The 142,702-nt window shown below is 41.3% G+C and overlaps 2 protein-coding genes across 3 annotated transcripts; one reads left to right on the forward strand and one right to left on the reverse strand.

Moving 5' to 3' along the window:
* Positions 1 to 15,550: 15,550 nt before the first annotated feature.
* Tbc1d12 (TBC1 domain family member 12) lies at positions 15,551 to 93,595 on the reverse strand. 2 transcript variants are annotated; one of them, XM_032891831.1, is made up of 13 exons: positions 92,788 to 93,537; positions 69,193 to 69,316; positions 58,232 to 58,347; positions 41,668 to 41,750; positions 38,956 to 39,073; positions 37,041 to 37,147; positions 30,321 to 30,401; positions 25,134 to 25,222; positions 22,894 to 22,965; positions 22,079 to 22,207; positions 21,725 to 21,834; positions 19,100 to 19,358; positions 15,551 to 17,332 (listed from the first exon to the last, which is right to left on the reverse strand). In XM_032891831.1, exons 1-13 carry the CDS (start codon positions 93,510 to 93,512, stop codon positions 17,264 to 17,266), a joined length of 2,082 nt encoding a protein of 693 aa, XP_032747722.1. In that variant the 5' UTR covers positions 93,513 to 93,537; the 3' UTR covers positions 15,551 to 17,263. The 2 variants fall into 2 exon arrangements, with proteins under 2 accessions (XP_032747722.1, XP_032747723.1); XM_032891832.1 differs by lacking the exons at positions 37,041 to 37,147; positions 38,956 to 39,073 and having other exon boundaries at positions 92,788 to 93,595.
* A 19,318-nt stretch (positions 93,596 to 112,913) lies between these two features.
* On the forward strand, positions 112,914 to 141,534 carry Noc3l (NOC3 like DNA replication regulator). Its single transcript, XM_032891833.1, has 21 exons — positions 112,914 to 113,062; positions 114,023 to 114,230; positions 116,393 to 116,525; positions 117,365 to 117,522; positions 118,058 to 118,111; positions 119,629 to 119,759; positions 121,949 to 122,110; positions 122,303 to 122,396; positions 124,287 to 124,462; positions 124,722 to 124,850; positions 126,920 to 127,051; positions 130,838 to 130,918; positions 131,228 to 131,328; positions 134,249 to 134,321; positions 134,407 to 134,470; positions 134,553 to 134,624; positions 134,953 to 135,134; positions 135,866 to 135,994; positions 137,395 to 137,492; positions 139,598 to 139,682; positions 140,240 to 141,534. The coding sequence occupies exons 1-21, from the start codon at positions 113,054 to 113,056 to the stop codon at positions 140,366 to 140,368; spliced, it is 2,400 nt and encodes a 799-aa protein (XP_032747724.1). The 5' UTR covers positions 112,914 to 113,053; the 3' UTR covers positions 140,369 to 141,534.
* Positions 141,535 to 142,702: the final 1,168 nt, after the last annotated feature.

Below are 142,702 nucleotides of genomic sequence, written 5' to 3' on the forward strand. Positions count from 1 at the left end.
ATGGCTAGTTCAGGAAAATTCTTTAGGATAAAATAAGGAGTGATAAACTGAGAGGAAGAGACGGGACTCAGAAATAGGTCTGAAGGCGTGGTGGAATTGGTGTGATGCTTGCCTGCTTGCAGAGCATTGAACTAGCCTCAGCGCATAAACCTGGCATAGTGGGGAAAAGCACCACCCCCGCAACCCACCCCCACCCTCCAGCCTCCCACCCCTTTTACCCCCCCCCCCCCCTGTCATCTCGGGCAGTGGACCTGCAGGCACAGGATTAGGACTTCTAGAAGGTCATCCTAGGTTACTAGCTAACTTAGAGACATCCTGGAGTACACGAACTTTTTTTTTAAACCAAATAGAGCACTGATAAAACTGGGTGAAGAGTTTTTCTCGCGGCTGTTTTGCTTAGGTTTTGATTCCTTTTCTGTAGTGCCTTCTGCACGTAGAAGAAAAGTCCTATAAGTTGTCCTTCAGTCCCTATGAGTACCAAGTGGCATTTGTAAGCCTACCCCCACATCTCTAAACATGTACACTAAATAAAAATGGAAAAAAATTTAAAGACACGAGTTTACACTATACCATAACCGCCTTCAGAATTTTTTTTTAATAAAATCAGATTTATTTGAGACTGAGTCTCACTATGCAGCCCCACCTGGCCTAGAACTTGCTATGCAGATTATGCTGCCCTTGAACTCACAGAGCCCCACCTGCCTCTGCCTCCCAAGTACCAATATATGCAATCAGGCCTTGATGAGCAACTTCCCTTCTAATTCTTCAGAAAGAGTAGGTTGATTTGTCCAGAACAAGAGTTGGAGCGCGGTGTAAATTCATTTGGTTCTCAAAGAACAGACACCTGTTACATTGCTACATTAATTTCCTCACCCATCTTTGCTGTGCTGACCAAATACTAGAATGGCTAAGAAAAGCACTAGCTACCTACTTTCTAGGCCTTGGTATAAATGCCTCCAGGGCAACAGAAAACATAGGGCAATGAACTAGAGCTTCTAAATCTTTATACGTAGGGACTGAAATTCCAGAACTGGAAACAGAATAAGGTAATGGGAGAATTGGCCGTTCTTTAAGATTAAGTCATTGGATCCTTGGGGGGGAGGGGGGATGCAGGGGGATGACAAGCAAAGAAATGTCAAAAAGCCAACCAGCCCAGGGTAAGAGTAGCCTAGACAGAAACAACAACTATTCAAACACCACCATGGCAGGAACAGCCCAGGCGTGCTTTGAATGAAGAAGGCTAATGTAGGAGTTGAGATGGCTTAGCAGCTAGGAGCACTTAAAGCTCCTGCAGACCACCTGAGTTTGGTTCCTGGCATGTGCATGTGCCTGTAACTCCATTTCCTGGGGACTAATGCCTCTTCTGGCCTCCTTGGCTATCTACATACATACATACATACATACATACATACATACATACATACCACCCACAGGCTCGTAAATAGATATATTTTTAAAAATAAGGCTAAAGATAAGCAGAGTTGGCAAGAGGGAATGTCATACAAAGAGGTTAAAAACCCAGATATGACATTGGGATTTTTCTTCTGAAACATATTTCTCTACCCCACAAAATGTGTTGGAAAATCCTTCTTATATTAACGGCTTCACTATCCACCCAATCAGATTTCAATAACAAATCTAACCATTGTTCACTTTTATACCACAAAGTCTCCTTCAAAGACAGATTTCCCCCCATTTTCCCAGTAATAATATTTGCAAACCTAGCATTCAAACCACCTTTTCACTCCCTTATTTTCTCTTCTGGTTAAAAGTTCCTAAAGCCTACTCCAGGAATCTTAGCTTAACATTGCATTCTCCAGGGTTCCTAAATTTTCACTCAAGTCTTTCCATCATTATTCAATATTTAAATCTCTATTGGAAGAGGAAGACTGCAGTAGCGGGAGGAGGAAGAGAAGCTATTAACTTTGTGGCAACATCAGTTCTCCCCTTCATATCTTATTTTGGAATGATTTACACTTAGCCAGGCATTGTGATGGACTCCTTTGATTCCGGTGCTCCCGTGCTCTGGTGGTGTGAGTGGTCAAAGCCAATCTGGTCTACACAGTAAGTTCCAGGACAGCCAGGGCTACTTAGTGAAACTGTCTCTAAAAAGCAGACCAACAACAAAAGGAAATATGAACACTTAACTAGGCCGAGTGGTGCACACCCGTAATTACAGCATTCAGAGGAGTCTGAGGTAAGCACATTGCTATGTATCTGAAGTTGGCCTGGGCCACAAAGTGTTTTTCAAATCAGCCTAAGGTACAAGGTAGCTCACACCTGTAACTCCAACTTCATGGAACCAAAGACAGGAGGACCGCTATAAATCTTGAGGCTGGCCTGGTTAACATTAAGGAGTTTGGGGCCAGAAAAGGCTAAGTAACTATTACTGGCAGTTAGTGTCTAGCCTAGCTGCTTCTAGTGGTTTGACTTTTTGTTCAGGGAACTGAAATAAATGGTGCAATGTAGCAAGGAGACTTTACTCAAAGTAATAGTATAGAACAAAAAGAAAGAATTACCAAGACAGACAGTGGGCCACATGAGGGAGTGTACCCAAGGGCCCTGATTATTGTTTAGGACTTCCTTCTATGGGGTTTGAGAGGAGGAGTTTGGTTGCTAAGGGGTGCAGTTTGGGTGGTTTCTCTACTTTGATTAACACCCTTAAATAATATAGGACTTTGTTATTGATCATGTCCTAAGTGCATCTCACTTTAATTATAGGCACAGCCAATTGTGTACAGACATATGATGATAGGTGATTCTTTTTAAAGTTTGACAGGTTGCCTTATTACTCAGACACCCAAAATCAACTAGGCAAATAGGTTCTCCTTCCTTCTTACGTGGATACACTGGAAACATGTTCAAATAGATGGTCATCAGCGGGAGAAGACACCAATTTTCTTGTTTGAAGTGGGATGTGTGCAGATGAAGCAGATGGGTGCCCACGGTTGCTAACAAGTTCCTAGATGCACTTTTTAGAAAGGGGGTATGTGTGTATAATATGCAGGTAAGGGTCTCAAGCTGTCAAATGCATTATTAGAAGAAGGGCGTTAGTTTCTAGCGCAAACCAAGTAAAATCTCAAAATGCTAAACTATCTCCTATGCTTGCCCGTGACCCGTTGTATAAAACAAAACCCACTACACACAGAAACAAGTATCTACACTAGCATTTAAAAAACTGGTATCTCTGGCTGGAGCGATGGCTCCTTGGTTATGAGCACTGCTTTCCCAGAGGTCCTGATGCCCTCTCCTGGTGAGTCTGAAGACAGCTAAAATGTTCTCATATAAATAAAATAAATAAATCTGTTTAAAAAACAAAAACAAAACTGGTATCGTCTACTGATTCTTCAGCAATCTGGTTATCGCACTCAATACACACTCAAGTACTCACTAATATAATGAGTTGCCTCCCTCCCTCTGTGTGTTGCAAAACTGAGATTTATCCAGTATCTCAGTTCCTATCTTGATCTCACTGCACGAGGAAACTGAAGTTCCTGGAGGGGGTCGGGGTGGGGAGCCCCAATCACGTGTGGGAAGATTCTTAAAAGGCTGATTAGCTAATTATTAACTATACAAAAGGATCTAGGGAGATGGATCAGTGGTTAAAAAGTGCTTGCTAAGCAAGCATGGACACAGAAATTCAGATCCCCAGAAACCCATGTAAAATGTTTACATGAGGATAGTGGCCCATGTGTGAGTCCAACCTCAGAACCACAGATCCCCTAGAAACCGGATCCCTAGGACGATCTGGCTAACAAGACCAGTCATAACCCCCACACACGCACATACACACATCACTTGCAGAAACAAATGGAAAACGGAATACAATGAAATGGAAAGAAAGATGCAGATGCAGAGCCAGAATTACCCCCTGTCTTTAGTCCCCTTGACAGCCAATCATAACATCTCTATGTGACCTCCTTTTATCAGGTAAGGAGAGCATAGCTTCCCCCAACCCAAAAGCAAAGAATGTCCTCGGCTTGCACCAAAACCTACAGCAGAGCTCCTAGTGTGGTGACATATAGACCAATCAAGCGCAGACAGGGAAACACCATTCACGGCCAGCTTCGTGATCCACATAGAAACAGTCTACACAGAAAGTTTGAGACCAGCCTGAACTACGTGAGACCCCTGTCATAAGAGATAAAAAGACTGACAAACGTTCTGGCGCAGGCCTGAAATGCCAGCACTCTGGAGCTGGAGGCAGCCTGGGCTACAATGGAGAATTCTTACCTTTAAAAATAAAAACTTAAAAAAAAAAAAAACTCTTATAACTTATAGGAAAGATTTCTCTACTAGAGATACGAAAAGAAAGAGGGGGGGGGAAGATCAAACATAAGAAGCAAAATCCCTACTTTCTAGCAGAGACGCTGTAGCCTGACCCAGTACTGGGAGACCTTAGTCAACTAAAGTCTAGCTCCTGGTGACACTGCACCAACCTGCGAGTCTCAGAGAGAACAAAGGGAGTTTTAAGATTCGTTCACTAAAATCTACTTGAATAAGACCCTACCTACCTGTCAAATGGTGCAGGAAGCAAGGCCAAACACGCATACCCTTCTCATTGCATCTCCCTGGCTGGCCTGGAATTTGGAATTTGCTGTAGAGACCAGGCTGGCTCCAACTCAAGAGATATGCATACCACTTGCCCCAAGTAATGGGATTCAAGCTTGCACCTCAGACCCAGCTCAGGTAACTTCTCTGAATGGCTCCAAAGGACCCCATTCCTTCTGAGGGATGTGGCACGATTTCTGTCTGTCTCTATACTTCGATCTCTCTCCTGTCTTCTCTCTCCCCTTCTTCCTCTCACTTTGCCTGCTCTGCGCTGTTCACATTGTCTATTCTTTACTCCTCCATCCCATGGGCTATTCTGATTGCCACATTCCCCATTTTGCTGTAATCCACTTACCTGATGGTCTCACTAATGTGCTTGGTAAATGCCTTGATTTATGACTCTTTCTTCAGAATGGTTATGTATCTAACTTTCATGGGGGAATGTGTCATTTCAGGCAACTTGTATCTAATCCTGGGCCATAGACACTCATATAAGATTGAGAATAAACCTTTTTATTTAAACCTTTGATGTAAAAGCTGTGTTTTATGTCAGTTTAGTGATCGACCGTGGGATCCCAAAGACAATGTACCAGATGCCAGAGGAGGCGCTTTGTGTCCAATTGTCCTTGTGCCCTTCTTGTGTGGTGCTGGTGAGTTCTTCCTGCTGCCCAGACTTCCTTTCTGCTATGGCCGGTGGGCTGGGCTGGGGCTGAAGGCCCTCTTACCTGCTTCAAACAGGAATTGAAGCATTTGTAGGAAGACATTTGACAGAACCTCTGTTAGCATTTAGCTTTTCTTCTGCCATTCTCCAATGGCTGAACTCTGTGTGTTTTTCCTATTTGCCCACTCCTGCAATCCTGGCCCTTTTACCTTGGAAATTATAGGAATATCTAAAACCAAAGTGTGTTACCACATGCTTCTAATTCCAGGATCAAGATCTTCAAGTACTTAGGCCTCAACCACATGCGACCCTGTTTTAAAGAGAAGAGGATGAGGAAGAGGAGGAGGAAGAGGAAGAGGAGGAGGAGGAGGAAGAGGAAGAGGAAGAGGAGGAGGAGAAGGAGGAAGAGGAGGAGGAGGAGGAGGAGGAGAAGGAAGGAGGAGGAGGAGGAGGAGGAGGAGGAGGAGGAGGAGGGAGAAGGAGGAGGAGGAGGAGAAGGAAGAGGAGGAGGAGGAGGAGGAGGAGCAGTACTTGTTCCCCACAACTCAACAGGGTGGAGATGTCAGGTAAACTCCTGGAACATACAAAGGTGACTGAGGAAAGACCAAAGCAAAACATCTCATTCCTAGATTGGAAGGAATACTTCTGGCTCATAGGAAAATACATAGATAAAGAATGGCCATCCAGTGTTCTGAAGCCATTCTCTAAATACGCAGGATAAGTGGGAGACATAGTGGGAAAACAGACCCAGTGGGAGACATAGTGGGAGACTTGAGACACAGCCTAACTCTAATCCAAAACACATCACTCATCCTTGCTCCCAAAGACCAAGGTTCATGTAATATAAAATAAAACACAATCCAACATTAAAAGTGCCACAGTCAGCCAGGCATGGTAACACGCACCATTAACCCCAGCACTTAGGAAGCAAAGGAGACAGATCTGTGAGTCAGGAGCCAGCCGGGACTCATAGGACCCTGTCCCAAAAACAAAACAATACCAAAACAAGCAAACTAAAGAAACCCAATGTTATAAATTTTATTGATTTCTTTTTATATATGCATATGGGTGTTATACAGTGCCCTCACAGGCCAGAAGAGGATGTGTCTTGGGAATGGAATTACAGATGATTGTGAGCCACCATATGGGTGCTGGGAATCGAACTGAGGACCTATGGAAGAGTAGCTGAACCATATCTATAGGTGTATTATTCCAAAAGGAAAGAATCAGGGCATCACAAGGAATAATCACATCCAAAAAACCAAAACAAAACAAACAAAAAACAAACAAAATAAAACAAAACAAAAAACCCAAGCCCAGCAGTATAAACACCAAACCCTATAGACCAATGTCCAACATGTGGGACTTACTCAAGGTAATTGCTAAGCTTTGAAGGGCTTAGGAAGCCCTACCTCTCCAGCTCTGCCATCCACGGCAAACAAAGTATTAATTCCACTGGTAGAGAATAAAATCACCACCACAGTCTTTGGGCCAAAATTGAAGCAAGCTTTAATCAAATACTGGCCAGGCTGATAGACTCTGCCCATGTCCTTCTTTAGGTCTCCCCCTTCCCCCCAAAATGGCCACATTTTTTCCCCAGGGACTTAAAAAATCAAAACTCACCGCATTTCCCATCAGGTCAAATCAGGGACAAGCATACATCCTGACATATTTCCTGCCCATGTACCTCCCCGCCACACACGTCTTCAAGCACACACAATGCAGACGAGTCAAACAAACTACTTGCCTAGGGGAGCGAAAATATAAACACCAGCCTGCAGCATAGCGCTTTAGTTCTTGAATGAGCTTCTTCTTAGGCTCACACTATCTCCATTCTATGGCTGTAGCTCTCTCTGGCAGACACCCCACAGTCCTGGCATCTCCAATATCCAGGGTTCTCTGTTGCAGCCGAGGCTTCACTTTTACCAGTGGCCTCTCTCAGAGCATCTTTGTAGAGACTCCGCCCACAAGGTGCTAGGCCTCAGTTGCCCACCATGACCATTTCATGTCTCCAACTCTTGCTAAGTTCTGCTAAGATAGATCTAAGTAGCCAGGCCCCCTTGGATGACATCTCCTGACCCTGAAGAAATACATCCCTACTGCCCCAATGAAGCACAGAAGGTCATACTTCAGTGGTACTGATCTCTTATAACTAAACCCCAGCAGGATCAAATGAGACAATTAAATAAGCAAAATATCACATGACTGGTCCCTGGCCCAATTCCGGATAAATTTCTTGCTCCCTACTGAAACCTTATGAGCCAGGCTGCTCACAATTTCCACAATTTCTCTCAGCATTAGTATCTTCCAAACTCTCACAAGAATTAGCGAACCAAATACTGCCTCTAGCACTCAATGGTTTCTCCAGCCCAGAGCTCCAAATGCTTTTATATTCCTTCTCTAAAAACAAAGTATAAAATCCACATGGCCAAGTCCATCAAGTGACACCTCAGTCACTGTACCAAATTGTGTCCTCGTTCATTTGATGCTACAAAAAATGACCCAGACAAAAAGCAACTTAGGCAAGAAGAGGGTTTATTTGGGTTACAACTCTAGGTCATAGACCCTTATTTGAGGGGAAGCCAAGGCAGGGACTTGTGGAAAGCCCTTGATGCTGCTTCAAGAGTATTGACAAGAATATTCACATTGGTCTAGGACAAGCCTCAAGAATACACCCAAGGAATGTACTGTATTCCTTGTATCTTGGTCATCCTGAAAAAACCCTAGACACAGTGACCACAGGACTTTGTTCATGCCTTGTTTGTTCCTTGACTTCTTTGTCTTTGACCTAAAACTGACCCTATTCTTCGCATGTACCTAGAATGGTATAAAAGCAGACTAGAAAAAAATAAACTTGCTTCAGCACTGGCTGAAGTCATGTTATAATGTTGTGTAATCTCTTTCTTTAATCCTCCACTCCCTCCCTCAAGACCCTGTTGACTGACTGAGCTAGTTTGGTCAGGGACTAAAGAATCGCTCTAGGCACATATGCACAGACCACAGCAAAGAGACAGAAAAAAATTCATCCATCCATCCATCCATCCATCTATCCATCCATCCATCCATCCATGCCCATTTGCTTGCTGGTTCTTATAGCTTTCTCCTGCCTTATATAGGTACAAACTCCTGCCTAGGGAATGATACCATTCATAATAGGCTGGGTCTTTCTACACTAATTATCAAGAGAATCCCCTACAAACATGCCCACTGGCCAATATGACCTAGGCAATTCCTGAATTAAAGTTGTTTCCAGGTGATTCTAGGTTGTGTTGACAGTTTAAACTAACCAGGTACACCGTGAAATCATGATTTCTCAAGGATGGCTGCCTCACTCTTCCCCTTGCCATTAGTTTAAAGAAGAAAAAAAAAAAACATGAGGAAATAACAATAGTGTTGGAAAAGGGAATTAAAATGAGCCCAAGGTTTGGAACTAGATATGAATCTAGTTTCATTTTTTTTATTTTATTAATTGAGTATTTCTTGTTTACATTTCGATTGTTATTCCCTTTCCCGGTTTCTGGGCCAACATCCCCTAACCCTCCCAATCCCTTCTATATTGGTGTTCCTTCTCCATCCTCCCCCATTACCACCTCCCCCAACAATCACGTTCACTGGGGTTCAGTCTTAGCAGGACCAAGGGCTTCCCCTTCCACTGGTGCTCTTACTAGGCTATTCATTGCTACCTATGAGGTTGGAGCCCAGGGTCAGTCCATGTATAGTCTTTGGGTAGTGGCTTAGTCCTGGAAGCTCTGGTTAGTTGGCATTGCTGTTCATATGGGGTCTCAAGCCCCTTCAAGCTCTTTCGGTCCTTTCTAAGATTCCTTCAACTGGGGTCCTGTTCTCAGTTCAGTGGTTTGTTGCTGGCATTCACCTATGTTGGTTGTCATTTTGTCCTAACAGCAGTGTCCTTTGCTTTACAGAAGCTTTGCAGTTTTATGAAATCCCATTTGTCGATTCTTGATCTTAAAGCATAATCCATTGGTGTTTTGTTCAGAAAATTTTCTCCAGTGCCCATGTGTTCGAGATGTTTCCCCACTTTTTCTTCTATTAGTTTGAGTGTATCTGGTTTGATGTGGAGGTCCTTGATCCACTTGGACTTACGCTTTGTACAGGGTGATAAGCATGGATCGATCTGCATTCTTCTACATGTTGACCTCCAGTTGAATCAGCACCATTTGCTGAAAATGCTATCTTTTTTCCATTGGATGGATTTGGCTCCTTTGTCAAAAATCAAGTGACCATAGGTGTGTGGATTCATTTCTGGGTCTTCAATTCTGTTCCATTGGTCTATCTGTCTGTCTCTGTACCAAAACCATGAAGTTTTTATCACTATTCCTCTGTAATACTGCTTGAGTTCAGGGATCACTATCTCCCAAAGTCCTTTTATTGTTGAGGATAGTTTTAGCTGTCCTGGGTTTTTTGTTATTCCAGATGAATTTGGAAATTGTTCTGTCTAACTCTCCAAAGAATTGGATTGGTATTTTGATGGGGATTGCATTGAATCTGTAGATCGCTTTTGATAAAATGGCCATTTTTACTATATTAATCCTGCCAATCCATGAGCATGGGAGATCTTTCCATCTTCTGAGGTCTTCCTCAATTTCTTTCTTCAGAGGCTTGAAGTTCTTATCATACAGATCTCTCACTTGCTTGGTTAAAGTCACACCGAGGTATTTTATATTATTTGGGACTATTGTGAAGGGTGTCGTTTTCCTAATTTCTTTCTCGGCTTGTTTCTCTTTTGTATAGAGGAAGGCTACTGATTTATTTGATTTAATTTTATAGCCACTTTGCTGAAGGTGTTTATCAGGTTTAGTAGTTCTCTGGTGGTAGTTTTGGGATCACTATCATATCATATATACTATCATATCATCTGCAAATAGTGATATTTTGACTAATTCTTTTCCAATCTGTATCCCTTTGATCTCCTTTTCTTGTCTGATTGCTCTGGCTAGAACTTCAAGAACTATATTGAATAAGAAGGGAGAGAGTTCAGACGAGATCGGGCGCGTTCAGGGTGGTATGGCCGTAGACAAGAAGGGAAAGAGTGGGCAGCCTTCTCTAGTCCCTGATTTTAGTGGGATTTCTTCAAGTTTCTCTCCATTTAGGTTAATGTTAGCTACTGGTTTGGTGTATATGGCTTTTACTATGTTTAGGTATGGGCCTTGAATTCCTGTTCTTTCCAGGACTTTTTATCATGAAGGGGTGTTGAATTTTGTCAAATGCTTTCTCAGCATCTAATGAAATGATCATGTGGTTTTATTCTTTCAGTTTGTTTATATAGTGGATTACATTGATGGTTTTCCATATATTAAACCATCCCTGCATTCCGGGGATGAAGCCTACTTGATCATGGTGGATGATTGTTTTGATGTGCTCTTGGATTCAGTTTGCCAGAATTTTATTGAGTATTTCTGTGTCTATATTCATAAGGGAAATTGGTCTGAAGTTCTCCTTTTTTGTTGGGTCTTTGTATGGTTTAGGTATAAGAGTAATTGTGGCTTCATAGAAGGAATTCGGTAGTGCTCCATTTGTTTCAATTTTGTGGAACAGTTTGGATAGTATTGGTATGAGGTCTTCTATGAAGGTCTGATAAAATTCTGCACTGAGCGCATCTGGACCTGGGCTCTTTGTGGTTGGGAGACCTTTAATGACTGCTTCTATTTCCTTAGGAGTTATGGGGTCGTTTAAATGGTTTATTTGTTCCTGATTTAACTTCGGTACCTGGTATCTGTCTAGGAAATTGTCCATTTCCTGCAGATTTTCAAGTTTTCTTGAATATAGGCTTTTGTAGTAGGATCTGATGATTTTTTGAATTTCCTCTGATTCTGTAGTTATGTCTCCCTTTTCACTTCTGATTTTGTTAATTTGGACACACTCTCTGTGTTCTCTCGTTACTCTGGCTAAGGGTTTATCTATCTTGTTATTTTCTCAAAGAACCAACTTTTGTTCTGTTGATCCTTTGTATAATCCTTTTTGTTTCTACTTGGTTGATTTCACCTCTGAGTTTGATTTTTTTCCAGCCTTCTACTCCTCCTGGGTGTATTTGCTTCTTTTTGTTCTAGAGCTTTTAGGTATGCTGTCAAGCTGCTGACATATGCTCTCTCCTGCTTCTTTCTGCAGGCACTCAGAGCTATGAATTTTCCTGTTAGCACAGCTTTCATTGTGTCCCATAAGTTTGGGTATGTTGTACCTTCATTTTCATTAAATTCTAAGAAGTCTTTAATTTCTTTCTTTATATCTCCCTTGACAAGGTTATCATTGAGCAGAACATTGTTCAATTTCCATGTATATGTAGGCGTTCTTCCCCTATTGTTGTTGAAGACCAGCTTTAGCCCCGTGATGGTCTGATAGGACACATGGGATTATTTCTTTCTGTATCTATTGAGGCCTGTTTTATGACCAATTATATGGTCAATTTTGTAGAAAGTACCATGAAGTGGTGAGAAGAAGGTATATCCTTTTGTTTTAGGATAGAATGTTCTATAAATATCTGTTAAGTCCATTTGGTTCATGACTCCTCTTAGTCTGTCTATGTCTCTGTTTAATTTCTGTTTCCATGATCTGTCCATCGATGAGAGTGGGGTGTTGAAATCTCCTACTATTATTGTGTGGTGCACTGTGTGCTTTGAGCCTTAGTAAGGTTTCTTTTATGTATGTAGGTGCCCTTGTATTTGGATCATAGATAATCAGGATTGAGAGTTCATCTTGGTGGATTTTTCCTTTGATGAATATGAAGTGTCCTTCCTTATCTTTTTGGATGACTTTTGGTTGAAAATCGATTTTATTAGATATTAGAATGGCTACTCCAGCTTGCTTCTTCAGACCATTTGCTTGGAAGGCTGTTTTCCAGCCTTTCACTCTGAGGTAGTGTCTGTCTTTGTCTCTGAGGTGTGTTTCTTGTAGGCAGCAGAATGCAGGGTCCTCATTGTTTATCCAGTTTGTTAATCTATGTCTTTTTATTGGGGAGTTGAGTCCATTGATGTTGAGAGATATTAAGGAATAGTGATTGTTGCTTCCTATTATATTCGTATTTGGATGTGAGATTACGTTTGTGTGCTTTTCTTCTCTTTGTTTTGTTGCCAAGACGATTAGTTTCTTGCTTTGTCTAGGGTGTAGCTTGCCTCCTTATGTTGGGCTTTACCATTTATTATCCTTTGTAGCACTGGATTTGTAGAAAGATATTGTGTAAATTTGGTTTTGTCATGGAATATCTTGGTTTCTCCATCTATGTTTATTGAGAGTTTTGCTGGATACAGTAACCTGGGCTGGCATTTGTGTTCTCTTAGGGTCTGTATGACATCTGTCCAGGATCTTCTGGCTTTCATAGTCTCTGGCAAGAAGTCTGGTGTGATTCTGATAGGTCTGCCTGTATATGTTACTTGACCTTTTTCCCTTACTGCTTTTAATATTCTTTGTTTTGTGCATTTGGTGTTTTGACAATTATGTGACGGGAGGAGTTTCTTTTCTGGACCAATCTATTTGGAGTTCTGTAGGCTTCTTGTATGTTTATGAGCATCTCTTTTTTTAGGTTAGGGAAGTTTTCTTCTATGACTTTGTTGAAGATATTTACTGGTCCTTTGAGCTGGGAGTTTTCACTCTCTTCTATACCTATTATCCTTAGGTTTGATCTTCTCATTGAGTCCTGGATTTCCTGTATGTTTTGGACCAGTAGCTTTTTCCGTTTTACATTATCTTTGACCGCTGTGTCAATGATTTCTATGGAATCTTCTGCTCCTGAGATTCTCTCTTCTATCTCTTGTATTTTGTTGGTGATGCTTGTATCTACACCTCCTTGTCTCTTCCTTTGTTTTTCTATATCCAGGGTTGACTTCTTTTGTGCCTTCTTTATTGCTTCTATTTCCATTTTTAATTCCTTCACCTGTTTGATTGTGTTTTCCTGGAATTCTTTCAGGGATTTTTGCATGTCCTCTCTATAGCCTTCTACTAGTTTATGTTTTCCTGCGTTTCTCTAAGGAAGTTCTTTATGTCTTTCTTGAAGTCCTCCATCATCATGATCAAATATGATTTGAAATCTAGATCTTGCTTTTCTGGTCTGTTTGGATATTCAGTGTTTGCTTTAGTGGGAGAATTAGGCTCTGATGATGCCATGTAGTCTTGGTTTCTGTTGCTTGGGTTCCTGAGCTTGCCTCTTGCCATCAGGTTGTCTCTGGTGTTACCTTTTCTGCTATTTCTGACAGTGGCTAGATGGTTCTATAGGCTTGTGTGTCAGGAGTGCTGTAGACCTGTTTTCCTGTTTTCTTTCTGCCAGTTATGGGAACAGAGTGTTCTCCTTTCAGGCGTGTAGTTTTTCCTGTCTACTGGTCTTCAGCTGTTCCTGTGGACCTGTGTCCTGAGTCCACCAGGCAGGTCACTTGGGGCAGAAAAGTTGGTCTTATCTGTGGTCCCTCGGCTGCAATTGCTCTTGGGGGATGCTTTTGAGCTCTCCATGAGGGCGGCAACCAGGAGGGCTTGGGCCACCTTTTCCCGGGCCCCCGTCCACCAGGGTCCCAGATGGCATTAGGTGTTTTCCTCTAGAGTCAGTCAGAAATGTGGGCAGAGTGTAGTCTCTTCTGGTTTCCCAGACCTGTCTGCCCCTCTGAAGATTTAGCTCTCCCTCCCACGGGATTTGGGTGCAGGGAGCAGTTGACCTGGTCCCTTCAGGTCTAGGCTGTGTCTGGACCACAGGGGACCTGCCGCTTGAGTGCCCCTATCTTCCGGTTCCCAGAGGCCCTATACAGTTTCCTCTTGGACCAGGGATGTGGGCAGAGGTGGGCAGTATTGGTGGTCTCTCCTGCTCTTCAGTCTCAGGAGTGCCCACCTGTCCGGGCAGTGAGCTCTATCTGCCACAGGGTTTGGGAGCAGTGAGCTGTGGGCCGGGATCAGCGAGGTTCGGGGGTCAGCTAAAAACTGGAAGTGTCCGGTCCCAGAGGAATTTTGCCTCTGTGTGTCTTAAGTCCACCAGGCAGGTCGCTTGGAGCAGAAAAGTTGGTCTTACCTCTGGTCCCGTGGCTGAAGTTGCTGCTGGGGGGCTGCTTTTGAGCTCTCCCTGAGGGTGGCAACCAGGAGGGCCTGCACCGCCTTTTCCCAGGAACCCTGTGTACCAGGATCCCAGATGGCATTAGGTGTTTTCTTCTTGAGTCAGAAATGTGGGCAGAGTGTAGTCTCTTCTGGCTTCCTAGGTGTGTCTGCCCCTCTGAAGGTTTAGCTCTCCCTCCCATGGGATTTGGGTGCAGGGAGCAGTTGACCGGGTCCCTTCACGTCCGGGCGGTGTCTTGACTGCAAGGGACCTGTCGCTTGAGTGCCCCTATCTTCCCTCTAGTTTCATTCTTTTACATCTGGATATTCACCATATTAATGATATAATGTATATTTTTTATTTTGTTTCTAGTAAGGTTTTACTTCTTATTTTATAGTAACGCATTTGCATTCGAGTGTGTGTGTGTGTGTGTGTGTGTGTGTGTGTGTGTGTGTGTGTGTGTGTGTGTAGCAGTCACAGGTCAATCTATGAGAGGCAGGATCTCATATATTATAGACTGGCTTTGACCTTAAATTCCTGATCCTTTAATCTCCATCTCTGAAATGTTGGGGTTGGAGATGTGCACTACCACACATGATTTATGTAGATCAAACCCTCTCTACCAAGTAAACCACACTGTCATTCCCCAAAACACACTTTAAAAAATATGTATGTGTGTGGGGGGGAAATTTGCTTGCCTATATGCAAGTACATCATGTGCATACAGGGCCGATGGAGGCCGGAAGAAAGAGGTGGATTCTCTAGAATCAGCATTATAGATTGTTGTGAGCCACCATGTGGGTGCTGGGAATCACATGAGGCTTCTAGAAAAACATCCAATGCTATCTTAACCACTGAGTCATCTCTCTAGTCACCCGTAATATATTTTTGTCAATTACATGTGGCACACACCCTTAATCTCTTTAGAGGCCAAAGAGGTATGCATAGTGAGTTCTAGGTCAGCCCAGCCAGGAATACATAGAAAGAAAGACCTTGTCTCGGATAGATAGATAGATAGATAGATAGATAGATAGATAGATAGATAGATAGATAGATAGATAGATCGATGGATGGACGGACGGACGGACAGATGGGTGGATGGGTGGGTAGGGAGGGAGGGTTGCTGTGTGGGGTCATATGAATGTGACCCAAAGGGAATGAACATACAACAGTACATACAATATGTCAATTATTCTGAAAGACTCAAAGCACTGACAATCTCATAGATCCCTTAGAGAAGAGATCTGAGCACCCCCCACAAAAAGTTATTCCTTTCTTCTAGATGTTGACCAAAGTAATAAAGACTCATTTTCTCATAATTCTGTGTACAAGTTTTATTTTTCATAGTAATTGTTACTAATGGATTTTAGTTAATTTTTTGTATTTACATTTTATATACACATTTATACTTGGTAGGTAAAGAAACTGTACAATAAAAAAAAAAATAAGAGAAAGGAATACAGAATGTAGGACCACCTTAGCAAACTAATACATGAAAATAAGGTTTAATCTAGGCCGAGTAGTATAAATTCAAAGAGATTACTCCCAGAGGTTATGTGCCTTTTATGAGGGCCACTGATATCAAGGGATAGTCCTGATGCTAGACCCTATTAAGACTCTAGAAACTCCCTCAGTATTCTGTTATACTACCAGTTTCACTGAGCCAGTCCCTATGACAGGAGTTAATTCCACAGGGTTCCTGAAGCTAGAAGGATCAACCCATAGGGTAAAAATATATGTACTTCCTCTGGTCCCATACTCCTAAGGCAGTTTATTACCCAATAAGGAAGAATCTCTGGCTTGTTAGTCTAAAGACTAAATATGCACTAACAGAAATGTGTGCTTCTATGCTGTTTCAAACCAAACTACAACATCAAAACAATAAATCTAGTCAATAACCAAATGGTATTTTACACAGATATTAACCATAATACTCAAATGATTTAGGTTAGGTTAAAAATTAAGAATAATAAATTTAATGTCAATTTACCAATGATTAATAATTTATATGAGATGCCATTAGACTAAGAAAAAAGGTAAAATTACTTTTACTATTATTCCCATCAATTAGAAAAAATATGCATAGAGTTTCACAAGTCTTAGACTTAGCTATATAAAGTTTTAAATTTCAAACTGAAATTAATAAAATTTGTTTCTATAGATAGAACATGGATTTTAACTAAAAAATTCAAGTCTTGTAAGTAGTGTGTTATCTCGAACTCTTAGAATTCATTGCTTTTTTTATTCTTATTCTCAAAGTCAAGTCTTCGGTTCACTAAAGTGCAAAAAGATCTTCCATTCTACCAGTTACTTAGTTTTTTAATGTTAAGTTACTACATAACAATTTGCAGACAAGAAACAAAAAGGTGAAAATTCTTTTGTGATGGAAATTACTTAGAAAACAATTTCTCTTCAAAAACAAAGGGACACAACACTTTGGGGAACACCATAAGCAAAACAAGAAATAATGCCCATCCATCAGGATTCCAGTTCTAGAGGATGAGAACGAACTTCCGTAGCCTATGAGTGAGGTAAGCAAGGGCTTCAGTGACTAACGGAACTGCTGCTTGCTACTGGGTCTAGATAGCTTCAAAAGCTCAGAACTGGAGATAATACATGTGTTCTATCTGGTTTTGGAGAGTAAAGTAAGATTTAACAATCCTACTCTGACCCCAAATGTGCATTTGTAGTTAATTGTTAAAAAAAGAAACAACATAAAAAATTGAAGTTTCTGTGAAGCTATTTAAAAAAATTATTGCATTAAAATATTCACTCCAAATTATGGAGTATGTAATAGCCAACTAAGCCTTTTCCTCTGAAAAATGGCTCTCCCCAGGTACGTTTTTTACTAATACTGTCAATAGTCAATAAATTATGTATTTCATTTACTTCAGCGATGGAATTTAAACCCAGCAGTTTTCCAGCTCTTGATTCTTCTCTCCAACATTTTCTTCCACACTATCTACACAGGAAAGAGAAAAACTTTCCCCCAAAACTACCTTTTGCATTTCAGTTTGTCACTAACTCAAAGGTTAGCTCTTCAGAGCAGGACTGCTGTTCTTATCCCCTTCTTTAATGTCCTTTGTTACAGAAGCAAAGACCTGAAAAGAGCATGAAGCAAAGAGATTTAAGTAACGATGGGCATAAACACAGAAAGCTTTTCTGAAATATTAGCATTCTCAAGTCCTTTTTCAAAGGTCTTTCCCTGGGCAGGGTCTCACATGGTCCACACTGGCACTGAACTTGTTGCTTCACAGAGGATGACTGAACACTGACTTGCTGCTACCTCACATGCTGAGATTATAGGCACACGCCTCTGCCATCCCAGGCTCCAGATCGCCTGGGGTTTTTGTTTGCGTTGGCTTTTCTTGTTATTTGTTTTTGCATTTTCTTGGTTCACTGGTTGTACGTATGAGTATGTGTGATGCCTTGGTCAGCAGACAGCGTGGATGAATTGGTTGTCTTCTGCCGTGTGGGCCCTGGGGATTGAACTCCTGACCGCAGGAGTCTGCACTCGCTGAGCCACCGCCCCTCCTCTCCTGCTCCTTTTTTTTGAAAGCCCAATTCTATGGACTATACTTAGATTCCAGTTTTCAGCAACTGCAAATTACTGTGATATTACTGGACCAATATTCTTATATTTCACTTTCAAAGGCTGTTAAGCTATGAAGTTAAAAGACAGCTTGTGACATCCATGGACTAACAAACAATGTTTATTTTTATGTTATTATTTTAACCAGTGTATGTGCTTCTCCCAACAAGACTCAGCATCTGAAAGTCCAGGATCTCTGAGTGTGGCAGCAGATACTGTATCCCAGAACAGGAAGATCAAAAGTTTGAACAAGAATGACCCAATGGCTCATCTATTTGAATGCTTGGTCACCTGGGAGTGGTCTGACTTGAGAGGGCTTAGGAAGTGTGACCTTATTGGAGTACATGTGTCATTAGGGGTATGCTTTGGGTTTCAAAGTCTCAAGCAAGGCTGAGTATCTCTCTTCCTGCTGCCTACAGCTCCAGATATAGAATTCTCAGCAACCATGTCTGACTGAATGCTGCCATGCTCCCCACCATGAGGATTATGGACTAAACTAAGCGAGTCCCAGTTAAAATGCTGTGATCATGGTGTCTCTTCACAGCATAGTACACTGACTAAGATAAAGGTCATCCTTATAGCTATACAGTAAGATCAAGTCAAGCCAGGGGTTGGGGATTTAGCTCAGTGGTAGAGCCCTTGCCTAGGAAGCACAAGGCCCTGGGTTCGGTCCCCAGCTCCGAAAAAAAGAACCAAAAAAAAAAAAAGATCAAGTCAAGCCTGACTCAAAACAACAAAAAGCCAGGATCATACATTAGGTTCTTTCTGTTGTAAGCTTTTAGCACACAGCAGCTGGGGCTTTTTGGTGTTGGTCTCTTGTTTTTAATGTGTTTGTTTGTTTGTTTGTTTGTGAGTGTGTGTCACCATGCATGGGCACAGTACATGTGTGAAGTCAGTGCTCTGCTTCCATTGGTGGGACCCAGGGGTTAAACTCATACTTGATGTCATACTTGGCAGCAGGAACCTTTACCCTGGAACCAGTCTCAGGCAGGTGTTTAATACAATTCGTGCCTTTTGAAATATCAAAGTAGCCCATGACTGCTCTGGTGACGGTGTGACTACTGTAGGGGGCAATTCACTAAATACTGCAGGACTTTGTAAAGCTGTAAGTTTAGATACATAGAAAAGAGAATCCATTTTAAATCATCCCATCTCAAAGCCAAACTTACTTTCTTTCAGTTTAAGCACTAGCATTGTGATACAGATAACAAGTTTGCAAAAAGTCAACAGATAATATTAACTATCAAAAGTTAAAAATTAAATAAAGCCACTCTACCTGAGTCCACTTCTTGGTGCTATTCTGCATCTGAATGGCTGCAATGCAGCTGAAAAGCTTCTCTGATGTTATGTCTTCCGGCAATTTGGTAAGAAATTGTGCTATATGAATAAAGTCCATCTGTAGGAGAATATCTTCATATAGCCTGAGGATTCCTAGTCCAGTCCTAAATAAAAATTCCTCCCCATCTCTACAAAACACATCCCAGACGCGGCAGGCCAGGTCAAGAGGCAGTGATTTGCTGTACAGTGTGAAGATCCTAGAGTGAAGGGAGAAACGGTTACTGACCACGCACTGACTCACTGACTCAGTGAGCACCACTAGGGAAAAGAAGTATTCAGAGACAGAAGGACAAATACATTACAACGTTTTTCCTCAAAACTTGAATAGTGAGATATTAAGCAGTAATTAATGACTTTAAGTAAATTTATAACCTCACATGGAGATAGTATGGAATAAACTGGGGTTTAAAATAGCGTAATGGTTAGAGGCATGGGGCTCCGAAACCAGAATGCTTGAGTTTGAATTTATAATTTCCAAATGTGGGATTGAACATAATATTTAATCTTACTGAAAGGAGGAGAAAGGAGAAGGCCCAAATGACTAGGAAGATATCATATTTGATCAAGGTCATTATTTATTTTTTTTTCCATCAAACCATAAAGCCAGTCTGGGTTCTGAGGTAGAGCACCTGTCTATCATGCAAGATACCTGGTTATCATTCTCAGCATAAATGGGATAAACTGCATATGGTGGCACATGCCTGAGACTCTAGCGCTCGGGAGGTGGACTGTGACGATCAGAATGGTAAGGCCATCCTCAGCTACATACGAAGTTTAAGTCCAGCCTGAACTAGAAGCCCTGACTCAAAATTTAGTAAAATTCCACAATTACTCCTAAAAAAGTTGCTTTTCAATGTCATGTGTCTGCCTGAATGTATGTCTGTGCATGCAGTACCTGAGGAGACCAAAAGAGGGCATCCAATTCCCCAGAATTGGAGTTACAAACAGTTATGAGCCACTTAGAAGGGTGCTGAAACTTGAACCCAGCTTCAGCCAGTGCTACTAACTACTGAGCTATCTCTCCAGCTCCAAATTCTCCATTTGTTATCAGAATTCAACAATGATATTAAAGTCAACTGGCTGTTGCTTACCACATAAATTCTCAGAATTACAACATATTGGAAATAAAATATATATTAGCATCTAAATAGGGAATATTCCTATTTTAGAACTTTTGATAAAGCTTTAAAAAACATCTCTTAGTAAAGAAATACTACAATATAGCTTTTCTGTGTTATGAATAAATTGCAATTACTTTTTCTAAGATATTAGTATATGCTAGGCATTAAATAAGATAATCCATTACTATAATTCACTACATTTCAAGATATTACTATAATCTTTATTTTAAAAAACAACATGTATTTAATCTGTGTGTGTGCCTGCATGGGGGTGTGAGCATGTACATGCTGTATATATATGCCATAATGAATATGGATGTCAGAGGACAACTACTGGTAGTTGGCTTTTGCCTTCCACCTTGTGGAACTGGGCCTCTCTTGCCTTTACGCTTTGCTCATTACTCCAGGCTACTTCCTAGTGGCTCTCCTGTCTCTGCCTCCCATATGGCCATTGGAAGGTTGAGGTATGTGCCACTGCATCTGGAGTTTTACATATGTTTGGGGAATCAAACTCAGGTTGCCAGGTTTGTGTGGCAAGTACTTTCCCATGCTGAGCCTCTTCCCAGCTCCCTATCCTCCCTTGTTTAAAAAAATTTTGTGTGTGTGAGTGTGTGTGTGTGTGTGAGTGTGTGTGTGTCTGAGTGTGTGAATGTATGTGTGAGAGTGTGTGTGAGTGTGTGAGTGTGTGAGTGTGTGAGTGAGTGTGTGTGTGTGTCTGTGTGTGTGAGTGTGAGTGTGTGTGAGTGTGTGTGAGTGTGTGTGTGAGTGTGTGAGTGTGTGAGTGGGTGTGGAGTGTGTGTGTGTGTCTGTGTGTGTGTGTGTCTGTGTGTGTGTGTGTGTGTGTGTGTGTGAGTGTGTGTGTGTGTGTGTGTGTGTGTGTGTGTGTGTGTGTGTGTGTGACATGACTACAGGCAGAAGGTGTTAGATCCTCTGGAGCTGGAGTTACAGGCTGTGGTGAAGCTGTTCAAGCTAGGTGAACTCAGGTTCTTGGTGAGAGTAGCTTGCACCCTTAATAGCTGAGCAATGTCTATGGGTTCTTCCCTATTCCTTTAATAAAAATATTTAATAATAACAACAACAATAATGACGATGATGAAGAAGAAACTAATTTCAATCCAGTCTATGTTTTTTGTTTGTTTTCAAGACAGGATTTCTCCTTCTAGCCCTGGAACTCACTTTGCAGACCTGGCTGGCCTTGAACTCACAGAGATCCTCCTGTGTCTGCCTCCTAAGCACTGGGATTAAAGGCATGCACCACCAAGCCTGACTCCAGTCTATGTTTTTAGATACATCCTTACAAAATGTTGGACTTCTTCATTTTTAAGGAAAAGTGCCTTTTATATGTATAATCTCACCTATCAGATTTACTATATTTCCTAAGAAAGGAGAAAGTTATTCTTTATTTCTTTTTTACTGTTACTTAATGTCTCTTAGTGACTTACCAATCTATCAAATATATATCTGGTGTAAGATTATATGACTTGAAATGAAGAAATAGTTTGGATAGGTTTTCCTCAAAGAATACTTCAAATGTTGCAAAATACTTCAACATCTATATACAGAAAAAATAAATAAAATTATAAAATAATCTACTACAGAAAGAGAAATTGTTAATATTAATAGAAAACTTTATTAGCAACTATTTTGAGTTGCTTCAAATTTTCCAAAACTGTTATTTAATGAAAAGTTTGTCTATTTGATTAGACCACCTCAGTTTCTTCATGTTTTTATTGTAAGCAGGTGTTCAGAACACAGAAACGTATGAGGAAAGCACAGTCTACCCCAAACGTTCATACCATGCTGTGATCCACACGGAAGAAGGCCAGCTGGCACGGCCTGTTCAGGAGATTTGCAAACGCAATGAAGGCGTCTGCTTCCTCCAGATTGAGGATGAGTACGGCTGCGATGAAGGACATCCCTTGGACCTTCAAAGGAAGAAAAAATAAAAATGGTTTTAAATCATTCTACAGTTTATTTATACTCCTCAAAATTTACAAACTGATATTAAGAAGAATTTACCAGTTTTGTTTTTCTTCCCAGTAAAAGCAACTACTATGAAATTTTAATGGCTGTGAATTTCCCTAATTTTATATTTGTTCATGTGATAGAGTTTAATTAATCAGAAAAAAATTAAATCAGCTTTTATTTGGTCTAAGAGCCTATCTCAGTGTACCAACTAGCTTTCATGCCTTCTTAATCTGAATCTTTCAAAATTACATGTTAATGAGAATTAAGTGGTTGTTTTCGCATATGAAGAACAAAGAATAAAGGAGATCTGTAAGATAAAATACTAAAATTCAAATGGAGAAGTTGTTGGGCTTAAAAGAGCCTGAATTTGTGAGGAATCGCAAGAAAGAAATGAAAGGGAAATCCTGCAAAGAAGCTTGAACAAAGAAATGGGAACAAAAGGACCCATGTAGAATACAACATACGCCATAGGATGATAGCTGGCTTCCTTCTAAGCAGTTGGCAAGAGATGGAAAGCCTCCTCTTCGGGTAAACCAATAAGCTCAAAGGAGCCACAGACACTTCATCTGTGTCTGTAAAGAGCTGTCCTGGGAGTATAGACAAGATGTTTGTATGTAGAGAGCAGACTGAAACGAATACTCACATAACCAACATCAGGTCTGTAGCATGTATATGCCCCAAGGATACTATGCAAAACATCGTGGTATGGGCCACCCTTAGGGAAAAAAAGAATAAAATTTGAAACTAGAAGTAAGTATCTTTAGGTTAATGCTCATAAAATATGAAAAACTATAAAACTATGTAGCATTCCATAAATGACCAGTTTTAGCACATTTAATCATTATAAAAATAGTCTAAATGTATTCTATCAAGATGTTTACAGAAGTAATAAAAGTTTAATCTTGAATAATAAGTCAAATACATTTACTCACTTGAATAAAACTTATAAAATTTGCAATAGATATGATAAATGCAAACAATTTTCTATTTAATTCTTTTGCTATTTTATCTATATACACATGAGGATTGAAACTGGGGTCTTGCACAAGTCATTATACTAAGTACATTTCACTTCATATAATTACAGAAAAGTAAAGTAAAATAAAATGAAGTAGGCCAGATGTGCTGCACATGGCTTTAATCTCAGTAAAGCAGAAGCATAAACGAGTTTGAGATCAGCATGATCTACAGTGATCTCCCAGACAGCTGAGGCTCTACACTAAGACCTGCCTAATAAAAAAGCCAGCTAGCTATATACTAAGTTATGTTAGTTAACTTTAATATCAATAGTAATCTGTAAAATGTATGTGTATGGGTGTTCTGTCTGAATGTTCATAAGTGTTCTGCCTGCGTGTGTATCTGTGTACAGTGCATGTGCGTGACATTGATGGAAGCCAAAAGAGGGTGGTGACAGATCCCCTGGATCTGCCACAAGGGAGCCAGAAACTGAACCCTGGTGCTCTAGAGGAACTACCAATTGCTCTTAAGAGCTGAGCCGTCCCTCCAGCTCTAGTGTTTTGTTTTTCATTTATTTACTTATTGTGCATGTGTATAGGCATACGCAGGCCACGGAGTGCATGTGAAGGTCAGAGGGCAACCGTCAGGAACTGGCTCTCTCCTTCCACTGCTTGGGTTCCGCAGGATCAGCCTCAAGTTGTCGGACTTTGGCAGCAAGCGCCTTTACCTGCTGAGCTATCTCACTGGTCCCAAGAGCAAAATTTCTATTAATCACATAGCCTTTATTACAGATAAACTATTTATAAGCACCTTAATATTAAAAATTAAAGATAGCCAGCTATGCCTGTAAAAAATATGAAAGTAATGTATTTCTTCCTCATTCAATGGTAATTTTAAACAATTTGGATCTAATGTATTTATATTTTAACATTTTGTAAGACAAATTCATTAATAATTCAAATATATAATATAATTCGCTATAAAAATGTAAGTGCCTACTACTTAACAAGTATATGCTATGACATATCTGCTATGTTCCACAGAAAACAAATTCCTTAATTTTTAGTTTTGCATTTTTATATAAAGACTCAAATTATTTTTAATTTTTAAATTTTTATTTATTTTAAGTATATGAGTGTTTTATCTGCATGCATGTGTCTGTGCCCAAGGAGGTCAAAAGAGGCTGTCAGATCCCCTGGCTCTGGAGTCAGGGAAGGTTGCCATGCTCTTAACCATGGAGCCATCTCTCCAGTCCTGCTTTTAAAAAGAAGTTTCGTTTGTTTTTTATGGCAGAGTGTTACTATATAGCTGTGAGCTCTGAAACTCTATGTGGATGAGGCTGGCCTCTAACTCAGAGATCCACTTGCCTCTGCCTTCTGAGTGCTGGGATTAAAGCCATGCACCACAATGCCTAGCCTTTTCTCAATTTTTAAAGTATTTTTTCTTTAAAAAAATAATGCCTGGGGGCTGGAGAGATGGCTCAGTGATTAAGAGCACAGGCTGCTCTTCCAGAGGCCCAGGATCAATTCCTAGCACCCACCTGGTACTAGCTCACAAGTATCTACAACACCTATTCCAGGAGATCCAACACACTCACATAGACATACATACAGGCAAAACACCATGCACATAAAATAAAGATAAATATTATAAAAATAGTAATGCCTGGCTAGGTATGATAACTCACTTATTTATTAATTCCAGCACTTAGAAGGTAGAAGTAAATGGCGCTCTAGTGATTTCTACAGCAGCCTATTCTATTAGGGAATCCCAAGCCAGCCAGGGTTAAATAGTGAGACTCTGTCCCAAAAGTTAAATATAAAATAAAATAAAATAAAATAAAATAGTGCCTATAGAGTCATAGAATTTGTACCACTGAGTATTGAAAGAATAAACAGTAGTTAAAAACTGATTAGAAAACCTCACCTTCTGAAAGATGTAGAGAGATGGAAATGTACGAGATATGTCCAACTTAATTAATTCCAGACTAGCCTCTCGGTCAGCAAGAGATAGACCTGCATTACCAAACATAAAATTAAAACAGGCTGAGCACACTGCCTACATGTTAAAGTAAGCGGAAAAACAGAATAATCTAGAATGTTCAAGGAACACTCAACAGCCTTCCTAGAATTAGAACTTAGCTTCTTCACGTAGCCTAGGTCAGCCTCAAACTTCAATTCCCTAAGTAACTTTGGACTCCCGATCCTCTTGCCTCTACCCTCCTGAGATATCATTATAGCCTGTGCCAGCATACCTAAGTTATGTAGTGCTGCGAATTGACCTCAGAACCTTGTGCATGCTAGGCAGGCACTCTACTGAGCTACATCTTTAGTCCTCTTTCTTTTGTGAGGCAGAGTCTTGCTCTGTAACCCAGGCTAACTAACTGCACAATCATATCAGCCCTCTTGTCTTGACCTTATGAGTTCTGGGATTATAGATAAGCAAACATGTGTATTCTCATTCTCTCTCTCCCTCTTCCCACTCTCCCTCTTCCCACTCTCCTCCTTCGCTCTCTCTCTCTCTCTCTCTCTCTCTCTCTCTCTCTCTCTCTGTCTCTGTCTCTCTCTGAATCTGTCTCTCTCTGTGTGTCTGTCTCTCTCTCTCTGTCTCTCTCTGAATCTGTCTCTCTCTGTCTCTCTCTGTGTGTCTGTCTCTCTCTCTCTCTCTTTCTCTCTCTGTGTGTGTGTGTGTGTGTGTGTGTGTGTTTGTGTGTGTGTGTGAATGCACAAGGCAACAATTTCTCATGTAATGAAGGTTGGCCTTGAATATACTCTGTAACCAAGGCTAGCACTGAACTCATTTTGATTTGGCTCCCCCCACCCCTACTGATTACTGAAATCATAGGCATAGGCTCCCATACGAAGCTTTGAATTTAGTCTCTTTTACTAAGGAAACATAAGTGCATTCATCAGAAAAATTTATGGTGAAAGAATTCTGTTCTAGTCCTTATTGAATATAAAGACAAACCAATACTCCTATGGTGTTAACTAGGGAAAGATCCTAGTTAGAAACATCGGGGCTGACCGTTCTATAGTTAAGACCATATATATGTACAAGTTCAGATCCCAGCATCCACATAACAAGCTCTGCATGGCCATGAAGGTTTCCAGCCTTAGCACTGAAAGGCTGAGAAAGAAGGGCTGGGCTGGCTGTTGTTCAGCATAGCAGGAAAACACATGAGAACCCCAAACTGAGGGGGAGACAGACGTTGCCTCAAAGGAATGAGGTAGAATGTGATAGACGATATGCTGCTCTTCTCTGCCTCTGCATGAGCACAAAGGCACACAAGTACATGCATTTGCATACATACATGTACACACACTTCATATATATATACACAAGTATACACACACCGCATATATCATTCCCTCATATGTGCACATACACATATGCATACATAACAGTCACAATTCACACAAACTACTAATATATAATATAAAAATAAATTACATACACACATATGTATGTGTACACACACACACACACACACACACACACACACACACATTTTGAGACAGGGTCTCACTATGCATGTTCTGGAACTCACTATGTAGACCATGCTATCCTCGAATTCAGAGATCCATCTGCCTGTGGAGTGCTAGGATTAAAGCTGTGCACCACATGCCCAGCTGGACAGTTCTTCTCATCAGGAATTTGATGAAAAGCAATAGCTTTGCTCTAACCTAGCTGAATTACTGTCTAAACTGAGGTAATTAACTCCTAACCAAATGCTCAAGAGAAAAGCATTCATATTTTTATATAATCATTTCATTTAAAGTGCCCAGATTTTTTTTTTAATTTAAAACACACAAAGAAATAGGAAAGTATGACTTACAATAAAAAAAAAACCTACAGATAACACAGTATTGGGTCAACAAGACATTTCTGTCTATTATACATAAGTTAAATAAAGTATGATAAAAATGGGAGAAAAGGTATGAAAAAAATAAATTTCAAAAGAACAAGTGGTCAGTTTTGAATTATATATCAACTAAAATTCAAAACTCATTTGGACAGATTTAACAATAGATAGAACAGAGAGATTAATTTGATTATAAATACAAATCATCCAAATTGAAACAGAGAAAAGCTTTTCTTTTTAAGGAACATATAAGGTGTGTGGATCACTACTAAGTACATGGCATACTGTAATTTAAATAGGGCATAAGGAGGGGGCAAGAGAGGCTGACACAGTATTGCAAAGATAACAGGGGCTGGAGAAACGGCTCGTGGTTAAGAGCACGTACTGCTCTAACACAGGACTCAAGTCTGACTCCCAGAACCCACATCATGGCTCACAACTACCTGTGACTCCAATTCCAAGGGGTCTAACACCCCTATCTGACCTCCTAGTGTACCAGGCAGACTTCCATGCAGACACTCATACACACAAAATAAAATAGAATAAAATAAAATAGTGTAAATAATAAGTTTTGAAAACTATTTATTTTATGTATGTGAGTACACTGTCGCTGTCTTCAGACACACCAGAAGAGGGCATCAGATCTCATTACAGATAGTTGTGAGCCATTATATAGTTTCTGGGAATTGAACTCAGTGCTCTTAACTGTTAAGCCATTCCTCCAGCCCCAATAATAAATATTTTAAGAAAAGATCACAACCAAAAAGTTATGTGACAACTGATAACTACTGTCAGGAAAAGAGCAAACAATAATCTAAACACAACACTATGGATTGAACTCATTCTTTGTCAACAGGATGTGTAGGTGATAACGAGAGGGGGTAAAACAGGTGTTTTTAGTTAAGAACAGTTTTAAAATTTGTATTATACTTATTTAGTGTAAGTATGCACAAAGGACACCCTGAGGGAGTTGGTTCTCTCCTGCTACACCACAGAGGACCCTCAAATTTACCCACTAAGTCATCCTATACCATCCCTGGCATAATTTTCACACTCAATTAATTCATACTAAAGTACAATTTTTCATTATTTACCCATAACTAAAAGTTGTGTTTGTGTTTGTTTTAGACAGGCTCTCATGTTGTTCAGGCTGGCCTCACACTTGCTACACAGTTAAAAATGACTCTGAACCCCGATTCTCCTGCCTCCACCCTCCAAAGTACAGGGATTACAGGTGTGAGTTACACAACCTTCTCCAGACACTTGCCATTTTAGTTCATTTACATTTTTTTCTGTTTTGTTTGCGGCTCTGAGCAATTGTTCTAGCACTGGGTTACATTTATAGTCTGAATTTGTATAATTTTGGTACTTCATAAAACTTGTTTCAATAGAAAACTGAGCCAGGCATGGAGACTTGACCTCAGTCCCTGCCCTCTGGAGCAGAGGTGGAGCCAGCATGTCCACAGTTCAATGCTAGTCTGAGCGACGCACATGACTGCACCTCAGAATGAATGAATGAATGAATGAATGAATGAATGAATGAATGAATGAATGGAAAGAATGCAAGAGCTGAGATCTCACTGATCGGAATTCCATGTATTTTCACTTCCTTTGCATTTTCAATTATAGCTAAGACAGCCAACCGATTTCAAAATGATTCTTTCATGGTCCTCAAAACTAAGTTCTCTTCTTATCCACTTAATAAGATTTCCCTTTCCTAATGTTCACTTTCATAAAATGGAAAAAAGTGATTACTCATAGACAACCAATATAAGTTCTATTTATTTATTCAAAGATACATTTTAGAGTTTTATTTATAGACAAGAGAAGAATTTTCTACTATCATCATCATCATCATCATCATCATCATCATTATTATTATTTTGAGTTTTTCAAGAGAGAGTAACAGCCTAATTGCCCTGAAACTCACTTAAAGATGACCAGGCTGACCTTGAACTCAAAAAGATCCTAGTGGCTTTGCTTCCCAACTTCTGGGATTAAAGGTATTGCCACCATGCCTAGTGATTTTTGCTTTCTTTCTTTTTGTTGTTTTAAAAATTTTTACTTATTTTTTGTGAGTACACTGTTGCTGTCTTCAGACACCAGAAGAGGGCATCAGATCCCCTTACAGATGGTTGTGAGCCACCATGTGGTTGTTGGGAATTGAACTCAGTACCTCTGGAAGAGCAGCCAGTGTTTTTAACCACTGAGCCATCTCTCTAGCTGGTGATCTTGCTTCCTATACAGTAATAAATACAAAAACAGAAAAAGAGGCTGGGAATATGGCTTAGTTGGCGGAGTGCTTGCTCAAACCTGGACTCGATTCCAGGCACCACATAAAGGGAAAATAGTAGCTCACACCTGTAGTCCCAGAACTTGGAGATAGAGGCAAGACATCATCAGAAGTTCAATGTCATCCTCAGCTTCACAGAGAATTCAAGGCCAGCCTGAATTGAATGAAACCTACTTAAGAAAATAAGCAAACAAAACAAAAAATGATAGATTAGGAAAACAATTCCTGGGCTGGAGAGATGGCTCAGTGGTTAAGAGCACTGACTGCTCTTCCAGAGGTCCTGAGTTCAATTCCCAGCAACCACATGGTGGCTCACAACCATCTGTAATGGGATCTGATGCCCTCCTCTGGTGTGTCTGAAGACAGCAACAGTGTACTTATATAAAATAAATAAATATTTTTTTTAAAAAAGGAAAACAATTCCCCGTTATCAAAGTCCAAAAGATAATTAAATAAATTTGCTTAAATTTAATAATCTAATACAAGAAAAAAATTCTTCATGATGATTAAGAAAACTAACTGGCTGGGCAGAGGTGAGGGTGGGAGTTATGGGTAGGAGAAATGAACCAAGAGCAGAGTGAAGCACAGGAAGCGCCAATCGTGTGCACTTTACTGGGTGCTCAAGTCAGTGGATGGCGAAGGACGAGTTCAGAAGGGGTGAGGAACATCAGTCTTTATTAACACCTGGTCTGATTTATTAACACTAGTTCAGCCCATTAGCTTCACTGCTGTGATCTGAATCCCGGGATTTGTGGTAAACAGACCAGACTTGGAGCCCAGCCTCTTGCTTCTAACTACTGTAAGTCTGCTCCCCATTCCACAACTCAGAATACTATCATGGACTCAAAAAAGGTACTGTACTTACAGCAACTGTCACAGCTTCTGGCACATGGTAGAAAAATCCTACCAGTATATTCAGTAACTGGATTTTGAAATTCTCATTTGGAAACCCCCATACCTTCCATGTCATTATCAGAACTCGATTCACTGAAGCTTTTCCACCGTTCTTTTGCTCTTGAAAGAAAGATTTCATAAAGTTCTGGAGAAAAAAAAATTCATGATTAATACCAAACAGATAATTTCGCATTTTAATTTTCACTCTTTTTTGTTTGTTTTGAGGAGCCCTTCCCCCAACACACACATGTAACAGAGTTTCTCTCTTTGCAGCCCTGGCTGTCCTGGAACTCACTCCAGGCCTGCCTGCCTCTGCCTCCTAGCCCTGGGTTTAAGGCGAGATCCACTACAGCCCTGTTAACTATCACTCTTTACTTCTATGGATCAGCCCTGTCTGGAACAAAACTGTGGCAAGCTGAAGCAAACTAGTTTTATTGGAACTCTTCATTACATGACTAGAAAGACAGCAAAAGACACAGGAGCAGAGTCATTCCAGATCATTCTGGGAACTGATCCAGAGCATAGAAAGATGAGGGCTTCTGCTCAACAGCCACACTGGTCAGGAGCAGCCAAAAGTTAGGGGGTCAGACCCACAGTGCATTATAGCTCTGCCAATTCCTGCCTCTGGGACTTCAAGGAACTCACTTAGCTACTCTGGAACTTGGTCTTTTCATCTTTAAATTGGAGAAAATACCCATCCATGGGTTGCCACTGATTAAACAAGTCATTTTCTATAGGTTCTGGTATCTTTTCACTTTCTTTTTCTTCTTTTGTTTTGCTTTCTAAGACAGGGTTTCTCTGAGTACCTGTGACTGTCCTGGAACTCACTCTGTAGACCTCAAACTCAGAGATCCACCTGCCTCTGCCTCAAAAGCTGGGTTAGAGGCTCCACCATGCCTGCCATCTTTGCTTCTTTTTCTTTTGAGACGGGTTCTCACTAGGTAACCCTGGCTGTCCTAGGACCTGCTTTGTAGATTCGCAGGCCTCAAACTCACAGTGGTCTGCCTGCTTCTGCCTCCCATGTGCAGGGATTAAAGGCATGCACTAAAAACTCTATTTTTATATGTAAAATACAAACATGGTTTCTGAAAAGACAAACTTAGAGCATTAAAAAGTAAGTTAACATCTCTAAGACGTAACTACGTGGTTAGCAGGGCTCTTATTAACTCTTCCAAACATAAAGATATGAACATCTGATTTATGTATCCTCGGTTTTTAAAACTCAGGGCCTGGAGAGACAAGAGCGCTGACCACTCTTGCAGAGGTCCCAAGTTCATGCCTCAGTACCCACAGCAGGCAACTCACAATCACCTACAACTACAGCTCCAGGGGATCCTAGGCCTCTGGCCTCCATGGGCACCTGCACTCACATACACGGACCCCCACACAGGCATATACACATAATTAAAAACAATAGATCTTAAAAGAAAGCCAAAGTGATGATATACTACACATATCGACTTACTTCACTTCGCTCCATTAAAGAGTACACATTAGTAGATACGAGTCTTGTTTAATTTTTTCCCAGTGCTAGGAACTGAACCTAAGGCCAGAACTCTACCACTGAATCAAATTCCCAACTTTTTTGTTTGTTTTATCTTTTTATTGGATATTTTCTTTATTTACATTTCAAATGTTATCCCCTTTTCCAGTTTCCCCTCCAGAACCCTCCTACTCCATCCTCCCTCTCCCTACTTTTATGAGGGTGCTCCCCCGCCCATCCACTCCCGACTCCCCACCCTGGCATTCCCCTACACTAGGGCATCGAGCCTTCACAGGACCAAGGGTCTCTCCTTCCACTGATGTCTGACAAGGCCATCCTCTGTTAAGTATGTGGCTGGAGCCATTCAACACAATATTCCAATATATGACAACTATACTCTAACAAATATTCTTACATAGTCAAGACTTTGGCTATACATATTTCAAACATTATAATTCTATTTCTCTTACTTACGCATCATTACTACAAATGGCTTGAAAATAAAATTTAAAAGAAAAAGTTGAAATTACTAATGCACAAATCCCTGAGTGACTTGGGAGAAGAGGTAAGTACAGTTTAATGTATAATTGTATAATGTATAATTGCTTGCGGTTGTCACCTATCAGCTGCATATACTGTTTAAATGTCACTGTTTCCATGTCAGTCTCCCTCTTTAACCAAGTTTTAAAGTGCCTTGAAAGAAGAGAAGACTCCGGCTGACAAATCCCATCACATTAGGAACCACAAAGCTGATCTAATAAGAAAAATGTGGTAATGTGTTTTAAATAATCAAAAGAGTAGCTTTCCTTTTGAGAAATTATAAGAAGACTTATAATTAATATTCTCAGTGAAAAGGCCTTTGTCTCAGTTAATTTCACATAGAATCTAAAGAGGGAGAGGTGGAATCCGGCTTAAAGACAGGTCAAGGACAGTACCTTATACTTGAATGGAGAATATTCAGGTTTTAGGGTTTTGCTCTCAGATTTGGGAAAATGATGATAAACAGGCATTCAACAAAGAGTGTTTACACAAGAAATACTCATATTATGAATAACCAAAACAATTTCTCGTTATAGCTAATGATCTTATCTCCATTTTACAAATAAAAAAAAAGCTACACTTTTAGACAGTAAACAGTTTGCCCAAGGTCATAATCTAATGCATGGTAGAACCAGATGTGAGGCTATCTGACTGACTTTACAGCCTGTACTCTTAGCTAGCATTTTTTATTGTTATAAATTTTATGATTAAAATAAATTCAAGTAAGGAGTCAATTACTAGGATGTGAACTAAGTTATAAAAAATAAGCTTACTGAAGGAATCTTTCCACAAGGAAGAGAATTAGTTTCCTATTTCATTTTTCAATACATAAGTGCTTACTAAAGAAAACCTAAAATTACACTGAAGTGAATGACTTGGTCATACTGCAAATCTCAACACGTCAGCACTGAGATGTTTGTTTCACTGTCATAAAACCTTACCACTATCAAGTCAACATTCTAAGTTACCAAGCAAGCTACCACCCCAATCTAAAGCCAACATTATCAGCAACAAGAAAGTTTAAAAATAAAACAAAATTTCAAATAACCATCAGTCAGTGCTTTTTAAATCTACAAGAAAACCATTTTCTTTTAACTTGTCCCACTGAAATCATTAGAAACTTATGTATTTAAAGGTATTCAATCATATAAAGTCTAATATATTCTAAAGTAAACATTAAAACCTAAAATTATACCTTAGACTCTTTTTGGGAGTGGTACTGTGGCTTAAGCTCAGGACTTTTCATATGGCACGCAAGTGTCCTATCACTGAGCTGTAGTATGCCACCAGCCTTTTCTTTTCTTTCTCTCAGTACAGTAGGAAATAAACCCATTGCCTTGGTGGGTAAGCCCTCTTTCACAGAGCCCAGTCTGCCTGCAGTCTTTTGTGTTTGGTGTTGTTGTTTTGCCTTTTCGACGTTACTGTGGTTTTGAGACAGGTTCTCACTTTGTAGATCAGGCTGACCTGGACACATAAAGATCTGCCTGCCTCTGCCTCCTGAATGCTGGGATTAAAAGCATGTACCCCATGCCCGGCTTCTATTGTATTTACCTTGGAACTGAATCTAAGTTTCCCAGGCTGGCCTCAAATTTACTCTAACCTCTACAGGTCTTCAATTTGCAATCCTTCTGCCTCGACCCCCATAGCTTGAATTATAGGTCTATGTCGGTATGCCAAGGTCATTAAACTCTACTTCTTGAAGTTTTTAAAAATTACTCCATTATTTGGATGGAACAGGGGTGTGTGTGAAGGTCAGAGGAAAATTTGTGAGACCTGGGTCTCTCTGTGTGGGACCTAGGCATGGAAATGATCGTGCTTTATAAAAAGCACCTTTTACTAGCTAAGCCATCTCTCCAGCCCTCTTAAAGCTGCTTGTGTTTAATGTGTATGGTACTGAGCGTTCTGCCTGCACACGTGTATGTACACCTTGTATGTGTGCAGTGCTTGGGGAGGACAGAAGAGCGCATCAGATGCTCTGGAACTGGAGTTGACTTGTCAGCTGCCATTCGGTGCTGGTACAACCCAGGGCCTCCGAAAGAAGAAGGGTTCTTTATTGCTAGTCCGTCTATCTCTCCAGTCCCAACTTCTGTCTTTAAAGTAAAAGGAACATCGTCTGACCCCATTAGAAGGTCACACCTGTGTTCTGGCTTAGGTGTTACTTTCTTCCCTAGCACCTTTCTCTTAATCATACTCTTTAACATCTACATGAAAACAGCTTAGTAACTTCAACGATACTGTTAAAATGTTCGTTCCATGGTACATTTTATTTTATTTGGTTTGGTTTGGTTTTCGAGACAGGATTTCTCTGCAGCCTTGACTGGAACTCACTCTGTAGACCAGGCTGACCTGGAACTTACAGAGATCTGCCTGCCTCTGCCTCTCGAGTGCTGGGATTAAAGGTGTGCACCACCACTGCCCAGCATTTGGTACTTTTAAAATTTAAAAAAAATTTCATGACAGTATCTCACTATGTAGCCCCTTCCTAGCATGGAACTTATTGTGTAGACCAAGCTCACTTTAAACTCAGAGATCCTCAAGCCTCTGCCTTTGGTGAAAAATCAACCTTTAAAGATCACAAATAACTGTAATATCTACAGTTGGTATCACTTTAGTGATTAAAAATAGACATGTGGGTCTTTATATTTTTATCCAATTTTATATTAACGTTGATTATAGCAAAAAGATCTTTGTAAAAATGTTTTTGAACTCAATCCTATGTAGATCCTTCTGCTAGGTTCCTTCCGGTAAATACATAGAACTGAAACAATAACAGATTAATGGTGATTTCTTTTTTAGTTAAAATGTATTTATCACTATGGAACAGCCTGAAGCCTGGGCACGAGTGGCCAGCGTGCTCCTTCCCACCGCTGTGGGCTCTGCAGTCAACCACAGCCATCTGGCTTTCAGTGCAAGTGCTCTGACTTGAAAAGCTACCTCATTGGCCCTAAAAGGTTTTAGTTTTCAGATATTTTAGAAATATTTCTAAATCATTTTCAGTCCTATGCTCTAACTATTTCATTTCACTTTAATGTCTCAGACTCTGAGAATTAAAAACATGTGCTTTGATACTGCTCCAACATGTATGTTGATTTGGCCAGGACAGAGAAAATCATTAAATACTACAGCCAAACTGTACTGACAGAAAGATCAAGAACAGTTCACATGGCAAGCATTTAAAGTTTATATTATTCCTTGTATTTTTCAGTAAATATCAAATGTGTACTTAAAATATAATAGTAACGGGGCTGGAGAGAGTAGTTAAAAGCACTGAGTACTCTTTTCAAGAGGTCCTGAGTTCAATTCCCAGTAACCACATGGTGGATCATAATCATCTATCTGTAATGGGATCTGGTGCCCTCTTCTGTGTGTCTGAAGATAGCTACCATGTACTCAAATATATAAAATAAATAAATCTTAAAAAAAAATACACTAACAATATATTCTTTACTCCCTTTTTTTCTTATTTTTCTTTTCTTTTCTTTTTTTCTTTCTTTGTTATTTTCTTGAGAAAATTGCTTTATGTAGCCCAAACTGGTCTTTAACTCACTGAGTGGCTGAGGATGACCTTGGACTTGTGGGTCTGCTGTCTCTACCTCCTGGTTTATGCAATGCTGAGGACCAAGCCCAGAGCCACATGTACGTTAGGTAAATACATTACAAACAGTGTTACAGCCCTAGCCAGACAATACATTCCTTCTACTATTAGAGCTCAAAGTTTCCTCTGGTGTCAACTGTCTGTCTAATATCACCACTATCACTCAGGCTGATTGGTAAATATTTTGATAAAGAACAGTTCTGAGACAATTTTATGTAGCTTCAACCAAGTAGCCCAGAATGACACTGAATCCCTAATGTTCCTGTCTCTAAGCCTTGTGTGCTGAGATCACAGCCATGAGACTACAGGCATGTGTCATATCCACATTTTAAAAGAAATCATTTCATTTATATTATCCTATTTAAACTTTTTCTGTAACTCATCAGAATTACTCTAGCATTTTACTACATGACAAAGTCTGAGACTTAAGATAATCCCTTTAAAGTCTTTTCCACACTTTATTCCTATTATCACCAGGATCACTGTTGGGTTTTCTGACACAGACTCTCTAGCCACTGTAGCCTAGGCTGGCCTACAATTCACGGTGCAGCCCAGCTGGACTGCAACCTGCTGTGGAGCTGCCAGAGCCTTCCGAGCGCTATGGCTACGGACTGAGCCCTGTGTCTGGCTAAACTTTAAAGGTAAAATCTAAACAACACACACAACAAAAGTGCTCAGTGAAACCCTTTACTTTGTTAGCTAAAAAAAATAAGGAAAAAACCCCAAACTCTGAAAGAATTGGTTTGGGTAAACATTTAGCAGAAAAAACAACCAAGTTCTCTCTGTGCATTGTTTATTGTTTAAGCAGAGAAGCTGTGTCTTGAGGCAACAATGTCTCCTCTGTACTTACTGTTCCCTGCACAAACTCACTAGCTTTAAATTTTCTACAGTTCTAGTGTCTGAACACTGTTGATAGCTGTAAACTAAAGAAAAAAGCCCACGAATCGTTCATATGTATATATATATATATATATATATACATATATATATATATATCATATTATATTAAAAACTTATTTACTATTGCAAAGTTTGGGAGGGCATGAGGCATGCTCTGAAAGTGAAAGATATGGTAGTGTTTTTTAAATGGCAACTTTACTAATATGATAATAAAACTCTGGAGATGATAATTTGTATGTGGGAATAACTGAATATAGAATACAAACCAGGAGTGATATTTAGTTCATTTCCTACAGCTAGACTCCAAACTTTCCCACGAACACTAGGGGGCAATCCCTGCCACCACAATTCTCGAACTCTTCTTGTACTACGCCTAGAATTAAAGGAGGAGAAAAAAGGAAAAAGTTACTTTTTGTACCAAAAATACTAGTTGCGTGATGGCTTACCTATGGCCAAGTGATCATATGATTTTTAAGAATCCCAAGTGTTAAGTATGAAATGCATTCTTTCCTTTGAGTTCATGCCTGTAGGCCATGAAAGCCCTCAAAGATGGGCTAAGGGAAATTAAAGGGAACAGCCTCTGACAGATGTTACTTATACTAAAGGTATCATCAGAAAATCAGAACCATATGGACAATTATTAAAAATAAAAGACATAAATGTTCTGCCAATTCAGTACCAAAACTAAAATCACAAAGAACTTATTATGAGTAAGGCCTGGGTAAGGCCCTAGGCTTTAAGAACAGTAGTTCACTGAAAGAGCATAGGCTTTAGAATCAGACCTAGATTCAAATCTAGTTCAACCACTCATTGTATAACCTTGAGCAAATCTCTTAGCTTCTCCAACCTTGAGCTGGATAACCTTGAGTAAGACAAATGTAAGTAAAGGCACAAATAGTACCAAACTATCGATTTCCATATACAAATATACTAAGTAAAAATAAATTTGTAATTTGGACATAAGAGATGAACAATAGCTAACAATAAAAATAGAATTAAAAGGATATACTGTGTTATATAAATATCCCACCTCTCTCATTCATTCACCCACTCACTCAAAAGAGGGTACTTCTGGTTTTTCTGCTTAAAAGAAGTACTTTACAGCTTCTCTTTGACATAGCTGACCACCAGTATCCCTGCTGTTACAGCTCTGGTAACTGATGTGCCACTGAGTGAGTAAAGGCAGGTCTTGTGCCCCACATGACAAGGTGGGACAAAGGATGCTTTATGGCCAAGACAAAGGAGCAGCACAGACTTCACTGGGCTTCTCAGAAGGACACACAATTAAAAACTTTTAATTTCTAGAAATTTTTACTCATATTTAATTAGCTAATTTTCCATTTTTTGGGTACAAGCAACTGAAACCTCACACAGTAAGACTGGATAAGAGGGACCACTGCGTCTGTCACATTTCTAATATTTAACAAATTGTCAATGTATGCCCTACATACATTGAAGAAGGTATCCTTCAACCCTTTGCCCAGAGGGAAGATAAAAATATGTAGAAATATTGTCAAAAAAGAAGAGACAAAAAGGGGGGAGGGGAGGGCAAGAAGAATAGTAGCCTCAAGGCACCATAGGACCTTTACAGGGGAAGACGGTATTTCCCATGCTTTCTTAGTTACATTCTCTCTCCTTCCTGTGCATCTATTTATTTGTAGATCCTATCTGTCTCTGTCTCTGTCTGTCTCTGTCTCTGTCTCTGTCTCTGTCTCTCTCTCGTTCTGGCTGAGTTGGAACTCATTATGCTATCCAGGCTGGTAATGAATTCCTCCTGTCTCAGCTTCTAGATTTCTGGATTAGAGTCATGCAACCATATTCAACTTTAGAAACACTTTTCACATCTGATAAATGTACCTTATATTTCTCTATGTAATGAGTTCTTCCAATAATGAATGTTTTACAATTAGTGTTAATTTAGGAGAGTAAAGGTTTCCTGAGTTACTCATGGGTTTCAGAGAGCAGGTAAGATGTTGACAGCACAGAAGATGGCCACTAAGAAAAGTATGCGTTAGAGATAGGAGCTCATGAACGTGTACAGAGGAACATGAGTTTGGGGCAATGGTTAATAGCATAGCTTAGCTGCAGCACAAGATGCATGCTGAGAGGTGACAATACAGACTTGGGAAGGATGAAACACTTGGAGACACACTAGGCTTCTGGAAAAATCTGCTTACTTACATCACTTCCCAATTGGGCAGTATCTCATTCATCCAAATCACCATTGCACTGGCAATGCTTTCTTCCTGCTTAAACCGCTCTTTCATTATTCTTTTTCTTTTATGTGCTTCTTTAATTTCTGTTTTGAACAAGTAAGAATTATTTCAATACAAAGGAACTGGACCAAAATCCCTTCCTTTTGTACCTTAAGTCTATAAGAAAGGATTCAAGAAGGATCCTTTGATAGTAATGTGAAAGGGGAAGAAAAAGTAGAAAACAAAGCCTGGCTAGCATCATTTTAAAGTTTCTTTTATCTTATAAGAGCAACGAGATAAAGGGCAAAAATCAATTTTAAAAAATGGCTAGCAAATTGCTCTGTTGCTTCTTTCTGGTTGTTTTTGTTTTTTGCTTTGTTTTAATCAAGACAAGGTTCTGCAAGACTGCCTATGCTAACTTGCTGTTCGACATCTTTCTTTTCCTTCTTTTCTCTTTTATATCCTTTATTTTTTAGACAGGGCCTCAAGTAGCCCAGGTATGGAGCTAGAATAACCCTGAACTCCTGTTAGCACTGCTTCCACCTCCCAAATGCTGGGATAAGGCGTGTGGCACCACCCCTGGTTTATGTAGCACTAGGGCCTAAGCCAGGACTTTGCCTATACAAGGGAGGCACTCTCCCCAGGATCTAAGTTAAGGCCAGGCCTCTTCTGGGGTAGCCTGGAAGTCATTATGTATACCAGGCTGTCCTCACATGTACTCACTCTCCTACCCTATCCCCAGGGCTGGGAGTGCAGGTATGTGCCACTGTGCCTGCCTGGCTGGTTACATCACACAGTTCTGTTTACTTTATCCACAAAATGAAATCTGTTCATGAAATAATTACATTAAAACTGCAAGCAACTAATTAAGAGCCACTTTTTATACAATGGATTATTAATCTCAACATAAACAATATGATATTTAAAATTATTTTGCCAATGACACTATCACTATATAAACACCTTTTAGCATGGTGTTTTATTTTACTAATTAGGACAAAATAAAATTTTCTCAACAAACAAAAATGACATACCTCTGAATTTAGAGGTCACAATTTTGGAACAAAAGCTGCCACAAACACAAAAGTAGGCTATTTATCAAAAGTTATAAAACCAGGTGACGGTGACACACATCTTTAATCTCAACATTCAGGAGGCAGAAGCAGGTTGATCTTTGTGAGTTCGAGGCCAGTCTGGTTTACGGAGTGAGTTCCAGGACAGGTAGGGCTATACAGAGAAACCCTGTTTCAAAAACACCAAACCAAATCAAACCAAGCCAATCAAACAAACAAAACAAAAAGTTTTAAAAAAAACATTTCTAGAACCAGCAAGGACTTGTAGATTAGGTAGCCAAACTGTGCTTCGTGTGAGCCTCTGAAACTGACTCAGGGGCAAACGAAGGCAAGCACTGGCTGCACAGTTACGTCTTCTGCATCGATTGTATATAAGACGTCCTTAAGACAGAAGTGTCAAACAAGAGATAGAAACCTAATCTGTCATCGGCTTCCAGTGTTGTACACGAGGAAGCACAGTGGGCCTATTCAGAGTATCATAACCAGAAATCATGTAACATTGGATTAAGCCTAAAACACTGAGATTCCCAATTTCTTATTATTTCTTATTATTTATATTATACTATGTGCCATCTACTTCTCAATAAATATTAGCCAAATAACAAAATAATAAATAAAAGCTTGATGGCTATATTAAAAATATGTGGGTTTTTTTTTTTTTTTCAAAACCTGTATAGCCCTGGCTATCCTAGAACTCACACTGTAGACCATGCTGGCTTTGAACTCAAGAAGTATTTTTAATTCTATACATTAAAATAAACTCAGTCAGTGTTCAAATAATTAGGAATTTTAGAAGGCTGCAACTGGGTTTAAATACCTTATGTTAACTGTAATATTAAAGACACAACGTGACTTGGAAAACAGCAGCCGAAAGCAGAACAACCATGTGCTACTATGACACACCCCACTCACTTACCGCAAGGAAAAATCAGTAATAAACTGTTTTAAAACATATACAAAACAAATATTTCAAAAATATATTAGAAATACACATTTATAAAAATGAGTATTTATCCTAAACTAATGATAGTCAACACATACTCTATACACTGTTAAAGTAAACCTATGTTTAGCAGGGAGGACAGGAGGACAGAGAACGAGTAAGAATATGACATGCTAATGAGAATACTTATTTATAAACCTAAGAGAGACTTTACTAGTTACAAAAGCAAAATTTAGCTTCAAACTATATTTTCACAGTAAATTAGAAAACTGTAAGTAACGTCAGAAGAGTGACTGCCATTACATGAAAATTATGAAGTGTAAAAGACCTAAAGCCTAAACACTAAAGCTCAAGTAACAGGGATAAGGCTCTTGAGCAACATCTTCATAATCCTCTTTAATAAAAAAGAAGAGAAGAGAAAAGAAAAGAAAAGAAAAGAAAAAGCAGGTCTGGGTGCGGCGGCTCATGCCTACAATCCCAGAACTTTCTAGGCTGAGTCTGGAAGTGAATGGTGAGCTCGAGGCCAGACCAGCTTCATAGTGAGACTCGGGCCCAAAAAATTAAAAACAAAAAACCTAAGCCAAGCAAACAACAAGTCCCCAAATAAACCTAAATTATAAAAAATGCTAAAGAAAAACAAGAACTATCTTAATAAAATGAAGTTTTTGTAGTTCAAATATACCTCGTTTTTTAGCTTCAGCCACCATCTCATCATACTCCTGCCGGTGACGTAAAGCTTCTTCCACAGACTTCGCAGGAAGATTCCTGTCAGAGGAAGGATTAACAAATTAAACAACTCTTAACTTTGCTACCTGTTTGGAACCAGTTACAAAGCAATGTTACAAAACTAAGGTTACTTTCAGAGAAAATGTGAATGAGCGGACACAGTGGCTCAGACCTTTAATCCTCAGGGTGAGGTCAGCCTGTCTCTCCCGTTCAGCAACAAAGAAAAGGTAAATGAAAGCTTAAAAACAACTCTGCATTTCAAAACAAACTCAGACTTCGGGTTCCTTATATCTATTGTATGTATATACACATATAGTTTATGTTTATACACTTAAGCATATGCATGGATGCCTGAGTTTATGTACTTATGCCCAGCGTGTGCAGGTGCTTGCAGAGCCAGAAGGTGCTGGATCCCCTAAGGCTGGAGGTAAGGATGGGGATAAGCTGCCTGTAGGTCCCAGGAGTGAACCTAGGTCCTCTGAAAGAATAGTACTTGCTCACTGATCTCTCAGCCCCATATTCATTCATTCATTCATTCATTCATTCATTCATTCATTCATTCATTCATTTGTAAAATGTTTGTACTGAGTGTGTGTGTGTGTGTGTGTGTGTGTGTGTGTGTAAGTGAGGGGGTCCGGGGAGAGGCCTGCACATGGAGGTCAACAGGCAACTTGTAGGAGCTGCTTCTTGACTTCTACCACATGGTCCCAGAGACAGAATTCTGGTTCTTACCTTAATGGTTTTATCCACTGAGCCTAAACTCTTTTGACATACAACTAAAAAACTATACACATTTTTAAAATAGTTTGACAAGAAGCAAAGTGTATGACTCATGCTTATATTCCTAGCACTTGGGAAGCTGAAGCAGGAGGATTGTTGTGAATTTGAGGCTAGTCTGGACTACACAGTGAGTTCCTGACCAGCCTAGATTATAGCAAGAGTCACTAGGTCTAAAAGAAAAGTTTAAAATTGATTTTTAAAATAACAGCATGGGAGCCAGACACAGTGGTGCACACCCTAAATCTCGGCACTAGAGAGGTAGAGGCAGGCAGATAGATCTCTGTGGATACGAGACTAGCCTAGTCTACACAGGACACCCAGAGCTACACAGTGAGACCCTGCCTTGGAAACAACACAAAACATAAGCAAACAAACAAATAAACAAAGGACTGGAGCGTAGGCTCAGCAGTTTGGAACAGTGGCTGCTCTTACAGAGGACTGGGAATCAGTGTCCAGCACCCCTACAGTGGCTCATCTGTAATTACAGTTCCTGGGGGTTCCGATGCCTGCTTCTGGCCTTCATGGGCATCTGCACACACTTAGTGAATGTGTAAACTTGCAGGCAAGCATTCACACACATAAATGAATCTTTAAGTCTTAAAAAGAACAGAATGGTTTGATGATTTTTGAAAAATATATAATCCATTCAACCAACATACCAAGCAAGAGACACACAAAATTTCTCCAGAACTTTTATATACCCAATATTGAATCTACATCTTATTTTATAAAATCCCATCTTTGATTTCAATTACTACATACTAGTCTGTTGTCGTTACAATTTCTTTTTTATTTGTTTTTGTTTGCTTTATTTTTTCATGACAGGCTTCTCTATGCTGTCCCGGAATTCACTCTGTAGACCAGGCTAGCCTCCAACTCAGCTAACCGTTGTATTTTCGCATGCCAAGTTCCTTTTTGCACAGGATCTGCCCCAAATTTTCCTCTTGCCTCAACCTTCTGAACACCAGGGTTGGAGGCCTGTATTGCCAAACTTGACTTTGTATCTAATTCTTCTTTTGTTGAACCTAGTTTTACATTGTCTGTGATATATATAAAGTTTCCTTTTTAACTTCTGAAAAGTACTCTATCTATACATATAGGCATTTGTGTTATTTCCAGTATGCAATTTTTATGAATGAAGTTAACATAAAGAACTAATGTCAATTCTTTTGGCATCTATTTCACTTCTCTTGAGTAAATACTGAGAAATAGAAATTTTAGGTCCATGATAAGTACAGGTGTACCTTTGTAACAAACTATTAAACTGGTTTCCTCTTATTAGAATTTTAGAATAACATTCTCCCTACAAGTTTGACAGCCTATATATATATATATTATATGTAATATATATATATTATATGTAACATATATATTATATGTAATATATATTATATGTAATATATATGGGATTATATATATTATATAATACAATATATTGTATTTCACTTTATCCAGTCAATGGCTTTATAGAGTTTACAATTAGATATTTAAGAATTCAAAAAGAAACACACTTGTAGCGTTGGCAAGATGGTTCAGTGACTTCAGCCAGGCTCACCACTTCAGCCAGGCAACCTGAGTTCAATCCCCAGAACCCACAATGAAGGAGAGAACTGAGTCCTGAAATTGACCTGTGAGCTCCATACATGTGCCATGGCACATATATGCCTACACAAGAGTACATGCAGTACACACACAATAACAGTAAAGAAGGTTTGTGACTGATATTCAAATTCCATGTTCCAGCACCTGTCCTCTTTTCAAGTTAACCAGATTATTCCAGTATGTTGTAGCAAGGAGGAATTAAGTCTAAGACTTCTGTTTAGGCCATATGGAAAAGTTTACCCTCTTGTCTTATACAGTTAGAAGATACACTAAACAGCAGCTCTCAGGCAATGCACGACCAGTAGTAAAGGACAGTGGTCTTTATGAGGAAATTTCTGGTGTTATTGTCTGGAGTTACCAGGTCTCAGCAGTAAAGGGAATACATAAAATGAAGCTAGAAATCCTCCGATGTTTCTGGGTTCAGTAGACAGGAGTTGGGGGATCTAAGCTAGAATAAGCAGAAGACTCCTACAGAGATGCCCCTCACAACTCTTGGGTGAGTAATTAAATCATGGCCAAGGAAAGAATCACCAAAAAAGAACATCCAGCATATTTTCAAAGTACCAAGTTCTTGGCAAGGCATTACCTCAATCAGCCTAGACTAAAAGCCATTCTGAAGTTGCTCTAACAAACAGATCAAAAAGCACAAGTTAAGGCTAGAAAATGGCTTCGTGATTAAGAATACTTCTTGCTCAAGTTCAAGTTCATTCTAGCATCCATGTCTAGCAGCTCATAACTGTCTATAACTCCAGCTCCTGGGAATAGGACACCTTCTTCTGGAGTCTAGGGGCACCTGCCCTCATTAGCACATACCCAAATACAGACACACATGCATACACATAATTAAAAATTAGAGACTTTTTTTTTAACAAAAAGAGGATCAAGTCAATCCCCAACAATTGATTTCAGACTATAGAAAAATAGAGCCACTATACAACTATGCAACTCCAGTGTCTCTTAACCACTGAGCCACTTTCTAAAGTATTACCCTTTCTAAAGTATTCACTACAAGAATCAATTAATTCACTACAAGAAACTATTAATGCATACCTAAAAGCATGTATAAATGTACTGCATGGTATGAATATTTGTAGCCTTCAAAAATGACATATTAAAACCTGTATTTTGTCATGTCACTATCTTAGTGTTCTGGGCTGTGAAGAGACACCATGACCAAGGCAACTCTTATTTTTAAAAAGAGGCATTTCATTGGAGCTGGCTTAGTTTCAGGGGTTAATCTAGTCTCATCATGGCAGTGATGTACATGACACTAAGGCAGTAGCTGAGACTATATCCTGATACATAAGGCCAGGGCAAGAGAAGCAGGGGGAGGAAGGGAAGAGGAGGGAAGGGAAGGAAGGAGAGACTGACTGACTGCCTGGCTGGCTGGCTGGCTGGCTGGCTGGCTGGCTGACTGACTAGGCCTGGTGTCATACCCCCAGGGACATACTTTCTCCCACAAGGCCACCAATGAGTGGTGGTTTGAATGAGAATGGCCCCTATAAGCTCATATTTGAATGCCTGGTTATTAGGGAGAAATGCTACTTGAGAGGGATTTGGAAGTGTAACCTTGTGGAGTAGGCATGACCTTGTTGGAGGAAGTGTGTCATGGAATGAGCTCTGGGTTTCTAAGGCCTCCTGCTGCAGGTCTGAATGTAGAACTCTCAGCGTCCCCTCATGTACCATGCCTGCCTGCATGCTGCCATGCTTCTTACCGTGATAAAAATGGACTGAAATGACAAGCAAAGGCTCAATTAAAAGCTTTCAATTTTGGGGATTTTTTGAGCCATTTTTTTTTGGTTTTTTCTTTTATTGGATATATTTTTTATTTACATTTCAAATGTTATTCACTTTCCCAGTGTTCTGTCCATAAGCCCCCATCCCCTCCCCCCTTCTATACAGGTGTTTCCCTCCTCATCCACTCCCCACATCCTGCCCTCACCCCTGACATTCCCCTACACTGGGGATCCAACCTTGGCAGGACCAAAGGACTTCTCTTTCCTTTGGTGCCCAACAAGGCCATCCTCTGCTACATGTGCAACTGGAGCCCTGGGTCAGTCCATGTATAGTCTCTGAGTAGTGGTTTAGTCCCTGGGATCTCTGGTTGGTTGGCATTGTTGTTCTTATGGAGTTGCAGGCCCTTTCAACTCTTTCAGTCCTTTCTCTAACTTCTCCAATGGGGATCCCATTCTCAGTTCAATGGTTAGCTGTGAGCATCCGCCTGTGTATTTGACATGTTCTGACTGTGTCTCTCAGGAGACATCTATATCCGGTTCCTGTCAGCATGCACTTCTTACCTTCATCAACTGTATCTAATTTTGGTGGCGATACACACACACACACACACATATATATAAACACATATATATATGGGACACATGTGGGACAGGCTCTGAATGGCCTTTCCTTCAGTCTCTGCTCCAAACTTTGTTTCCATATCCCCTCCTATGAATATTTTTGTTTCCCCTTTTAAGAACGAGTGAAACATTCGCACTTTGGTAATCCTTCTTCTTGAGCTTCATGTGGTCTGTAGATTGTATCTTGGGTAATTCAAGCTTTTAGGCGAATAGCCACTTGTCAGTGAGTGCACACCATGTGTGTTTTTCTGTGATTGGGTTACCTCACTCAGGATATTTTCTACTTCAATCCATTTGCCTATGAATTTCATGAAGTCATTGTTTTTGATAGCTGAGTAGTACTCCGTTGTGTAGATGTACCACATTTTCTGTATCCATTCCTCTGTTGAAAGGCATCTGGGTTCTTTCCACCTTCTGGCTATTATGAATAAGACTGCTATGAACACAGTGGAGCATGTGTCTTTGTTATATGTTAGGGCAGTTTTTCAGAATATGCCCAGAGGTATAGCTGGGTCCTCAGGCAGTGCAATGTCCAATTTTCTGAGGAACCTCCAGACTGATTTCCAGAATGGTTGTACCAGTCTGCAATCCCACCAACAATGGGGAAGTGTTCCTCTTTCTCCACATCCTTGCCAGCATTTGCTGTCACCTGAGTTTTTGATCTTAGCCATTCTCAGTGGTGTGAGGTGAAATCTCAGGGTTGTTTTGATTTGCATTTCTCTTATGACTAAAGATGTTGAACATTTCTTTAGGTGTTTCTCAGCCATTCGGCATTCCTCAGCTGTGAATTCTTTGTTTAGCTCTGAACCCCATTTTTTAATAGGGTTATTTGTCTCCATGTGGTCTAACTTCTTGAGTTCTTTGTATATTTTGGATATAAGGCCTATCTGTTGTAGGATTGGTAAAGATCTTTTCCCAATCTGTTGGTTGCCGTTTTGTCCTAACAACAGTGTCCTTTGCCTTAAAGAAGCTTTGCAGTTTTATGAGATCCCATTTATCGAATCTTGATCTTAGAGCATAAGCCAATGGTGTTTTGTTCAGGAAATTATCTCCAGTGCCCAAGTGTTCGAGATGCTTCCCCACTTTTTCTTCTATTAGTTTGAGTGTATCTGGTTTGATGTGGAGGTCCTTCATCCACTTGGACTTAAGCTTTATACAGGGTGATAAGCATGGATCGACCTGCATTCCTCTACATGCTGACCTCCAGTTGAACCCGCACCATTTGCTGAAAATGCTATCTTTTTTCTATTGGATGGTTTTGGCTCCTTTGTCAAAAATCAAGTGACAATAGGTGTGTGGGTTCATTTCTGGGTCTTCAATTCTATTCCACTGGTCTATCTGTCTGTCTCTGTCTGTACCAATACCATGCAGTTTTTATCACTATTGCTCTGTAATACTGCTTGAGTTCAGGGATAGTGATTCACCCAGAAGTCCTTTTATTGTTGAGGATAGTTTTAACTGTTCTGGGTTTTTTGTTATTCCAGATGAATTTGGAAATTGTTCTGTCTAACTTTCTGAAGAATTGGATTGGTATTTTGATGGGGATTGGATTAATTCTGTAGATTGCTTTTGGCAAAATGGCCATTTTGACTATATTAATCCTGCCAATCCAGAAGCATGGGAGGTCTTTCCGACTTCTGAGATCTTCCTCAATTTCTTTCTTCAGAGTCTTGAAGTTCTTGTCATACAGATCTTTGATTTGCTTGGTTAGAGTCACACCGAGGTATTTTATATTATTTGGGACTATTGTGAAGGGTGTCATTTCCCTAATTTCTTTCTCAGCCTGTTTATCCTTTAAGGAGAGGAAGACTACTGATTTGTTTGAGTTACTTTTATACTCTGACACTTTGCTGAAGTTGTTTATCAGGCTTAGTAATTCTCTGGTGGAACTTTTGGGGTCACTAAAGTATAGTATCATATCATCTGCAAATAGTGAGATTTTGACCTCTTCCTTTCCAATGTGTATCCCTTTGACTTCCTTTTGTTGTCTGATTGTTCTGGCTAGGACTTCGAGTACTATATTGAATAAGTAGGGAGAAAGTGGGCAGCCTTGTCTAGTCCCTGATTCTAGTAGGATTACTACAAGTTTCTCTCCATTTAGTTTAATGTTAGCTACTAGTTTGCTGTATATTGCTTTTACTATGTTTATGTATGGGCCTTGAATTCCTGATCTTTCCAGGACTTTTATCATGAAGGGGTGTTGAATTTTGTCAAATGCTTTCTCTGCATCTAATGAAATTATCATGTTGTTTTTTTCTTTGAGTTTGCTTATATAGTGGATTAGGTTGATGCATTTTGGTATATTGAACCATTTCTGCATCCCTGGAATGAAGCCTACTTGATCATGAAGGATGATTGTTTTTTATGTGTTCTTGAATTCAGTTTGCAAGAATTTTATTGAATATTTTTGCATCAATATTCATAAGGGAAATTGGTCTGAAGTTCTCTTTCATTGTTGGGTCTTTGTGTGGTTTAGGTATGTGTGTATTTGTTGCTTCATAGAAGGAATTTGGTAGTGCTCAGTCTGTTTCTATTTTATGGAATAGTTTGGACATTATTGCTATGAGGTCTTTTCTGAAAGGTCTGATAAAATTCTGCACTGAACCCATCTGATCCTGGGCTCTTTTTGCTTGGGAGACTTTTAATAATTGCTTCTATTTCTTTAGGAGTTATGGGCTTGTTTAGATGGTTTATCTGATCCTGATTTAACTTTGGTACCTGGTATCTGTCTAGAAAATTGTCCATTTCCTTGAGATTTTCCAGTTTTGTTGAAATATAGGCTTTTGTAGTAGGATCTGATAACTTTTGAATTTCCTCAGATCCTGTTGTTATGTCTCCCTTTTCATTTCTGATTTTGTTAATTTGGACACACTCTCTGTGCCCTCTGGTTAGTCTGGCTAAGGGTTTATCAATCTTGTTGGTTTTCTCAAAGAATCAGCTCCTAGTTTTGTTGATTCTTTGTATAGTCCTTTTTGTTTCTACTTAGTTCATTTCATCCCTGTGTTTGATTATTTCCTGCCTTCTACTCCTCTTGGGTATATTTGCTTCTTTTTGTTCTAGAGCTTTTAGGTGTGCTGTCAAGCTGCTGATGTATCTTCTCTCCTGTTTCTTTTTAGAGCCACTCAAAGCTATGAGTTTTCCTCTTAGCACAGCTTTCATTGTGTCCCATAAGTTTGGGTATGTTGTGCCCTCATTTTCATTAAATTCTAAAATGTCTTTAATGTCTTTCTTTATTTCTTCCCTGACCAAGTTATCATCGAGTAGAGTGTTGTTCAACTTCCATGTATACATGGGCTTTCTATTGTTTTTGTTATTGAAGACCAGTCTTATTCCGTGGTGATGTGATAAGATGCATGGGATTATTTCAATCTTCTTGTATCTGTTGAGGCCTGTTTTGTGACTGATTATATGCTCAATTTTTGTGAAGGTTCCATGAGGTGCTGAGAAGAGGGTATACCCTTTTGTTTAAGGATGAAATGTTCTATAAGTATCTGTTAAGGTCATTTGGTTCAAAACTTCTGTTAGTTTCTCTATGTCTCTGTTTAATTTCTGTTTCCATGATCTGTCCAGATGATGAGAGTGGGGTGTTCAAGTCTCCTACCATTATTGTGTGAGATGCAATGTGTACTTTGACCTTTAGTAAGTTTCCTTTTATGAATGTAGGTGTCTTTGCATTTGGAGCATAGATATTTAAGATTGAGAGTTCATCTTGGCAGATTTTTCCTTTGATGAACATGAAGTGTCCTTCCTTATATTTTTTGATAACTGTTGGTTGAAAATCGATTTTATTTGATTATTAGAATGGCTACCCCAGCTTGTTTCTTTGGATCATTTGCTTGGAAAGTTGTTTTCCTGCCTTTTAATCTCAGGTAGTGTCTGTATTTTTCTCTAAGGTGTGTTTCCTGTAGGCAGCAAAATGCTGGGTTCTCTTTAAGAATCCAGTCTGTTAGTCTATGTCTTTTTATTGGGGAATTGAGTCCATTGATAAGAGATATTAAGGAATAGCAATTGTTATTTTTGTTGTTAAAGGTAGAATTATGTTTGTATGTCTCTGTTCTTTTGGTTTCATTGCAAGGAGATTACTTTCTTGCTTTTTCTAGGTTGTAGTTTCCTTCTTTGTGTTGGACTTTTCCATCTACTATCCTTTGTAGGGCTGATTTGTAGAAAGATATTGTGTAAATTTGGTTTTGTCATGGAATATCTTGGTTTCTTCATCTATGTTAATTGAGTTTTGCTGGATATAGTAACCTGGGCTGGCATGTATCGTCTGTATGACATCTGCTCAGGATCTTCTGGCTTTCATAGTCTCTGGTGAGAAGTCTGGTGTAATTCTGATAGGTCTACCTTTATATGTTACTTGACCTTTTTCCCTTACTGCTTTTAATATTCTTTCTTTGTTTTGTACATATGGTGTTTTGACTATTATGTGATAGGAGGAATTTCTTTTCTGGTCCAATCTATTTGGAGTTCTGTAGGCTTTTTGTATGTTTATGGGCATCTCTTTCTTTAAGTTAGGGAAGTTTTCTTCTATAATTTTGTTGAATATATTTTCTGGCCCTTTAAGTTGGGAGTCTTCACTCTCTTCTATGCCTATTATCCTTAGGTTTGATTTTCTCATTGTGTCCTGGATTTCCTGGATGTTTTGTGCTAGGAGCTTTTGCATTTTACATTATCTTTGATGGTTGTGTTGATGTTTTCTATGGTATCTTCTGCCCCTGATATTCTCTCTTCTATCTCTTGTATTCTGTTGGTGATGCTTGCATCTATGACTCCTGATCTCTTCCCTAGGTTTTCTATCTCCAGGGTTGTCTCTCTTTGTGCTTTCTTTATTGTTTCTAATTCCATTTTTAAATCCTGGATGGTTTTGTCCAATTCCTTCCCCTGATTAGTTGTTTTGTCCTGTAATTCTTTAAGGGATTCTTAGGGATTTTTGTGTTTCCTCTTTAAGGGCTTCTATTTGTTTACTTGTGTTGTCCTTTATTTCTTTACGGGTATTTATGTCCTTCTTAAAGTCCTGCATCATCATGTGATTAAAATGGACTTAAAATGTGATTTTTAAGTCCAAATCTTGCTTTTCCAGTGTATTTGGATATTCAGTATTGCTTTGATAAGAGAACTGGGCTCTGATGATGCCAAGTAGTCTTGGTTTCTGTTGCTTAAGTTCCTGCATGCTTGCCTCTTGTCATCACATTGTCTCTGGTATTGGCTTGTCTTGCTGACTCTGAAAGTGGCTTGGCCCTCCTGTAAGCCTGTGTGTCAGCACTCCTATAGACTTGTTTTCTTTCAGCTGGTTCTAGGAACAGAGAGCTCTTCTCTCAGGTTTGTAGGTGCTCCTGTTGACTGGCTTTGAATTCATGGTGTGGGCAGAAACCCAAAGGGTCCTGCCCCTGACTGTTCCTAGCTCCCTGTGCCCAGGGTCACAGACAGCACTAGGTGATTTCCTCTTGGGTCAGGAATGTGGGCAGAAAGTATTCGTCTCCTCTGTGTTCTCAGGAATGTCAGCACTTCTGAGGGTCTAGCTCTCTCCCCCACAGGATTTGGGTGCGGAGAACTATGTGACTGGTTCAGTTCAGTTCCCGGCACAGCCAGAAACCAGCCAATTCCTGTTGCTGACTGCTCCTACATTCCTGTATCCAAAGGCACTATGCAGTTTCTTCTTGGGCCAGGAATGTGGACAACAGTGGGCAGCAGTGGGCAGCAGTGGGCAGCAGTGGGCAGCAGTGGGCAGCAGTGGAGGTCTGTCCTGAGGTCTCAGGATTGTCCACACTTCTGGGAGTTCAGCTCTCTCCCCCACAGGATTTGAGTACAGAGAGCTGTGGTATCAGTTCAGTTCAAAAGCTTTCTTTTTAAAGAGCTGCCTTGGTCGTGGTGTCTCTGCATAGCAATAGAACAGTGACTGAGACAGTGAGCCTCTGGGGCCATTTACACTCACAGCACCATGGGCACCTTTCACCAGCACCTTTCAGAATCTCTGTTATTCAGTTTGGTACTGATGCACATGCAGCCTCAGCACTCAGGAACTGAGGCAGAAATATTTCAACTTCTAAATCAGCTTGAGCCATATAGTGAGACCTTGTCTCAAAGAAACTGTTTTTGAAGTTCTTAAAGAAGTTGCTAGAAGAAAAATGGAAGCAATTCTACCTAATGATACATTTTAAAAAGTATTGTAAGTATCTGTGATAGCTAATCCTAGTTGTCAACTTGATGATATCTGGAATGAACTGCAATCCAGAAATGGAGGGCACACACTTGTGTTCCAGATCTAGAGGCTGGAAGACACAAGCTTCTAACCCAGATCTTGGTATGAAGATCTTGAGGCATGGTGGCCATGAAAAGTTTAGACTCAGGCAAGGTAGAACATGCCTTAATCCTAGGAGACAGAGGCAAGCATAACTCTGAGCTTAAGGCTAGCCTGGGACAGAGTAAGTTCCAAATTCAGCACGTTCCTTTAATCTGCTGGAGGCCTGCATAAGGATAACGGAAAAAGGAAGTGTTGATTCTTCATCCACTTGCACTTACTTGCCAGCACACCTGTTGCAACCTACTTCTTCAGGATTCCAGCTTACACAGAAGACCAGCTGAGACGCCTGGCCTCATGGGACTACTAGATTCTTGGACTTCCCATTCACAGCTGCCCATTGTTGGGTTAGTTGGACTGCAGACTAAGTCATTACAATAAATTAATATAGAGAGACATTCCATAATTTCTGTGACTCTAGAGAACCTTGACTAACATAGTATCAGGTTTTTGGGATTTTTTTTGTTGTTTTTGCTGCTTGTTTTGTTTTCAAAGAATGAAGAAACACAGCAACATATTCGTTTATCTGGATACATGATCCTTAAGGTTGTTTTGATCTCTTGATTTTTAGTTAGATTAGTTGAGGAACAGGCAGACCCAAAATAAACAAAAGGATGAATTCTTTTGTATTTGCATGTGAACCATATTTGAAATGTTCTAAAGGAGATTTCAGATGATTAGATGATGTATCCTTGCTCCATCTGCAAAGAAAAACATCATCCATAAAACCTATGCAGTGTAAAAAGTAATCTATGCACTCAGTGCCTCCAGATGCATCTAAAATTATGGAAGCAAGAGGGGAAAAAAGGGAGCCAATCACAGGTTTTCTCCAGAAAAGAAAACCCTCACATCATCCCTTCTGTTTATGCAGGAGGAAGTTCCAAAATCAATTCCAGGGTGAAGAGGAATTACTGCTTCTTCTTTGTAACATTTATTTTGATATGTCTGTATGTGTACCTCTGTGAGTTTATGTGAATACTGAGTAGGCAGATGCCCACCAAAGCCAGAGGGCATCAGATTCTCTGCACTAGAGTTACAGGCAGCTGTAGCCATCTGATATGGGTGCTGGGAACCACAAGATACAACAATGTTTGAGTTTGTGTTCTTGTTGCTGGGATCATCCCTGACCAAAAGCACTTTAGAAGGGAAAGGGTTTACTTCCTCTCTAAAATGCTCAGCCTGCTTTCTTATGCACTGCCCATGGGGGGCTGGGCCCTCCTACAGTAATTACTAACTAAGACAATACCTCACAGACATGCGTACAAGCCAGTCTGCTATTGATAATTCTTTAGTTGAGGTTCCCTCTTCTCAGATGAGTGCTCTCATAGATGGTATCTCACAGCTAAGAAAAATATGACTACCAGTCAGCTGAATTCAAAAGTAAGCCAGTGCTCAGGACGCAGAGGCATGTGGATCTCTGTCAGCTTGAGGCCAGTCCAGTCTACATAGTGAGTTTAGGCCAGCCTGTGTTATATAGTGAGACTTTGTTTCAAAATAAAAACATGCTAACTTGAACCTGTCTGCATCCACAAACAGAAAAACAAACTACAAAATTACTAAGGCTTCTGCTCCAGCTTCTCAGCCTCTGGCTGGATAGATGGTACCTGACAGCAGGTGCTCTGGGAGAGAAAGGGTAGGTGTTCCAGTTGGTACTCAGGTTGTACCCAGGGATCACCATCTGGCTTACCCTTCATAACACTAAACTTTCATTTACCTCAGTTCTCTACCTCTATTTTCAACTCACTGATGTAGAGATAAGCAATGAGTAAGTAAGCATTCCCATATTCCAACACCTTTTAAAGATACAATTGGTTTAAATGAGAATAATAAAGTCACATAAATCATTTCCCTTCTAAAACAGCCTCATTCAAATTTAAGGAGAATGCATTATAGCAACTCAGAGTTGAATAGAACAGAGATCACATTTAATCTCTAGGTTACAGATGAACAGATAGATGGGATGAAAGGCTCCAATACTTATTCTAGTAAATTACTATATTAATTTTACATCAGTAGAATGAAAACAAGAAAAGCCCTTTTTCAGGTGCTTATACAATTTCAGTAGGCTGAGATCATACATAATTACAATGTATAGAGTATTATTTCAAGCCAATTTCAACTCATTATTTCAAGAAGTCTGTGCAGGCTGTCATGAAGGATTAAGAAGCAGACACAGGCTGGAGAGGGCTCAGAGGTTGAGAGCACTGCAGAACTATAACCCCAGTTCAGGGGGCTCCATCCCTTCTCCAGGCCTCAGGAGGCCCCAGCCACACACGCAGGCAAAACACTCACACACATAAAGTAAAATAAATAAATAAGGGGAAATTTTTTTAAAGAAGTAGTTATCACTGGAAGAATGAGGATGTCAACAAAGACTGGATATAAAGATATATCCTGGCACTTAAAAGAATGGAAATGAGAGAGGTACAGATAAGGAGGCTGCAGTGCGGCGAGGACACTACCACGAACAGAGGTAACAAAGCACGATGGAAAGGAATGTGTAACATAAAAGACCAAGGTGTAAAGGATTTGTTCCAAATACTGTATAAGCTTCTTGTGAGAAAAAATTTATATTCTTAGTAAAATATATGTTGTTTTAAATGAATTTTAGAAGCTTAGGTTGAAAACTCAAGTTACCTATCAAGCTAGGAGTCTACCTAAAGATCTTCAAGCAAATATTCTTTCCTTGCTTATCTAAGCATTCTTGCTTTCCTGCAATCTTGGAATTGGCCTGGTTCATTTTTATGCCTGGAAGTCTGGAATGAAACTTTTACACGGTCTCATTATTGGTTATAGGGACTGGAGAGAGAGAGGGAGGATGAAGTTCACGCATACTCCGGATCGGCACAAATCTCACTACCTAGAATAGGCTGGTCTCGAACTCCTGGCGATGCTTTTGCCTCAGCTGTCCAAGTGTGGGAACAACAGTTCTGAGTCAGTCCTCCCAGCTCCCATTATCAGGTTCTTAAAATGCTTTTAAAAAGATCAATGGGAAAAATTATTATTATTATTTTTTTTTCCGGAGCTGGGGACCGAACCCAGGGCCTTGCGCATGCTAGGCAAGCGCTCTACCACTGAGCTAAATCCCCAACCCGGGAAAAATTATTGAGAGTAAACTTACTAAATTGAGAATGTATTTGGAGATTCTAGCAGGGGAGTATGACTGCTTAAACAAACACTTGTCTTCCTCTATCAGGGATGGACATCCTCTTCAACCAAGCTCACTGCCTTAGGAAAGACGTGTGTAGAAAGCACAGCTTAGAATAAGCACTGGGGAAACCAGGACTCTGAATCGTGTGGGCCTATTTTCTTCAGTGGAAGGAAATGAATAACACCTAGTCTCCTAGAATGCCGGACTGAAAACTCTCTTTGCTCTCCTGTGAGCCAGCCTTCTGGAATCCCCCAGTATCCTGAGCTCTGTCCTAATCCTGAGCTTTAGCCCTCGAGTGAAGAGAACTCGTCCCTGTGAAAGAGGCCAGGTGTATTTTGCATCCTCTGGTAGGATTTACTCTTAGGCTTATCACAAATCTGTCTCTAGGCCCTAGACCTGAGCTCTGTTTATCAGCCAACAGAATTCATTCTGATGTTTAAATATATAAGGAAAATAAACCAGAGGGTCAGTCTCTGGAGGTCTTGGCCCACAAAAATGGCACCGGCCTGAGTTTTCTTTCTCATCTCTCCCTCTACAATCTGCTTTCTTGCCAGTGGCAATTCCTTCAGGAACCCTTTAATACATGTGGAGGGAGGAAAGACATCCACCTAGACAAATGGATCAGTCCATCAACTATGGAGATCAATAAGTAACCATATGTCACATACAGGTCATTCTTAAACACAAATCTATCCAATTAAAAAGCTGTTTGAGGGCTCTCCTCTGCTGCCTTTGATCTAGATGTAGAAAACCCAGCTCTCCAGCACCGTGTCTGCCTGCAGGATGCCATGTTTCTGGCCATGAGGATAATAGATTAAACTCTTAAGTGTAAGCCCACCCCAGTTAAATGATTTTCTTTATAGGGGTTACCATGGTTATGGTGACTCTTCACAGTAATAAAACCTTAACGAAGGGGAAAAAAAGTTGTTTGAGGGCCACAATTTTTAGTCTTAAGTGTTCTTGTAAGTCCAGCCCCTCTTCTTCTTCTTTGAAAGCCTCTACAAAATACTTTACTTTTGTTTAACTTCAGATTCTCTATGGTCAACAAAGTAACAAATGCAAACCAGCAAAATGGCCAGATACCAGGGAAAAGGGAAAAAAAATTATCAACCACAAAAACATACCCAGGAGTCTCAGAGAGAGGAAAAGAGATTAAGAAACAAATAGTATTGTTTTAGTAAGTGTGTATTTTTTTCTGAAAAAAAAAAAAAAACAGTCAGACATTATTCGGAATAATAGCAGCACTGTAGACAAAATAGTCAGAGATGGGAGGACTTAACATGGTTTCTGCCACTAGACAACAGATTCTTGCTGGGGATTGAACCCAGGGCCTTGAACATTCTAAAGAAGAATTCTATTCCTAAATGTAGCTCAACCCCTAGTTTTTAAAAATTATATTATTGTGTCATTCATGGGTATTTTAACTGCATATGCTCCTGTGTACATGCTTGGTGCCCACAGAGGCTAGGCCTAGAACTAGTTACAGATGATTCTGAGCTGCCATGTGGGTGCTGGGTATTCAACCTGGGTCCTCTCAAATAACAGCCATCAGTGCTCTTAACCACTAAGCCATCTCTCCAGCCCAGGAATAGATTCTTAACGCATGTATGCCTTAAATACATATTAAACATCAAAACCAAAATAATTCTCCTAAATGATACTTGCCATCAATTAAAGAACACTGTGTTGAAATAAAAAAAAAAAGTGCCGTTTTTAGTGGCGGTGGTACAGGTCTAAGATTAAAATCTCTGTGTGTGTGTGTGTGTGTGTGTGTGTGTGTGTGTGTGAGCGCGCGCGCACGCCTCTGCATATCTGTGTATGTATGCATGTATGTATCTTCCAGTCTGACCACAAATTTGTGTTTCCAACTGATGCTCCTGCCTCAGGCTCCTGGATAAGATGCACATCATCAATCCTGGAAAGAATAAAGATTATATTTTATGATGACTGGGTGTGGTAGTGCACACCTTTAATTGCAGCACTCAGGAGGCAGAGGAAGGCAAATCTCTGTGAGTTTGAGACCAACATGGTCTACACACTGAGCTCCAGGACAGCCAGAGCTACACAGTGAGACTGTACAGAGAAAGCCTGCCCATCAGTGCTTTTCCTTTTTGTTTTAGGCTACATGACTAAGCGTAACTATCATTCCAACACTGGGAGGAACAGCAGGAAGATACTGGGTTTGAGGCCAGCCTGGGTTAAATGAGATTCTATCTCAAACAAAACAAATAAATCTCATCCTGTATTTAAGCTCTATTTTAAGTGAAATAGCAAAAACAATTAAATCTAAGTTTCAGGAAAATAATGCACCTATAGGTCACTAAATACTTACGATGGTCGGTCCTCAAGAATCAGGGCAGTGGTAGAAAGTGGCTCAAACTCAAAATTCTTACGTCTTGAAGACTGAGGCGGTACTTTACAGGTCCTCCCTGTCCGCGCTTCATACTCCTAGGGCAAATAAGGACATAATTTATATAGCGATTTTCCTAATTTTCACTATGTATTATTAAACCTGTGTTATTAAGGGTATTGTATGGGATCTAAAATACAAAGAAAACAAAATCCCTTTTTATTTCCTAGGAGAGCTTAAATTATGAATTAACACTATATAAAAAAACCACTAGACTGTGTTAGGAGAAGGAGGACAGAAACACTCTGTAGATGAACTGGGGACAGTCTTAGGGCCGTTGTCTCACTGCCCTCAGTAGTACCAGGTACCTACGCTTTGACTGATCTACAAGCAGACAGACTTACTTCCTACACCCTAGCTGAGTGACGGAAATGAGACAGGACACAGAGAACCCAGGTGCAGTGCCCCAAAAGAGCTCTCTAAAGAGGACACCAAGGGTCTAATGTAATGGGGGTTTTAGACTTCAGGCTTTTGTGACGCTAACTACCACACATATAGACACTTCAAGAGAAGGAAGTCTGACCTTACATACCTCTTTAATTTTAATCAAGTTACTAATACATGATATAGAAAATTATAGTATAAAATGCATTTACTAAATTAAAACTTTTCATAATGTTCCTTTAATTTACTGAATCTGATGGTCTATTAAGAGATACAATGTTAATATATTCTTTGGCGAATCATTTAAATTTCTCTATTTGAGCATTTTTAAAGAAATATGTACAATTTTATAAAATCCATTCCTAGAAATTGGCAAAAAATCAGTAATAAGTTCACTCAGTTATAATTTCTGTGATTCGTATGTTTTTCCCCTTTGTTAGGAAAAGCCTGGAGATATTGCTCAACAGTTAAAAGCACTTGCTGCTCTTGCAGAATGTAAAAGCCCAGATACAGCACCCATGGTGAACAGCCACCTGCAACTCTAGCCCCACTGGTTCTGACAACCTCTACAGCACCTGCAGGAGCACGCGCACACACACACACACACACACACACACACACACACACACAGAGGCACACACACACACACGCACACGCGCACACAGAACTTTTCAAAGTTTCCTAGCAATTACAAAAAACATTAATTTACATGAAGAAAGTTAAACGTATGTAAGGGGTTCAGAAGTTTCATTCACTGGTACTTAGCTACCGTAGCCTATAATCTTTTTACATGATTATTACGTATTTTCTAACTCAAAGCACTTTTCTCTATTGAATCATGATAATTTAAAATATGAGCTTACTGTATTTAAGGAGATAATGATCAACTTGAAATTTTCAGATGGGAACTGAAACTGTAAAAAGTGCTATAGCAGGACTAGAGAGATGGAGAAAAACATGATAGACAGAGGAAACAGACGCCATCAAGTTGTTTTGGGACTGAAACATGTATGCTATGAACATTTGTGCAAATACATACACAAAGACCCGCAGATCCAGAGACAAGCATGTGTACACATGTGCACACATGTACATAATGTACATTTTAAAAGTGACATAGCAGCTGGGCATGGTGGTGCATGTGTGTAATCCCAGCACTTAGGAAGTAAAGGCAAGTTTCTGTGAGGTCCCAGGCAAATCAGAATAAGATTCTGACTAACAAAAAAAATATAACTATTTAATATATGGTGCTGATAAAAGACAATTATTCTCTTTCCTCTCTTCTCTTTTATCTCTCCTCTCCCCACGCCTCTTTCCTCCCTCTCTCTTTCCCTCTCTCCACCTGCATGTACCCCTCCCTCCCTCCTCTCTCTCTCTCTCTACACACACACACACACACACACACACACACACACACACACACACACACACACACTTTTGACAAGTTCTTACTATGTAGCCAGATACTGGGATTTTAAAAGCATATGTCACCATGCCAGGCAAAATTTGGTCTGTTTGTCTAAAGTTTGTTTTTTAATAAATAATGTGTCTTGGTGTTTTGCCTGCATTTGCTCTCACCATGTGCTTGCAATGCCTATAGAAGCCAGGAGGGGACACAGGGCTTGGTAGAACTGAAGTTACAGATTGGTAAATCACCATTTGAGTGTGGGAAATCAAAACTGGGTCCTCTGGAAGAGCAGCCAGTGCCTTAACTGCTGAGTCATGTCTACAGGCCCAGGAGCTGTATCCATTCACATTACACAGGCTCTGAGTAACACTTCTATGACACTGCGTGTGAGAAGCAGAATGACAGACTCTCAAAATATAACTTCATGTCCATATATACAAATCTACTGTTTCAGTTTCTACTTCCAAAATGTTTCTAATTCTCTAACCTTGTACCTAAGGACTCTTTGCCATCTGCTCTAGATCCCTGATATGATAGCTGTTATGGTTTGGACTTTAAATGTCCCCTCGGACTCACATGTAAAAGACTTAGTCACAGTCTGTTGTACAGTGTAAGGTGGTATGGCCTGTAGGAGGTGGGGCTAGTAGGCATTTGTTAGGTTCCTGGGGCCATGCCCTAAAAGGAGCAAATGTTGGAGATCTTCTCCCCAGATGCTGCTGGGAGGTGAGCAGCTATCCTCTCTCTTAAAAATTTCTGGCCTTTCATTTCACAACTCTCACCTCTCTCTCTCTCTCTCTCTCTCTCTCTCTCTCTCTCTCTCTCTCCCCTCCCTCCTCCCTCTGTGTGTGTGTGTGTGTGTGTGTGTGTGTGTGTAATTATATGCATGTATATAATTGAACCATATGAGTATTGGGATGAAACACAAGCTGATTAGGCTTGGCAACAGATGCTGCGACCCGCTGAGCCATGTCACTGAGCCTTGAACCAATGCAGCTCTGATCGCAGGTTCTCAACCAGTGTCTGACTCACCACATGCCAGAAATGGAGAGACCTTACTGTCGACTGAAACCATGTGATCTAACATAAACTCTGCTCCTTTTGAGTTGATTTTTGTGGGCAATACTTAACACACCAGCCAGTTAACTACACAGAGTTTGTTCATTCCCATTTGTTCTTAAACTTTCTGTATCTAAAAAGGCTTTCCCTAGCTTCCTATCCAGTCAGTTCAAACTAGTTCACTACAGTACACAATTCATATATCATATTTGTGGAAAATCACAACTGTATTCTCATATACTGAACACAATTTTACTAGTCCACATACCATTCAATATATATAAACTAACATTTATACCATTCAATATAACATAAACTCTGCTCCTTTTGAGCAGAGATTATGTAGATCATGGTTTCAGTCGACAGTAAGGTATCTCCATTTCTGGCATGTGGTGAGTCAGACACTGGTTGAGAACCTGCGATCAGAGCTGCATTGGTGGCAAGGCTCAGTGACATGGCTCAGCGGGTCGAAGCATCTGTTGCCAAGCCTAATCAGCTTGTGTTTCATCCCAATACTCATATGGTTCAATTATATACATGCATATAATTACACACACACACACACACACACATACACACACACCAAGAACTCATCATACCAGTGTATTATACCAGTCAATGTTTATCAAGCAAATAATGCATTTCCTGAAGTGAAAGCAAGATGATAAGAAAGAATCTAGGATCAATTCAAGACATTTGTGATTCCAGCTCTGCAAAGAAAGACCTAGAGTTTGCTAAGGCCACACATTAGCTAGCACAACTAGATATTCTAACACAGTACACCTTGAATTCTATGGCTGAAAAGTCTATCAGAAAAGAAAAGTGGAATATCAGAAGAGCATCTTTTAAGAAATAAACTATGAGGGCTAGAAAGATGTCTTGGTCAAGAGCATTGGGAGTTCTATTCAGAACTCAGGTTCTATTCCCACCACCCACATGGCAGCTCACAACCACATATAACTTCAGTCTCAGGGGCTCTGACGCCCTACTGTAATCTCCACAAACACTGCAGATACATGGTGCACAGACAGACATGCAGGTAAAACACCCATACATATAAAGGTTAATTAAAAAAAATAAAATCATATATTGGGCCTGAGAAGAAAAAGCAGGACAATTGAACTCTAATATAACTTGATCCAAGCCAGAAAAACTTCCAAGTGAAGAGGATTTGGTCAATTGCAATGTCTTTGTGATGACAAGCTTTATTCCATAATCTATAAATTGAGAGGAAAAAAACATACCTAAAGCTTAATTAAAATGTTAGGCAAAAATCTCCCCACTGTCTGCACGCAGCCGTGCTTACAGTAAACATCACCTGGCACTGCTAGCACAACTGTCTTAGGTCTCATCTCAAGCCAACCTAAAACAGAAGTCTGAGATAAGCTGATAACGTAACCTTGATATTCAAATGACTGATGCTATATAATAGCGGAGAATTTTCAAACTGTAAATTATTTCCAAGACTCTCATGGGAAAAAGTTGACTCTCAGTTTCTCTTAGCCTATTCAACTGTTAGCTTGCTTGTTCTTCTCTCTTCATTCATTTTTTTCTGTTAAAGTTAATATTCCCTCTCCAGCAAGTATTAAACTAAGAATTGTTTTGAATTCCTCTCCCAATATTTAAACCATATAAACTGTAATGAGATCTATGCAGTCATAAATAGAAAAACATAATAACTTATCAATTGTGAATGGAAAACACACAGAAAGGAAGTTACTCATCACCCTTTCAAGGTGACAAAAGAGAAAGAAAGACATCGCATATGTAATAAGTTTAAGGACTTTGCAGGAATAAACTTTCAACACAGCCCAGACTCTGGACAACTTAACAGTGCTGAAGAACATTATTTTTGCAATATTTAATCAAATCTTAGGCAAAGAATATCTATGTTTAAACAAATATAATTAAAATCCATAAACTCATTCACAAATAACAAAGACTTCTTCAAGGAACAACAACAACAAAACAACAACCGCGAAAACTTCAGCCAGCCAGGTGCTCTTTCTGAGACAGCCTCTCAGGCAGGCCCCACTGGCTGAGACTCACTGTGTGGTGGCCCCGCCTCTCCCTTCGATTCCTCGCCATGAGTGCGGAGAAGACAGGCATGCGCCACCACACATTTATGTTGTCCAAGGCCTATGGCACACTAGACCAGTGCTCTACCAAATGAACAACATCTCAGCCAGAAATCAGTATCTTAAAACATTTCCCCTTACTGGTCAAGTTCCATTAAAGTGACTTAAATACTCCATTCAAACTTCTTCCAGAAAATGGCACAAGTATTGATGAAAACCCTAGATTATCATCTAAGACAAAAGTCTCATTTTCACAAGAAGGACAGCAACGCAGAAGTAAAACCTCGCAGACGCAAACACTCACTTTCTGTTGGAAGCACCGAGAGGGGCACAGTCAGTGTAGGATCCACCTGCATTACAGGTACTCATCACGTGCTCCCACTTGCAGTTTGGAGGTCGGAGACGAACTAACTATATTCTAACTTTATCAGCTTTGAAAAGCCAGAGATTCAGGTCAAGTGAATGACAACATAACTGAAATACTAGAAATTCAACTTTTAATGTGGCTCACCAATGGTTCAAAAGGCCACTAGCACGAATTTCACACCTGCAAAAGTACACATGTGATCATCCTCAAAAACCAATACGATCAGTGTTCTGGTGGCTCAGAGCCTCATCACCAGGTAGGTGATCTCCCTGAGTGACTGCCTATCAGATGCGTATGCCAGAGCACACTTTACACTGGCCATGCGCCGGCAGGCGAGTGATCCACCACTAAGCGTTTTCAGGCTTCTTTAATGCTAACATGGATAACGCTAAAACTGATCAGGTTTTTAATATAATTTACAATATGAATAAAATATTTAAAAGATGTTTAACTAACTTTCACTTCATGTATCTATGAAAATTATAAAAAACATAATGGTTAAATTTCACATATATAAAATGTAATCATATATATATGCTTTCTTGAACAAGTTGCAGAAAATACATCTAATATTATTATATATAAATACTCATATGCCAAAATGCTTATAAAATAAATTTAAATTTATTAAGTTTTTTACTTGTGTCTCTAAGAATGTATGTGTGGAAGTCAAGATCAGTCCTTTCTTTTTACCATGCAGGTCCAGCAAATCAAACTCATATAAACTTTGTGGGCCGCACCTACACTGTCAATGTGATTATTTCACTGGCCACAAGAAAAACTTTAATAGGCTTAACTATAGGTTGGGCGGTAGTGGAATGAAAATATCATCCTATAATAATTTATATTTCATAAAAATGCAATTGTGTTATTTGTGTCGCTAATAATTACAGAAAAAAAGTTTGTAAATCAAACCTTCATTTTCTGTTTAGTGCCTTAGTGTATAATCTTAAAGCACCTTTCTGTTAAAAACAAGAGGAATTATGGGCCATAAACAGTATATTCATACTGAAGAACATGGCACCTTGTTTTTGAATACCCAGTTTAAAAAATAGTAACTGGGCTGGACAGAGAGCTCAGTTTAAAGCACTGGCTGCTCCCTAGAGGACCTGGGTTTGATTCTTAACACCTACATGGCGATTTAAAACCATCTGTGACTCCAGTTCCAAGGGATCCAACAACCTCTTCTGGCCTCCATGGGGACAAGGCATGCATGTGGTGCACATTCATAGATGCAAGCAAAACCCTGCCACATATACATTTTTAATTTAAAAGAAATTACCCAAAGTCGCTCAGCTGCGAAGAGCACTTGGTCCCCAAGAGTGAGTGCAGCTGCACACCAGCCTGTCACTGTGCTTGACCCCTGTATCTTCCTGCTTAGCCACTCTAAAGGCACGTGAAATAGCTTTACAACTTTCAAAGGGATTTGTTCATATATGTATTTTTGAAAAGTGTTGTCTGTATCCCAGAGTGACCTCGAAGTCGCTATGTAGCATGGACTCATGTTTCGTACCGCCACTTCCTAAGTTCTGAGACTATGAAAGGTGCATCACCATATGGAACAGGAATCTATTTTGACTTTAATACATTTTCAATTGCTAGCTATAAGTCACTTCCTACAGGATTAATAACTTAAGACTCTATCCTAAAATATGATGTAGTGTCAACTTTCTCATGACTGTACTGATAATACCTTTTTTTTTTCCATTTCAGACTTAATTATAAAATTAAAAATCAATACATGGTAAGGGGTCTCAAACACATTTCTTTATTATTAATGCTTTGCAGAACTTTAAAGATGAAAGCTAAGGAAAAGCATTTCTAGTTAGCACAGACACATAGGTTGTAAATATCTATTTATATAAAGAAAAGGCCACACCCACCTTGCAAAAAGACAGTTTCAGCCAAGAGGACAGCAGCATGAGTTAAACAAAGAAGAAGGGGCACACAGGAGAAAGGCCATGGGAAATAAAGACACGTACTGCCAAGCTGAGAGTCTGAGTGCCGTCTCCAGGACCCACATGGCAGAAAGAGAGAATGGACTTCCCAGATTTTTGGGGCTCCACACATACATGGTATTCAAGCATATGCATATACACACCACACATGAAAAATGTAAAAGAGAAAAAATAGTTTAATAAACCTTCAATAGCAAGACCACTGTTTGGCCTCTTGAGGGAGAATTTGATCTAAAAAAACTATAGTCTAAAGTTTTGATGGCTGGCAGGTTTTTCCCCAACACTCTCACTTTGTAGCCCTCCCACCTAAGGAGCCTAGGCCAGACTCCAACTAGTGGCAAAACTAACAGCAATCTATCTGCCTTGGGCTCCTTAGTGTAAAACCACACTCGGCCAGACAAAAGTTACTCTCACAGTATGTATATATATGAACACACGCACACGTGCACGCACAGGAGCTTTATGATGGAAGAGGTTCTGAGCCTTTTTAGGGTAACAATGTGCTCAGTGTCTTCGTAATACTTCTCATTTGGCACACTAAACCAAATCGAAGAAGGACTTCTACTTTATAAATAGTCACATTCGAAGGATTCAGTAAGACTACCTTAGTACAGTGCTAGCAATGTAGCTTAATCCGGAGGGTGCCTACCTAGGGTAACAGAGGCCAATGGATTCTGCCCTAGGGCCTTTGTCCTGCCTAAACCAGGGCAGAGGCATAAAGGTATCTAATCTCAGCGAGTATGGAGATGGAAACAGGTGAAACAGGAGATCGAGGTCATACTGCATCTCAGACAGCTCCTCCTGGTCTACCTGGGCTTCATGAGACCTCAAAACAATAGAAGAAGAAGAGTTTAACAATACCTTCACAGAGGCTCGGAAGACTACTCAGGCTTAAGAACACCTGCTGTTCTTTCAGAGGACACACGCAGCAATTCACATCTGTAACTCCAGTCCCAGGGGATCTAACACTCTCTTTGACCTCTGTGGGCAACAGCTAAACACACTCGCATAGACATACATGAAGATAAAGCACCCATACACACAAAAATAAATAATTTTAAAATAACACCGTAATACTAAATAAGCATTAAAAACATACACATATAGCCAGGTGTTGTGGTGCATGCCTTTAACCCTAGCACCCAAACTGCAAAGGCAAGCAGATCTTCATGAGTCTGAGTCCTGCCTCATCTACAAAGTGAGTTCCAGACTAGCAGGGGCTATAAAATGAGACCCTTTCCTTAAAACACATACAGACACACACACAGGCGCACACACACGCACACACGCACGCACACACGTTTCCTTGTTTGTTTGTTTGTTTGTTTGGAGATAGCCCCAGCTGGCCTGAAACTTGAAACTCAATATTTTCCTGTAAGGCAGCCTAAAGTCTAAAACTAGAATTATTGACATGTACTATTATGCTCAGATTTTATTTTAGTTTATTTTGATTTTAATTGTGTGTATATGCATGTATATCTATGTATGTCACATGTATAGGGGTGCCCTCAGTTAAGATTCCATGGAGCTGAAGTCACAAGCAGTTGTGAGCCCTGATGCAGGTGCTGGGAATCAAACTTGGATCCTCCAGAATATTAAGACGTCTCTTAACTACTAAGCCATCTTGCCAGCCCCCGATGCTTTTCATATTTAATTAGGTGCATACCCATGTGCCTCTGTTTGTGTGTGTGTGTGTGTGTGTGTGTGTGTGTGTGTGTGTGTGTGATGTGAATACAGGTACAGATGTCCACGAAGTCTGAAGGACAGTGTTAAAGTCCCCAGAGCTGGAGTTACAGGTAGTTATGAATCACCTGTTATGAGTGCTGGGAAATGAACTCAGGTACTCTGCAAAAGCAGTGCACACTTTTTAACTGTGCAGCCATCCTCCAGATTTATTTTTATATAATATACCACAATTGGACAAATGTCTATTGCATGCTATACAAACTCTTCAAATCTTGTTTTAGGATTAGACACTATCATCCCCATCTTAAATCCAATACTATTTTCAATATAGTACCAGGGTTTTTCTCACATCAATCTGAGAAAAACCATTAACAATGACAATGCCATTGAAAAGTATGTAGTACCACTTAATGTTAAAAACAACATCTTTGTTAACATCGTACACCCTGCCTAACAAATGTGGGGTTTTACCAAGTTTGTATCAGAAATATAAATAATCCCCATGTCTCCTCTGCACACCAAAGTAAACAGGCATAAGTTTGGGGATTATAGAACTCTGAAGCACTTGTACCTATACAAACTACTTACTATTTTAATTAAATTAAATGTATTTTTTTTTTTTTGAGACAGGGACTTGTAGCCCAGGCTGGGGCCTCAAGCTCCCTATAAAGCTGAGGACTTAAAGGTCTGTACCACTGCACCCAGTTTATGCAGTGCTGAGGGACCAAACCTGGGGCTTTGCACATGCATGGGAACAAGCTCACTACCAGCTGAGGTACATCCCCTGAGGTGACAATGCTTTACCTTCTGTTTTGGTTTATGACATGCAGTGCTACTGATATGCACTTGCCATGTTGATTAGACTGTTCTGAGTTTGCTGCAGTCCTCCCTCCCTCCCTTGGCTCCAGAGAGCTGAGGTTTATAAGTCTATGCCACCCCATATCTAGCCAAGTACTTTAAAGATCTAAAAAGCATTACCAAGATAAAATATAAAACCAAAAACTCATTACTTGGGAAACGAAAGAACCATCATAAACTCCTTAAATAACATTTTCTAATATGAATAAAGATTAAAACTTTAACATTTTTTTATAGATGCTGGCTATGTAAAATCTGGTAAAATCCACTTACTTCTACCTCCCAAGTGTGAATGTTGAGATTAAAGGGGTGCAGCACCATGCCAGGCTGGAAAGCTCCTTTTAAACAATTGAGTTTTACAACCGTTCAGGTTGACGCAGGCTCACTGCTTTGCAGTGTCACTTACCTGAGTCATGCACAGTGAGAGTGAGAGTGAGAGTGGTCACCTGAGTCATGCATGCACAGTGAGAGTGAGAGCGGTCACCTGAGCTTTGAGTCCCAGCTGTTAGCTACTCAAGGACACTTAGGCAGGTAAATCAGTGCCTCGTCACTTAAAAGAATTTCCACAACCTTAGCTTATGGTAGAAAACACTGTAGCTTGCCTTTCAAAAAATATTAAGACAGCTACAGTGAGTACCTATAATTCCAAAGTTTATATCTAGAAATCTAAAAATGAAATAGTTAATTTTCAAGAAAATTATGCTGAGGGCTGTTAGTGGTTAAAAGAGCTGACCTAGAGAGCACCCAGCTTGCTTCCCTGCTCACAATCATCTGTAACTCCGGTTCAGCAGTTCATGTCTTTTCATTTTTTTAAACCTCTACTGGTGGCAGCCACATACAGTGCTGCACTTACATACATACAGGCAAAAGATTCATACACATAAGAGTAAAATAAATCTTTAAAAAATAGTTTTAAAAAACCTTTTAAGAAAGAAAACGATGCTCTGTTTGTGACAGGCCCCATGTTGGCCTGTGTTCACTATGTATAAATTTGGGGTGACCCTGACCCCTTAGATTCATGATCTCACCTGGCAAATGAACAATGCTTTAAGAGCTCTGGGGAACTTCCCAGTCATTTTAGTACTTACCTGCTGAATAATTTTGGAGGTTTTCTGAAGATTTTCTCTGGGAGGGACTTTACCAAATAATTTCCATCCAGGAGCACTATGGACAACTGATTTGAGTTCCTTTGTCCTTTTTGGGAAAAGGTTTCTGAAACACAGAAAATTTACATGAATTGTTTTCCATAACCAGAAAATTTTTAATTAATAATTAAAAAAGCAAATTTATTTCCAGAGCAAATTTAAAATGTTTTAAATAAAATTATCCCAAATACTTTTACAAATATTGCTTGTAATAACGCAGATAAGACTATCTGACTTATACAAAGGTTTTAGTAGAATCAGCCATATAAATTTTTTTTAAGGTAGAATATCTGATACTCAGGCTGACTTCCAGCTACCTACATAGCCTATGATGACACTGAACTCCTGATCTTCCTGACTCTACCTCCCAAATACTAGGATTATGATACACGCCACCATGCCTAGGTACCAACAAAAATACTGACAAGATTAACAATAAGGAAAAGTGAGACCCATAAATTAAATATATTTACTTTAATTACATGATTCAGATACTTGATTACAAAGGCCAAGATACAGGTGGTGGGAATCGAACCTAGGCCCTCTGCCAGAATAAGAGCTCTTAATTACTTAGCCATCTCTCCAGTCCCACGTAATGGAATATTTTGAAAATACGATTTAGTTACTCTTGTAATGCTTTTTAAATTTTTGTAATAAAAGTACACCTCCTGCTGTCCCACCATTACTGACTGCTTTTCCTAAAACAACTATGTACCAGAGCTTATTGCAGAGGCCAGCAGACAACCACAGAAGAAAATTCTCTTACTGAAAATCTAAGAAAAAAGATGCGGGGGGAGAAAGAAAGGGAGGGAAAGACAAGCAATTTCAAACCATAATACAAGCTCTATTAATTTTGTTTATTACTACATTTATTGATTTTTATTGTGTGTGTATGTATGTATGTATACATGCTTGTGACATGGTGTGTGTCAGTAGAAGTCAGAGGACATCTTGGGTAAGTTGCTTCTCTATTCATTCTGTGGGTTCTAGGGGACGGAATTCGGGTTGTCAAGCTTAGTGGCAAGTGCTTCTTCCCACGAAGGCATCTCATTTGCCCCTGTGGTTGAGTCACTTAAAATGTTTGATATGTGTACGCACTTTATTAACTATGCCTCACAGCTCCACATTCATCTTTCAAAATATGTTTCGTGGAAATAGAAATCTTGAAGCATTTCTTTTTAAAAGAATGAAGTTTTGTTCAGCTTTCTCAGTAGGAGGCACCTGGAGGACGGTGACTGAGAAAGGGGGCTTTTCTTTCCTGTGGTTTCTAGCTGCAGCACAATGGGCAGTGATACGGCCATGGTCCACTCAGGGGACATACGCCCAGACTCTGTAGTTAGTCCCTCACCAAACTGACAGGCTCATCCTGGAGATGGCATCTGTGCAACCCTCTGCCCTTGGCGCTGACCCAGCCTATTAACAGCTATGTGCCAGTTCTCTCTCCACAAACTCACCTGTGCCTTGGCCCAGACAACTGTGCCAGACTCTCTCCCCTATTATGTTCCTTTCATTCCGAAAGTCCTCCTTCTGTCCACATTAATAAACAGAGGAAGAAAACCTCCATTGTCATAGTTTATGTAAAGAACTATTGAAAGTGACACCAAGAACAAAATTCCTAAAATAATAGTAATTCTGAGCTGAACTTAATCAAATTTAAATATCTGTACTTCAGAATACATCACTACCACACAGTAGACAGCATATGAAACTCAGGTCATCTCATCCACCAAAGCAGAACTAAACTAGAAATAACTGGAAATAACTATGTAACTTTGAAGAAGCCCAAACAATAAAATTATTATTGAATGATGTTATATCACTCTAACCACTCTAGAAAATATAGGAAGCCACTGAGAGCTAAAGAGTATCAGGAAAAATGCAGGAGCTAAATGAAAATATTAACACATAGACAGAATGCCTCCTGTACCAAGAGTTTAAAAAGAGACACTGAAGAGACAGTTTGACTGTTGAAGAAGCTCACGTTGGTTTTCAAGAGGGCCCAAGTTCAATTCCCAGCACCCACGTCAGTCAGTCCACAACTGCCTATAACTGCAGCTCCAGGGGATCCAGCACCTTCTTTAGCGTCCTCACACTCTGATTCATGTACACAAAATATGCCTGTACTTTCTGAGTATCTTATTTATTTATTTGTTTATTTATTTATTGAGATAGATCTCTCTGGCTATCCTGCAATTCACCATGTAGAATGGTATGAACTTGAACTCACAGGGATCTACCTACCTTTGCCTCCTAATAACTGGGACTAAAGGTAGTGTGTATGTCTTTTAAAAAGACTATTGTTTTGAGAACTTGAGAATTGGTTCAGTGGCTAGGAGCACTTGTTACTCCTGCAGATGACCTGGGTTTGACTCCCTGGCTTACAACTACCCATAACTCCAGTTCCAGTGGGTCCAACACCCTCTTCTGGCCTATGCTGGCACCAGGCACACATGTGGTGCATAGTCATATGTGTAGGCAAAATACTCATGCACATAAAAGCAAGTGCATCTTTACTTTGTCCACACACCACCCCAAAAAGATAGACTGAAGGAGGAATATACCTAACGCTGACTTCTGGCATCTGCACACATGCATGCACATACGTAAGCACATGCATGGTCAAAATTTGACTCTACATTTTACCCAAATTAGATTACAACTATTAAGAGCCAGGTGGTGATGGATCAAGCCTTTAATCCCAGCACTTGGGAGACAGAGGCAAGTGGATCTCTTCAAGTTGGAGGCCAACATGGTCTACAGAGCTAGTTAAGACAGCTAGTTAAGAAGTTTAATAGCATAAGCGAATAGAAAAACGTAAATCAGAACTACAGTGAGGGAGTAGAGAGACAGATTAGTGCTTAAAATACTGAGTCTCTCCAGAGGACCCAGGTTCAGTTCCCAGTACTCACATGGCAGCTCACAACTTTCTTTCTCTTTTGTAATGATTTATTATTTAATTTTATTTTATGTACATTGGTGTTTTGCCTGCAAACACTCCAAAAGGTTGTATCCTTTAAGATTTCCACTAGCAATGTATATGGGCTCTTATTTTTCTCATATCTATCATTGTGAGAATTACAATTTTTAGAATTACAGTTCCTATCAAAGATGTGATGTTTCATTGTATGATTTAAATTTGTTTTAATTATTTGTCAGAATCCATCTAAGAGAGACAAAAGGACAACACAATTTTCAGAAGACGGCCCATCGTTTTGCATGGCTGTGATGGATAAACTCTAAAATTGCAAGGCTTTTAGAGAGTTATCTCAGAACTGAGTCTTGTTATTGGGTTTCCTGTTACTGTTAAATAGCATAATGATCCCTAAGCATTAGCCCGCCCTATTGGACAGATTTCCTGCAGATCAATGAAGATGCACTCTCCTATAGTAAGGCTATGCAGACAAGTAGATGATTGCTTAATTCCTAATAATTATTCTATAGAATTCCTAACTTATACAAGTGATTTCGAGCCCCCTATAGAAGGGCTGCATTTAGGGCTCTGTAAACCTTTATGTGTCATTAGCTGATTGCACTAGGATAAAAAGCAGGCTTGAAACATATTTATAATCAGGGAAAACATTCCTTCCAAGCAGTTGTGAAAACATTATCTGATAACTAAGATCATAAACAGGGAGTGTACAACTGATTGTAGTGAAGGACAAAAGAATAAATGTTGTCTGATTTATCTACACAAAACCTCAAAACTAATGAGACACTAGGCAGATGATTTGCCTCTTGACAAAACCATGCAATCTTAAGACCTAAGAATTATTGTTTTAAGCTCTTAATGACCTGTGGAGCTAGTGGCAGATAATGAATGCTTAATTCAATAACTAGTTTTAATGGAAATATATGTAAACATCTCTGTTGTAACATTTTATTCAATTCATGATTTGAATTTATGTTTGAACTTGTGAACTTTTGAAAAAAGATGATTAGAATACCATGTGATCAAGTATCCTGAGAAAGTGGGATAGTGAGACAGAGAGAGAGAGGGGAGAGGGAGGGGGGAGAGAGAGGGAGGGAGGGAGGAGAGCGTGAGTTGGGGTATAAGATGTACGAACTAGAGGCCCCCAGTTAGATGGCGGATCCTGGCCACCACCGGAGGATTTAACTTGGTATGGCTTATTAATTAGGATGTCAGTAGTTGTGCCCAGTGACTGTGTTACTTGTTGAGTCTAAACTAAGTTTGTGTGGTGTTTTCCTTCACACCGCCGCTCAACTGAGGTTAAGAGAAAGGTACTTGGAACATGCAGAATTTGGATGCGTGGGTGTGGTAGCCAAGGGAACTTACCAGGTGGAAACATTTCAAGAGCTTTGGGACAGAGAGTCTGGTTGGGAATGTGAGCATAGTGCACAATAAGAGAGCCACGAGATTGGCAGATACTACATGGGGCTAGCTATAGAGACAGCAAGACCGCTGGGGCCCGAGATGGTGCCTCTCCTTTTTATTATTAACACAACAGGTATGAGCCAGTGCGATGGCTCAGTGGGAATGGGGCCTTAGCATGGATCAGGCCTGATGACCTAAACTCACCGAGCAGAAGGAAAGAACCTACTCTCACAAGTTATCCTGATTTCTCCTCTGCACATGCATTAGGGCTTGGCCCCCTCCCCCCACACAAATAAAATGCTAATGTTTAAATGCAAGAATAATAAAATATTGAGCTGTTAATATTTTAACATTTTTACATTTTTAACAGAAAAATTGTACGATTATCTCAGTAGTTTGGGGGGTTTTTTGTTGTTTTTGTTTTGTTTTTAGCTTGGTTTTGGTTTTTGAGACAGGGACCCTCCACATAGTGTGTCACTACAGGTGGGCTTTAAGGTTTCAAAAGACCACACTAGGTCTAGTATCTCTCTTCCTGCTGCCTGTGGATTTATTTATGGAACTAACTCTCAGCTACTTTTCCAGTACCATGTCTGCAGAGAAAACAAGTGTAAAACAACCAAAGCTGGGTGTGGTGATAACACCTTGGTTCCAGCACTTGGGATCACAGGCAGGATTATAAATCAAGGCCAGTGCAGGACGCTTATCCTCAGGTCCCACATGGTAGGAAAGAACAAACTACAGCTAATTGTTCTCTGACCTCCACACATGTTCTTTGCCTATACACCATCACTCACGCAAATAAATATAATTCTTATAGGATAAAAAATTGTAACAACAGTTACTGCATATCAGAAAAATTGTAAGTCACAGAACGGTGCATCCACCTAACGCCCAGTAGCTAGGGCAGCGGGTAACACACTTCCACCCGGCACCCAATTTACCATTAGGCATCTTTGTCAATACATAAAGAGACTGGGAAATGGTAGGACTAATCTTCTCTTAACTCATTTTCCACCACTACCACCCTCCCATATACAACATGCTCACGTATACACCTATCAGCACACAAATGCATCATCTTCAACTTTATTGATATATTTTAATCTTTCTAGCAAAAAGGAAGTTTAAAAAGAGAACTAAGGAACAGTACTAGTTAAGAAACAAAAGTTTGGTTTTCTGTATTGTTGAAAATATAAAAGAAAAAAGATGGCTCAGCAAAGTGGCTGTCCTAGAGGAAGCATGTTCCAAAACCAACACCCACATGGCAGCTCACAGCTATGACTCCAGTCCCAAGGGATCTGACGCCCTCTTCTGGCCTCCTATGGTTCCAGGCATGCGTGTTTTGCAGAGACATAATTCAGACAAAACACCCTTATGCATAATAAATATTAAAAAATTAAAAAAGGAGGAGGAAGAAGAGGAGAGGCATACTGAGGAACACTGGTGTGGGGGTAAGAAGGAAAGCAAAGGAAGTCTAGCAATGAACCCACCCCATCCCCCTCCCCTGGTGTGCTTTCACCACAGCTGACAAATGACAGCTAGACCTTATCTTTTCACCTATCTCTGTGTGTTGTACTCCAAGATTTCTTCACTCCTTTTATCACAGAGATTAATGAGAGTGCATGTGTCTACTTTATCAAAGGAAAAAATGGTCAGTAAGGAACAAACCTTACTGATACAAGTTTTCTGCCTGTGGTTTCTTTTTAAGATTTTTTTTTTAATGTGTATGGGTGTTTTACCTACGTGTATGTCTGCCACATCACATGTGGCAATCTCCACAGAGGCCAAAAGGTGTAGAATCTCTGGAACTGGAGTTGCATACAGTTGTAAGCCACCAAATATGGGTGCTGGGAACTGAACCCCAGTCCTTTAGAAAAGCAACAAGTGCTCTGAACCTTGGAGCCACCTCTCCAGCCCCTGTCTCTGCAATTCCTTAAGTAACAAATCTCTAGTGGACCTCTAAGGATTTTAAGCCCACATAAGAGAAAAGGCATCGTAAGTAAATTTCATGATCTCTCAAACTGGAATTTGACAATATAAAAAACTCTAACTGCCTCCCTCTGACTCTCCTAACTGCCAACATATCATTGTATCAAAAAGACATGGCAACTACTCCAATCAAAACAGTAGAAGCTGGACAATGGAGGCACAGGCCTTTGATTCCAGCGCTCAGAGACAGAGGCAGGTGGACCTTAGAGGCTAGCCTGGTCTACGGAGCAAGCGGGACAAGTCCCAGACAGCCAGGGCTACACAGAGAAGCCTTGTTTGGTGTTAGCGGGGAGCACAGGTTTAAAAGACCAGAAATCATGACCAGTTGTGGGGGCACATGCCTTTAATGCCAGCATGTTGGAAGCAGAGGTCTGCCTGGTCTAACACAGAGAGTTCCAAGTCAGGAAGAGAGACCCTGCCTCAAACAACAACAAAAATTGGAAATCATGACTTGATCTTCAAATTTGTTCCAGAAGAAGCTGATCTGCTAAGAATACATCAACTTCCTGATTTTTGTTCCTAAATTTCCCTGAAGAATAGAAGGCCAGAATGAACATGCTAGAGAAACTACATCCCACACTCCCAGAGCCTCAAGTGCTGTCTCTTTAAGATCCAGACACTGGCCATCCTGCAGTATTCTGGATTAAAAATCTGGCACAAAGATTGCTTACATTCTTTCCAAGGCTCAATTATTTTTCATTTGAAAAATACTTTCAGCAGACTACACCACACAAAGAACTTTCCTGTAAGAAACTTAAAAAAAAACTATTTAACTCTAATATTTTTCTTTTTCAGGATGATGCTAGATCTTTGGCACTGTTAAAAATTCTAAAAATTAAAAAAGAGTAAAGAGAAAATTTGAATATACAGTACGTAACAACCCTAACTATGTTCAGAGATTAGAATCATTAAAAAAGAAGAAAAAGTCATCACTTATTCTTTGTCAAAGAACAGAAATTACAGTCAGACATGATGACGCACCTATAGTCCAAGCATGAGGGGCATGGAGGCAGGAGGATGCATATTTCAAGATCATCCCCTCCACAGAGGCAATGTGAGGCCAGCCCGGCTGGAGAGACGGCTCAGCGGTTAAGAGCACTGACTGCTCTTCCAGAGGTCCTGAGTTCAAATCCCAGCATCCACATGGTGGCTCACAGCCATCTGTAATGGGATCTGATGCCCTCTTCTGATGTGTCTGAAGACAGCTACAGTGTACTTATAGATAATAAGTAAATAAATCTTTGAAAAAAAAAAAAAGATACAACCATCCAACCACAACGATGGCAACGCTGACAGTGAAAAGTGCCACTTCTGCGGTGTTGTGAACCTGGTGCGAGGGCTCCTGCTGTGACCTCATCACTTGGGAAGCTGACACAGGATGATCCCTGGGAGTCTGAAGCTGCTCTAGGCTACACAGCCAAGTTTCAGGACAATTCAGGTTACAAAGTTGGGTTCTAGTTGTTTTGTTTTAAGAATTTTAGCTGGGCATGGTAGTGCACACCTTTAATCCTACCACTCAGGAGGCAAAGACAGATAAATCTCTGAGTTCAAGGCCAGCTCTACAGAATTCCAAGGCCTTGTCTTAAAAAAAAAAGGTAGGCACTGCAGAGCCCTCATACAGTAACGAAGGCAAAGGCTTTTCATAAATGGGACGGGAAAGATGACTCAGAGAAGACTCAAATCCCAGCTCACACTGGGCAGCTTTCAGGGCCTCTAATCCAATTCCACTGTGTCCAGGACTCTGCTCTGGCCTTCTCCCATACACAAGGACACAGTAATAGATTAAATAAAGTTCTTCCTCAAGACTGAATGAAGGGAGAGGATGCAAGATACTACACTTCAAAGACAGCATCTTTATGAAACCCACCACTATATACAGTGGATAAACAAGGTAAGATACTTCCATAGTTAGTGTGCTTACATGGATGTGGAAGGCCACAAGCCTTATCAAATGAAATGCACACTTTGAAGCAATGGTGCACTTATAAGCAACTATCTGTTGTTTCCTGGGGCAGCTATCTGTACTTTCCTGTAAGTCTCATGCTCAATGGCCTCACCACTTTGCAGACACAATGACTCCAGTTCTGTCCCTTGCCTTGATCATATCTAATAAGCACCTGTGAAAGTCTGTTTCAGATTACACTAATCTTGTTCTTGTGCTCTATCCGACAATCAAGATGATACACCCTTCACTCCAGTCCCCATTTGTTCCATCCTATACATTGCTAGAATGCCTCATCTAAAGAGCCAGGATGATGGTTGAGGATTGCTGTCTGTATCAGGTGAGGGCAGGTACAAGATAAGCCTATAGCCTATGACTGGGCAGTGGAAAAAGAAGTCTGGCTGAGAGTTTTAGAGACCAGGGAGAAGGAAGACGGAGGAAGAGAAGGACAAATCAGATCCATACGGCTTTAAATAGCCACAGGTAGCCATGAATATCATAGAGGGGACGGATTAATACAGGACAAGTTGTCCAATCTAGGTGGGCAGCTTGTGTCAGTATCAATTGGCTCTGAGTTCACCGCGTGGGCGTTTTGTGGGTTGAGAATTTACTGATAGAAATCTGACTGATAAACTACAAGCCTCTAGAGTTTTGATTTTGCTGGGTTATGGGGATTTGTGACAGTTAACCACAGAGGGCAGAGGGCTGGGAATGCGAGCAGAATCCACAGCAAGAGATCTGAGAGTTGGGCACTTGCTGCCTGTGGACCATGGAGACCTTGGGGGCAGGGAAACCACATTACTAGAGCACAGCCAGCACTAGCATGGGTGCTTTTTTATATTTCACCAAACAGGTAGTGGCAAACACCTTTAATCCCAGCACTTGAGAAACAGAGGCAGGTGGATCTCTGAGTTCAAAAGCCTGGTCTACAGAGCAAGTTTCAGGACAGACGGGGTTATACAGAGTAACTCTGTCTTGAAAAATCAAAAGCAAAACAAATAAACAGTTCAAAAGGAAAAACTTTCTTTACTTTCTAGAATAAAGCTCAGTTGTACTCACATTAGGAAATCACCTTTAACATATGTTCTTTCTCTTTAAAAATGTGTTTTGTAATGTGTATAGGAGTTTCATTTATGTGTGACTGTACCATATTTGGACCTGCAACTCAGGGAGGCCAGAAGAGTACATGAGCTCTCCTGGGACTGGAGCTATAGGTGTGAGGGGCTAAGTGGATACTAGGAATAGAATCTTGGTTCTTCCAAAACAGCCAATGCTCTTAATTGAGGCAAATCTCTAGGGTAGGGTGGAGGACAGACAGACAGACACACATCATAGAGCAGGGTTATCATTGCTGCAATGAACACCACAACCAAAGCAATGTAGGGAGTAAGGGTTTATTTGTCTTACACTTCCACATCTCTGCACATCATCAAATGAAGTCAGGGTCGGAACTCAAACAAAGCAAGAACCTGGAGGCAGGAGCCGATGCCCTTACTGGCTCCTTGTCTTGCTTTCTCTGTGCCTTACTCTCTATGGCTTGCTCAGCCTACCCTCTTATAGAGCCGAGACCACCAGCCGGGGGTAGTGCTACCCGCAAAGGTCTCAGTCTGCCAGCATCAATCATTAATTAATAAAATGCCCTATAGACTTGCCTGCAGCCCAATCTTATGGAGCCATTTTCTCAATTGAGGTTCCCATCTCTCAAATGACTCTTGCTTGTGTCAGGATGGCATAAACCTAGACAGTACAGAGACAGAGAAACAAAGACACAGAGAGACAGAAACAGAGACCAAGAGAGACTCTGATTTATTTTATGTGTATGTAAATCTTAACACTGAATTAGCTCACTAATTCTCAAATTGGTTAACTGCTGTAACTACCACAATCTAGTTATAAAGCAGCATACAGAAGGGACGTACTGATGCACACACAACTCTGCACCCTTGGCGTTTTCCCATCTGTGTCCTTTCCCACCCACAGCAACAGCCTAACAGCTTCTCTGACACTTCCTTAACCCAAGGAATTCCTTACAAAATACAGTAAAGAGCTAGCTTTCCACACAAGTAGTTTCGTGTCATTTCACTTTCCTCACAGAAAAGTCGGGTTGCAAAGTTTACCCTTACCATGTTTGAGTAAAGTCCAATGACATAAATGTACGTCCCGCTTTATTAGCTATCCCCTCTGACGAAAACTAAAGTCTCACTTATTATTACTCAGTAACTCCAACAAGCACCTCTCCCTACTACAGCTGTCCCTAGTGCTTGGTTCCTCAAGTCCCAAAATACCTGCCGCAACTGCTACAAGTTACTGTTCTGAAACACAATCCTAGGCTTGTGTAGCTCTTGCCTGTCTGTGCTGTTGTTGTTAAAAGGGAGGATCCTAGGCCTCTGGCTCAGTTGGCAGAATGCTTGCATGAAGCCCAGGGCTGATCCCAGCAGCATATGAAACCGATATGCTGGGACATGTCTGTATTCTCAGTGCTGAGGAAGAGGCCACAGGCGATCAAGATGTCCTCAGCTCCACAACGAAGCCAGCTGAGCTATATGAGACCCTTAGTTCCCTTCTTCCCAACTCAAAATTACTAACCACTAATGAAGTGCCTTTGCTCACTGGCATGTGGAGGCACAGCCTATAACTCAGGAGGATAAGGAAGGAGGACTGGTGGATTCAGAGCTAGTCTGGACGAATTACTGAGAGCCTACCTTAAAATAAATGAAGGTTAGAATGCACTTTTGTTGTGAGAACATTTGCCTAGCATGTATGAAAGTCTGAACCAATCCCCAAGACTGAGGCAAAGTTGATTCATGCACTACAATCCCCCTCATGGAATAGATTCACCCTACTTGGTCATATACATTTAGCTCCCACCTGTGTGGGTCTGGCTTTCACATTACTTCATTTACCTTGGGACCAATCATACTGATGAGTATTGTGCTGAACAAAACAAAAGGCTTAGTACTATTTCATATACAATTCTATACATCTGCTATGTGTCTGTATTGTTGACAGCTTCATTCCAATCCAGTCCTCCTCATCTAGTAAAAAGCCAAGCTTGCTCTATAGTGAAGAATTTCCACATTTTTTACTCCAAAGTTAATTTCTATTGTTTTGAAGCTGCTATAGCCTCCTTTTATAACACTAATCAGGGAATATTTTAAATACCGACTTTATAGAATATCGATATCTTGTGGTTGAGGTGCATATGTGTGTGTTAGGTAAAAACAGAGATTGCTGCTGGATTTCTTCCTCAGTCACTCTTCACATTATTTTTGAGACAGGGTCTCTTACCGCACTTAGAGCTCACCACTAGGCTCATTCCACCAGGCTCCCTAACCAGAGAATTCCCAGGATCTACCTATGTCTGCCTCCCACAGTACTAAGGTTTTATATTGGTGCTGGGTATCAGAACTCAACGTGCTCGAATAGCAAGCACTTTACCAACTGAACCATCTCCCCAGCCCTTCCCTTAAGTATTTATGGTTTTGGAGACCCAGTTTCTTTGTGTAGCTCTGGCTGTCCTAGAATTTGCCTCATAGAGTAGGCTGCCCTTGAACTAACAGAGATTGCCTGTCTCTGCCTCCTAGTGCTGAGACTAAAAGTATGCATCACCATGGCCCTGCCCTTAAGTTTTTAAATAAAATATTTTATCTATTTTCTAATGCACAGTGTGTATAATGGCCCCAATAAAATTTCTTGAACAAATAAACAATAAGACAATTGCACATGAGCTCATAAGAACTATGTGTGTTGGTTAGGCATGGTAGGCAGGGCATAACCAAACTGAGTACTCAAGTGGTGGGAGTTCCCAGCTAGCCTGGACTGCTTGCCTAGATCCCATTTCATGCAAACAAACAAGTCGTACAAGGAACTGACTTGGTCTTTTGTTTGTTTGTTTGTTTTGTTTTGTTTTGTGGTTCTAGAATGCATATCAAAACTGATACTGTGCTCCAACATAACAAACACTCTAATGATACCTTTAGCAGGCTGCCAGGAGAAACTGAACTCAGGTTGAAAAAATTCAAATGGGGTAAGTTATCTGTAAACCCTCAAAAAATACCCCCAAGCTCTGCTGTTGTTGCTATTGCTGGGTTTCATTAATATTTTGCTCATGTGTGGTAAGTTAGGTGAAATTCCAACTATACCCAGTGATATCTTGTATTTCCTATATAGTGGCATGCTTCTACAAAATGAACAACAATGTTGCTGGACACTGTTTCAATGATATTAATAAAAACAAAAGTCTTAGATCCTTGCCGATGTGATGGGCTATCATTTGACCCAACACATGTTATAATTGCTGGGGTTGGGGATTTGGCTCAGTGGTAGAGCGCTTGCCTAGCAACCGCAAGGCCCTGGGTTCGGTCCCTAGCTCGGAAAAAAAAAGAAAAAAAATTATCAAACAAACATGTTATAATTGCTACTCCTCACAAAGGACAGTACTGGCTTTTACTTTTTGCTTTTTTTTGGCTGTTGTTTTTGAGATGAGCTCTTACTGTGTCCTTCAGGCCAATTTAGGGATCTTCCTGCCTCAGCCTCCCACATAAATGGCACTAAGGTACCACTACCACACCCAGTTGTGTCGGTTTTGAAGACCAACTAGAAATACCTATCTAGTATTCCTGACCATATCTTTGAGCTTTGGGAATTACATTACAAAGACAGGCATTGTCCTCCAAGTGTATGATTAATTATTATGCTGATTTTCTTGTAAAATAATGACAAAATATCATTCATCTTTAGATAGAAAACTTTTGGAATATCCAATTCTGAATAACAAATCCTTTATTTTCCAACATTAGCTATCTCTTTAATTCTTAGTAATACTGACAGAGTAAAAAGTCAACTGGGGTCAGGTGTGCCGGTGCAGGCCCTTAAACCTAACACTGGGAGGCAGAGGCAAATAGATCTCTGTGATTTGGAGAACTTATCTAAACACAAATGCGCGCGCGCACGCACACACACACACACACACACACACACACACACACACACACACACACAGTCAAATAGAGGTAGGAAGTTAGTGAACAAGCAACTTAAATTTCACTCTTCAGTGGAACTCTCTATTGATACTATTTTAAAAGGTCACTACAGTGAAAAACAGAATATAGAAACTGTTAAGATGCAAACCTTACATATTTAAAAGTTTAATAACTACTTTAGAATTAAAGTTCTCCGCAGCATGTTTTGGATAATAAATAATGATTTTTTTTCCTCATGAGTAAGAGAGGTTTAAATGCCATTTGATTGAGCTAAAGTTTGTAAGAGAAATATTCCTTTTTTAGCTCCGGAACTCAAGTAAGAATGTTTTATAAAACTGTATTACATCTATCTTACTTTGTTTGCTTGGAGATAGGGTCTCCCATACCCCAGGCTGGCTTTGAACTCGCTATGCAGCTAAGGCTAGCCTTGAACTCTGGTCTTCCTGCTTCCATCCTTCTCTAAGTGCAGGGACTACAAAGTGTGTCACACCTACTTGTTTTAATTTTTCAAATATGTACTTTTTATTCAGACCTCTATTTATAATTTATTTTAAATGTAGGAGTGCTCTGTCTGCATGTACACTTACATGCTAGAAGATGGCATCAGATCCCTTTATAGATGGTTATGAGCTATCATGTGATTGCTGAGAACTGAACTTAGACCCTGAGCAGTCAGTGTACTTAACCGCTGAGCCATCTCACCAGCCCTCAAATGTATAGTTTTAAAAAAAATTATTTTTACTTTATGTATGTGAGTGTTTTTCCTGCATGTGTTTATGTGCACCATGTGTGTGCTTAGTGCCTCCAGGGGCCAGAATAAAGTCTGAAATCTCCTGAAACTGAGGTTACAGACGCTTGTGAGCCACCATGTGGGTATTAGGAACCAAATCCAAGTCCTTTGCAGAAACAGCAAGTAACTCTTACCTGGTAAGTCATCTCTCTGACCCCTCATACACGTAGTTTTTAATCTCCAGATTTAGCCAAATCAGGCTGTAAAGCCTAAACTAAAATTACAGTGCACACCGTTAGCCCCAGCACTCAGGAGGCAGAGTGCTTGAGGCCATCTTGGTCTATATTAGTTTCAGGCCAGCCAAACTACACAGTAAGACTATACATTTAATTTAAAAGAAAAAGCTTCGAAAGAATGAAGAAATTAGAGTAGAAGCTGCCTAAAGAATAGAAAAAGTTGAAAGACATAATCTATAGTTGTACCCTGAATGTCAGAGGTCAAGGTACTAGCTAAATTATTACCAGAGGCTAATTCCCACCTACCTATCATTTATTCTTCCCAGCAAGCTTTTCTCTCTATAACCTCTTCACATTTATTCTCTAGCAGCAGCTCCCATTAGCAATCATGCGTCCATGCCTCCCAGTTTCCATCTTCTTCTCACTACCTGAGTAAGAACAGTGTAGAGCAATTAGCTTTGTTATATTTCTTCATCTAAAGCCTGCTTCCTCCTTCCCACCCCACCTCCAAAAGCTGTTACAGTTCTTGAACACATTTTTTTCCAGGGACAATAAGACAATAACTTCTAGTTAACTGAAGTCTGGATGAAACCACATTTGGAAATTTGATGGATGGGGCACCTGCATATTACAGTATTTGAGGAAATAAAAGGAAACAGTAGCCAAATGATGGTGGTGGTGGTGGTGGTGCCTTTAATCCCAGCATTCTGGAGGCAGAGGCAAGTAGATGGATCTCTGAGTTCCAGGCTAGCCTGGTCTACAAAGCAAGTTCCAGGATAGACAGGGCTACACAGGGAAATCCTGTCTTGGGATGGGAGTGTGGGTGGAGTGAGGGGTGGAGAAAGGAAAGAAGGGAGAAGGGGAGGGGAATAATTTGATTTAAAAACTATCAAGTTCATGCAGGTCCCTCAACAACTGGAGTGGGGGCTGTCCCTGAATTTGGTGCCTGCCTGTGGATCCTGTTTCCCTAACTGGGTCACTTCGTCTGGCCTCAGTGAGGAAACACTTGCCCTTCTCGGAGGAGACTGGGAGGGGGATGGGGGAAAAGCTGCAAGAGCAGGAGACTGGGAGGAGAAGGGTGCTGATATTACGATATAAAGTGAATTAGAAATTAATTTTTTAAAACTATCATGTTCGGTTCCAAATTTTAACTGTTTTAATCTATGTGGGGTTAGGGGAAGGCAGATCTTTTTTTTAACACACAAAAAAATATCCAACATAAAATTCGAATTAAAAAGGAATTGAAAAGCCAAATTCAGGGGTAAGTTGAATACAAGATGATCAAGTTCACTCTAAAGTTGCTAGCTTGGTTTCCTAAGGTGAACTTGTCTTAATTGCAGGAAAGAGTTTGCTGAAAAACCAGACAGTCACATGGTTTTCCCCCACTTAGCCACAAAAATGAGTTCAAGAAAGGCTAAAGCAGCAAACTTCAGTGGGATCTGAGCCATGGTCTGTGCAGAAGTTCAGAAGGGAGGAGTTAACAGGCTTCTTGGGCCTCTGTAAAAACAGTACAAATGCTGCCGCATCAGGGAACCCACCAAGATCTTACAAGCTAAAGCTTTCCTTAAAACAGACAAACACAGCCTAAGCAGCATAAATAGCACTCTTCCCATTAATTAAAAGAAAGCTGAGATTAACTACGCAGACATGAATATTGAAGCTTGTAAAATGCTGTATTTTGGATTTCTTCGTCTGTTCTCTCTTGCTCTCTAACAATAAGCAGATCAGACCAAGCTTTAAATCAAAGAAGTACCATGAGATATAAATGTGAGTGCTGTATTATCATTCAGTTACCACCCAGGGAGCCCATCAGTCGTCTAAGTGAAACACAAGCATTTCCAGTGATCACCATTCACGAACCACCTTGATCAGGACAGTGGGGCTACCGTACAAGCTTGTTAACATTCAGATTCTGGGAGATTCCTTCTACACTCTACTGAATCCAGAAATCTTCACTTAGGAACAAAACAATTCACTCTTGATAACTCTCACTCCAAGTAATTTTAAAAATTTAAATTTAAGAACCACTGAAGGATCTGAGATGACTCAGTCTCAAAACTATCCTTTGCCCTCCACACATGCTCCGTGACATTTACATGAACACATACACAAAATAAATACCTCGTTTTGTTTTCTTTAAAAGTCAGTCAGTGGTGACAGAAAGCATAGGACCTGAGTTCACATACCCAACACCCCAGTGATGGGCATGGGCAAGCATGTGACTCCCTGGCCATTCAGTCTACCCAAGAGTGACCCCAAAGGATAGAAGAAGACATCTGACACCAACCTCCTGGACTCCACAAGCAGGTGCATGAGCAAGTGAGTACACACACACACACACACACACACACGCACACACACACACACACACACCTCTATCCACTCACCCCCACAGACAAAAGAGAAAGGAATCTCAGCAGTAAGCCCCAAGCAGCTCTCTAAGAGCACCATCTGGGATGGCTTTTCATGGAGCTACAGAGTAGCTGAGAACCTAGGAGGAGCAGCAGCCTCAGAAAAAACTTCTCTTTGCCTTTCTGAATACATTAGAGACCGTAACAGATGCACTGCCTCAAAGTTTCCAAATGTTTCTGCTCTTTTCCTAAAACTTCCCATGACAACACAGTATCAAAAGTGTAAGTAAGCCAAGTTAAAAATTTAGCTTAATTTTATAATTAAGCTAAAAATTTGCTTTACCTGTCTATATTATGTTCCCTTAAGAAAGATAAAAATATTTTAATCTTTCTCAACATTCCTTCCTTTCTAGTTCCTTCTTCGAATTTTTTTAAATTTAATTTTCATTTCACTCTATAAGAATCCACCTAATTGCACACATAAGCGCATTTATACAAACTGTAATGCTTCCCAAGCGATACAAAAACTACCCTAGTCCTTCTTTTCCATTAAGTTGGTTAGGTTTCAGAGATCCTATTTCTCTACAACATAAGAAATTACAGTAGGAAAAACCAGATCTAAAGTGAAGATGGTAGCAAACGTCTGTGATTTCGGTGCTAGAGAAGATCTGCAACTTAGGCTGCACAAGTAGACGCTGATTCACGCCATCTACGTCTAAGAAACAACGGATAGCTGGTGTTTAACATGATTATGCCAAGGTAGGCATTACAAAACAAAAACAAATCTCACATCTTCCACAGAGAGTTCAGAGCCGAAGGGAGTGGTTCCTGGCATACTTCTGGCAACCTTTCTATTTTAAAGATGGAAGGAAAAGAAAGAACCCAGCTGGACAGTGGCAGTGGATGGCTTTAATGTCAGTGCTCGGGGCAGAGGCAGGTAGACGTCTGTGACTTCAAAGGCAGCTTGGTCTACAGGGTAAGTTCCAGTACAGCCAGGGGTATAGAGGGAAATCCTGTCTAGAAAAAACAAAACCAGAATTTTCCAGATCCTTTTTAACTCAGTTCATATCTATAATATTTAGTAAATATTTGAAGTCTATAACTGTATGTGCAAAATGAAGTCATTTGTGTTTGAAAGCAAGAGTTTGTTTGAAAGACCCACAAAAAATAGCTTAAAGTTACTTGATTTTTAAGGAACAGAAAATGGGGGCTCAGCAGTTAAGAGCACTTGATAGCTTTGTTTATATTTTTTTTTATTTTATGTACATAAGTGTTACATCTACATGTATATATGTGCACCATGAACCGTATTTATGCTCAGTGCCTGCAGAGGCCAGAAGAGATTGTTGGACCCCCTGAACCTGGAGATAATTGTGAGCCATCATGTGGGTGCTAGGAATTGAACCTAGATCTTCTGGAAGGTCAGCCAGTGCTTTTAACCACTGAACCATTCCTCTAGCCCCAAGAATTCTTACAGCAGACTCAAGTTTAGTTCCCAGAACCCACATGATGGCTTCACAGCTAACTAGAACTCCAATTCCATGTGATCAGCAATTTACTGTCTTACAACTTCTACACGTCATGGTGCCCATGTGGTACACATACTTCTATACAGGCAAAACACTCATACACATAAAACAAAATAAATAAACCTTGGAAAGTAAAGAAGGGTGGATGGGGCACAGATTCTTGAAATCTTTGAAGAACAAAGCCCAACTGACACTAAACAAGGTTTTCATTCCTTTAAGATTGTCATTGTGGCTCACGCCTATAATCTCAGTAACCTGTGAGGCTGAAATAGGATTACCTATGAGTTCAAGGCCAGCCTTGGCTACATACTAAGTTCTAGTACTATGAACTGCAGAGTGAGACCCTGCCAACAGATGGATGGGGGTGCGTAATTAGACAATAACAAACAAATACTGGACCTGGTAGGATAGCCGTGTAGGAAGTAGACGTAAGGGAACTAGGTATTGGGGGTTGGTCTGATGCTGTGTAGACAAAGATTAAATTCTGAACCCCAAGATCTGGCTGCCCACAGATGAGAGAATTCTCATGTACACTGGCCTTTGTTGTGTAAATCTTTCTCCTCGATTTAGAGTTAATTGGTTAATAGAAAGCTAGAGCCTGTGATTGGACAGTAGAAAGAAAGACAGAACTTGAGGAACAAGTGAGGGGAGATGAAGAAAGGAGGCCATGATGAGAGGAGAGGGACCATGCGCCATGGCCAGGAAAAGTGCATCCTGAGGACAAGCTGATAAAAGAGCAAGAAGGCCACCCAGAGGAGACTCAGACAGCAATGGACATACAGTGGACATATGGCTGGGATGTAAATTACACTAGCTTAAAACCCATCCAATCTAGGCTTACAGCTTGTAAAAAAATACCAAGATTTTTGTCTTTCATACAGGCTAGCTAGAATAAATAATTCACTTTACAGAATTAAAACAAATTCTTTGAGACCATCCTCATTTACATAGCAATTTCCAAGGTAGCCTAAGGCCCTATATAAAAATTAATTATTTTAAAAATAAAAAAATTTAAAACTGCTTTTATTTCTTGCTGCTGAGTTAGTTTACACAGAGGAGGTACTGGCTTAATATACACATTGCCATAAAATTCTCCCCACCATTGAAATAAAACAAGGATGAAGCTTTTCTGTTTGCTTTGCTTTTTTGAATCAAGGTCTCAGTCTGTATCAAGTTGGCCTCTAATTCACAGCAATCCTCCTGCCTCAGTTTTCCCAGTGCTGGGGAAACTGGCATGCCCACCATGAAGGTACTTTTGAAACATTGGTTATAGATTTTGTCTAGTTAAGGGAAAAAGTAGTAAAAGGTAAAAAAGAGAAACAGAGAGGATGAAGAGTTTCTTAGGGGTTGAGATATCATGACCAAGGCAACTCTTATAAAGGACAACATTTATTTGAGGCTGGCTTACAGGTTCAGAGGTTCAGCCCATTATCGTCAAGGCAGGAAGTATGACACCATCCAGGCAGGCGTAGTGCTGGAGGAGCTGAGAGTTCTACATCTTGTTCCAAAGGCAGTCAGGAAAAGACTGACATTAGGCAGCTAGGAGGAGGGTCTCCTGTGACCACAGTGACACACTTCCTCCAACAAGGCCACACCTCCTAATAGTGTACTCCCTGGGCCAAGCATATTCAAACCATCATGAAGAGGTAGGATAGAACAGGGTCAAACAAGTAGCAACTCAATGCAAAGAGAGACCGACAATTAGGAATCCAGAACTCTAACCCACTGAGCGGCCTTCTTTAAACAGTGAGCTTCTTCATCGAGTGAAGTAGGAGAATAAGAACCCACTGAAAAGCAAGCGATCCCAAAGGTACCCCCTCAGCAGGAACTGCAGTTGACAACTGCACACAGACAATAATAACAACAATAAATAATTTTTGAGTTGCTAGGACTACGGGTACTTACTGATTATTTTACTTAAGGATTGAAAATTCGGTCACAATTACACAAACCAGAAAACAGTAAAGGAGACGTGAAAGTGGGCAACTTAACCCAGTTTGAATGGGTTACTCAGACCAGTGTTAGATGCTGCACCTCAGAGATTAATGTCACAGTATCTGCCTTTAAAATGGTCAAAATGCAGCTAAGGTTTTGACTAAATACCAAGGGGAAAAAATGTTCCTCACTTTGCTCTATCCAAAACAAAGGAGGCCATGATGCCTAGAGCCTTGACATGCATCTTGGCAAGCATACACCCACATGTACCCTCACTCGCTCAATCAATTAATTAATGTAAAAACTTCAGAAATTTAAAAAAGAAATTAGCTTTCTAGTACCTACATTTTGGGGATTTGTTTGTTCATATTTAAACCTAGTTATTTGGGACAGGGAGCTGGCTCAGCCCAGAAATCATGTCCCACGAGTATGAGGGCATGAGTTCATAGCCCAGGACTACACATAAAGGTTGGGTAGCTGTGGAAGCCTGCCTGTAATCCCCACAGTCGGGAAGCTGAGATAGGGAGCTCCCAGACCAGGCTAGCTAGTCACACCAGCCATATGAGTGAGCTCTGGGCTCACTAGGAGACCCTGCCTCAATATAGTAAAGTAAAGGGTGATTGTGGAAGACAATGCACACACATGTGAACATGCAAAGACACGAAATACATACCACACACACATATATACACAGCAGAAAAGGAAAAACCAGTTCTCTGATATATGAATAATATAATCATATGAGCAAAATCTAGCTAAATGAAAGGTTAAAGAAAGTTCAAAATCTGTTGGAAACGTCTGTCTGCAGCTAACAGGATGGAAGCTAGCCTAGATTTGTTCACGAACTGCGGTATAGATCTACGTATCTGTTTTCCTCTACTAGCCGAGTCAGAGACAACACAGTCTAAACCTTGTCTATTCTCAGTGCCTGGCACCAAGCAAGCACTCAGGGTACACTGGGTGTATTGGTGATCTCCAAAGCCCTTTCAGGTCTAAAGCTGCCTGACCTCAAAACTTGACCGAGATAAATATAGTTCAATAAAATGCTACAAGGTGTCAAAACGCATACACTAAAGGCACTCTGAGGCCTTGTATAATGAATGCTGTCACTGAAAGATTTAAGAATAGTTTTGCAAGTGGTTCATACCTGTAATCCTAGCACTTAAGAGACTGGGGCAAGAAAATCAGAAGTTTGAGACCTGCCTGAGTCACAGTGAGTTCCAGACCAACCTGGGCTATCCTGTTAACCATCTCAAAAAAAAAAAAAAAAAAAAGCAACTAAAGTAAAAGAACAACAGCAATATAACTAAATATATTTTTGCAAATACAGGCACAAATATAGATCTTGTTTCTACATATTTAGCCCCCATAATCTAATATAAACTTTTAGGATTTTTCCATTCTTGATTTAAGAAACTTTATATTTGTAAATTTATATAAGCAGGAAGAATAGGGTATACTAAAATAGAAAGATGAGTAAGAAACACCTACTACAATATAAAATGCACCTCACTGTGTGCAAACAGGCACACTAACTATGTGACTTTCTAAACCAGAAATGCTGGGGACTGCTGGGGCGGGACTGCTGGGGCTGGGACTGTGGCTCCACGTGTAAAGGGGCTTGGCTGTGTGCATGAGGCGCTGGATTTGGTTCCCAGCATAGTATACACCAGACTTGCTAACTAAAGCCTCCGGTCCTAGAGAGTAGTGACAAAATAGGAAGATCAAGGTGGATCTTGGTCAGCTACCTAGGCAAGTCAAGGCTCACCTAGGGCTACAATAATGCTATGTTAAATGAGTTTCTAGTACTTCAGGTTATAGTTTAAAAATCTCTGAAAAGAATAAAAATAAGAAAAACTGTGAAAGATAAGATTTTACAAATTGGAGATATTTTATTTGCCTAGAGATAAACAACAACAAAAACCCAGAGTCAAAAATCTACATGACAAGATATTTGCTTTTGAGGAATGTGCAGTGTTCTGCCACAACTTCCCTTCCCTAGTAATCCAGAAAAGCCTCATCTGGAATATGCAAAGTCCGGCATCAGAATTCAATTTCAAGAATGTTAAATCACAGATAAAGCATCAGTAAAAATTAAAGCTCCCCAGCAATAGAGTGGGGCTGAGGAAAATTCCCAACTGAGGCAGAGTGGGAGGGGGTTTTAAGGCTAGCCTCAACTGCATTAGCAGGACCAACTTGATGGGATATGGGGGGAAATGAAGTCTTTCCAGATAATTACAGTGTTCTAGCAATCCATACCCACAAAATACATGTTCTCAAAAGTAAAAACTCACGTGAAAGTGTCTCAAATCCCACCCCCAACACACACACACACACACACACACACACACTCCACACGAAGTTGCTGAGGATGTAACTACATAGGCGGGCTACTTGCCTTGTGGTCCCTCGGTTCAACTAACAACGGGGCTGGGGGGGTTGTGAAATTGATGAAGAGTGATGAAGCCTATCTGAGATAAGGAAAAGAGGGATTTTCTCATTCCCTAGAGTGCTACAGTAATCTGAGCTAAACGACTGGAATCTGATTCTAAGCACTAACTTAACTGCCTGCCTGTTTTGCTTTGTTTAAAGACAAGATAATTGCTATGTAACCCTGGCTGATCTACTAGTAGATCTACTAAAAGGTTATGTAGCCCAGGCTGCCCTCAACCTCACGGCAATCTTCCTGCCTCATCCTTCTATAGCAGTACTGGTATTCAAAGTGTGAACCCCCCCCCCGACAAGCAATGAGTTTTAGTAAGAGCAACTGAAACAAACACTATATCAGCACTTAGGAAGCAGGAACAAGCAGATCTCTGTGAGTTCGAGACCAGCCCACAAAAATCAAAAAAGGAAAAGAAAAAAATCATTTCTGAACTTAAGAATTCCCAAACTAGGCCAGCAAAATAGCTCAGTGAGTAAAGGCACTTTCCCCTAGACTTGATGACCTGAGTTGACTCGCCTGTATCCAGAGGGTGGGAGTTGTTTGACTTCCACGCAAGAATACACGCACACGCACACGCACACACACAAACCCCCGACACAAAATAAGTAAAATGTAGTTAAAATTTTTAAAAAGTCACGAATCCCCAAACTAATGGAATGGGCTTAGATTCCAAGCAAATGAACTTCGCAGACTTCTACAACACACCTGTAGGAATATTCTGCCGCCCGCCCAGTCCAAATCCTAGTAATACAATTAAATAATAATAATAATAATAATAATAATAATAATAATAATAATAATAATAATAATAATAATAATAATGTAATAGGGCGGTGGTTATCTGATGTTCCAGATGAACAAACTGTATAGCATTAGGAGTTTGGTCATACCTGGAAGCACAACGCTTCCTGGGGACTGAGTAACATCAAGATTGGCTCCAGGCCCGGAGCTCACAAAGCCATCCGGTCCCCCTTCCCAAGCGACAGATCAAAGCTGAGTCCCGACCGTCCCGAAGGCAGCCCGTTCCCGGCCCCGCCCAAGCCCCTCGCGCGGCCAGTGCGATACCTGGCGAAGAAATCCGCGAAGCCACCGCTCCGTCGAGCCCGAACCGTGGTGCCCCCGGGGCCCTGCTCTGCCGCTGGCAAGGGTGCGGACGGCCGCGCCGAGGGCAGGAGGTCGCCAGCGCTCTGACGGCGGCTCACCTCGAACGTGTTCCGAGAGCCGAAGCGGGCGTCGGGGAGGCCAAGGCTGGACTCCGCGCTCCCAACGTCCCTCCCGGCAGAGGTGGTAGCTGTGGGGTCCGGGTCGTCCGTGTCCCCGGCCGCCAGGCAGCAGCTCCGCAGCGGGTCCTCGAGCGGCGCGGCCCAGTCGTCCAGGCCACCCGCACCGTCCACGCCCTCGTCCGCGGGCTCCGCCAGGCAGGGACGGCCGCAGGTTCGGCGGCGACGCGCCTCCTCTGGGCCGCGACGGTCCTGGCGCAGCAAAAAGCCCGAGTCTCCGTTGGTCATGCCTGAGCCGCGCGCCCCGGGGACCGCCGCCGCCTCCGCTTCCACCCGGCCGAGCCCGGGCTGCAGCGGGCCCGCGGCCGCCGCGAGGTACCGCTGCAGGAGCTGCCGCGGCGGCGGCGCCTCCTCCTCTCCAGCCTCCCCGGGCGGCTCGGCGGCGACGGCGCCTCGGCTAAAGCCGCCGGTGGCCCGGACGGTCTTCCCGTCCTGACCCATGGGCCCCGGGACTGGGAGCAGCTCGGCGTTCCTTCCCGAGCAGGCTCCGGCATCCTCGGGACCCATCATCTGAGGCGGCGGGGGACGCGTCCGCGGCCACGGCCGCCGCAACGTTCCCGGACCCACCCCTCCCACCCCGCGGCTGGGGCAGTTGCGGGAGGCCGGGCACGCGCTGGGATCGCGCACGCGCACCAGCGGGGCCGGGCCTGCCGCGACCCGGCGCGTCCCCGAACCATAGAGACGGCAGCTAGAGCGACCCGGGAGGACAGTCTGGGATCGGCCAGCCAGCCGGGTGACAGTGCTTAGCCTTAGGGCGGGCAAGGCTCATTTCTCCTGAAACACATCACTTGACGGCGATCTGTTTGTGAGAGCAGACTAACGAAGTTAGTTTAAGTCCTCCTATCTTGACAGTTTTTACCTTCTCTAACAACGGTGAAGAACTCTTGGAACCGTTCAGGTCTTCATTGTCCCCATGACAGCCCCTTTACCTACCTTTTTCACTTAGTCTTTCACGTTTACCAAAGTCTTATCTCCCACCACTTTTTAACGCGTTGGTTGTCATGTCACCTGGGTTACTGAAATGAAGTGGAGTCAGGGCGAGAGGGACGGTAACTGCAGCACCCTGTGTGGTAGTGGATTAAAATAGAATGATGACCATTTGGTGGAAATAAAATGTATTTAATGTACGAATCACAAGAAATAATAACTAGTCACAGGAGTGATAGGAGAGTAGCCAGGAATATCAAAGTTGTGAAATCGGTGTGGTGTGAAGAAACAGGAAACTGGATTGGGGAAAACGCTGGAATTAACTAACATTTAGTGAGAATTTAAAAACTTGGGTTAAGGTTCTGGTTTGTTGGAGGGACCATTTATTTAAGCCACAAAGGGGATTATCAAGTGACACTACCTCCAGAGAAGAATGAGCATAGGGCAGAGATCCAATATTGTCTGTATTTCAGAAGAGACGATGAAGTTGTAGTAAAAGGCCTAACTAGACATTGCTGTAGTAGGATAAAGCAGTAACTAGAGACCATCCATTCTACAAATGTCTCTGAAAGTAAGTATAGAAATAGAATGAAGTACTTAGCAAGACAGTATTGTCAAACCTGTACATGAAATATATACACGAATAGATTTGAGTGGACGTAAACTATTTAGTGATAAAATGTGCATCTGTGCACCTACCATTCAGATTAAGAACAATCAAGTGTCTTTTGTAATGACCTTTTCTGTAGGCCGAAGCAGTAAAAACATTCGTTATCAAGATCTGTTGAAAGCTGGGATGATAGCTCAGTTGGTCGCGTTGCCCCCGCAAGCATGAGGACCTTTGTTGTATCCCCAGCACTCATATAAAAAGCTGCCATGGTAGAATGACCTGGTAATGCCAGCACTGGAAAGGCAATCCCTGGTATGCTCTGGCAACCAGCCTGGCTAGGACAGCTGGCCTTAGATCTTTTTTTTTTCTTTTTTCTTTTTTTCGGAGCTGGGAACCAAACCCAGGGCCTTGCCCTTGCTAGGCAATCGCTCTACCACTGAGCTAAATCCCCAACCCCCTTAGATCTTATTAAGAGGTCATGTCTCAAACAATAAGATGGACAGTTCCAAAGGAATAACAGCTGAGTTGAGCTTTGGTCTCCCTAAGTATGAGTGTATACTTACCTCAGACATAGGAACACACGTACCTGCACATACATGCACAGTGATCTTTCAAAAGGAAAAAAACAAATGTATATAAACCATAGACAGACAGACAGACAGACAGATCTTTATTAATTATGGGAGCAGTACCCACCCAGAGTACATACAGAAAAGAAATAAGCCAATGTGGTAGAATGCGCCTTAATTACAGAACCCTCTAGGATGAAGCAATAGAGAATCTCAAATTCAAGGCTAGCCTGGGCTACATAGCAAATTTGAGGATAGCATGAGCTGCACAGCAAACTCTTATCTCAAGAAAAAAATCATAATGTGATATTTTAAAAGACGACTAGGTGGTGGTGGTGCACAACTTTAATCTCACCACTCAGGTGGTGGAGGCAGGAGAATCTCTGATTTCAAGGCTTGCCTGGTCTACACAATAAGCTCTGTGACAGCCAGGGCTACACAGAGAAACCCTGTCTCAAAAAACTAAACACATCAGTTAATAAATCAATAAATCAAGACAACTCATTTCAGATGAGCTCTCATCTATAATCACAGCATTTTGGAAGCTGAAACAGGAGGATTGTTTGACTATATAGTGAGTTCCAGTGAGGTAGTCTGTTCAAAAACAGGGAGTGGAGAGTGTAAAAATTTCAACATATGTGTTTTTCTGGAGGAGATATGTCAAATGGAATATCAACAAGGAGTGACAAATCAAAACTATGAGATAGCACTTTTCACTCACTGTTAAAAAAAGAGAAAGGAAGAAAGGGGGAGAAGGGAGGGGGGCAACAAATGTGTCATCCACAATTCCAGGACTATGGAGGCTTCAGCAGGAGAATTGGAATTCCAGACTGATCTGGACTACAAGCAAGACTCTGATTCAAAATAACTAAGCTTTTTAAAAAGTTTCTGCCTTATCTGGTAAGAAACATTTTATCCAGTTTAACAAAGGAATGTCTCCTTATAAGATACATTATATCCTTTGTGCCTTTGTGCGGTCCCTCTAAAGTGGATTATTTTGCTGTGCCTGCAGTCAAGAAGACTATAAATGGCCTCCAATTCTTTACACCCTTCTTTAAGATGTATTGTTATTAGTAGTAGTATTAATTTGGTGGTCTATAATGAAGCTTGCAAAGGTGGCGCTTTCTTTTACCTACTGCTTTTCACACATTTTCTTGATAGTTCTGAAGCTATACTGGATTTCAAAAGAATATCTAAGTAAGAGCATCTACAGTCCCTTAGAGCAATGTTTCTTTTTTTTTTTTTTTTTATTAACTTGAGTATTTCTTATATACATTTCGATTTTCTTCCCTTCTCCGGTTTCCAGGCAAACATCCCCCTCCCCCCCCTTCTTTATGGGTGTTCCTCCCCACCCTCCCCCTTGCTGCCTCCCCCAACAATCTAGTTCACTGGGGTTCAGTCTTAGCAGGACCCAGGGCTTTCCCTTCCACTGGAAGAGCAATGTTTCTTAAACATCCAGGATTAAACACACACACACACACACACACACACACACACACACACACACACACACACACTCGGGCACCTATGTCAGACCAATTAACGATGTAACTATCTTCGGTGATGAATAAAACATGTTGTCAGCATGTCCCTTTGGAAATTGATTGACAGCATGAACAATAAATTTAATGCCAAAAATTAAAAGTAAGCTGTGTAATGTAGTAGAAATATGATCTTGCAAAGATATGCAATTCGGTTTGCTACTGAAATCATCTTCAACGTCTGCAAATAATTTAAATTCCATACATTCCCGGTAAAACCCAATCTGGTCCAAAGGTGACTGGGATCAAGCTTGTGGATCATAACAAAATAATAACTATTTCAAAGATGCATGTTGCACATTAACTTAGCAGGGTGAGATATGAGTGGGAAATAAACAATAGAAAGATCATAGAGCAGCTGCCATTTGGTAAGCCACAGTGGGGCAAACCACAAACCAAGAGTTAGAGGAAATGCTTTAAAAATACACAGTGATCATTCGATGGAGCGACTCACGCCACATATTAGGAAGTATTGTCATCCTACCCCTGGGGGACCCGTCATAAGGAAACCATTCCAAAGAAAGGATAACAGCTGTGCAGAGACGTTTACAGCGAAATGCTTTACAGCCCCAAATTCTAATTTATCTAAGAGCAATATGGGAAGTGCAGGCAAAAATAGATATAACAAAGGCAAGTGATAGAAATGCAAAAAATACAGAAAAAGCTAACAAACCTATGTAAAATAAAAATAAAGATGTGTGCCAGCATAGGGGTGCAGGCCTTTAGTCCCAGAAATTGGGAGGCAGAGGTGGGTAGATCTCTGAGTTTGAGGCCAGCCTGGTCTACAAAGCAAGTTCCAGGACAGCCAGTGCTACACAGAGAAACCCTGTTTTAGAAAAAAAAATGTATAACTGAACGCTACAATTACAATTATATATCTATAAAGATCGAAAAGGTTTGCCATGAAAAGAGAAAGGTTGGAAACCTATTAAATACTTTTTGTTGACATTATTTGGGGTTTTGTTTCTTTGTTTTTTGAGAAAGGGTCTCCTGCAGCCCTGACTGGCTTCAAAGTCAATATACAGCTGAGGGTGGCCTTGAACTCCTGATCTCCTTGTCTTCATCTTCCAAGGGTTGAGATTATAGATCCTAGGTATGCACCTCGATGCCTAGCTTATACTTCTTTCATAACATTTTAAGAACTATATTTCATTTCATTTTATTTTATGCGTATGCATGCCTGTGTGTTTGTATAAGCACGACATGCTTTCAAGATCCCTCTGTGATCAGAAGAGGCTCAGTTTCTGGGAACTAGAGTGACAGATGGTTGTGAGCTGACACTTGAGTGTTGGGAACCAAACCTGGCTCCCCTACAAAACCAGTAAATGCTCTTAACCACTGAGCCCCCTTCCCCAGCCCTCGGAATAATTTTACGTTGATTAAATGTTAACTCTTTATGCCCTGAAGTATTTCTAAATGTATGTATAGCTGAGGATTGTCAATAATGCAATTCAATTTTGAGCTACATTTGAAAAGAAAAGCAACTCTAAGGCAGTATTTCAAAGCTATAGATAGAGGGCTAGCACAGTGGCTCACCTGGCAAAGGTCTTTCCTCACTGCCAACCCTAACAATCGGAGTTTGATCCCTGAGACACACATGGTGGACGGAGGGTACCGACTCCTGCAAACTGTTCTCTGCCCTTCAAATACAGGCAGACACATAAGTAAATGTAATTGTCAATAGATTCGAGGCCAGCCTGTCTCTACGAGGTAAAAACCCTATCTCAAAAAAAATTGTTTTAAGTTTCTAAAAACAGTGATAGGGCCTGGCTTTGTTAACTCGGATGATAGAGTGCTTAGCTGGCTTGTGCAGAGCCCCAGGTTTCATCCGCAGCACCATATAAGCCAAGCATGGTGGGACAAGCTGGTAATCCAAACACACGGGAGGTGATGCAGAAGCGGGAGAACCAGAAGTTCACGGTTACCTACCATCATCTATGAGCAAGCTTTCAGCTAGACTGGGCTACGTGAGACTTTCCCTCAAATAAGCAAAGCAAAACAAAACAAAACAAATGAAAGTAGGAAATAGTTGCCATGGTTATAATCCAATGAAATGTTTTTTTACATAAACTCAGTATGAGAAAACTAAAGTTTGTTAAATGGTTCTATTTTTAGTAACAGCTGCAGCCAGTTCCAGATTTCAGTCTTTTTTTTTCAATGACACCTTTTAAAATCTACAGTTTAAACCCAGGAGAGGTGGCCCGTGTCCTAATCCTTGAACTGTAGAAGCACAAGCAGGCAGATCTCCTAGAGTTCCAGGCCAGTAGTCTGGCTACAGAGCAAGTTCCAGGCTCTTTCGCAACATATTAACTGCTTATAGAGTATAAAAATGAAATAAAATGAATAAAAATGCATTCTCAATACAATAGACTGCTAAACAAAACAGCCCGCCAAGCCTCAAAACACAAATATAACTATATACAACAAATATAACTATAGTCCCATTACTCAGAAATAGTTGGTTAATATTAAATATTAAGATGAAGGTATATCTCATTGGTACGGCGTATGCTTAGCAATTACAAGGCCCTGGGGTCAGTCAACTTCTAGTCCCCCATAGTGACAGATCATGCTAGGAAATATTTGGAAATATATCGGTTGAGTGGGGAGATTGGGAAAACACACAAAGTGTGGACTAAGAGGTAATTAATTGTCTGAGTTAGGGCTGCTATTGCTGCGATAAATCACCATGGGTTTATTTCATCTCACTCTCAAAACACAGCCCACCACTAAGGGAAGTCATGGCAGGGACCTGGAAGCAGGAACTGAAGCAGAGGCCAAAGTACTGACCAGTAAGGCAGGGCCCTCCCACATCAATTATCAAGAACATGCCCGACAGACTTGCCCACAGCCAATGTGGTGGAGGCATTGTCATAACTGAAGTTTGTTCTTCCCAAAGGACTCCAGCTTGTGTCAAGTTGACATAAAACTAGCACAGTAGACTTGTATATAACATTTTAAATGTTTAGGAAAAGACAACCAAAACCTTCAGTAGAAAGTAGTGATTGTCTTTAACATATAATTTCATAGTATCAATTCCTAAGAGGATCTAATCTACTGAGCCACTTACACTGGTGGCTCAGTTTTGTTTTCTGTTTGCTTTCATAAACAGTGGAGAATGTGTGGACTGAGTCAAAAACAAAGAGGGTAGCATGTAAGAACACAGTGGCTAAACTGAAAAAGAATGTAGGCATTAAATAGTACTTTGAACATGAAACACAAAGGAAATATGTAGAAAATAGCTCTTCTTGGGAGGAAAATAAAAGTGGGCTGGAAGAAAGAGCTGGCCATGTCAAAACAAACAGACAAACACAAAATAGGGAACACCTAGCAGTTCATGGCACCATAGGCCTTTAATCCCAGAACTCCAGAAATAGAGGCAGAGGATTTCTATGTGTTTGAGGCCAGCCTGATCTACATTCCTGTTTTGGTGCTCAGATGTAGATCAGGCTGGCCTCAAACACATAGAAACAGGACTACAAAGACACCGTGTCCAAAAAGGGAGGGGGAAAAACTACTAGGAGGAGCCATAGTACTTGAAATCAACAACAAATATTAATTCGTTCTAGGTACTAAAGATTGACCTTTCTGTTAGTGATAATAAGTTACTTGTTCTATGCAGGTCCTATTAAATCTTATGATTTCACAGTCACATTGGGGTACAAAGTAACTTGTTTCTTCTGCTGGGCAGAAAACCAGTTCCTGTCTCAGTCCTTGATTTAAATCCCAGCTTCTTGTCCTTTTATTTTCAAAACTGCAATAGCCCTGTAATATCTTTATGCTAACGTTGGCTTGAAAAGTAGTGGCAAGGAGGAGCACCACAAGTTTGAGCCATCCTGGTCTACAAAGCAAGGTCAACTTGACACAAGCTGGAGTTATCACAGAGAAAGAAGCCTCCCTCGAGGAAATGCCTCCATGAGATCCAGCTGTAAAGCATTTTCTCAGTTAGTGATCAAGGGTGGAAGGGCCCATTGTGAGTGGTGCCATCCCTGGACTGGTAGAATTGGATTCTATAAGAGAGCAAGCTGAGCAAATCAGGGGGAGCAAGCCAGTAACATCCCTCCATGGCCTCTGCATCAGCTCCTGCTTCCTGACCTGCTTGGGTTCCAGTCCCGACTTCCTTTGGTGATGAACAGCAACCTGGAAGTGTAAGCCCAATAAACCCTTTCCTCCCCAACTTGCTTCTTGGTCATGATGTTTGTGCAGGAATAGAAACCCTGACTATGATAAATTTGTACCAGCATAGTGGGGTATTCCTGTGACAAACTGACCATGTTTTGGGGAGGACTGTGAAAGGACTTTGAAACTTTGAGCTAGAAGAGCCTTGGGATGTTAAGGGCTCTGTGGGATGTTCTGTAGGAGCTTGGAAGATAATGTTGAGAACAGTGCAAACGATGGAGGCCTGGCTTGTGAAATTTCAGAGGGGAGATAGAAGCCTCTTATCAGGGCTATTGCCTTTTTGATTGTAAAGATTCTGTGGTTTTGCTTAGCTGGGGCTTTAGAATCAGCTGTGATTAACAAGATACCAGAACTACTAAAATGAAACCTTTGCGTTACTGTGACAATTGGTGCCTGTTAGCTGGCGCTAACAAATTAGCTGTGATTAAGAAGAGAGTAGCATTACTGAGGCGAAATCTTCCGGGAAGTGTTTTCTGAGAGCACAAAGAAGCTATGTTCCAAAGATAGCCAAGGTTGTACCTCGTGCTGTGACTGGACTTGGTAGTGTGTAAAAGTCACCCAGGTGGTACTGGTTTTGAAGGCATGAAGGGGTCATGAAGAATGGCTGAGGCTGGGCACTGTGAGAGGCCATGGAAGACCATTGGTGAAGGCGCATCATCCTCAGTTGCAGTTGATGGTCCAGGACCGAAGGATTTCAGGCTTGGCACTATGAAGAGAGCCTATGAGTGGCTGTTAGTGAAGCCTAGTTGCAGCAGAAGACTCCAGTGCACTGGAGATGCCAGTACCATTGGATGATCACCAAGGACAGCAGCATCAGTGGAATGGATCAACCTAAGCTTAGAGCGCTACAGAGGGCAGAGCTGGAGAAGTGACAGCAGCCCTTTGGAGGAACCCAGAAGATAGTGAGTGGATTCCACACATTGGATGGTGAGAACTTGATTTTGCTTTTGATTGTGACTGTGCCATGGTGTTTTTCCCTCTTGAAGGAAGAAAGTATTCCAGTGCAGCCCACAGTTAAGAGATTTTGAATTGTAAAAAGACTTTGAATTTTTAAAAGAGATTGGATATTTTAAAGAGGCTGAAATTTTAATATGTAAGAATCTGTAAAGACTGTGGTGCTTTTAAAGTTATTTGAAACTTGGGGATGAATAGGAAAGTAAGGGTTGAGGGTTAATAGTGATGTGTTTGTGTGTCAAGTTGACAAGGGGTCAATTGTACTGGCTGGTTTTGTGTGTCAACTTGACACAAGCTGGAGTTATCACAGAGAAAGGAGCCTCCCTTGAGGAAATGCCTCCATGAGACCCAGCTAGAAGGCATTTTTCTCAGTTAGTGATCAAGGGTGGGAGGGCTCGTTGTGGGTGGTGCCATCCCTGGGCTGGTGGTCATGGTTTCTATAAGAAAGCAAGCTGAGCAAGCCAGGGGAAGCAAGCCAGTAAGTAACATACCTCCATGGCCTCTGCATCAGCTCCTGCTTCCTGGCCTGCTTGAGTTCCAGTCCCGACTTCCTTTTGGTGATGAACAGCAATGTGGAAGTGTAAGCTGAATTAAATCCTTTTCTCTCAACTTGCTTCTTGGTCATGATGTTTGTGCAGGAATAGAAACCCTCACTAAGACACTATATAACAAGAATCTCTTTTAAGTTAACCAAAAAACCAAAAAAAAAAAAACCAAAAAAAAAAAAAAAAAAAAAAAAAAAAAAAAAAACAACTCAGCTGGATGTATCGGCATTGCTGCTAAGCCTGATTTTCTGAGTTTGATCCCAGAAGACCCCACACAGCAGAAAGAGAAAACCAACTCCCCCAAGTTGTCTGACCACAGGTTTAGCCACCTCCATATGCTAAATAAATAAATGAATAAGAATTGAAAAATTAATGTTTTTGACATTTAAAAATTAAATTCACTAATCTTCCTACACAAAACCTCTGTTACTCAAGTGGGGTGCGGTGGTGCTCACCTGTAATTCTAGCACTTGGGCTGAGGTAGGCGTAATGTAAGCTCAGAGTCCAGAGCAGAGCGAATACATCCAGAGTTTCAGCTCTGTCTGGGCTCTACAGCAAAACCTTATCTCACACATGTAGAAAGCAGAGACTGGCAAGATGGCTCTGCTATTAAGAATGCTTTCTTTGGGTTGGGGATTTAGCTCAGTGGTAGAGCGCCTGCCTAGGAAGCGCAAGGCCCTGAGTTCGGTCCCCAGCTCCGGAAAAAAAAAAAGAAAAAAAAAAGAAAAAGAATGCTTTCTTTGTTTTGTCATTGTTACTGCTGTTCATCTATTATGTGTTATGAGTGTTTTGCTGGTTAAAGGCACCAAGGGCATGCCTGGTGCCTGAGAAGGCCACAGGAGGGCGCCAGATCCCCCAGGGGTTACCCTGGAGGTAGCTAGGCATGGAAACCTAGTCCTTTAGAAGAGCAGCCAGCGTTCTTAACCACTGAATCAGCACTCCAGCCCCCAGAGAATTTGTGCAAACATGAGAGCCCAGCACACACATAACAAACCAGGCATCATGTAACTACTAGTAACTTCAGCTCGGAAGGATCCAACACCCTCTAGAGGTCTCACACCTCTAGAGCAAACACACACTCACACACACACATGTACACACACATAGAAATCTTTTAAAAATTTCAAAAGGAACAATTGATAAATAAAGCAACCAGCCAACTAAGGAAACAAGCAAACAAAAAATGTCACCAAACCCCAAACTGACTATTTCTTTAGTGATAGAAATAGTGATCTTTGAATTCAGTGCCTACCCAGATCTCAATAAATCCTCATTGAATCGGTCCATAGAACTGATGAGATGGCTCAGTCAAGGCACCCAAGCCTGACAATCTGAGTTCAAGCCCTGACAACCATCCTATGGCTTGTTCCTTGGAAATTGAAATGTCTCCTCCAGGAGAGAAGGATGAGTCTAGGGTGGTAAACAGGAGATGAGCAAAAGTCCCTTGTCTGGGAAAACAGATTCTGACTGAGGTGAACCAATCTCACCCAGCCCAAAGCGATGAGCGCTTTAAGAACTTGGAGCGATCTTAAGGGCTCTGCTCAGTAACACACACGGGAGTGAGCAGTGCTGGGAATGGGGATTCTGAGCAGGCAAAAGTGCAGAAGGAGAAGGTGTTCAGACTGTGGGGCTGCCTGCCAGCTGTGCAGAGAGCTCAGGGCTGCATTGCCGGAGCCCTCGCCCAGGAAGCAGTGGATTTTATGGTGATAAAGCTGTTTTTTTTTTAAGAGTTTTTTTTTAAAGATTTATTTATTTATTATATATGAGTACACTGTAGCTGTCTTCAGACACACCAGAAGAGGCATCAGATCCCATTACAGATGGTTGTGAGCCACCATGTGGTTGCTGGGAATGAACTCAGGACCTCTGGAAGAGCAGTCAGTGCTCCTAACCACTGAGCCATCTCTCCAGCCCGATAAAGCTGCTTTTGAGTTATCAAATCTACTTGGAAGCCTTTCACCCACACTCCTGATAGTGGCCACAATTAAAAAAAAAAACAAACCTTATTTGCTCACCAAATTGGATATTGGAATAATTGTTTCTTTGGGGTGAGTGTGTGTGTGTGTGTGTGTGTGTGTGTGTGTGTGTGTGTGTGTGTGCTGCTCAGAAAGTCTGTCACATTACAAATCCATGTAGTAGAAGGAGTGAACTGACTCCTACAAGTTGTCCTCTGACCTCCATATCACATGCATGTGGTGGCATGAATACATACACACATACATACACACACACACACACACACACACACACACACACCAAAATAAATGAATAGTTAAATAAACACATGTAGTTAAATAAAGTTCTGAAGTCCTTAAAAGAAGCTACTTCCCTTTCCTCTTCCTCCTCTTCCTCTGCCTCTTCCTCCTCTTCTTCCTTTGAATTAAAGAAATTCTTCAGTTGTAGATCATTTTCTTTCTGTTCGACATTTTGTAGCTGTAGAGATGTCTATTTTATGTATCCATTTATTGGTTAGAGTGAATTTTAAATGCAATTAATAGCATAAGCTTAGAAAATGAAGGGAAATATTGAAATCATGAATTCCAGCAAAGCTGATCTTCGGAGTACCCGTGGATAAGCCTGTGACTAGACCAGTTTCCTAACTCGTAACCAGAGCTGGGACTTCCCTTTGATGATGGGTGTTGGGAAGAGCGAATTAGAAAAAGCAGGGGTGGACTGTGGGATTTGTGAGAAAGATGCTGACACCTTAGATATTAGTTTTACTCTACAGTATCTTCCTGGATCAACTATACTTACCACCAATGTTATCGTGAGGACCTACTGACAATACATCCTTGCTTGAAAGACATTGTTTCACAGACAGTAGCTAGCAGAGGCTGGTACAAAGGGGAGGGTGAGGAAGTTGTGTTGCCCCAGGGTTGTTCAGAAACTGCTCATGACTTTGTGCACAGATCTACTTTCTCTTCCCTAGGGATTGTGAAAACCAATGCTCAGAGAGTGGCTGTGAACTGCTCATGCAAGCATGCAAGGAGGAAATGTCAAGGTTTAATTTATCAACACAAATCTTAAATGAGAAAGAACAAATATCATGACCCTAGGAAATATCTCCACTTAATTTTCCCCTTGCCTGTATTACTGCAGATTGAGAAAGGAATTTGATCCCCCTTTGCTGGAAAAACTACTCTCTAATGTGACTGGCACACTTCCCAGCTGATTTGTAATTCAGTGTAACACCTAATGTCCTGACTCTTGACTAAAAATTAAGTAGTGTGCTATGGTGACTCCTACCTTTAATTCCAGCACTCGAGGGGCTAAGGAAGGAAAACTCACAGAGTCACGGCTAACCAGGGGTACACAGAAAAATATCAATTCAGTAGAACTAATGTTTATCTTATGAGATTGTTAACAGTAAGAGAAAATAAGCTACGCTTAGTTCGAAAGCATTGAGTGCTTCAGTAAGAAGAAGTATGCAGATTGTCTTAGGTTTGACTCTGAATTCAAATTTCACTGCTTGATATTCATTAACTCACACTGGTTGTAGGCACCTGCCCCAGGACCAGTCCTATCAGGGAAGGAAGAGGGCTTACCTTTTACTTCTGAACACACGGCTCTCAAAGATTCTGGAAGAGGGTAGATCATTGTCTTTAGTTGGGTAACCTCTGCTGAGCCCACCAGGCTCCAGCAGAGAGCTACAAACTCTTGGGCACACAGATGGCCCTGGTTAATCTTGGTGGATCACAGAAGGAACAGACACGAATGTATGAGACAGATCTGTGGGGAAAGTGGTGTAGGGTGCTGGGGAGGTTGGAGGTCAGTATGCAAGGCATATATATGAGAAATCATAAAAATGTTTTTAGCTATAGCATGAAATGTCCTTCCTCTCACAGAGAGGACACAGTGGTTTACAGTCATCTGTAGTTTCTCCTCCCACTTCAGAGATAATGCTCTGTTGTGGTAAATATTTAAAAAAAAAATACCTGAACCTTTTATCCCATGGTAGTGCTGATACCTGTAGGGCCACATGGCACTGAGGGGTACTTTTATCTCATTGGCTTCATGCTGCCCCCAAGTACTCTCAGACGAAGGCAATCCTCAAGCTGTAAGGTGCTACGTTAGTCTCTAGAATTAGTTCCGGCATCCGTGGGGCCAAATAGAACTAAACGTAATTTACCTCTGGTTAGTATCTCTCCCAGGGGCTCTCTGCTAGCCACAAACTCTCTGGTTCCGGCCACCTGGTAAAATCAGGGCTGTAAGAAGCTGGAAAGAACCCAGATGCCCTTCAACAGAGGAATGGATACAGAAAATGTGGTACATCTACACAATGGAATATTACTCAGCTATCAAAAACAACGACTTTATGAAATTTGTAGGCAAATGGTTGGAACTGGAAAATATCATCCTGAGTGAGCTAACCCAATCACAGAAAGACATACATGGTATGCACTCACTGATTTGTGGCTATTAGCCCAAATGCTTGAATTACCCTAGATGCCTAGAACAAATGAAACTCAAGATGGATGATCAAAATGTGAAGGCTTCACTCCTTCTTTAAAAGGGGAACAAGAACACCCTTGGCAGGGAAGAGAGAGGCAAAGATTAAAACAGAGACTGAAGGAACACCCATTCAGAGCCTGCCCCACATGAGGCCCATACATATACAGCCACCCAATTAGACAAGATGGATGAAGCAAAGAAGTGCAGACCGACAGGAGCCGGATGTAGATCTCTCCTGAGAGACACAGCCAGAATACAGCAAATACAGAGGCGAATGCCAGCAGCAAACCACTGAACTGAGAACGGGACCCCGTTGAAGGAATCAGAGAAAGAACTGGAAGAGCTTGAAGGGGCTCGAGACCCCATATGTACAACAATGCCAAGCAACCAGAGCTTCCAGGGACTAAGCCACTACCTAAAGACTATACATGGACTGACCCTGGACTCTGACCTCATAGGTAGCAATGAATATCCTAGTAAGAGCACCAGTGGAAGGGGAAGCCCTGGGTCCTGCTAAGACTGAACCCCCAGTGAACTAGACTGTCGGGGGAGGGCGGCAATGGGGGAGGGGGGGAGGGGAACACCCATAAGGAAGGGGAGGGGGATGTTTGCCCGCAAACCGGGAAAGGGAATAACACTCAAAATGTACATAAGAAATACTCAAGTTAATAAAAAAAAAAAAAAAAAATCAGGGCTGTAGAAGTCTAGCACGGGGCTGGCCTATCAGGGCTCCGTGCTACAGACTCTGTCCACACTCTCATCAACAGCACCCTGGTAGTTATGGTATAAACTCCCAACTTCATGGTGAAATTATGACTCAATAAGCTGTAATTTATCAATAAGATTTATATGTTAAATTCTCAATCCACAATACATCTACACAATAAACTCACAAGCAATAGATAAAAATAGAAACCTCCCACCTAAATAAGATAAATTGACCTATAGAAATCCATCCCTTAAGAAATATTCCTAACAACCTGTATCTATGTGGGGATTCATGGTGAGGGTCGTTAACGTCTGCATCCATGTCTCTTCTCTTCTGCTTCTCCCTCTCCTAAAACCTCTGTTCCCGCCTCCCTTCCTTCTCAGTCCAATGACAGGCCTCGTTTTATCTCCTGTCTGCATAAGGACATCAACCTACAACGCTCATAATTTTATGACAGCACATTGTTATACTTGTTCTAATACATTATTAGCTGTTCTGTTATTTTCCTCGTGTGCCAAACTGATAATCCTTATGTCTTCACAGGGAAAACTTAGTAGTTAGGGCCCAATACTATCCCTGATTTCTGGTTTTGAAACACATCCTCTGCAGATGAGGGGAGAATAACACTAGATGTTAACAATTCTAAGTGGATATACCTAAGAACGTGAGCTTTCTTAGAAATAGGGCTTTTGCAGAAATAGTCGACTTCATTTCAGGTCATTATGTTGTTCCCTTAGTCCCGTTAAGTGTTATAAGAGAAGACTTGTGAAAATGTGAAGATGCAGAGACAAAGGGAGAATGTTCAGTGAAGATGGAAGCAGAGCCTGGGGTATCCATCTACAAGCCGAAAGGTGTCAAGGGTTGCTAACTGTCCCAGAACGTCAGAAACGTCAGACATGAGAACAGAGGTCCCCCAAAAAGGAACCAACTATGTCAATGCCTTGATTTTAGACTTGTAGCCTTAGTAATGCTGAGAGAATACAGCATTTGGGTGTAAATAAGTTTTTGAAGGTGAGTCCAGGAGCCACTGATGTTATAAGGTGTGAAAGTGAGGCCAGGAAGAGAAGGACCCTGATGGTGTGTCTGTTTGTGGATTGAGCGCAATCGTTTCATGAACCTTTGCAGGGTGAAGTGTTGTCCTATCTCCAAGGGCACTGGCATACATATTAGTGTTATTAGTCTTCCTTGGCTGCTATAACAAATTATCTCACACGTGGTGACTTAAAGCAATAGAAAGTCGTTCTCTCATAGTTTCAGAGACCAGGAGTCTACAACCAGCATCACTGAGGAGAGATTTGACTTCTGGTTTCTGACTCCCTAGGTGGGAACTGGAATTACTACCTTCTTTTTATTAAGGTACATGATTTGCACAAGATGATCCGTTTCATTATGACATTTCATAGATGAACACAGCACACTTTAGTAATATTTACTCCTTTCACCTTTCCATCCTTTCCACTGTTCCCTCTCGCCCCCAATCAATCTTAATGCTACCTTAATGCCTTAAAAACTCAAGATTCCAAATATGTGGAAAAATGATATTTTTCTGAGCATACCTTCTTTTAATATGATGATCTCCAGCTCCAACCATTTTACTGCAAATAATGTAATTTCATTTTTTTTATTTTTTTGTAATATTTATTTTTATTTTATGTGTGTGTGTGTGTGTGTCTGTGTGTGTGTGTGTGTGTGTGTGTGTGTGTGTGTGTGTCTTAGAACCCCTGAAACATGAGTTAGAGACAGTTTGGAGTTCCCGTGTGTGTTCTGAGAATTAAACCCAGGTCCTCTGGAAGAACAATATGGACTCTTATCTATTGAGCCACCTCTCCAGGCCTATAATTTTTCATTCTTTATACCTGAATATTGCTCCATTGTCTACATATACATTTTTCCTTTACTCTTTCTTTCTTTCTTTCTTTCTTTCTTTTCTTTCTTTCTTCCTTCCTTCCTTTTTTCTTTCTTTCCTTCCTCCTTCTTTCTTTCTTCCTTCTCTCTCTCTCTCTCTCTCTCTCTCTCTCTCTCTCTCTGTGTGTGTGTGTGTGTGTGTGTGTGTGTGTGTGTTTTTGAGTATTAAGCCTAGGGCCTTACATATGCTAGGCAAGCACTTTTTTACTAAATTATATACCCAATTCTCTTTTTACTTTGAATTTTTTTGAGACATGAGCCTGAAGGATGGCTTAGGGGTAAGAGTGCTTGCTGCCCTTCCGAGTAGGGACAGAATTCAGTTCTCAGTACCCATGTCTAGTGGCTCATAATCACCCGTATCCCCAACTGCAGTGAATTTGACTCCTCCTTCTGCACTCCCAGGGGCACCCACAAACATGAGGCTTATACACACATATACATAAACTAAAAAACAATCTTAAACATTTTGGATACGTCTCATTAAGTTGCCAAGACTGACCTTGAACTTAGGACAATCCTGCCTGATCTTCTTGAGTAGCTGGGATAATAGATCTGTGCCACTAATCTCAACTATATTTTCTTTATCCATTCATTCAGTGGTGATTAGCTGGGCTGGTTCCATAATTTGGCTATTATGAATCGTGCTGCAAAGACTATCTCCTACATTGAAGAAGCTCGAGAGAGAAGGAATAGAAGATCCTGGGGGAAGAGATGGCTGGGAGAGCCAAGGGCACCCATATTCTAATGCAGAGAGGAGATATGTAGCATCAAATGTAACCAAGGACCCAGTGAGGCTAAAGAGGGAAACACTAACACTGTGTTTCCATGAGAAAACCATGACTTGGAGCTTCTTGGTTACCTTCCTATGATCAGCTCCAATGGAAAGTCGCAGGGAGATCCAGGTGGGTGAACATACCTCCCCCAAGCACTCACAGGAATCTTCCAGTACGACTCCTTCAGTGCTGTTGGCCATGGCCCATTGATCCCTACTAGCCTGTATCCAGAAAAGTTCAGAGCAAGTCAAGAAGACAAACATGCATAAATCCGGTTAAACAGTGGGTTAGGCGAATTGGTGATAAACTGGAGTGGACAGGATCAAGAAGTCAATTAGGTTAAGTTAGCAGGAATTATGAAAGCTTCCATTTTCAAATTTTCTTTCAAACAAAATGGTGTTTGATCTCAAGACAGGAGATACAGTATGGCAACAAACTGTTTTAAAATGACCCAAAGGGGGTTGGGGATTTAGCTCAGCGGTAGAGCACTTGCCTAGCAAGCGCAAGGCCCTGGGTTCGATCCCCAGCTCCGAAAAAAAAGAAAAAGAAAAAAAAGAAAATGACCCAAAGATTTTACTTGATTATAAACTTAAATATAAAATGGACGAAGAATAAGGTGTGGTTCCTTTAAAAATTAGCACAGGGGGCTGGAGAAATAGCTTGATAGTCTAGAGTACTTGTTGCTTTTGCACAGAGAGCTAGGGTTCAATTCCCAGAAGCCACTTGGTTGCTCACAACCATCCATAACTTCAGTTCTAAGGGATTTGACGCCATCTTCTGACCTGGACCAGGCAAACATGGTGCACATACATACATACATATGCACATACGTCCATACATGTAGGCAAGCACTCATCCATAAAAGGCTAGCACAGAATTGGTTATGATATCAGAGAAGAGGAAGTGGAAACACAAGGATGATGATTTTCCTTGGAAGGAGAAAGACAAAATAAGCATTAAAAGGAGAAAACATCATTAGGAAAAAAATAGCGAGGAGCTCTATGGGAATGGGCTAACCTGGAAGGAAATATTAGGCAAAGGCAGAGGGCACAACGATTGACAGAAGGGTAAGAAACATGGAGTTAGTTTTGAATAGGAATGGGGGTGTGTCCTCCTTGGAACAAACAAAGGCAAGCTGAGCCCCGGGAGTAACTGTTGATATGTTTGGGAAGGAATTCAGGCACTTGGTAAGAAAGAGCACAGGCTGATGTTTCCAATTTATGTCATGAAGTAATCTAACAGTGACACATGCTCTGCTGTTTCCAAGACAGGGTGTGGAAGGAGAGAGAACGGGGAGAAAGTTAGAAGGGGGGTGGAAAGACGATGCCAGATAGAAGGCATTTTTCTCTGAGGTGAAAAGCAGAAAGGACTAGTTTTCTTTGTCTCTGTAAGAACACCACTGTTCATGATCTCATTGTCCTCTGGGTTTCTTCTGGCTTATCTCACCAGCTCAGGACTGTGAGGCCAACTGTGCCAGGGTTATGCTCAAGAATGATATGCTTAACCCTGGGTATGACTGTACTCTGTAATTAGTACTTGGGAGACTGAGACGGGAGCATATTGAGTTGGGGGTCAGTCAAGTAACAACGACGCCTTTTTTTTTTTTTTTAAGATTTATTTTTATGTATGTGAGTACACTGTTGCTGTCTTCAGACACACCAGAACACACCAGAAGAGGGCATCAGATCCCATTACAGATGGTTATGACCCACCATATGGTTGCTGGGAATTGAACTCAGGATCTCTGGAAGAACAGTCAGTGCTCTTAACCTCTGAGCTATCTCTCCAGCCCACCCCCTTTTTTTAAAAAAACCTTTAATAGCCTCAACTTCATCTTTGTGTTTTTCCTTTTTTAAAATTTATTTTTATTTGTATATATGTGTGGGTGGGTGCCGGCCTGAGGAGGCCAGAAGAGGTGGTCAGAATCACTGGAGGTGCAGGTATAGACGGATGTGCTAGAAACAGAACTCGGGACTTCTGGAAGACCAGCAAGCACTCTTAAACACTTAACCATTTCTTTACCCCAGTGTTTTATTTTTATTTTTTAATTTAGGAAAAAGTCTTTGGGAGAGAAATACTTGAAAAACACTTTCTTGAAATGCTTAAATCTTTCTGTAAGAGTTAATGATTTAAGTCAGAATTACTAACCAGCATTTTTATCAAAAGGTAACAGAATCCTAATTCTGCAAGTCTCACCAATATAGTACTTTATCATATAATAATTAAACCCAAAGAAAAACGATTCCACAGTACAACCATAGACTTTTTCTTTAGACAGGGTCTACACTGTGTAGACTAGACAATCCAGGCTTCGAACTCGGTCCACCTGCCTCTACCTACCAACGTTGGGATTAAAGACGTGCTCCACCATGCCTAAACTTCAAGTGTGGACTTTTGGTTGGTGGAAGGTGATGAGAAATCTTTTATCATTCCGTACAAAGCCCTAGTGCTTGTACAGAATTCTTTATTGGAAGCTTGGAGGGGTGGCTTCCAATAAAGAAACTGCAGCCGTCCTCCAGAAGACGAGTACCCGCAACAGGCGGAGCCACAGATGCAGGCGAATGAAAAACGCCAAGCTCTCGCCTTTCTTCTCCAGGACTTAAAAAGGAATCCGCCCAAATCCATTTGAGTCCTTCAGCTGGGTCTCCTGTCCCAGCCTCAGCGACTCTCACCCGGGTCAGTCTGTGAGAGCCACCAGGGGGCGCAAGCGCCGCGGCCCGAGGAGGAAATCCCGCCTCCCGTTTCCGGCGACAGACAGGAGAAAGGCTGAAAGTGGCTTCCGGCTTGAGAAAGGTTGAGCTCTGGGCACGTGTGTGTTTCCTACGGGGCTCCTGCGTGTCCCTCTGACTGGGTGATCTTGACTGTGGTACTCCTTTCAGGCCTAAGGATGAAGGCGGTAAGTGCTCTCGGAACCCCAGCCCCCGTGGGTTATGCTTACTCGGGTTGACAGGGCCTTGGGCTTTGACTCTGGTATAGGGGGCGGTGGCCTATGTTGGTGCTCCCTGGCCGCTCTATGAACCATCCACTTCGGGTCCTTGCTAGGGTTTTTGCTTCCGTGCCCTCTATGCCCAAGCAGGGAGCAGATGTGAGGCCAGCGCCGGTCCCTGTATCCGAAGGATGTCAGGCTGAAGGGTTTTCCCAGACTGTCTCGCGAACCCTTTTTCTACACGCGAGAAGCAAGTCTAAACTTCCTCGAACCCATTTTATGTGTCTCTGGGTCCGAAGAGAGACCGTTTCACCCTTAAACTTTTAAAGAGATAGGAAGACTGGTGATTTTCCCAGATGGTGAGGGAGTTTAGAAGTAGCCTTGGGATTTGGATTACAAAGCACTTAGCAGCACGCTAGTTGGAATGCAAAGGGCACAATTCAGTTTTACCCTCCTGCATAACTTCTGTAACCTTCGCTTCTTTGTGTGTTATGTGAGGGTCCTTATTTGGGAGGTTGGGAAGTTTGAGTGCTGTGTAAATAATAAATAATAAAACATCAAGTAAATGTCAGTTGTTGTTAAAGGCATCCGTTATTTTGCTCTGAATGTGTTACGGTACAAGTGTTAGACTAGCCATGAATACCATTTGCCACAAGATAAGAGATTTATGTTTTCTTTTCAGATTACTCAGCTGAGAGACTAGATCAGATCCTGGGGAAATCCTGTAATGAGTAACTAACTGACACTCTAGTAACATCCTGTAGGATTGCTTACAATCGCACCTTGGTTTTAGTTCTTACACAGGATCCATGGTTGTGCGACATTTGTGAAATTGCTCTTATTTAATTTATAAACCGTTTCTCTTAACCCGACTTTAAAAATAATTTAACTTTCTTAGTTGTGGTGCTTCTTCTGTTCTTGTTTTTCCAGAGAAGAAATAAAAAGCAGGTCCCAAGCTTTCGCAAGTTGATAAAAACTAGTAAAGTGAAACTTGAAAACAAACTGAAAAATAAGCAATTTAAACAGCAAAGTACTATCAAGAAGTACCGGAAGGAGCAGAGAAAATTAAGGCAAGCTGTCAAAGATGCTGTGTCTAAAAAACCCTTTCCATTGGAGGACCCAAAGAGCAAACGGCCAGGTAATGAAAGTGTTCACTTACCCTAGTCCTTAGTTTTTCTGAAATGTTCTCCATGGAAGTGACTTGTTTTCTAGTGACCGCTCATCCTGTGTTCAGATCCTTACAGGTCTAGGTAAGGATAGGATTCCTTTACGTTTCACCACAGTCAGTATGAGAAAACATTTCAAGATCATGCGCACAGTGAGAAAGCGAGCTTCTGCTGTTAGTTAGCGTAGACAGCAGATCTGAGGTTGTACTTGGGAGATGCTCCGAGTAGCTGTGTAAATTTCAGGTCACATGTCAGGGCTGCCAGCTTCCCCTTCACTGAGAGTTAGCCGAGGTAAGCACGCTTTGTTTTGCTCTGTTCTTCACTATGCTGTCAATAGGTATTTCCTTTTCTGAACTTGCTGTTTTCTTTCTACTCGTAGACTTGGGGGCTAAATTCAGCTGTAATTGTCTGGGTTATTTTGTAGAACTGTCTAAGAACCCCATCTCCTCAAAACAGGAGAAGAATATGACCATTTTAAAGTCAGGACAGTTCTCAAGCTGATGTAACTGTTCATTGCTCATAGCCATCTCATTCTCTTAACCCTGATGTAGTCTGACCCAGTAGCAACACTGTTGTGATGGGGAATGATCATTGGATGGGAAATCAGGAAGTCTACCCTCCTCTTGATTTTTGTTGCTAGCCATTTTGTCCTGGTTGGTCACCCCAGTCTCTAATCAAGTTACAATGAGTTGGATAATTAGATACTTTTAGAGATCTCTTCTGTCTTAAGTTTTACAGTTTGAAAAGTATAATATGCTAATAGTTCCTGAAAGGAGAAGCAGAAGATTTATTTTTGCAACTTAGTATCTAAGTGAAGTTGTTAGGACTGAATAGAAGAAAAAGACAGATGCAATCTGTCTGATCTGCATCTGATCTGAATAAAGTGGAAGGATTTTTCCTACTAAAGTAGGAGGCCAGGTCCTTGACTAAGAAGTGAGGCAGGTGATAGAGTTTGAAATATAATGACAAGGGCTGGAGAGATGGCTCAGCGGTTAAGAGCACTGACTGCTTTTCCAGAGGTCCTGAGTTCAATTCCCACCAACCACTTGGTGGCTCACAATCAACCATCTGTAGTGGAATCAGTGTACTCAGACATAAAAATAAATACTTAAAAAAAAAAAAAAAAGAAATATAATGACAGAAGAAAAAGGGTTCAATGGAAGGGAGAAAGTTGATCAACAAAACACACACATTTCTGGTTTGAGAAATGGACTACTAGTTTAAAGTAGATAGGAGTTTTATTTTGTGCGGTATTTATATATCAGTATTTATCAGTCTTAGTGCTATGAGGAAGGTTGTTTTGTTAGGGAAGACAGTAAGATTGTTTTGTTCACAGTTGGATCTTCTGCACGTAAAAGGCTTTCTGACACTTAGTTGGTATTGTTTTTTAATATTTAATCATATCTATTTAAATAAAAATAAAGAGATGAATAAAGAGGGACAGAGAAAATGAGAGGATAGAGAAGTGAGAATGATGTCAGTGAGGTTGGGGTTTTCATAGACATGAGTGCCTTAAACGTAGAAGGAAAAGTTGCTGAGTGTGTTAGCAGGAGGGTGGGTGAGGTGTTCCCATGCAGTGTAAGTGTGTTAACAGGAGGGTGGGTGGGGTCTTACCATGCAGGAGGGTGGGTGGGTGGGGTCTTACCATGCAGCGTGAGTGTGTTAGCAGGAGGATGGGTGAGGTCTTACCATGCAGTGTGAGTGTGTTAGCAGGAGGATGGGTGAGGTGTATAGGATAGCAAATGGTTGAAGGAATAAAGCTCTCTGTCTGTAGTTAGTAAAACAGTGCATTGGAAGTAACCAAATGATGCTGGAAGGACAGGTGATTGTGGTCAGAGAGTGAGCATCAAGGCTTGGACCTGGCCTTTGGAGACGGCAGATGAAGCAAAGGCCACTGGAGATGAGAAGGTGCTAGTGGACTCAGCCATTGCTTCTCGGGGGCCCAGAGACACGATTCAGAATACATGGAAACATTTACTTTTAGATTCAGGAGTCAGAGATACTAAGGTGCTAGGTCTTTGCCTGGAAAACAGTTGTTACCCAGCCTTCATTGGGAGTACTGGGGGGAGGGCAGGTAACAGAGTAGAAAAAATACATAACTCTAATACGTCTGTTTTTCTTTTTGGCGGAACAGTTAAAAGGATCGAGAGGGAAGAGGAAGATGAGGAAGAAGCCCTTCCTTTAGATATGATGGATGAGGATGACTTACAGCTGATGAAAGATTTAGGCCAGAAAGCATCTTTTCTCACACGAGATCTTTCCTCTAGGTAATGTTTCATCTGAATTATAACTGTTCTGATCTGTGCAGTGTTACAAGTGCGGTTCTGATTTTTTGTTTTTCCTCGTGGTTTCTGAACATCAGTCCCAGGGCCCAGTACATACTAGGCTAGTGTTCTCACTACGATGCCCAAGGTGCACTATGAGTGGTCCTCCTGCCTCAGCTTTCAGCAAGCTGGGATTATAGGCATGTATCATCTTGCCAAGGTTAACAGTAGACTTTGTAAATGATAGGTACTTGCGATGGTTAGTTTTTTTGTCAGCTTGCACAAGCTAGAGTAATCTGAAAAGAGAGAAGCTCACTTGAGAAAGTGTTCCATCAGATTCACTTGGAGCAGTGATTCCTAACCTTCCTCATGCGACCCTTAAGTACAGTTCCTCATGCTGTGGTGACCCCCAACCATTATTTTTGTTGCTACTTCATAACTAATTTTGCTAATTATGAATCATAATTAAATATTTTTGGAGATTGAGGTTTGTCAAAAGGGCTGCAAACCACAGGTTGAGAACCACTTCCTTAGAGGCAAGCCTGTGGGGCATTTTCTTGATTGAAGTTTGATGTGGAAGGGCCCAGCCCTCGGTGAGCAGTGCGGTCCCTTGGCACATGAATCCTGGGCGTTGTAAGAACAACTGAGGAAGCCAGTAAGCCCTGCTCCTCCAGAGCTTCTGCTTCAGTTCCTTCCCTGATTTCCTGCCCTTCACGATGACAATTGTAAGATGAATAAACCCTTTCCTCACTAAGTTGCTTTGGTTTCCGATGCTTGCTACAGCAGTAGAGACCCAGCTAGAACTGTACCCTTCAAAACTGAAATTGAACTTTCTCCTGCAGTGAGCCAGTTCACATGAAGAAGCGAAAGCATGAGAGTGTCATAGAGAAATATGAAAAGGTGCCAAGAACTTTGCAAACTGCACCAGAGAAGGAGTTGATCCACCTGCTTCCTATCAAGGATAAGAGCGGTATAATCCCACAGACTCGGGAGAAGCCAGGTGAGTCTCAGGGCTGGCTGCTCGCCACACCGAGTTTTCACTGATAGAGCACAGTTGTTTTTTTCATTAAGTTTAATTGTATTTTAGGCTTTAGTCATATTACTGAATAAGCATATCTGCCATTAGCAATAGCAGGCTGGGTGATGCTGGCCGGGCTCACACGGCTCTTTCAGATATCTGTTGCATTTAGACTAACCGGAGCTACAAAGTTGGGGTGCTTATCTCTTCAAAGAGGGGAGGGGATGGGACAGAGGTAGAGAGAAAAAGAGAAGATTTTGTGAAACAAAACTTTTAGAAAAAAGCAAAAATCAAAGACAAGATTAGAGTGATTTATAGCAAAGCTTGTATTCAGGAAACGCCATCAAGGCAAACACCAAGTCCTGCCACCTTCCAGGAACATCGTTGGTGCTGCCCCAGTCACTCAATGATTGCTTATCCTGATATCTGTGCTAACCACTGCTCAGCTCCTGTCGTCTCTGCTTTTGTTTTACCACTTGATGTTGTCATGGCTTTAATATGTAAATCTGTCTAATAGTCACTGCCATCCAGCAAGAGGAGGAGGAGGAAGAGGAGCCGGAGGTTGAGGAAGGTAATGAAACGCATCTTTGTATCTGATAAGTGGTTAATTAGGGATCGCTCTTTGGCGTGAGGAGTGGAGTTAATTTAGGCAGTGAACCTAGAGGGGCAGCGTTGAATACTGCTCTGAAGGCCGTTTTCTGTGTTTGAAAGTCTCACCTTGTGGAATTTGATAGGCTTATTTTATTAATGAATTAATTCATTTGCTTTACATTGATACACTTTTTATTATGGAAAAATGTGAACAGTCTTTGCAGTGGTGAGGCAAACACGAAGAATTGTCATTGTTACTGTGTGAATCCTTTTAATTATGAGAGAAGGACTTAAAAAAACTTCCTTTTCAAGATAGCAAAATTGAATTTTTTGATGTGAAATTTCCTTTTTAAGTACAATTATGCTCGTATATGTCTTTTTCAGAGATTGAAATGTGGGTTTTTAATATTTAAAACACTTGCTGCTTATTTAAGTTTTTTAGGTTTTTTTCCGTTTATTGTGTGTGTGTGGGTGAGTTCCGAGGACAGTCTTGGCTCAGTGAGGACTCCTGCTCGATGAGCCATCTCACAGTCCCCCAGCTTCACCTTTTGTTTTTTTTGCCTCAGGCTAGCTCTCATACTGTAGCTCAGATTGGCCTGAACTTACTTCATACCCAAGATGGCCTCAAGCTCATGGCAGTCCTGCAGCCAGCCTGCCGAATGCTGGGATTAGAGGTGTGAGCCACCATGGCTGTAGAGTAGTTTTAACTAATCAAAATTAGCCTGAAAATACATGTTACTCGAAACCATTAGTTTAGAATGTATGACAACAAGCTGGTCAAACTTTATTTGTAACTTGGCAGACCTCATTAAAAATGCATATGAGATTATAGGTCAACTGTTGTATTAAACTGGTTTCACTCATACAGATTATACTTTTGAGTTTATTACCTAGTTTCATTCTTAAGGTATCAGTCAAAGCACTACACAGAGTTGAAAACAAAAAGAAAAGTGTTTTGTACCTTAAGGAAATACTGAGTCAGAGCTGGACGGTGATGGTGGTGCACACCTTTAATCCCAGCACTGGGGAGGGAGCCAGAGGCAGGCGGATCTCAGTTCAAGGCCAGCCCCGTGTACAGAGTAAGTTCCAGGACAGCCACAGCTACACAGACAAACCCTGTCTCCAGAAACAAAGCAAAACAAAACAAAACAAAAGGAAAGGAAGAACTGAGTCACAGTGTTTGTTTCTTTAGCTAATGAGGTCGTGGGCCCATTAGCATAGTAGTTAAGAGTTTGAGCTTAGACTTTCGGTCCATTTCTGTTAAGTTTTGAAACTGAAGTTAGTCAACTGCTTTGTTCTCTTGCCTATTTGAAATGACACCTGTGTGTGCTAGTAAGGATGGTAGTGCTTGTTCTACATGGTTGTTGAGAGGCTGAGACACTGCAATAAACACAGCTTCTCCATTATCTTCATTCATTTTATTATGGGTTTAGCATGAATTTATTAGCTCTCTGTGAATAGAGGAGTATTTAAGGAGGAAAACCCCTTTTCTTTCAGAGGTTATTGAAGAACCCAGGCAAGAGCTGACCATAGAAGAGCATGTGATCGAGAGAAAGAAGAAGCTGCAGGACAAGAAAATACAGATTGCAACCTTGGCATCTGCTATTCTGTCAGATCCAGAAAGTCACGTGAGTGGTCTTAATTTCGTGTAAACTACGGTGTTAAAGAGCTCTGGTTCCCTATAAATATACACATGACATAAACATAGGTTTGAGTTGAATGAAAGGAAAGATGGTGTCTTAGTTTCATCCTGCATCTCAACTTAATTTCTTTCATGAGCTTAGAACAGCCATTCAGATGCTAAGATTTATGCTCCTTATTTGTAAGCAAAGATACAGGATTTATCTTAGTAACCCTGAAGGCAGTAAGTGTCTAAAACATTATTAGGGAAGAAGACTCTTCCTACAGATTTGCCTGACTGGTTTATAGAGGGTGTGTGCGTGTGTGCGTGTGTGAGTGTGTGAGTGTGTGTGTGTGAGTGTGTGTGAGTGTGTGTGAGTGTGTGTGACTGTGTGTGAGTGTGTGATGATGATGATGAAACCTAGGGCCACAAGCATTCTAGGAGATTTGCCATATCACTGAGATACTTTTCCAGCCCTACACCTGTCTGTCTGTCAGTCAGGGTCTTTCTAGGCTGGCCTCAAACTGCCCTGGGTTTTGGGATACTAGGGATGTGCTATCATGCCTGTCTCTAAGGGTTTTTTGTTCTGTTTTTTTTTTTTTTTTTTTTTTTTTTTTTTTGTTTTTTTTTTTTTTTTTGAGCTGGGGACCCGAACCAGGGCCTTAGGCGCTTGCAGGGCCTTGCCTTAGGCAAGCGCTCTACCACTGAGCTAAATCCCCAACCCCATCTCTATGGTTTTTAATAAGCAACTTTCTATATAAAAGCAGTGCAATCAATTCAGGAATATGTGTAAATAGGTAATACTGTATAAACCTTAGCACCTGGGAAGCAGAGGCAGGAGGATTGCCACTAGTTCAAAGTTAGCCTGTAAGTAAGATCCTGTCTCAAAGACCAGAGAAACAAAGAGGAGGAGGGAGAGAAGGAGTCAGGGGGGAATACAAGAGGAAGGAGGAAAAGAGAACAAGGAAGGAGGAAGGAAATGAGGGGTGAAGTAGAGCGAGAGCTGCAGAAGCTGCCCTTGGGACTTGGGGACAGTGCTGAACGTAAACTCCAGACATCTCAGGCTCAGACCTGGCCTTGCCAAGGCTGTTTGAGATGGGTTGGTCATTTTATCCAGGGGCCACTTCTTTCTTTAAAACAGAAACACTTTAAACACTTTGTGAGGAATGAATGAGAATAAATATAATACTATATTAAGTGATGTCATTCCTGTTCTCTTGACTTTCCCAGCATCTGAGTATGGCAGGTATTTATTTATTGAATGATAAATTAGATCTATGTTAAACATTATTTATTATCGTGGGGGAAGGGATGTGCCACAGGAGTGTGGGTGTGAGAGAACAGCTCTGTGGAGTGGGTTCTCTTGTTTGGTCTTTACCTGGGTTCCAGGGATTGGACTCAGGTTTTCAGTCATGGTCATGGGAGCCACTGTGAGTAGTAGTTGTAACGTATGAATCAGAATCAGAGAGGGGAAGTCAGGATAGTTTTCATCTCTGTTCTACTGTTTAATTATAGAACCATAGAGGTCTCATTTTAATTTTTAGAAGTATTTTTCTTTGCTTTTGAGAATTTCATAAATGTATACGGTGAGATACCCTGCCCATGACAGTTTTTGTCGTTTGTTTAATGACCCACCAAGTCCAATAATGAATTAGTGCTGCCCAGATGTACCTGGGGGTAGGTTTTGCTTTTCTTCCTTCCTTCCTTCCTTTCTTTCTCTCTCTCTCTCTGTCTCTCTCTCTCTCTCTGTCTCTGTCTCTCTCTCTCCCTCCCTCCCTCCCTCCCTTTCTCTCTTTCTTTCTTTCTTTTCCTTTTCTTTTTTTCCATTTTGGTTTTTTTAGAAACAAGGTTTCTGTGTATAGCCCTGGCTGTCCTGGAACTCTCTCTGTAGATCAGGCTTGCCTCAGATTCACAGAGATCCACCAGCTTTTGCTTCCCAAAGGAGTGCTGAGATTAAATATGTGCACCACCACGCCCAGCTCCTAACCTACTTTTAATAAAGTTTGTACTTGCCTACATAACTAAAGTATGGTTTCCATACAACGTTCGTGACGTGTTCATTGGTGTTTAGTGTATCTTGGCTCTGAGTCAGCAGGTAAATTCCACTTGTGATGCCAGATGTGGGTCTGTTGTCCTTTGCTCTGAAATGTTCAGATGCCATGATTTCTGTAGTCTTACAAATCCTTGCCTTAACAGATTAAAAAACTGAAGGAGCTGCGTGCCATGCTGATGGAGCAGGACCCTGATGTGGCTGTCACTGTCCGGAAGTTGGCTATCATCTCACTGATGGAGCTGTTTAAGGACATCACTCCCTCATATAAGATCCGGCCCTTAACTGAAGCAGAAAAATCTGCCAAGGTGATGCTCGAGAAAATTACTGCATAAAATAAGTGAAGAATTTTGGAGGGCTAGAGAGGGGAAAATGGGGGTTATTGCTATTTAACCTGTGCCCCGGACCCACCTCGCCCCAAGAGTAAGGCACTTGTTTTATGCCAGCTTTTGAACTTAATGCTCTGATATTTAAATATAAAATGATTTTGACCTTTCCAGATTCGTAAAGAAACCCAGAAATTAAGAGAATTTGAAGAAGGCCTAGTGAGCCAATACAAATTTTATTTGGAAAATCTGGAGCAAATAGTTAAAGGTATAGTAAACTTTTTTTTTTTTTTTAAATGTAACCCTAGCTGGTTTGGAACTCAGTACTTAGACCAGGCTGGCCTCAAGCTCACAGAGATCTGCCTGCCTCTGCCTCCTGGGGGCTGGGGCTAAAGACTTATACCATCTACCCAACCTTTAAACATATCTTAAAGGTACATATATACTAACCTTATATTCTGCTCTGTGAGGGGCAGTCTGAAGTCAGACCTCCTGGGAGCTGGGTTGCAGTTCACTTGGAGGAGTTCTTACCAAGTGTTTGTACATGATGGTTCCCGTCTCCAGCACTGCGTAAGCCAGGTGTCTGTGATGGTGCACACCTGTAATCTCAGCACAGGGGAGGGGGAGGCAGGAATATCACAAGTTCAGGGTCATTCTCAGCTACATAGGGAGTTCAAGTCCACTGTATGCCAGAGAGGAAACCCTGTCTCAAAGTACAGAAAGACTTCCAGAGTTCAGCCTTTCTCCACCATGTACATAACAGGTAAATTACTTTTCTGTGCCTTATTTTCTATCAGTGAATTGTGATAATATCACTGGATGTTGTATGATTTAAGAGAAGCAGTTGGATGTACGGTCATGTAGTGTTTAGATAGTTTATCAACTGTAAGTATTAGCCTCCTTGTTTCTGTAGTCTTTAGTTTTTCTTTTTGTGTGCTGGGGATTGAGTCCAGGACCATATGCACACTAGGCAAGCTCACTGTAACTGAACCATGTATACACCCAGCATGCTGTGGTCCTTTCTAGGTAGCCATGCGTTTGTTGAATTTGTCAACAGTTGGGATTTTTTTTTTCCCCTTTCTTTTTAATTTTAGAAGTCTAGAAAAAGGCTGTACTTTGAAATAGATGTTCATGCCTTTAAAAGAAACTTAAAACTTAAAAGAAACTTAAATGATAAACTCCACACCATTTTTGGAAAAATGGCAGTGTGGTGAAAACTGGGTGGTAAATGGAGAAGAAGTGTAGATGCCTAGGTGAGATGCTTTTGCCTCCATGGACTCCTTTCCTGAGTGCTGGGACCAAGGCCTGCCTCACGACCAGCTGAAGCAGTGCTGCCGTCTCCCGATGGCTGGCCCGAGTAGGACGGGGAAGCAGTAGAGTGGATGCGACATGGAGTTGGGATGCTTGGGTATTGCCTTTATGCTTTGGTATCTGCCTGAAACATACCTGGGTTTCATCCCGAAGGTCCCTGCCTGACCATTGTCAAGCCCCAGGGCAGGATCAGTCAGTAGAGACCTCGTCTCAAAGAATACGTGGAGAGACCTAAGTTTGGTTCGCAGGACTCGAGTCAGGCTGCTCACAACTGCCTATAACTCTAGCTCCAGTGAAGCCAGTGGATTTTCTGGGCCATGTGGATACCTGCATTCACATGTGCGCGCACGTGCGCACACACACACACACACACACACACATAAACACGTTAAAAACAAATAAGGTGAGAGGTGACACAGAAAGACATTGACTTTGTCCTCTGTCTTTGTCATGATATGGAAGTGGGCACAGACTCATACACAGTGCACACACACATAAAAGAATTTAATGTAAATATACTAGGAATGAAATTAAGATTAATACTGTTATATATATATGCAAATTTATGCACACACATAAAATTTGTGGTTATACGCGAGGATGTGCACATGTGGTATAATGTGGTGTAAGTGTCAAGGGGACAAGTCGTAGTCAGGCCTCTCCTTCCATCCTGTGGATTCCAGGGGTTGAACTCGGGCCCATTTCTCACTAAAGCAGTGTCCTAGCCCCGCATCCCATCTGGCCGTGTAACTACTTTGAAGATTAGTAAGGTGATTTATGTTCTTTCTCTCCTTTTCTGGTCCCAAGACCAAAATCTAGTGATTAACTGCACTTGTGTTTTAATTAGACTGGAAGCAGAGGAAGCTGAAGAAGAGCAACGTGGTGTCCCTAAAGGCCTACAGAGGGCTGGCTGAAGTGGCGGTGAAGAGCCTGTGTGAGCTGTTGGTGGCCTTGCCCCATTTTAACTTTCACAACAACATCATTGTACTGATTGTCCCTCTGATGAACGATGGCTCAAAATCGGTGGGTTGATCTGAAAACGGGTTGGTTGCTCCTGTCCCCATGGAAAGAGCTCACACTATGTAACCCTTAAGTCCTCTATAAGCTGTCCGTGGTGGGTTAGTATCAGTTATTATTCACGGTCTCTCAGAAGATTATCTGAGCATTAGCTTAGTGTGCGGCTCTCCATGGCGGCGTTAACTTCTTAGGATGCGGACGGTCCCCAGCAGCAGGGTGGCCTGGTCCAGGTCAGCACTGCTTTATTGTAACGCTTCTTTTTCAGGTGTCTGAGATGTGTTGCGAAGCAGTGAAGAAGCTCTTTAAACAAGATAAACTAGGCCAAGCTTCTCTTGGTGTAATTAAAGTGATCTCTGGTTTTGTCAAGGGCAGAAATTATGAAGTTAGACCAGAGGTAAGCCTTTCTTTTTTCACTTTGAATTTTTTTTTAATTACAAAGTAATTTTTACTGTTTCAAGAAATTTATTTACAGATGCATTTATATAAGGTGAAAAGTTAAATGTGTCCATTCACTAACTGACATTGCTGACATTTTGTTATGTATAGCCTCCTAGATATACTTGCACAGAGATATGCATCCTTGTTTCAAAACTTAAAACATAGGCTTCTGACAGGAACATGTCTCGGCACATCTGATAGGATGTGTGGTGCACTTGAGCATCTCACCCAGGAACGTACAGTGCCCTGCCTAGTAGATAGTGAGTTGTCTCAAGAGTCCTGATCCAGTCAGTGCCGGAGAGGTCTCTATCTGTATCGGTTTTTTCTATTGTGAGTATTAGGAATGAGATTTCTTGAGTAGAGTTAGCGGATCCAGTACTAATCATTTAAAAATGGTTTTCTAACAATATTGTGTCACTGAGGCTGTCATTAATGATCGGAGTCATTTCCTGAGTGGTTGCCCAGTCCTCATTGTTGCTGTTTAATCTCTTGTTACACATGTTTAGTTGTGCATCCTTTTGTTTTTTGTGCGTGGTATTGGGCTTGTGAAGTTGGGTCTGTGCGTGCATGTGTTCAGGAGTACATGTATGTGGATGACACAGTAGCCTGAGGATAGTCCTTGGTTGCTGTCCACCCTTATTTCAGCCTCTCGCTGAAGCTGAAGCTCATGATTTGCCTGGCCACTGGACTTTGAGATCCACTCTGTCCTCGACCCCTTTGAGATCCCCATTTCCACGACCCTCCCCACCCCCCCCCCCCACCCCCAGCACACAGTGCCACACCCTACTTTATATATGGGTACTGGAGATCTGAACTCAGGCACCTAGCTGAGTGAGCCATTTTTTAAGTCATATTTACATATTCATTAATAAAGATGTGCTTCTCTGTGTGATCTTTCAAAGATGTTGCTCTATTAGAAAATTTAAATTTATGTAATGAGAACTAATGAGGGATGAAAGACAAAAATAACCGAGAAGCAAATCTTTAGCCTGGGTATTTGTTATTTCATACTCTTTGCCTTCAAATAATTTTCAATTCCTTTTTCCCTTTAAAAAGTGGTGATACTTAGTTAAACCACCTACATAATAAATAACAGGCTTCTGCTGCTGCTTCTCCTCCTCTTCTCTTTCCCCTCCCTTCCTACCTTCCTACCTTCCTTCCTTCCTTTTTCGTTTTTGTTTTTGTTTTTGTTTTTGTTTTCAGGACAGCTTTAGCTGTCCTGGAACTCTCTCCAGACCAGGCTGGCCCAAACTCAGAGATGCACCTGCCTCTGTCTTCCAAGTGCTGGGGTTAAAGGTTTGGGCCACCACCGCCAGCAATCACAGGCTTCCTAAGAGAAAAGATAATCATTTAATATGGCTAGAATATGAAACTCAGCTATAGAGAAATCCTTTTAATTTCAGTGATGCTAGAATAAAAGCTATATTCTCCAGCCCCCTACAAACTATATCCTTTATTTTGGAGTTGTTTTTCTTTGGCTAGTAATGTTTTATGGGCACATAGAATTCCTACAAAATATTTGAAATTTTGAGAATACCGAGAATGACTTTAGATTTATTTCACTTTATGTCTTTTGGTAATCATTTTTAGCTCGTGCTGAAATGGGCTTTAGTCCTGTTACCTGAATACCCACCTTCCCTTCTACATGTGTGTGTTGGAACATTATAAGCTGCTGTGACTGAGGGTTCAGTGAGGTAGTTTCTTCAAGAGAAGATGCAGGGGCTCAAAATGTACCATTTTGTGCTGTGAGGACCAGATGAGTGCTGGCACTGTTAATTGCAAAAGCTGGTAGAGCACAGCCAGTTTAGAAATGTCTTGATTGTTGATTGGTCTTTTCCATACCATTCCAAACCTCTTCCTAGCCCATTTACTCTGCCATCTTGTCTCCCATTATCTGACGAGGGTAGAACTCTGTATTGATGTGACAAGACATTCAGCACACTTAGAATATGTTCCTTTCTATGGAATCTTTGGGTGTGGTATAAATACCGAGTAAACTGTGTTTGTTGTTTTTCTCATTATTAGATGTTAAAAACATTTCTATGCCTGCGAATCAAGGAAGTGGAAGTGAAAAAAGATACAGAGGACATTAACAAACCAAAAAGGTTCATGACTTTCAAGGAAAAGAGAAAAACTCTATCAAGAATGCAAAGAAAGGTTTGGTTTATTTTCTTTTTCATTTTCTTTTTTATTCTGCTTTGATGGGTCTTGCCTTGCAATCAAAATCTAGATGGATAAATCTTGCGTAAATCACAGTGAAGAAAGGACTTGTTTTGATTAGTATTGTTGTTTTATATATGTATTTAATGCACTCTGTTTACCCTCTCCCACTGTTCTCTTAAATCTCCCTACCATCTCTGTCGGTCCCTCCACTCCCAAAGATACACACATGAGTCCACTGCTCAGCCCCATTCGGTTTAACCAAGGCCACCCGTGACCATCCCAAGTCTCGGTTGGAGCCTGGTGGGGCTAACTGTGGCTATAAACAATGGAAGGCACTTTCCCCTCTCCACAATCCCTCAGCAGCAAGTAGTTCAGCAGTTAGAGCTAGGCCGGCCTGAGCTCTTCCCCCTCCGTGCATGACTGTCGACAGGTCCCTCCATGGCTGTGATGAGTTCCTGACTGCGGTGATTGTGTCTTCTCAGAAGATGGCACTTCATAGGCTTCTCCCTATCTTCCCTCCTACAGTCTTCCTCTCCTTTCCTGCAGTGTCCCTGAGCCTTGGAAAGGATGATGGAATGATTTGTTTAGGCAGAGCACTCACCATCATTTATTCTTACATAGTGGTGTGCTGCCGTGAGTCTGTGGATTCACCACTGTTCACAGCGAGGAGGTTTATCTGAATGAGGCTGAGAGTAGCGTTTATCTGTGTATGTAAGCATGGATTTTTAGAAGGCAGCCTAAAGCTAGGTCAGTTTAGCTAATTAACAGTATTTGGTTCTCTCCTAGGGCCTGTGATCTCTCCACCACGGCTTTTTCGACTATGTTTATAATACCCAGGGTTAAATTTTGTCCTGTGAGACAACTCTTAAATCCAGCCAAGAGCAGTTAGCTATCCCATAAAAGTAGGCTTCTGTTGCACAAGTGGGGGCATCCTGCTTGATTGGTCTGTGGAGATCATAACATTCACACTAGATAAGACCATTGCTGCTTTTTCTCCCCCAGCAACTCTGTAGCACCTTTAGGGATTGTGAAAGGGAGGACTAACTGTTCCAGATAAATTCCAGCTTGATTTCTTTATATCCTGAATACAAGATATATGGTCTTTTCAGTAATAGTGTCATATTGTTGAGCTCTAGTGGGCTGCCAAGAGGAATGACAAGAACCTATATTGTTTAGTGTACTTCTGGGGCCTCTTTGACCCCATATAGTCCCTGAGGAGCTGTCCACTCCCAGCATGGGGGTTCTGTTTAAAAACTGGTAGCTTCTGGGAGCAGCTTTTCCTAGCCTTGCAGGGTATTGTCCTTCAAACTTTTCCTTAAAAAAAAAAATCATTTTAAAATTTGGTTACAAGCTAGGTTTTTATGTGGCTCTTTTGTAGGCCTCAGAGTTGGTTAGTTCTCCCTTCCCACCATATTTTCCCTGCTTAAATCTTTTTAGCCCTAGTATCCCCCCTTTCTACTTTTCTGCTACCCCCTCCTTTCAGGCATCTTTTTCCCAGTGCCTCTTGAAACTTTCCTAGTCCTGGCTGTTCTGGTACTCACTGTGTAGACCAGGCTGGCCTCTGCCTCTGCCTTCTGTGTTCTGGGATTAAAGGGTAGGGCACCACTGCTGGCTTTACAGGCACCCTTGAAGGCACAGACTCTGAGTTTGGAAGCTAGAATCTTCCTGTGAGGGTGAACATGTGACATTTATTTTTCTGTGCCTAGTTCCATTACCTTACTCAGTATAATTTTCTGTACTCCATCCAGTTGCCTGCCAACTTTCATTTAATTAGAGCAAAATAACATTCCATTGTGTGTATGTTCAACATTCTCATTGTTCACTCATTAGCTGGTAGACAACTGGGCGTTTCAATTCCTAGCTGATGGGAATGGAGCAGCAGTGAGCCGGGATGAGTAAGTGTCTCTACTAGTAGAAAATATCTCCAGGAATAGCATACCTGGCTCACATGGCGGTTCGGCCTCTGGCTTCCTTAATAATCTCCACACTGATTTTCAGTGTCTATCAGTTGACACTCCCATCAAGAATGGACAAGAGTTGTTCTTGACTCTCTTCTTCTCCAATATTTGTTAATGATTTCTTTCTTAGTTGTATTTGCGTGCGTGCGTGCGTGCGTGCGTGCGTGCGTGCGTGCGTGCGTGCGTGCGTGCGTGTGTGTGTGTGTGTGTGTGTGTGCTTGTTTGCATGTGCCAATGTGCCATAGCATATGTGTGTATGGAAGTCAAGAGAGAACTGTTGGAGTTGGTTTTCTTTACCATGTGGGTCCTGAGACTTAAACTCAGGCCACTGGGCTTGGTAGCAAATGTCTTTACTTACTGAGCCTTCTCCCTGGCCCCGTGTTCAAATCTATTGTCCATCTCTTTTGATGTTTTGAAGCAGGGTTTCTCTTTGTAGCCCTGGCTGTCCTAGAACTCAGTCTGTAGATCAGGCTGGCCTTGAACTCGAGTTGCAGATCTGCCTGCCTCTCTGCCTCCTGAGTGCTGCATGTGCACCCCATTACCACCTGATTGAGGTAGTTGTATTCTTAATGTTTTGAATTTTGATTCATTTTTCTTTTTTAATTAATTAATTGATTAATTAATTTACATCCAGAACACTGTTTCCCCCCATTTCTCCCCCTCAGAATCCCTCCCCCCACTTCCCTTCTTGTCTCCTCTGAGAGGGTGGGACTCTCTGGGTATCCCCCGATCCTGGCACATTGAGTCTCTTGCAGGGTTAGGCTCATCTTCTCCCACTGCAGCCAGACAAGGCAGCCCTATGTGCTGGGAGCCTCAGTCCGGTCTGTGTATGTTCTCTGGGAGATAGGAAGGATCCAGGTTAGTTGACTCTGTAGGTCTTACTGTGGAGTTCCTGTTCCCTTCAAGGCCTTCAATCCTCCCCCCAACTCTTCCATAAGACTCTCCGAGCTCTGTCTGGCTGTGGGTATCGCATCTGTTTCAGTCAGCTGCTGGGAAGAGCCTCTCTGAGGACAGGCTGTAGCCTCTCCTGCTGCAAGCATAACAGAGTGTCTTTAATATGTCAGAGATTGGGCCCATGGGCCAGTTATTCGTTGACCATTCCCTATATACTCTACTCCATTTTTGTCCCTGCATTGCTTTTAGATAGGACAAGTTTTCTGTCAAAAGTTTTGTGGGTGGATTGATCTCCTTAGCCACTGGGGTTCCTGCCTGGCTACAGGAGGTGGCCTCTTCTGGTTTCACGTCCCCACTGGTAGGCGTCTTGGCTAAGGTCACCCACATTGACTCCTGGGAGCCTCCTCCATTCCAGGTCTCTGGGACTTCCCAGATACTGCCCCAAACCCCCACCCCTGCAGCTACATAGTTCTACTCTTTCTCCTGGCCTCTGAGCCACTTTTCATTTACTGGAACTTTTGAAGGTTAATTTAGGACACATAGTATCTACCCTTAAGGGTCATTTGACAGTTTAAATGAGATGGCACATGTACTGACGGTCTTTATAAACAGTAGTTGTTACCACCGTTACGTAAGTTTTCATTCTTCCACCTTTCCCAAGGGACACACAGTGTCACTAATTTAGTTAGCGTACATATCCATGCCTTTCTGCCTTTGCTCATGCCCATATTCACAGACATATATGGTCTTACCATGGTTTATAGCAGTCACACTGCCTCAACTTTGCTTTTGCTGCTATGCATGTGTGTGTGTGTGTCTGTGTGTGTATATACATGCATACATGTGTATGTATATGTATGTAAGTATGTGTGTGTGTATATGTATATGTGCAACATATAAACAATGTTTTCCCTTTTTCTCTTTCCAGTGGAAGAAAGCAGAAGAGAAACTGGAGCGGGAACTTCGGGAGGCCGAAGCGTCGGAGAGCACTGAGAAGAAGCTGAAGCTGGTAGGCGGTTCCCCTCTGTCTGACCCTTAAAATGTTTTGCTAAACGATTTTGATTATAAATTGTTTCGACTTAAAGGTATATCATTTTGATTTATTTCATGGGTTTTGGGTAGATTTTTTTTTTTGACATATAAGGAAGTATGAGGTGATGCGTGTCTGTTTATGAAATCACCAGATTTCGTTCCAAAATCTGAATTTTTGGGGGATGAGAAAGGGAAAAGCAGCTTTGGCTTTGAAAGTTGTGATTATTCTAAGTCACGGAGAACAACCAGCTGGTTCTGAGGCGCTCTTGTCTGCTTTCTCTGCCAGCACACAGAGACTCTGAATATTGTGTTTGTGACCTACTTCAGAATATTGAAGAAGGCCCAGAAGTCACCCCTTCTGCCAGCGGTTCTAGAAGGTCTCGCCAAGTAAGGGCCGTGTGGGCTGTGAACACCCGTGCTGTCCCAGTGCTACACTTCTCACTTCCTCTTAACTCACAGCCTTTCCTTGTGCTGCGTGCGCCTTTTGCTTTTCTCATTTCAAATCTTTTAAAGTTGATCCTTTTTTCTTCTGTTTAATGTTTTTCCGGCATCCCTAAGATTCACTGCTCAGTTCTTGATTCTGTTCTGTTTTCTGTGTATGGGTGTTTTACCCTCGTGTATGTCTGTACACCATGAGTGTGCCTGGTGCCCACAGAGGGCAGAAATGGGCATTGGATCCCTGGGATTGGTTAACAGACCGTTGTAAGCTGCTTTGTGGGTGCTGATGTAACCTTCCTCTGAAGGGCAAATGCTTTTAACCATTGGGCCATCTTTCTAGCCCAGATTCTTGATTCCTTTTGGTACTTTGCTGTTGGTGTTCTGCCACCCTTTTTGTGGGGACAGCATGGACACACACACACACACACACACACACACACACACACACACACACACACACACACACACACACACACACACACACACACACAGTTCTTCTGTTTTATTGACCCAGCTTCCAGATCGTGCCTCTGGTTCTCTGCATCTGTTCCTGCTAAAGTAGTAAAGTAGATCTTGTGCGTGCTGGCGATCTTAGGAGTGTTAGCTCAAAGTCAGTTATTAAATCTGGTGGTTCCTTGTGCTCATTCCTGTCCTATACCATATATCGCACACCACAGACGCAATTTGAGACTTCCCGCTAGCCACATTAGGTAGCAGAGATTTAGAAACAGACTTGGAAATACAGCTCTGGCTGGAAGATAGGAGTTCTGTCCTTACAGAGTCTCACCAGGGCTGTGCTTCCTTATGAAAGGTTATGTCCTTGTCATTGGAAACCTCCAGGAAAGGCAGAGCAAAGGAGGGATTATGAAACCTAGTTTGGTTTTGTTTTGTTTTGACATGAGGTCTTTCTCTGTACTCCAGGGTAGCCTAGAAGTCACTATGTAGTTCAGACTGGCCTATAACTTGTGGTTTCCAGGTGTGAATTAGCATTTCTAGTTCCTGACGTCTGTTTGTTTTTGTCTTTGTTTCTTATGGATAATTTCCTATTTTAAAAGTAGGTTCTTTTAATATATGCTCATTTTGTAAGTCCAAAGAATATGAACTGTAAATAAGCTTCCTTTCCTATGTATTTGTGTGTCTGCTTGTCCTTTTTGACACATAAATGGAAGAATATGTATCTTATAAGTCCCCTTAAGTAACTCAGGGGACCTTCCCATGGTAGCACATAGAGAACATTTTTTTCCTTTCTTCGGTTTTTAAATAGTTTATTTTTAGTTTTAAGGATTTTTGAAGAAAAGTCTTATGCACCCCACGCTAGTCTCAAACTTGTCCTATAGTCAAGGATGACGAATTTCTCATCATTCTGCTTCCACTTCCCAAGTGCTGGAATTAAAGGCATACACCACTTATTTGTATCATCATGCACTTGAGCACACGAGTAAAGGATTTTCTCGTTGTAATTTCTGGTTAATAATGCCGCATTGTGTGGGTCATGGTGGCTCATGCCTTTAATCCCAGGAGGCAGGGGCAGGATCTCTGGTGAATTCTAGGATAGCTAGGGCTACACAGAGAACCCTGTCTTGAAACCACCTTCCCCAACCCCCAATAACGCCACATTACTTCCCACAAAATTGTTAGCAGTGCATGTGGAATCTGTCACTCTGTTCAGAGGTCTAACAGACGTCTGGACCTGATGTTTTGTAATGTACAGAGTCTTCTCACATCTAGTAGCTAAGATTCTGAACTCTGCTGTCTCATTTGTTTCAAGAAATAGAGGCTCCGGGCAGTCAGATGATTCAATGTTGTATCACATAAGTCAGTAGTAGCAGAACTTTAATCAGTCACCAGTCCAATAATTTTAAATTTTATTTTCAAGCATATCGTAGTGTCAATATTCCCAGGTTAAATGCCAAGGATTGAGACCTTCTATGTGCTCCACCTGGCGGCAGCTCCTTTAACTCCCAATGTCCATGCTCTTATAAAAGATTGATTGATTGACTGACTGATTGATTGATTGATTGATTGATTGATGTGAGTGCTCTGTTTGTACATATGACTGCTCGGCTGAAGAGGGCATCAGATGGTTGTGAGCCCATGTGGTTGCAGATGGTTGGAAGAGCAGTCAGTGAACCATTGAGCCACCATGTTCACTGTTGCTTTTTTCTTACTTCACTGGAATTGTTTCTGCTGCCTCCTTTCTGACCTGCAAAACCTTGCATCAGTCAGACCTCTGGAAGCTTGTTTCTCAGAACAGTGCTTTTTGTCTGATGCCTCAACCAAATACAATGAGCCATCTCTCCTTCCAATTACCCCTTTTTTTTTTGGCTATTTTATTGGGTTCCCCTTTCTTAAAACCCTGGTAACACTAGGTCTTTTTGTCTTACTTCCTGCTACTGGGGCTCCCTTGCAAGTCCAGTCCTCATCAGCAGCATATCCAGTGTTTTCTTGTCTCTCTGCTCACGACCACTTGACAAACTTCAGCAGCAGCAGCCAGCAGCGGCCGCTGCAGCCTCTTTGTGCTCTGGCACTTTTATATCCTCTCAGGTCCCTGGAATTTCAAACATAAGCTATCTGCAGCTGGCAGAGTTACATCCCTGCCAGAGTACCAGGCAAATCGTAGTCAGCTGCTGTGGACAGCCTGAAGCAGTCCCATGTCCCACACCTTTAAATGAAAATAGAGTCATTTTTGTCCGATGCCCCTAACCACCACTGTTTGACCCACTTCAGTGCCAGCATGGGGTTACACACAGTTTGCTCCATGTATAACTGGGTTTTGTGAGAAACCCAAGTCCTCACTACCTCAAGCTGTTTTTACTTGCTTTAATTCTGCTTTTGGATTACTTAGTAATTAAGCTTTATCTGATTCTAGGTTTGCACATCTTATAAATGTGGAGTTTTTTGATGATTTATTAGTGGTTCTTCATACCCTCATTGAGTCTGGTGTAAGTAACTTTATCAGTGAACTACATTTTAAAGATGTAAATGGCAAAAATCACTCTCATCTGTTATTGCTTTGTTTCTATAAAGGATCTAAGTTATCAAGAAAGTCTTCACTGCGTTCAGACTGCTTTTCATATTCTTTCTGGACAAGGTGAGTTACTACTTTAGGCTTCGTTTGCTTTGTCCCTGGAGACTGTGACTTAACCTAACTTGACTTTGTTGTCATCTCAAAGGTGATGTTTTAAATATTGACCCGATGAAGTTCTATACACATCTCTACAAGACCCTCTTCACATTGCACGCAGGTATGTTTTCAGAAGGTGCTTGCATGGTCCATACGTATAGTCTGAGAGAGTTTGATCATAGCTGTAGCCGATGAGAGCTAGGATCTGCTCCACATGGCTGCCTTTGCCCTTGCCGTGCCTGTAGTTAGTGCTAGGCAGGATTTGGGGGAAAGAACTCCTGGCATTGTCTGGAAATGCAGTAAGCGCAGCCCAGCGCATCTCTAAGGCTCTCTTGGCTAGGAGGATGGTTTGCAGCAGGTCTGACAGCAGGTATCGTGGGGTCTCTGGAGGTCAGGAAGTGTCATAATGAAAGCATAATGAGAATGACCCTGAAGGACGTCTGTTCTAGGTGCTACCAACGACGGCATTGAGATTGTGCTCCACTGCCTTGATGTCATGCTAACCAAGCGCAGAAAGCAGGTTTCTCATCAGCGAGCTCTTGCCTTCATCAAACGCCTTTGTACGCTTGCTCTGCAGGTTCTTCCAAATTCAAGCATTGGCCTTTTAGCAACGACCAGGATATTGATGCACGTAAGCAGTAACTAACATAAGGAAGCCGAGCTTAGTTCTCACGGGGCCTCTTTCCCGTGAGTGCTTCACCTTTATTACTGAAGTAGTTCCTAGCCAGAGGCAGTGGTTCATGCCTGCAGTTACATAGGATACTGATCTGGAAGACTGCTCAAGCCCACGAGTTTCAGGCCAGCCTGAGCAGCAGACATAAGTGAGTTTGAGGCCATATGCATAGCTCGTTCCAGGCCAGCCAGAGTACACAGTGAGACCCTGAATCAAGACACTGCTGGTGGACTGTGAAAATGGAGCAGCAGCTGTGCCCGGGTTACTGCCCAGCCTGCTGCCCATTTGCACGGTGCTCTTTAAACTACTGCGAATTTAAGAATAGGTAGCACTAGGATTTGCACTCACACAGCGTAGCATTTTAATTCTTCTTTGTTCTAAGGATATAGAAACTGCTGTTATAAATGATGCTCTAACAGATGTTGGTGCATTCAGAGTTTATCTGTAAGAAAGATTCCTCAAAGTGAGGTTAGAAGATGTGAAGTATGTGCCGTCTTTGCAGATTGGGTAAATCTCTCCAAACAAGACGTTCTTTCATGATACACATGTATGTTGTTTCTTATTAAAGCTAGGTTTAAAGATTTTAAAATTGTAGCTCTTACTATAACTGCAGATTTATAAACAAGTATAGGACAGTCACAGCCTTTAAGTTACTTTAGTTAACTCTTTTTTATGTGATGTTTTGGCAGACTTTTCCCAGAACAGATCTCTTGCTTGACAATGAGTCTCAGGGCAGTGGAGTGTTTCTCCCTGAGCTGGAGGAGCCCGAGTACTGTAACGCACAGAACACCGCGCTGTGGGAGCTACACGCACTTCGGGTAAGGGGCCGTCCTTTCTTCTCTGCCACTCCCCTCTCCTCGCTTGTCCCCCCACCCCTTTTATGAGCGAGCAATATGTTTTTCCCTTTTCCTCAGGTAGCTGTTGCCAGAGTACACATATGTGTTTTCTGGAATGCCTTCTGTGGAAGTGTAACTTAAATACTGCACTCCTTATGCCATTGAGTACATTTTCTAAAAAGGCAGAACATGACGTAGTTTTGTAATGACCTTATGGAGATTTAGTAGATTTTCCCCAACACTGTTCAGAAAACGGTTTGTTATCAGGTACATTTATACTGTACTGGGTCCTATCCAAGGACTTTGGTAGACTCCATTATGAAGTAGCCTCACCTTCGGTGCCAAGATCCGATAGCAAGTCCAGCAGTAGAGTGAGCCTAGAAACTGGTAACTTATTTCTCACTGTGAAATAGAAACTGCCTTTTGCTATTTCTTTTTATACTGTTAACTTGGTAATTTAACAGATGTATATTTTAATCCTTAGAACAAAGGTTTTATGTTTTGAGACAGAGACTCTCTGTGAAACCCTGGCTGTCCTAGAACTCAGAGATCTGTGGGCGACCTGGTATAAAGTTGTGCTCCAACCTGGCTAGTACTATATCCCCCCCCCCCCCGGAGTGATGACCGAACCCAGGGCCTTGTGCTTGCTAGGCAAACGTTCTACCACTGAGCTAAATCCCCAACCCCTACTGATATATTCTTTAAAAATGTTTAAGTTTCTATTAAATTATATTATTTCCTCCCTTCCTTCTCATGTCCATCCCCTCTCGTGTCCATTTGCTCTAGCTCCTCTCAAGTTTATGGCCACTTTTTCTTTAGTTGCTAACATATACATTGCATTATATAGTATACACCATATCATATATGTATACATACAAGTCGTAAGCATATCAACACATACATGTGCATAAATACATAAATAGAACTCTCAGAGTCTGTTTATTGTTGGTCGTATGTATCTGACCTCCGGCTGACTTCTCGGTATCGGCTAAGGGCTCAGCCCTGGGAAAGACTTAACTTCCCACTTCGCATCTGCAGTCCGTAGCTACCTTTGTTTAGTGCTCTGCTTAGGAGTAGGGCCCTCGTCAGAGTTCCTGCTCTCACGTGAGCGTGTCTCTAGGATGTTGTGCTTGTTCACATCATGTTTAGGCAGCCATGCGTTGAGGTAGCAAGGGTGAAAGCTTCAGTGTTATTTCAAGGAGACACTCTCATGGCAGATTTTCTGGTCCAGAGGTAACAAATACTCTTTGTATATGTGTTTGAAATGATCAGTATTCATGTTTTTGTTAGTTATTTTTTAGGTTGAATTTAAAAAAAATAATAAGCTGCGGCTTGTGTTTTTAAAGTATTGACCTGTGAGTAGTGTTTCTTTTCCTCTTCAGAGACATTACCATCCCATTGTGCGAAGATTCGCAGCACACCTGCTTGCTGGGGCACCGTCCGAGGGGTCTGAGGCCCTCAAGCCTGAGCTGAGCCGAAGGTAGCGTTTGCCACTGCACTGCTTTGTGTTTCTGCTCTCTTTGAGGCTCACTATGCGGAGGCCAGGCTGGCCTGGAGCTCACTATGCGGAGGCCAGGCTGGCCTGCAGCTCACTATGTGGACCAGGCTGTCCAGCAGCTCACTATGTGGACCAGGCTGGCCTGCAGCTCACTATGTGGACCAGGCTGGCCTGGAGCTCACTATGTGGACCAGGCTGGCCTGCAGCTCACTATGTGGACCAGGCTGGCCTGCAGCTCACTATGTGGACCAGGCTGGCCTGGAGCTCACTTTGCGGACCAGGCTGGCCTGGAGCTCACTATGTGGACCAGGCTGGCCTGGAGCTCACAATGTGGACGAGGCTGGCCTGCATCTCAGAGGTCCTCTTGATGCTGGCCCATTTGCGGTTTATTGTTTTGTGCTTGGGAGGAAACCCAAAGCACCACCTTTTTCTAAACCGAGAGACTCTGAACCAGCGCCTTATCCTTTGATTTATTGTGTATGTGTACATGTGTGTACAGGTTCATTGTGTATGAGAGATTGGGGAGACTGGACTATTTTCAAATTGTGTGTTGTTCTTCAGAAGTCATCCATTTTATTTATGTATTTTTTGATACAGAATCTAGACTTGCTGGCAGTGAACCCAGTGTGATTACAATAACTATGCTATGCCTGGCTTTTTTTCCCCAAGCCCGCGGCAGCTAGGCTTGAACTTTGAACTCAGGTTCTCAAGCTTGCATGATAAGCACTTTAGCAATTGAGCTGTCTGCCCGGCCACAGGGCTTGCTTTCTTCTTTGCTCTCCTTTTTTTTTTCTTTCTTTCTTTTTTTTTTTTTTTTTTCTTTTTTTGTAAGCCCATAGATTTCTTTAATTTAGATATTGTAGATGAATTGTAGCCTAGACTGATTTCATACTGTCTTTGAGAGTAAAAAAATGGAAGAAATTTGTACTCTTGTTTGATTGTTTTAGACAGGGTCACATGTGTCATTCAGGCTCTGCTTCTCCATTCATAGCAGAGTGATCAGCCCACCATTACAACCAGTGGGTCTTGAGTAGGGGGGGCAAGGCTGAACAGTGGGGGCTGGGGAGGGTTGACGAGACCTCACAGGAGTGCAGACTCTTGGGAGACATGCTTCAGTGAGACAGCTCATTAACTGGGGGCAACAAAGGCTATTTAAACCTTCGGGGTGTAAGCAGGGGCTTTAGGGTGAGTGTACATCATTGGCTGGGGCTAGGGTGCTGGGGATGCCTCATTAGCATAAGGAGGAATTCCAGGTGCTGCTGGTCATGACCTTATAAGGGGAAAAGAAGTTTTAGTCTGGCTACTGGGCTATGTGACCTCTCCCAGTGGGGCAAAGGTGGGGCAGGGCTGTGTGCACAGGGACACACAGACCCGGGGCAGAGGTCAAGAGATCCTACTATTGCCAATTTCTGGGGTTTGGACATGTCTTGCCCCCTATCTTGCTGCAGGCCTGCTCCTCCTGGTCCCACAGCTCCCTGGCCTCTTATCCACGTAGTATAGGATGGCCACAAACTTAACCATATAAGTAAGGATTTATGAGTGATAATCTTACAAACTTGATCCTTTCCCTCCACTTTCCAAGCACTGGGATTACAGGTGTGCTCCACTTAAAAGTGACTTCCTGCTTGTCTTGAAATACTAGAATTAGTTATTTCATATGGAAGAATTTTTTTAGATTTAATTATGTGTATGAGTGTTTTGCTTGCATATATATCTTTGTACCATGTGCATGCTGTGTGTTTTTGGGATCAGAAGAAAGCATCAGATCCCCTGAAATTGGAGTTATAATTGTTTGTAAGCTGCCTTGTGGGTGCTGGGAATTGAACCTAGGTCTTCTGCAAGCCCTTGTTTTGTTTTGTTTTTTGTGACAGGGTCTCTCTCTGTGTAGTTCTGGCTGTTCCGGAACTCATTCTATGGACCAGGATGGCCTCAAACTCATGGGTCTGTCTGCCTCTGCCTCCTTAGTGCTGAACTCAGAGTGTGTGCCACCACTCCTCAGTTCTAGTTTGTATCTTTAATGAATGAGTTGGTTGAATGTTCTTAAAGTTACACAAATATCTCCGTGTATCTTGTATTTTTTATTATAGATCTGCACTTGAACTTTTTGAAGCTTACAGCATGGCAGAAATGACATTCAACCCACCTGTTGAATCTTTCAACTCCAAAAAGAAGGTATATGATACTGTTTTTACATAGAGGAAGTAAACATTAAGTCAATGCATCTGTCTTTTTTGAGACAGGGTACTGCTTCGTAGTCCAGGCTGACCTTGAACTTACTGACTTACCTTAGCCTCCCATCAGTTGGGACTCTAGCTGTTGACCACAAAGGCCAGGCTCTAGGAGTTGAGATTGGGTTAGATTCATGGGGCTAGAATTCTAAAGAGATGGTTGGTGAGACTTTCATTCAGGCTAGGCTAGGTCAAAGACCCGACCAAGGATCTCCCTTTACTGTATTTTTGTTGTTGTTTTTGTTTGTTCATTTTGAGATAGAGTTTCACCATGAACTCTAGCTGGTCTAGAACTCATGGTGTAGACCAGGCTGGCCTTGAACTCACAGAATTCACCTGTCTGTACCCTGTGAGTGCTTAAAAGCACATGTCATCACTGCATCCAGCCCCACACATTCTGACCCATTGGTTGGTGTTCACTGTTAATGTCTTTGGCTTTGCTCTGCTTGGTTATTACTTATAATGTGAGTGGCTTTAATTATTAATTTTAACCTTTTTCAGGATAAATTTTTACAAGGAGACGCATTTTTGAATGAAGATTTAAATCAACTAATCAAAAGATACTGTGATGAAGCTGCTACTGAGAGACCACTGGATTTCACCAAGTGTTTGAAAACATCATCATGGTAGTACAGAGAGTCAGTGGACTGTCTTATATGTTTGTATGTGCATATACAGAAACACATACAGATATGTGAGGGCCTGTTTCTTTTTGTACACGGAAGACTTCCTGAGACTGATTATATGAGAACTGAAGCAGGGCCACCGAAGACACTGCTTCTTGGCTTGCTTTTCATGCCTTGCTCAGCTTACTTTTTATACAGTCCACATCAACTTTCCAGGAATGGCACTGCCCGTCAGCTACGAATTCTGTAAATGCCCTATAGACACACCACCGCCTAGTCTAATGGAGGCAGCTTCACTGAGATTTCCTCTTTTCAGGTGACTCCAGTGTATGTTAAGTCAACAAAACCTAAACAAGACAGTTATTAAATTCTCTTTATAAGTAAATACTGTTATTGTACCATCTATGAAAGCAAATAAAATAGATTTTGTGATTTTTTTTTTAACCTTCATGGTTTTTATTTTTTTTTGATGTGATTTAATTTGAATTTTTAAATTTATTTACTTATTCACTTTACATCCCTATCGAAGTGCACCTTTCTTCCAGTACCTGTCTAGGTACATCCTCTACTGAGGTCAGATGAGACAGTCCAGTTAGGGGAACAGGATCCATAGGCAGGCAACAGAGTCAGGAAAGACCTGCTCTAGTTGTTGTGGGCCAGAATGAAGACCAGTCGTACATCTGTTATGTAAGTGGGGGAGGGCTGGGTCCAGCCCTGGTATACTCCTTGTTCAGTAGTTCAGTCTCTGGGCCCCCAGTTTTGTGATGTTTTTGATAAATAAGTTAGAGTTAGACTCTTGTTCGTTGGCTCTGGCTGAATGGCACAATGAGAAATGGCCAAATCTGACCTTCATTTGTCATACAGCGTGTGAGTGAGAATCTAGAATCTTTGTAGTTGGGTTAATTTTTTTACCTCAGAGTAATGGTGTGTGGGGGGGGATTGTTCAGTAGGATAAAAGGTCCAGGATTTCCATAGTGCCACAGGGACATCAGTTCCCGACCAACCAGGAAAGCGGTTTTCTTTTAAGTTCCTACAGATAAAAACTGTGTATATTTGTAGAGTTACAAAGAACTATTTTATGTAATAGTTACTGTCTATTATAGAGATGATTTATAAAATGTGTACATATTTTCTGCCATTAATAATTGAATAAAGTAATTTCCATTTTTACTTCCTAGTCTTGTGAGATTTGTTTGTTTTTTTATTTTAGTGAAAAGCAGTTCGGCTAAATAGACTTAATTCAGTGCCATGGAAACCGGTCATTCTGGGGCTTAGAACCAGAAAATTCCTTCACCATCCAGAAGAGTCAGGGATAGTGACCAGTTACTAGTTTAAAGTCATCCTTTTCTTCTTTTCCTAATTAAGTTGGGCATGTGGTATGTGAACAGAGAAGAGGCATATAGACAGTTACTGGAGGAGAGAGCAATGGGGGGAACAGTTACCAGCTGGATTTGAAGTTGAGTGTATTCTTATGTGTGAGTTCTGGAAATAAGTTCTTTTCTCCCTCCCTCCCCCCCTTTCTCCCTCTGAGACAGAGTCTCACTGTTTTGAAACAGGGGCTCCCTATGTAATCCTACCTGCCCTGGAACTCCCTATGTAGACCAGACTGGCCTTGAACTCACAGAGAGGCTCTTGGCTCTGCCTCTTACTATACTCAGTTAAGGTTTGATGATTGATGATGAGAAAACATATGGTTCAGCATGCAAATACGTTCTCAAATCATACCATTTGAATAAAAAAGTTTCAAAGATGTTAGAAATATTTGTATATATAAGCAAAAGATCTGTCTGTCATAACTCAGTTATTTTCTAGCATGGATGCATTCATATTTCACTTCATCAGCAACATTGTATATAGGTGAAAAGCCAGCTTTAAAATAGAAATCGACTGGGTGTTTCATAGCTGTATTACACTTTTCAGTTTCTTGTCACAGTTGGACCATGCATCTATTCAGTTAGCATTTCAATAATGTATGTGCATATGAACTTCATATGTATATTACCTTTTTAAAGTAGCGCTCTATTAATGTTTTCCTTGTGGAGTAAATGTAGTCATTAATAATCACAAGTGCGCGCGCGTGCGTGTGTGTGTGTGTGTGTGTGTGTGTGTGTGTGTTTGTGTGCGCGCATGTGCACCTTGAGGGTTATATAAGCTATAGCTTTAACTTTTTAGAGACAGTTCTTGAGCACCTGTTCTGTGCTTAGCAGGACACGAGGCACTTAAAAATAAGGTAGGAGTGGAACAGCCTTGGTGCTTCATGATCTTCCATGCCACACTAGTAAGGAAATCCACACTATTTAAAAATGAAGCATTACCCAGTTCAGTGTCAGAATGAATT

The sequence above is a fragment of the Rattus rattus genome, chromosome 2 (genome assembly GCF_011064425.1).
Source record: "Rattus rattus isolate New Zealand chromosome 2, Rrattus_CSIRO_v1, whole genome shotgun sequence".
In the NCBI taxonomy this organism is placed as follows: domain Eukaryota; kingdom Metazoa; phylum Chordata; class Mammalia; order Rodentia; family Muridae; genus Rattus; species Rattus rattus.

Excerpts from the sequence above, each read along its gene's own strand:
- Tbc1d12 (XM_032891831.1), bottom strand. The coding sequence starts at position 93,512 with ATGATGGGTCCCGAGGATGCCGGAGCCTGCTCGGGAAGGAACGCCGAG. Across the intron at positions 69,317-92,787 it reads TTCGCGGATTTCTTCGCCAG|AAACCTTTTCCCAAAAAGGA; the intron begins GTATCGCACTGG and ends TCTGTGTTTCAG. Across the intron at positions 58,348-69,192 it reads CCTCCAAAATTATTCAGCAG|GAGTATGAAGCGCGGACAGG; the intron begins GTAAGTACTAAA and ends TATTTGCCCTAG.
- Noc3l (XM_032891833.1), top strand. Across the intron at positions 122,397-124,286 it reads TCTGGAGCAAATAGTTAAAG|ACTGGAAGCAGAGGAAGCTG; the intron begins GTATAGTAAACT and ends TGTTTTAATTAG. Across the intron at positions 139,683-140,239 it reads CTTTCAACTCCAAAAAGAAG|GATAAATTTTTACAAGGAGA; the intron begins GTATATGATACT and ends AACCTTTTTCAG.